This window comes from Schistocerca americana, chromosome 7 (genome assembly GCF_021461395.2).
Source record: "Schistocerca americana isolate TAMUIC-IGC-003095 chromosome 7, iqSchAmer2.1, whole genome shotgun sequence".
Taxonomy (NCBI): domain Eukaryota; kingdom Metazoa; phylum Arthropoda; class Insecta; order Orthoptera; family Acrididae; genus Schistocerca; species Schistocerca americana.
The window spans coordinates 376,170,500-376,314,678 of NC_060125.1; the positions used below are offsets into that span (position 1 = coordinate 376,170,500).

The following is a 144,179-nucleotide window of genomic DNA, read 5'->3' on the forward strand; positions in this document are numbered from 1 at the left end:
AATACCAATTTTCGTAGTTCTAGTTTCAAAATTGCCTTCATAATGACATTTTTTTAAAAAAAACCCTTGTTCCCCTATTTCATGCCCGTTAGGGTTGGAAATTCAAAAAATCCTTCCTTAAACGACGCCTAAACTACAAGATCCACGCCTTCTCCAAATTTCAAGTTTCTATCCTTAGCGGTTTGTGCTGGATGATGATAAGTCAGTCAGTCAGTCAGGTCACTGCCTTTTATATACAGCGATTTCTCAAATCAACATCATTATTTCTCAACAGGTTGTAATCGTACAGGGAGAATGAGGTATCGTTAGAAAGGATTTTTAACCGGCTTATGACACCGCCTACCGATTTTACTCTAAAACTTATTTTTTGTGGGAAACTTTAACATAAAAGAGACTTTTAACTATCATAGTTTCATACATATATTTTACGAAACTAACTTATTAACCACGAATAAGATACTGCGTTATTATGTTACCTAATTAAAACTATCGTTTTATTTGCTGTAAAGTACTTATTAAACGGATAATTTGTATACAGCTTTGTCACAGATAATAACTATTGCAGCAGTCCTTTATATCTGCCCGTTATAGAAGTTGACTTTACTAAACGAGTATAGCTACTGTTCCGAACGACAAACATATTAGTCACTCTTTCTTTCATTTGTGATTTACATCTTGGTACTATAGCATAATGTGCTTGGGAAATTGTAATTGAAAACGTTTGTCAAGTAAGAGTTATTGGTTATGCGGCCCTACTGACAGTCCCTGATCAACATTTCGATTACAAAGCACATTTTTGGACACATGGAAATGTATGAAGAAGGACGTATCATGAATTCGTGACTATTATTTCACGTCGTTCGAATCATATTTAATTATGTTTTCTCACACTTATCACAACTACCCTTATCCCAACGACTGCACTTTTCCGAAAACTGTCATTATTTAAAACTATAAAGCTGTGAAAGTTTCGCTCGAGTCCACTGGTTTGAATAGTTGTAAAAAGATTTCTGATGCGAGATTTAATACTATTTTTGTTGTTGGCTGTAGAAAGGTGCTCGCCGTCCTAATTTCAGATGACATCGACATAGAGGTGTACACCTTGACTATTGCATCAGACGAATTGGTTGCACAGAAACTGTAGTGCAAATCAGAACCACCGTTGCACCCATTGTGTCTGCTAGAACCAACTGCAAACGTCTTTTGGAAGCTAAAATGTGAGCAAATGTATCACTCTTCAATATTTCTAATTCGTCACTATTCAGCCTACATTATGTGGTGCAATGAAAATCAGAAATCTGAGCATGAATGGCACCTAGGTGTATTTAGTGAAAATATGCAATTCTGTGTAGTTGGTAGTGAGAATGTCTCAGGTAGCACCATACGGCCCAACTAAGGGCATCGTGATGTCCAGAAGCGTCGCTCACAATAATCCCACATCTCTGTTGTTCATCAAGAGTGCACAGAGAAGTTAAGGGCACCTTTAGAATCCCATCAGATCCATTGTTCCATCATTATTACAGGATGTCCCAGGAGGAATGGTCAGTATTGAGAAATTTGGCAGAAACGATCATCGAAGCAAAAAAGTGTAGTGAACATGGGCAACATGTACACCTTAAGAGCTCTGAGCACTTCATCATTTTCAATACTGTGAAACAAGTCTCTTTTACTTCAAGCACTTTGCTTATCGTATTTTGGAGAAAGGTAGCAAGGACGAAAATAAGAGAAATTTTGTAGCAAACATTTTCTCTGAAATGCATACCTTAAGAACTATGAACACTTGTTCAGCAGAAAAGCTGTGTTTCACAGTAGCAAAGATGAAGAAGTACCCATAGCTCTTATGGTATATATCTTAGACTCCATGTTTTAACAGAAGTTTTTCTGTGAATGATCCTCCCTGTTATTCCATGAATATTTAGCATTCCTCCCGGGACCCCCTGTATAATGAAAGGGAGATCTGCTCTTACAAAAGGACAATGTTCATGTATACATTACTTGGAGAATACTTGTGTTGGTGTGCTACAAGAAGCACTCCAAGAAGTGTGTGATCATGATGAAAATTGTGTATAAATCAAAAATCGTTGCACAGTAGGGACTAACAGAACGAGGCAGTGCAGTAGTTAACACACTGACCTTATATTTGGGAGGACAGAGTTTGCTCTGTTCGAGGTCCTAATTTAGGTTTTCCCAAATGCTGGGATGCCTCGTTCAACAACGTTCTGTTCCATCCTCACAAAAAACATACTTATAAATTCTGTATACACATTTTTAACTATTTATTTTCATTGTATTATGATGACAATCCTGTGTCATTCTGAGATGATCCCTGGATGGAAAAGGAAAAAATAATAAACTTCTTTCTTTCTGCGGCCATGGTTTGGGTATGACTGGACAGTGTCTGGACCAATTCCCATTAGCTACAGTGTTCCTTCATCAGTTAAATCAAGTTGTGGTGGTACAGAAGACGGTCTCTCGAGATAATATCTGGCACTTCTTTGAATGTTTGTAAGCATAACTACAAAAATATTTAGTAGCTACAGGATGCAATAAAAAAACCATGAAAATTGATATCAGAGACGATTCGTCTATTTATAAATTCATCCAGAGACCCCATCAACGAGGACGTCCTTTACCGATGACGATCGATACGTGGTATTCATTAATAAAATACAAGCAAGTCATACAGTCTTAATCTGTACACTGTATTATCAAATAACTGTCACTACACTGCTAAATACTATTTATGCCTGTTGTTGTCGTTGTGTTCCAGTCCGATTTACTTTGTTTATTTATTCGTATGGCTCACATGAAGTTTAAAATTGCAGGTATGTAACATTAGTAATACTATATATAACAGGAATATGAAAATACAAAACTACATACAAAACTAACTAAATATTAATATCTAGGTATCTAATCCAAGTAAGAGCCGTATCGTCAGCTTTCATGAGGGCGCCCCAACTCCCCTGGTAGGAACGCAAGGGGCATTCATCTCTAATGTGCTTGACTGTCGCAAACTGGAGACTGTAGCACCCCATTCGTAAAGAGAGTCTGCGCATCATCCTGCCCAGTGCGAGCTCTGTTCAATTTGACCCACAGTTTCCTGTTGAACTCTGAGACAGCAGTATCACAATAATCCTTTCGAAACCACTCACACTCTTCAGGATTTTCAGTAAGTTGACAGCTCTGGTTCCACAGGTCTCCCACCCCAGTATTACTGGCATCTAACTCTTCTGTTTGCCGTAAAGTTGTCTTTCCTGAACGGAGTCTGTTTAGTCATAAAAATGATATGCCTTCCTGTATGGGTAATTCCAAGTTCTCCTGTAGCTTGCGCTATTCCCTAAACAAGGCCTCGCTTCTGCAGATTGTGGGTGGGCTCAGCAGAGGAAGCCAATAAATCGGCGTTGGTCGTATTTTCCCCGTTATCAACCGCATAGTGTGGTTCAGCCGGACGTCGATCAAGTTAGTGTGGCAGCTATTTAGCACAACAGGGCAAAATACTCGGCTGCTGAGATGACCAGCGCTATGGGTGATATGCGCAAGGTATCTGCTGAAGCTCCCCACGTCATTCCACACAATTTTTGAATAATATTGTTACGAGTATTTATCTTGGCAGCAATATTTTCAAGATGTTTCCTATACAAAGGGGTGCGGTCAAGGGTGACACCAAGGTATTTAGGGCACTTGTTATGGCAAAGAGTCTTTCCATTAAGTTTCACTCTGAGCTCCGCATTTGCTTGTTTGCTGGTGAGATGGAATGTACATACTTCAGTTTTACTTGTACTGAGTTTAAGTCGCCACTTTTTAAAATAGGCGCTCATGACGGCTAGATCTTCTGTGAGAATTGTCTCCGCTCGTCCAAGATCCTTCGTTCTACAAGTAAGAGCAATATCGTCCACGTAGCAGAATTTTGTGGATCTGGTATTGGGGAGATCGGAGATATATAGGTTGAATAATAGAGGGGCTAAGACGGAGCCCTGTGGTAGACCAATACTTAATTTCCTCTCCTTTCTCGCATTTTCCCCCAAGTAAACAGGGAAATATCTATTGTTTACATGGTGTTGATGAGGGTGACAGTTTTTCGACATCAGATTGTTTTTAGTAACTTGTATATCATCCCTTCTCTCCAGACTGTGTCATATGCCGCTGTTAGGTCTACAAACACAAAAGATGTCTTCACGTTTTCTTGGAAACCAGACTCAATGAAAGTTGTTAGGGCCAGTACCTGTTCGCAGCAACTTCGCTGTGGCCTGAAACCCGCTTGCTCAGCTGTGATATGTTCCAGAATGAAGCCGCTGATTCTCTCATAGATAAGCCTCTCCAAGAGTTTATAAGTGCAGCTCAAAAGGGAAATTGGTCTGAAACTTTGAGGTTGGTCAGCTCGTTTACATGGTTTCAAAATTGCCACTCTTTTTGTTCTCTTTAGCTCGTTGGGTAGTGACCAATTCCGGGTGTATATTATCCAGAGCAGGTGCCTTACCATGTTTCGTTTGTTTCATGGCTTCATCCAAATCAGTGAGTGTAAATGGTGAAGAGAAATTGGATTCGTTTGGGCACTGAGCGGTTAGGGAGATGAGTTCTTGTTTTATTTTAGAAGTACGTTGTTCGTCACGGGATGATCAAGATGTTTCAACTATATGGTTAGCGATTTGGTTACATGAAATACCATGTTTCTGCCCAGGTTTATTGGACGCTCCGCCTAGCTTACGCAGAAGGCTCCATGCCTTTCTATTTGAATTTCTGAAGTTTACTTTTTATTCCATCTCACACCATCGTACTCTTCTAGCAGCGTCAAGACTTTGGAGCAGATCGTCTGTAATATCACTGCCCCAGTTTCGCTATACTGTTCATAAAGTTGTTCACAATGTTCATTCCAGCCTGGTATATATTCCTTTCTGCACCCACGAGGAATAAACTTTAGCAGCAGTAAGAAAAACCCCCTCAAATCGAGGGTAGTTTCTAGGTTCTGGTGGAATAAAACAGATATATCTAGGTGGGCAGCGAAACTCCGCCAATGAGCCCTGCGGAGATTCCATCTGGGTCGTGGCACAGATCTCGCTATTGGGACAGAGAGCCCCAAATTGAGGATTACTGGCCTGTGCTGGCTGTGTGAGAAATAGGTATGATCTCTCTGGGTATAGACACTGGGTGCCCTCTGCAGTCTCGGGACACAAAACAGACATCCGGGTTGTAATCTCTTCGCCAACCGGCCGATCTGAAAGTTTCCAAATATGTGGCATCATAAACCAGGTATAGACTTTTATTTTCAGCCTAGTCGTTGAGTGCAGTACCACACTCATTGTCACGTGCATAGTTCCAGTGACCGTGCTGACAGTTAAAATCTCCAGCATAAATCGATGGGTGGGCAGTAATTGGCAGAACATCCAGTGGCCATGGCACATTTGGTGGCTTGTAAATATTATTCATAGTAGTCTCCTCCACTTGCGCAGACACATAATCGATCTTATTTCCTGCATTTGTTGAAATGAGACGAGCATGCTCGATACTGCTCCTTACATAGGTGGCAACGGCATACACATTTTGATATGTTGCACCCATAATATCGTAGCCATGGATCCTACTACCTCTTCTACGCTGGTCTTCCATAGTTGAAGCATGTGTTTCCTGGATTAGAACTACGTCAATATAATTATCTACAAGGAGTTTAGATAGGTACTCGCTTCTAGCTCGGCTAATACCTTCTATGATCAAATGGGATACTCGGATTGAAGGGTCAAATCTTTTAAATCAATTGGTCCTTAAAAGTCCCATTTTTTAACGCTTTTTCATTTTGATTTGTCTGCATGTTTGTAGTCAGGAAATCCAACATCCGGTCTGGCTGCCTATTCGTTGTAGCTCATTGAACGTTACCCAGGGTGCACGTGTAGTATTCCACTACGGACGCGAGCTAGTTTACACCCCAGTCTGAAGACTGGTTTGATACAGATCTCGACGCTAATGTATCTTGTGGAAACCTCTTCATCTTTATATTAAGTACTGCAACCTACATCCATTTGAATCTGCTCATTGAAACGAAGCCTTGGTATTTTTCAACAACTGTTACTCTCCACATTTCCATCCATTATCAAACTGAAGATTCCTTCATGCCTCAGAATTTATACTATCTTCTCACGCCTCGCTTTAGTCAAGTTACACCATTAATCTATCACCCCCCCCCCCCCCATCTGAATGCAGCATCTCCTCATTGGATGCACTATTTGCCTATATATTCTTCAACATTCTTCTGTAGCACCACATTTCAAAGTATTCTACTCCTTTCCTGCATATAATGTTTGCTATATAAGTTTTACTTTTATACAAGGCTACACACCAGGCTAATACTTCCAGAAAATACATCCTAACATTTAAATTTATATTCAGCATTAGCAAATTTCTCATTTTCAGAAACGCTTTTCTTGCAGTCGACAGTCTAAGTTTTATGTGTTCTCTACTTCAGCTATTGTCACTTATTTTACTCCCCAAACAACACAACTATTCTACTACATTTAATGTCGTATTTCCTAATCTAATTTCTTCACAATCGCTGATTTAATGCGGCTATGTTCAATTATTCTTGTTTGACTTTTTGTCGATATTCATCTTACAACCTCTTCTCAAGACACTGTCCACTCTTTCCAGCTGATCTTCGAAGTCATTTTCTGTCTGACAGAATTACACTGTCACGTGAAGGAAGAGGAAAAAATCATTTTCTCTTATGATTAACTTAGGTCTACTTGTTTTGCTGACTTTGGTTTTATTTCTTGCATATATTAGCGCTTTTTCCCAATTTTTGTTTTGTTTTTCCCAGTATTTTGTTATTTCTCGTCAATTTAGGTGATACTTTCTACCATGTTATTTTTTATGTCCCATATGTTCTTTATTGTTGTCTAATTTCACTGTGTTTCAGTGTTATATTGAAAATATACCTGTCGATTATATTATACAGAGTTATTCGGAAGTACCTCCTTGATATCAGAAGTTGACACGTGAAAACTACTAGATATTTAGAAAATAGAACATGTGTCAACGTTTTTAATCATTTTACAGATGCTCAGTATAAGTACCATTTATGACACGGCTAATGTCAATACAATAGTCATCCTCCTGCTGTATATATTCCAAGAAGTCATGGTCAAAGTCAGCGACTATGTTAATTATCATCTGCAACTCTTCAAGAAAAAGTGACAGTGGAGGCAGGAGCACATGACCTTTGGCGTAGCCCCATAAGAAGAAATCACATGGAGATAAGTCAGGTGACTATGGTGGTCACTGAAGAAGAGGCAAGTCGTGATTGGAAGCACATTCAATCCAATGCTGAGCCAGCTCGTTACAAAAGTAATCACAAACGTCTGAAAGAAAGAGGAGTGGAGCATCATATTACTACAAAGCGAAATCTCGCTCTAATTGTGAAATAAACCATTGCTGCAGTACGTCCATGTGAACGGGGCCAGAGCACGGTTTTTCCCGCAAAGAAAAATTGTCAGTGAACTTTTGGAGAGGACAAGGCACAAGAGGTGTTAACTTTGGAGCTTTTGCCTGATGTTTGGTACGAAATCGTCGCTTAACTGTTACAACTGACTCACATTTAGAGAATCAAGGATACAAAACGTAGACATCGCTCCGTTATATGCCTGTTTTGACACACCTCCCCACTACTGTGCGCTCTGCAGCTATGGTACTGCGATAATTCTGTAGCGAAACTTGGAGGAATGTCCTGTCCGTTAATTTGGGTCATTTTTCTGTATGTCTTGTAGATATGTCGCAGTCGTCTTTTGAAACCCTGGAGCACTTATGATTAGCCCTGTATTTAATGATGTCATATATCACATTTATTTCCATTTAAAAAAAGAAAGAAATATTGAAATTAAATTCGCTGAATATAGTCAGTTAATGAAAAAATAAAGCAACCTTACAGTGCTTGTGTGGAAACTGTTGCTCGTAGTCTATATTTGAACATGGAAGATATATTGCCTAAATACAACTGCACATAAGTGACAATTTACCGTTCCCTGCTGGCATGGAAAGGTGTTTTCCACTAAATTGGGAGGGGATTTTTACCTTTTCAGAACACCTACTTTGGGCGGATCTCCCATTCCAAGAATTCTTTGCCATCTCAGGATTAGCAGAAGTCATAATTGTCATCAAGTGGTTGAAACAAGAACCTATGGCTTAGAACACAGACTTACACGAGTCTTTGACCAGTTAAGAGTCATCAGCCTAGTTTGCAAATGCAGCCCAGTGGGTTTCATTTCTTTCTGATTTTTGCAGCTGAAAATATTTGTTTCATCTTTTATTAAGTATCGTTTTTACTATTTCGTAAGTAAAGTTTCTTGTGTAGGAGAAGCTGCCAACTAGTTTAGAATGCAGGGTGTGTATTTGGTTGTGAGGTGATAAAAGCCAGTAAACGTGATTCCAAGAGAAGCTATCATAGTGCTTGTGCACTATGATTTAAAGCCTTTATTCTATCAAGTGTGATACATTGTTGTTTGTGAGACATCACTTATCCTGTGTCGTGATTGGCTGATAGAAGCAAACTCAGCAGGCGTTGTGTTGATGTTTGTGTATGCGAAGCCACAATGCCGTATTTAGTGGCTCTCATGTTTATACTTGCGTTGTGCAAAAAAATTAATTAAAGGACGTTGAGGAGGTGATTCACACAGTGAAGCATTGGCTCCACCACCACGACAAGGATTGGTACCGACAGGGCATACACGTTCTTGTTTGGCTCTGGGGGAAGGAGATTACTTTGAAAAATAGGATGTGTAGATAAAACACCTTTCTTTCGTGTGTGTAGTTCTCATTATGTTCATTAAAGGATTATCGAAGAAAAAAATGCGGTGCATTACGTTCTGGTTCGTATAAGGTAAATTTTAGGGCCAGTATTACCTCGCACGTTCCTACACTTCTCTGGAGCCGAAATACTGATCTTCCCCGAGATCAGCTTGTATTAGTGTTCTATTTTTTTGTAAGTGATTCTTGTCAGTGCTTTTGCAACTGTAACATTCAAGCCTATGGACAGCTGCTTTCTTTCGAACTGGAATTATTACATTTTTCTTCAAGTCTGAAGGTATTTCGCCCATCTCGTACAATCTGCATTGCACGTGGGATTGTTTTGTCCTGGTATTTTGCTCTAAGGATGAAGGTATTTCGTGTGCTTCAAATGTCTTGATTTTACATAGATCTTTGAGTGGTCTTTCAAACTCTTTTTGAAGTATCGTATCTGACATTGCCTGTTCATCTACTCACTCTTTTCCTTGTATAATATTATACTGAAGTTCAGTTTCTTTGTAAAATCCGTACGTCAGATAAATTTAACCAAGTGATCCATAAAGAAAGTGGCTACTTCAAATAAAAAACTCTACTGCCTCGCCAGTTACATTACATAGCTGTCGTTTTATCTTCTAATGACAGCTTAGTATTTATTTATTTACATTGGTATTTTTCGTAGTAAATAGTTTCTTGCATCTGTAAATATTAAGCCCTGTTGATAGTATTTTACTGCTTGTCTAGTAGCTTTACAAAGAACAGTGTTACCTGCCTTGTAGTTCACACAACGTTTCAATCCTTGAAAGTATATATTGAGGTAATTTGCAGAAAGAGTGTTTACTAACGTAAGTAACTCTGCCATCAGGCCTAGAGACCCATGTTATGTCGACTGAGTCCTGAGTCATCCTTATGGCGTCGTTTGGACGTAGTATGAACAGGCATGAAACAAAAAGATTTCCTGGCCATTGTCTGATTTCTAGACCTTCGAGCCTCTTATTCTCATTCAAGTAGCTTCTAGAGTATCGTGATGAGGCTTAATATGCAACCATTGCAATCTGCTCATCAAGGAAAAATACCTGTGAGTAATGTTTTTAATTTTCTGTTTATCGTTAACGATGTTGATATGTATACAGGCAGAAAGTAGTAATTATCAACATACATAATATTATACGCACCTGAGACTACATGATGCCATAAGGTCATGTTCTTTTGGTGTGAAGTGGTCGGCATTCATAATTTCTTGCCTAATGTTAGATGGGTGGAACTTGTTAATTATCTTTTCACCAGACTGAATAACTCCACTCTGCTACTCGTAAACAAGCAGGCAAAGTATACACGAAAATAGTGAGCAACAAAAACTGTTGTGGTATAACTGTATTCGTGAGTGAATGTGTGGGTTCTTACGACCCTGATAGTGCATATCCCTTTGCAGGGATGTGTTATTTACTTTACATGTTATTCTTACTCGCTTAAGCCGAATAAAAACTTTGTTTACTTTAAATCCACTGCACGAGAAGGTAATATACTAAAGACAACAAGGAGTGAAAATATGCAAAATAGCTCAACAATACTCTCTGCAGGTAAACACATTAAGAGACACATCTAAGCACATAGGTGTATAAACACATGCAGAGTTTCACCTGTGTGGATAAAACTTCATTCATGTGAAAATAACACTTTGGAGCAGTCGTTTTTGAATTTCCACTACTGTATTTTCCTAAAAATGGTTCAAATGGCTCTGAGCACTATGGGACTTAACATCTTAGGACATCAGTCCCCTAGACTTAGAACTACTTAAACCTAACTAACCTAAGGATATCACACACATCCATGCCCGAGGCAGGATTCGGACCTGCGACCGTGGCACCAGTGTGGTTCCGGACTGAAGTGCCTAGAACCGCTCGGCCATAGCGGCTGGCTTATTTTTCCTTCACGATGCAGATGTGTAGCAGTTCTTGCTGAAGTGTTAAGCGCCATCACATGCCAAAATAACCCCGAATAAACTCACCATTTGCATGCCGAATCTTTTCATAGCCGAGGCGCTCAAATATAAAATGAGTCAGTACTTTTCTACTTGTTTTCTTTATTAAAGTGTTCTGTTTGGAGCTATCAAAACAGTACACAGCACTGTGACTTCCCATGAAGCACATGAGTCCATTTTGACACGCCGTGTTACGAAACATTGCGTGATAAACATGCTGAGCGAACAACAGTGACAAATATAATATCAGTCGTGCGCAGGAAGTATAGCAATGGCGCACGTCAACGATTACACAAAGTTCAGAGGGGGATATTCTGTTGCCAGAATTCCATGCGTTCCTTGAACAAGGCTTGCTCCAGATTGACGGTGTCTGTGATGTGCGCATAATAAAGATTTGTGTTGTCGAAAGGCTCCCAGATGAACTCCTCGCCCTCTGGAGATGGTGTTCTGTAAAAGAAACAAAAGTCGCAATTATTTATAGTTCAGAAACGTTGCGTTGTGTGAGGCTGCTTCCAGTAAGGTTATTAAACCTTTGTAGTGGGAGGTTGGCCGTATGCCAGTACCAGAACTGTGCTTTTACTTCTGTGCTGCAGTCTGGTCGCCTGGCGAAATTAAAAATTTGTACTCCTTCATACAAGCTTCTCACACTGAAAGCACCAAAATGTGAAATCACAGATAATGAAGACTACATTATGCTTAGTACACGGTCCAGTCACATCAATGTGACCACCCGTCAAAAGCCTGAATAGCCCACCTTCCGTAGCGCGGACGTGCATGAAGACAGCCAGTCAGGTTCTGGAAGGTACAGACAGGGCTGTGGAGCCATACGGACTCCAGTGCTGTGGTCAGCTCTGCTAGGTTCTATGGTACCACCTCATCGAGGTAGTATAAAAAAAAAAAGAAACGCAATTACATTGGCGTGGACGGAGCTAGTGTAGTAACCATTTCTGTTGCTAGGGTATAGTGCAACTCATTGCCGGTTCAGCGCCACCTGTGTTGTCGACTTGAATTGATCTGTTCATCTGCAGTGATTGTTTTTGCTAGTGCTGTTTTGTTCTTGCTTAGTTTTTTGTGATGGAAAATTTAAATGCACAATGTACAGCACCGAAATGTTGTTTTACACTCGGTAAAAATGCCGCTGAAACTGCTTTAATTTCGAAAACAACTTACCAAGATGAAGCTATGGGAAAAACTCAAGTGTACGAAAGGTTTGTTCGATTTAAAAATGGCGACATGTCTATTGGTGACAAACCTCGTTCTGCACGTCCATCAACTACCCGAATCGACAAAAATATTGAAAAATTCGAGAGCTTGTGCTCACAGACCGTCGACAGACAATTGATCAACTGTCAGAGATTAGTGGGTTGTTTTGGAGCTAGGTTCAGGAAGATTTCGGGATGAAAAGGGTTGTTGCCAAGTTTGTTCCTTGGGTGATTGACAATCAAAAGGAACAACGAGCTGAAACTTGACGTGCTTTGAAACAACAGCTTGAAACTGATCCAGATTATCTGTCGGAGGTCATTACTGATGATGAGTTATGGTGCTATGGTTACGACCCAGAAACAAAGCAACAGTCAAGCCAGTGGAAGACGTTATCGTCACCCTCTCCAAAAAAATGTCGTCCAGTCAAATCATGCATCAAAACAATGCTGATTTGCTTTTTTGATTCTAAGGGCGTAGTTCATTCAGAGTATGTTCCACCAGGTCAGACCGTCAATTAAATTTTATTTGGATGTTTTACGAAGACTGTTTAACAGTGTTCGTCCAAAAAGACCCGATTTGTGGTCAACAGGTTCTTCCACTGCTACAACCCATCTGCACGCACAGCCATCTCTGTTAGACAGTTTTTAGCTAAAAATGGAATGGTTCGGCTGTCCCACGCACCTTACTCGCCTGACCTGACACTGGACGACTGAAAAGGGGCATGAAAGGATATCGATTTGATAACATTGAAGAAGTCACGAATGAAACGAGGGAGGAGCTGTCATCCATTTCTAAAGGTGACTATAAAAAACTTTTCGAAATGTGGAAGCACCGACGGGACAGATATACTAGTTGAAATGGAGAGTATTTTGGAGGCGATAAGTCTGTTTTGTATAGAGTTTGAAAATATATAGCTTATAAGAAGTAATTCCGGTTTTCTGGGTACCTCCTCGTAAATCTGGGGGTTTTAATGACCGGGGGAGTACGGTAGACTCATCCTGGTGCTTTTTGAAACACAAACATACACTGTGAGCTGCGTGATACGTTGCGTTGTTCTGCTGGCAGATGCAAACTGCTGGGGGGGGGGGGGGGGGGGAAACTGCATGTACGGATGGACATGGTTCCCAAGGATGGATGCAAGTTTATTTTAATCCGTTGTGCCTTCCAGGGAATGCCGTGAAAGTATTCCACAGATCATAACGCTCGCTCCTCTGGCCTGGACCCTTCTGACGATTGTTGCAGGGCTGTAGACACCAGAGGCCACCTGTCCATTGGAGCATAAAACGTGATTCATCCGAAAAAGCCACCCGCCGCCGCTCAGCGCACGTCCAATTGCGGTTATGGCGTGCAAATTCCGTCCTTCGTCACCTATGAACAGCAGCCAGCATGGGTGCATGATTCAGGTGCCTGCTGCGAAGGCCCTTACGCAACAGCTTTCGCAGAATGGTCGTTGAAGAGGCACTGCTTGTAGCCCCTTGGTTCATCTGGGCGATCAGTTGCTCGACAGTTGCACATCTGTTCACCCGTAGTCATCTCCGCAGCTGTAATTCATCCCTGTCATCTAAGGCCCATGGTGCACCACAGTTGTCTTGGATAGCTCCACTTTGCCATGCACGCTGTACTTTAACCATTGCGGCACGCGAAGAGTTTGCAAATTTAGCCGTTTCAGAAATATCTCCTCCCTTGGCACGAAACCTAATGATCAAACCCTTTTGGACATCAGATAAATCGCTCTGTTTCCTCATTCCGACAACGACTGCAATGTTTTCCGCGTCCCGCCGACAAGCTTTATATACTCTCCACTGCTAGGGCTGCCACCTCCCGTCTATGACTAGGTATTGCACGTTGACTTCGAACACACCTGGTGGTCACATTAATGTGTAGAAAAATGTAAGTTAGTGTGGATGAATAGGAAAAACAAATCCATAATGTTCGGACACAGTATTAGCAGTATCCTGCTTGACACAGTCACGTCGTTAAAATATCTGTTACTAGGTGATATGAAATGGAACAAATATGGGAGGACTGAGGTAGGAAAAGCGAATGGTCGACTTCGGTTCATTGAGAGAATGCTAGAAAAGTGCGGTTCATCTGTAAAGGAGATCACAGATAGGACGCTAGTGCGACTTATTCTTGAGTACTGCTCATGTGTTTGGGATCCATACCAGGATAGATTAAAGGAAGGCGTCGAAGCAATTCAGAGGTGGGCTGCTAGGTTTGTTGCTGGTGGGTTCGACAACATGCAAATGTTCCAGAGTTGCTTCAGGAACTCAAATGCGACATTCTTTTCAAGGAACTCTATTGAGAAAATTTAGAGAACCGGCATTTGAAACTGACTGCAGAACGATTCTGTTGCCTCCCACATACATTGCATGTAAGGACCACGAAAATAAGACACTAGAAACTAGGGTTCATACGGAGGTGTACAGACAGTCGTTTTTCCCTCGTTCTACACTGATCATCCAGAACATTACGACCACCGATCCACCTACAGAAACCCATCCAGCAGACAGCAGCGTCACCTGGCGAGGAATGACTGCTAGTCAGACACAAGAACAGTGCGTGTAGTATCAGTTAGCGTGCTGACCGTGTGTAGAGTGGGGAAGGAGCGCGATCTATTTGAGTTTGACTGGGGGCAGATTATGATGGCCTGAGAGCTCGACACGAGCATTTCGGAAACTGCAGGACGTGTCGGGTGTTCGAGGAGTGGTGTGGTAAGTGTCTTCAACAAGTGGCGAAACCAAGGTGAAATCTTGTCCAGACGTCATGGCGTTGGGCGGCTGTCTCTCATTACAGATGCCGGATGTCAGAGGTTGGGCTGACTGGTAAAGCAGAACAGGCGGCGCACTGTGACAGAACTAACATCAGACTTTAATGGTGGGTAGTGTACAAGTGTGCCTGAAAATACAGTGCACTCAACACTCCTAACGATGAGCCCCCACAGCCAACGACCCACGTATGTGCCAGTGTTAACACTATGACATCAGCAGCTATGACTGAAATGGGTACGTGACCATCAGCCCTAGACTTTGGCGCAATGCCAGAGCATTGCATGGTCTGATGAATCTCGACATCTTCCTCATCATACCGATGGGAGGGAGCGAATCCGTCGTCTTCCAGGGGAACAGCTCATTTACACCCGTGCTGCGGGAGGGAGACAACTTGCTGCGGCTCCGTTATGTTCTGGGGAATATTCACGTGGGCATCCATGGGAGCAGCGGAGGTCGCGCAAGGCACCATGATGACCAAGGAGTACCATACACTGGTTGCAGACCACGTACACCCCTTCATGACGATAATATTTCCCGATGGCAGTGGCAGTTTTTGAAAAGATAATGCGCCATGTCACAATGTCAGGAGTGTAATGGAATGGTTCAAGGAACACAGTGGTGTGTTCCAATTGATTGGTTGGCTGCCTAACTAGCTAGATCTGAACCTGATCAAACACATCTGGGATGTGATTAAACATGGCGTCAGAGTTCATCGCAACCCTCCCCAGAATTTACGGGGATTAGGTGACTTTTGTGTGCAGATGTGATGCCAACTCCCTCCAGAGACCTCTTTGCTTCCATGCCACGACGCGTCACCGCTGTTATCCTTGCCGAGAATGGGTATACCGGCTGTTAGGTAGCTGGTGATAATGTTCTAGCTGATCAGTGTATTTGAGAGTGGAACAGGTAAGGAAATGACTAGTAGTGGTACGGGGTAACCTCCGCAACGCGCCATATACTGGATATCGATGTAGATGTAGACTGCGAATAACAGATGAGCGTCACTCGAATACAGTTTTCTTTCGATTCTCCTCCCCCGTCTTCCCTTTTGTCACTCGTCTTGATGTAAAAACCGTAAATATCGTCCACATATGTGTTTTTCACAAAATCTCTTGGTATTGTCACCTTTTATATATTTTAACCGTCCTTAAATACAGTTTATGTAACCTTTGGCTGAAGAGCGGTTTTTATCCACTGCCAGCCCACTTTTCCCCGTTCGGCCACCATGCCGGCATTAGTAGTTCACATACGAAACAATCAAGTAGCAAGAAACAACAAGATACTATATTTGTAAACCAAAAGATGTTTAAACTTTTACATCGTAAAATACTATTACTCTGCATCTAAGTGAGGTAACAAGAATAAAACAAATGACTTACCATACACGAGACGACTGAACATCGGAAAAGTTTTAAGTCAAAAGTAACGAAACAAGCCTCCTCTGTCAAACTCACTGACAAGAACTAGTTTTACCTCTTCACGGCAGGCAGCAGCACTGCTCACGGCAAAAAATATGCAGTGGCCACTTTTCGCGCCCGTATCACCTTCCCCCACCATCCACTATCTACAGTCTTAGAGCCCTTTACACTATTAGGGAAGAGGTGCTGCCCGCATCTCGTGGTCGTGCGGTAGCGTTCTAGCTTCCCACGCCCGGGTTCCCGGGTTCGATTCCCGGCGGGGTCAGGGATTTTCTCTGCCTCGTGATGGCTGGGTGTTGTGTGCTGTCCTTAGGTTAGTTAGGTTTAAGTAGTTCTAAGTTCTAGGGGACTAATGACCACAGCAGTTGAGTCCCACAGTGCTCAGAGCCATTTGAACCATTTTTGAAGAGGTGCTGGGGTAATAATAACAAAAGAAGAAAGGAACAAACTCCCTTAGCTGTTACAGTACATAAAACGCAGCATGTGTCCTCCACTTACCCGTATTTAATGAAGTTGCTCCACAGCCGTATCATGGCCAGTCTCAACTGACCAAACGTCGTATTGGGATCTGGCAGGCCCATACGCTCGTTGTAGAACATCATGAAACCCTGCGAGGCGTGGCTTGTACCTAAGTAAAAGAAACTCTGGCTGCAGTTTTATAATAAAACAATTAGGATGTAACTAAATTTGAAAATGTGAAGTGTTTCAGAGGGAAGTGGAGCTCAAAACAGTGTTTCGGCATCACTGTCTGAACTGCCCCAGGTAATCACTGGGACAGTTCTTTGAAATTTATTACCAGTTTCAACGCCATATGCTTGCCTAATTGAAGTATATCACCGTTTCTAATGATATCAAAAACCCAGACACGAAGCTTTAATATTGTACATTTCTGAATCAATTAACAACTGATACCAGGATTACAAATAAGTGAAAACTGAATGTACACCCACCATAATAACAAACTAAGAATGGGATGGATGATTAGAACAAATCAACGAGGCTACTTACACGTCTTATGAGCTAGTCTGATTCTATACCATCATCTATTCCGTAAGCATGGTGTCCACCATTTTGCTCACATTAGACGGTGCTCTATAGTACGGAGTCTGTACTACTAAGACGGAAAAAATAACTTAAATCTCGAGTGCTGTTCACAGTTAATATTCTCTTACCTTTTAAAGGTTGTCATTTCAGCACATTGTCTTGCCTGTGAAACTCTGTGTACTACTTCCGTTAGTTGAACGTGATTTACAGGAGCACATTATAATAAAAGTGGTTATGGTGAGACAAAATCCAATGACCAATCTTGAATAATATGAAATGACTGATTCCCAAATTAAAGACTCAAAACCCAGAAATCCACTACCAAATAGCTATACGAAAGTGCATAAACGTCAACATATATAAACATTTTATGTAATTACTATGATTAGTATGGACATCTAAAAAATGATAGACAACAATATACAATTATTCGTACTTTTTTTAAAATGTATGTTCCATAGATGACTTTGCATGAATAGATAAATATACGATATTATTTTCTTTGCTATATGTTGTCATAGGTAAATCTTTGTTCTTGTCCAGTACGAGTGCGGAGTAAGATTTATGTATGTGTTCAACTAGCGTGGAAGTTGAACTCAATTGTATTGCGAAGTGAAATAACTAAAAATATATCTGTTCGACAACAGAAACTCAACGAGTGTTCATATCATTTAAGAAAATGAAGCCGAGTATTCTCTAGACCAGTATATGAAGTTGCATTTCAGAATCTAGGATGGGCATCGTTTACGAGCCCATAATTTCCGACAATAGAGAAGAACAACAACAGATGAGTATTATGAAAACTGTTTATTTAAATTCTACCGTTTGCTACCTCTCACTTACTATCTCAGCGTGCCAAATGCTGTGAAATTGTTACCAGCCACCAAAATTTAACCTTACGGTGCTTTCAAATTGATGAATCGTTTTTGGGCAATAAGAGGGTGCTGACTGGTAGAACATGTGGAAGAGCGTTGAATGACATTAACTGCTGAATCAAGATGAGTGTCGTAAGGGGTTCAGCACCCTGGTGGAGCAAATGTAATCTCGATGTATTGCTCATTTGCTAGAACGACAATTCACAGGCGCTGCCTCAAACATAAAATACCTTTGCCCTTGTTAAAAGAAAGCTGCAATAGTCGCAGGTCAGAGCAGTCTTTGCCACAGTTGCAGTCGCTCGTTGCTACACTGTTATTGTAGTCTGTCGCTGTTGTTAAAGTCACAGTGCAGAACAAATTGTAAAATTTTATTATATGTAACTGAATAATAATTGTGATCAGCCGCAGAGCTAAATGATTCCATGGATTGAGATGATGATGAACACATGAATAATTGTTAATATAACGAAAAATCAACAGTGTAATTAAGTCAACCATCTATTGTAAGGTAAATTTTATTATATTTATTGGCATGCGCGTAGTTAAGTCACTTGTCTGACATGTTAATATAAATTTGTTTCAATGTTTTCTTTTGTGATTCGTCAGCACCAATTGACCCATATTTGTAATATATTCAATTTTCCCATGAAATGGATTGTAGATATTTATCAATAACGTAATAAATTGTCAGAATGTAATTGTTTTTACCAGTCAACTATAAAAGTATAATTCCCCCTTAAGTCATTGCCAGTCTCGATCCAGTCATTTATCTAAATTAAAATATTCCAGAATTTTTGTCAGATCATAGTCATGTGCTCTTAGTAATCAGACGACCAGCTGTGCAAGTGTGTAATTAAGTAAAGTCAGTTTTTCTCGTAATTCATATCTCAGACAAATGTTATCCACTATTAGTAGATAGGCCAGTATTGTAGGTGTGCCATTTACGAGCAGATATATAGACAGCGTTATCCGGCGAACCATCACGATGTAAAAAATTTTCAGTTTATTTCTCACGGACAGATTCAGATCGATTTAACAGGGCCATGGCGTAGCGGTGCTTACGTCAAAATTTATCAGTTTTTCATGAGTTAATATTTATCAGTTTTCATGTGTCAGAATTTAATAATCCAAATTTAATTATTTTTATTTTTTGTTTGGGAAGCTTACACATCATTATTTTATATTTTTTAATTTGTACGGAAAGGTTACAGTGTGGGGACGGATGAAAATCGAACTTGGGTACTGAGGGTCCTGACTGACTGTCAATCAAAAGGTTCCTTTCTTATGTCGTGCGGTGCCACTGAAAAAGTATCTTTTATTTGTCGTCAATGAGGTAATGACGTCTCAGTTTTGGAAAACTCTATTATCACATGGCCTGCACTTCCCACATATGTCCATAAAGTTACATTCCAGCGTGATAACTTTCGTCCATCATACAGCACGCTATTTTTACTCAACTACCATCAGCTTTTAAAATGTTACCTTGTCTTTCAAATATCCGCACCCACTTCATAACTCTGTACATCGAAGATCTTAGGGAAGGCGGCGTTCAATTTGGAAGACATGAAGCGCCAATTACAACAGCTAACGCTAGAGAACAATTCAAGATTTAGTGGCATCACAACATTCATTAAATCCTTAATTGGAATGTACACTAATGGCCATTAAAATTGCTACACCACGAAGATGACATGCTACAAACACAAAATTTAACCGACAGGAAGAAGATGCTGTGATATGCAAATGATCAGCTTTTCAGAGCGTTCACACAAGATTGGCACCGGTGGCGACACCTACAACGTGCTGACATGAGGAAAGTTTCCAATCGATTTCTCATACACAAACAGCAGTTGACCGGCGTTGCCAGGTGAAACGTTGTTGTGATGCCTCGTGTAAGGAGGAGAAATGCGTAACATCACGTTTCCAACTTTGTGGTTTATCGTATCGCGACATTGCTGCTCGCGTTGGTCGAGATCCATTGACTGTTAACAGAATATGGAATCGGTGGGTTCAGGAGGGTAATATGGAACGCCGTGCTGGGTCCCAAAGGCCTCGTATCACTAGCAGTCGAGATGACAGGCATCTTATCAGCATGGCTGTAACGGATCGTGCAGCCACGTCTCGATCCCTGAGTCAACAGATGGGGACGTTTGAAAGACACCAACCATCTGTACGAACAATTCGACGACGTTTGCAGCTCCATGGACTATCAGTACGGAGACCATGGCTGCGGTTACCCTTGACGCTGCATCACAGACAGGAGCGCCTGCGATGGTGTGCTCAACGACGAACCTGGGTGCACGAATGGCATAACGTCATTTTTTCCGGCTGAATCCAGATTCTGTTTACATCATTATGATGGGCGTATCCGTGTTTGGCGACATCGCGGTGAACGCACATTGGAAGCGTGTATTCGTCATCGCCATACTGGCGTATCACCCGGCGTGATGGTATGGGGTGCCATTGGTTACACGTCTCGGTCACCTCTTGTTCGCATTGACGGCACTTTGAACAGTAAACGTTACATTTCAGATGTGTTACGACCCGTGGCTCTACTCTTCATTCGATCCCTGCGAAACCCTACATTTCAGCAGGATAATTCACGACCGCATGTTGCAGGTCCTGTACGGGCCTTTCCGGTTACAGAAAATGTTCGACTGCTGCCCTGGCCAGCACGTATTCCAGATCCATCACCAACTGAAAACTTCTTGTCAATGGTGGCCGAGCAATTGGCTCGTCACAATACGCCAGTCACTACTCTTGATGAACTGTGGTATCTTTTTGAAGTTGCATGAGCAGCTGTACCTGTACACGCCATCCAAGCTCTGACTCAATGCCCAGGCGTATCAAGGCAGTTATTACGGCCAGAGGTGGTGGTTCTGGGTACTGATTTTTCAGGATCTATGCACCCAAATTGCGTGAAAATTAATCACATGTCAGTTCTAGTATAATATATTTGTCCAATGAATACCCGTTTATCATCTGCATTTCGTCTTGGTGTAGCAATTTTAATGGCCAGTAGTGTAGTTTCTCCTGCGCAAAATGGTGTCTGCGTGCTCTTCTTCGAAGGCGTTTACGGCATTAGGAATGTTCACTCAGTTATTTTCACTACATTTTGTGACAGTTGTTAATGGGGAGCTATAATTTTTATTATTATAAGGTTAGAGAGCGTTTACAGTTACGTATTATAACTAGAAAAAATGATATGAAATGATGCAGCTAATGAATTACACACCAAATCTTACTGGCTCCGTTTTAGTTTTTGCGCTGGTGAACCACGTACGTGCAGACAGCAGCGAAATAGAATGGTTGATACGCGACATGGTTTACTGATAAGGTCTAGTTGCCCCGAACTCACCCAGAATATCAACAGCTTCAGTTCACTTTTCCCGTTCAGAAATCACCTGTTAATTTCACTCCATACTGATTGTTTTTAAATGTATGGGACGTGGTTGCTACATCTATGAATTTCACGCTGTGCTGGCTTCAATAGCGCGAGAGCAAATTGACCATTGACTCCCAGTTCCATTATCAACGCATGTGAGTTTACATTCTTATCCGTACCCGCGTTTATTCCAATCGCGACTGAAACGACGGGAAATGAAGTTAATACGGGTCCTGAAAACTCTACAAATGTGGAAGGAGGGGTCCTATAAGTGTTTTATACGCGGCAGCGGCAGCTTTTAGTAATTCCTACTTGCCCTTAACTCACCCAGAATATCGTTTTCTGCAGATCACCTTTGCGGTTGCCGTTAGTTTCGTTCCATATTGAATCGGCGTAGTACTGATTCTGCGTCAGAGTATAAGAATGCAGGGAGTGAATAGTGCTGAAATGTTTTCTCTCGCCTATTACACTCCTTTTACATTTTTGATCCGGTAAGGTTAGCTGTCATTTATCACGTGTAGCGAAAATTCTGGGTTTTTCTTACATCTTCTCAGGGATGAGACTTGTGCCGAAGGCAGTATCATTATCAGCAGACACATCTTCGTTATTTCTCAGATTATTTAGTGCACTGACGAGGAGAACACGGCTAATCCATCTCCCAAGTTCCCAGAAACTTCGCTTGATGAAAGAGGGGTCAACACTAGCGGACGCGTATCTCGGCTTATCCGTAGATGTTTGACAGTTTCTGTGCAAACTACGGTCAAAGGTTTCGAGGTACTTCAGGTGTATTTTAGCCATTAAACAATCCAAACAAAGAGGTGGCGCAGTTGCCAGCGTCGCGGCTTTACTTTTGCGCCCCGTGGTCGAAACCCGATTATTATTTTTATTTCTGTTTTTCGTTTATGAGTATCTACCCATGCCCGTAGAACATTACTACATTAATGTTTTCCAATGTGTACTGAAATAACGATGTCCTTATTCGTCAGCTAACTAAATGTCTAGCGAATGAATTAAAGAAACAATAAATGAATGAAAAACTGTTTGAAATTGCTTTCGGTGGAAATCCTGTAATGTATCTTGATTCATAATCAATGCCAGTTTTCGGAAAGGTGATCCGTTATGCGTGGCTTGCCGCGCAATTATTGTCAAGGCTTGAAACCTTCAACAATGGTAACGACGTTTCTTTCGCGAGTGAGATTCATACCAAGAAATATCGCCTTCGTGTGATGCTCTTGCTGCTCAGAAGTTCTGTGTTTCGAATGTTTCTACGATCGGCATCATCCGCGGGAAGACTCCAAATATTCCAGAAGAATAAAATTAGAATAAAATGTGAGGATTAAGAGCTGATATAAGAATGAAATATAAGTATGTGAGAGTTTAAAGAGATTGTAACCCTTGAAAAGGCCATACACAATATATAATGTGTAAGTAGGCTGTTTAGGTTTTCATATTGGTAACGCCACGTCGCGCTCTGTATGAAAAATCACTGGCTGTGCTGTGTGCAGTCTGTGGCTAGTTTGCATTGGTGTCTGCCATTGTAGTGTTGGGCTGTTGGCTGTTAACTGCGCGTAGCGTTGCGCAGTTGGAGGTGAGCCGCCAGCAGTGGTGGATGTGGGGAGAGAAATGGCGGAGTTTTGAAATTTGTAAGACTGGATGTCATGAACTGCTAGTATATTATGATTTTTCAACACTATTAAGGTAAATACATTGTTTGTTCTCTATTAAAATCTTTCATTTGCTAACTATGCCTATCAGTAGTTAGTACCTTCCTTAGTTTGAATCTTTTATTTAGCTGGCAGTAGTGGTGCTCGCTGTATTGCAGTAGTTCGAGTAACGAAGATTTTTGTGAGGTAAGTGATTTGTGAAAGGTATAGGTTAATGTTAGTCAGGGCCATTCTTTTGTAGGGATTATTGAAAGTCAGATTGCGTTGCGCTAAAAAAAAATGTGTGTCAGTTTAAACACAGTCATGTATAATTTTAAATGTATAATAAATGACACTGTTATCTTACAATTAATACGAGGGTGAGTCAAATGAAAACCTTAAATATTTTTTAAAATATTATTTATTGTGCAGAAGTGGTACAATGCTGTATCACTTTTCAACATAATCTCCCGCACGTTCAATGCAAGTCCTCCAGCGCTTACAAAGTGCATGAATTTCTTTAGAAAAAAATTCTTTTGGTAGTCCGCGCAACCACTCATGCACCGCGTGACGCACCTCTTCATCAGAAGGGAACTTCTTTCCTCCCATTCCGTCTTTGAGTGGTCCAAACATATGGAAATCACTTGGACCAAGGTCTGGGTTGCTCGATCTCTTCGTTTCCGGTTGGTGGAAGTGAACCCAGGTTTCGTCCCCAGTAACGATTTTTGCAAGGAAGCCATCATCTTCTCGTTCAAAGCGCCGAAGACGTTCTTCAGAAGCATCAACACGTCGTTCTCTCATTTCAGGAGACAGCTACCGTGGCACCCATCTTGCAGACACTTTGTGAAACTGGAGCACATCATGCACCATGTGGTGTGCTGGCCCATGACTAATCTGTAAACATGCTGCAGTGTCATTCAGTGTCTCTCGGCGGTTTTCCTTCACTATGGCTTGAACTGCTGCAATGTTCTGTGGAGCCACAACTCGTTGTGCCTGACCTGGACGAGGAGCATCTTCCACTGAAGTCACACAATTTGCGAACTTTCCACTCCATTCGTAGACTTGCTGCTGTGACAAACATGCATCACCGTACTGAACCTTCATTCGTCGATGAATGTCAATAGGTTTCACACCTTCACTACGCAAAAACCGAATAACAGAACGCTGTTATTCCCTGGTGCAAGTCGCAAGTGAGGCGGCCAGCTTTATACTGATACTGGGACGGTATGTATGCATCTGCACTATGCTGCCACCTACAGGCCATTCTGCACGCTGCTTGTAGCACGCTTACCAACTTACAGGATAACGGCGCAAAATTTCGATTTGTTATTACAAATTTAAGGTTTTCATTTGACTCACCCTCGTATAATGCCTTTGTGTAACCTAACTTGATAACAAATTTCGTCGAAAACCTTGACGATTGTTTTCTCAGAAACGGGCGAGTATCTACGGATAAGACGTGTTCCCTTTTTTTGGCTCATCTTCCACTGAGCGAAGTTTCTGGGAAATCGGGTGGAGCTTACCATGTTCTCCTTGTGAAAGCTCAACTTGTCCACGATTTTAAGTCTACCTGACTCTACTGTCGTTTACAACAAGTGCTCGAGATTGCAACAAGCAAGCGCACACGGATGTTGGACAGATCTATGGATCGCTCCCCCCCCCCCTCCCCCTCCACCGCTCCACTCCCTTCAACCCTCACTTCAAATCGTTGAATGTCATGCTCTCCGCTTCGCTATCCGCATGAATTTTCTCCCATTATACGTATGCTGTACCGGCTGATAAAGTTCTCACATATCGTCAAACACTAGGAATACCATTGTCAAACGTATTTCCGCGAAACTACATTTCATCACGACACTGTTTCCTCCATCCTTGAGAACTCTGATCTGACTTCTCCTAATCATATTGTTGTTAGGGATGGTGGTTATGACTGAAACAACCGGCTTTCGGTTATACCGTTTTTTTCATTTCCAGTGTAACCTGTGTTTTAAAACCGCTGAAGATAACCGGTTTCTGAAATAATCGATTTTCGGTTTTTATTGCTATTATTTCAGCAGTAAACGTACACGCCGAATAAAGACTGAAAAATTCTAACATTTCATGACACTTCTGCAACACTTTTTAAGAAACACAGAATCAAAGGGGGACCGTTGACCTTAATATGTGAGATAAATTTCAAGTTGATAAATGTGTCGATTCCTCAGAAAAGGGGTTTTTAACAGTCGGACAGACAGGCAGACGGTCAACGAAGTGAGCCTATAAGGGTCCCGTTTTTATCGAATGAGGCAGGGAATCCTAAAAACCTGGTTATTACTCTTCATTATCGTTTCGTTGTTCATGCATTAAATATTCCATTCACCGGTGCCTTAAAACCATCGAGAAATATCTGGACTTGCTAAACAATGCATGTACCAATCCAGAAATATGCCCAACCCAGCACAAAAAGATACACTGTTTGATCGAACATTTAAAGCTTTGTCGGTGACCACACAGAAAATTAAACTAATGCAAAAACTACTACGAAAATAACTATCAGAAAAAGGTCACCTTGTTTATAACCAATATAAAATGCTTTACTGCATTTTCTTTGAAAACTTCTATGCTGTATTGTGGAAAATTTATTTTCGGGTAAAACAAGTTTAATTTCGACAGTTTTAATAAGGACTGAAAAGTTGAACGTATTTTGTGGTGCATACTTTGTTTCTTCTGCTTATTTCAACCAATCATACTCATAATTTGGACTGGTTGTTGCAACATTTCTCGCCAAAATTATTCACGCGAGTTTTTCTAGCGGCGGTTGCTTAATTTTGAATTTTTATTGTTGAATGCTTTAAATAAGCAATGACAAGGATTTTAAGATAAGAGATAACAAGATGTACTCTTTTGAGTAGTTATAATTATTCAGTGTGTGATATAGTAAGCTTTTAAGTAAGGTTATTTATGTGATATGCTCGTATCGTAAATTTATCTACATAATATAAACTATTTACATACATTATTACCTTAAATGTCGCACAGTATTTGATATTTCGTTCGGTATCCTCAAAGACAGCTAAATCAAAATATCTTAATCACTGTTTTCAACCACCATTCAGGACCATACGCATCATTAACTTGTCAAGCAATAATTTTTATTCTTATCAATGAACTTCAAATCATTTCATTCAGTGGATGAAGAGCGGCATTATGGAGACTGCTGGCAGGCCCTAGCATTGTGGGGAATGTGAATATCAGGTAAGTTTTTTGTTTAAAAAGATAAAATAAAGAAAAGAAACGAGTGCACGGCAACAGATGAGAATGGGCTCGTGGGAAAATTGTGTCACTATGGGAGGTAGCGTTGCTCACGTCCGTAGGTTTAACCTTAAAATACCCTACACGTGCCACCTGGGTGGTGCTAATTGAGCAACAGCGATTACAGGCAGCCAGACTATCCATAGGATCTCCTGGCAATGACATATCAACTAAATAGCATAAACAGTTCTTTTCAGAGCTCATTAACAAGAAACATTGGACCAACTATCAGACTCCTTCAACTGAATATCGAAAGCATTAGCAGGGCAAAGTGTGACTACCTGTCAAAATTTTTGCTGGGCAACAATATCGATGTCGTCGCCATTCAAGAAACTCGTGTTTCCAGCGAAGAAATATTCCGAAGCCGAGGTCGAATTCCTGGATATTCTGCACTTGGTGTAACTTACCACGAGGTGTATGGAATTGCTACGTATGTCCGTAACAACATAAACGAAGCTTCGCTGATTTCTGTAAGTGTGGAGGCAGATATACATACAGTTGTCATACAATTGCACGTCATTACTATTACAAATGTTTACAAACCACCCAAAACAATATGGCCCGATTTTGTCCTACACACAGCTGAACATCCTGCTATTTACATAGGAGACTTCAATAGTCACCATGAACTTTGGAAGTACTCTCAAAATGATGAAAATGGGAGCATGCTTGCAGAATGGATCGAAGAGAATAATCTTCATCTAGTGTTTGATGCCAAAGATCAAGGCACTTTCAGGTCAGCTGCTTGGGACAAGGATTCAAATCCTGACTTATGCTTTGTTAGCTGCAACGAAACTGGCTTTCCCATCAACACCACAAGGAAAGTGATAGATGCCTTTCCTCACAGCCAACACAGACCTGTAATAATACAAATTGGCTGCACAGTTCCTGTCATACGATCAACTCCGCATGCTCGATGGAATTTCCAGAAAGCCGACTGGATGTTTTCAACGGAACTGGATAAGACCATTCGATGGATACCTCCATCACATAATAACTATCAACGCTTCATTGGTGCAGTAACAGCAACAGCTAAAAAGTGTATGTCAAGAGGATACCGAAAAGAATATGTTCCAGGATGGAATGAGGAAAGTGAAACACTGTACCAATACTTCCAGCAAAGTGGTGACCCAGAGATAGCTACGGAACTATTGTCCAGCTTGGACATGTCTCGGAGGCAGAAATGGGCAGAAACAGTCAAAACTATGGACTTTACCCACTCGAGCAGGAAAGCATGGAGTCTTCTGAGAAAACTGGGAGGAAGTGCACCAGCATGCAGAAAAAATTCCGAAGTAACACCAGACCAAATTGCTTCCCACATCATTACCACCTCAAGAGTACCTCCTGACAAGAAACATACAAGACATATCAGACGACAGGTTCGTGTCTTTAAAAAGAAGGCATCTCCCTCATCTGAGTATACCCATCCCTTCACAGTTTCAGACATTGACTCTGGACTGAAGGACCTCAAACCTCTTAAGGCACCTGGATTCGATGGTATCCACCCAGAATTCCTGATCCATATCGGAGGAAAAGCTAAGAAATGGCTGGCAGAATTCTTCACTGACATCCTGCTGACTGGTCAACTTCCATCTGAGTTTAAAAAGTTGAAGATAATATCTGTTCTGAAACCTGGCAAACCCAGCAACAGGGTAGAAAACTATCGCCCCATTTCCCTACTCAGCTGCTGCTACAAGCTTTTTGAAAGGCTAATATATAACAGAATAAGTAGCGCTATCTTAGAGAACGTTCCAGTTGATCAGGCAGGCTTCAGACCAGGGCGTAGCTGCTGCGACCAAGTATTGTCTCTCACATCCTTCATAGAGTCAGGATACCAAATGAAGCAGAAAACATCTGTGGCATTTGTTGATCTAACTGCCGCCTTCGACACTGTGTGGAGGGAGGGCTTTATCTACAAATTTCTCCGCATCATACCCTACAGAACAATGGCTCGACTGATTAACAGCATGCTAAGTGATCGTAAGTTCCAGGTAATCACTGGAAGCAACATAAGTAAGGAGAGGAAGCTGAACAACGGATTGCCTCAAGGATCAGTTCTCTCACCCTTACTGTTCAACCTATATCTATCTGATCTACCTGACACTTCGTCCAGAAAATACTGCTATGCCGATGACCTGGCTCTACCCGTCAAACACCAGGAAATGAAGACAACAGAAGAGATTTTAGCCAATGACCTGTCTGTATTAGACAATTACTTCAAAATCTGGAGACTCCAACCCAATGTGAGTAAAACAGAAGTGTGTTGCTTCCATCTAAATAACCAGTTGGCGAACGTAAAACTGGAGGTAAGTTTCAGAGACAGAATTCTTCGTCACAACTGGAACCCAAAATATCTTGGTGTCATCCTGGATCGTACACTATGCTTCAAACAACACCTTCTTAGCTCAAAAGCTGAGGACTCGAATCAACATGCTCCAAAAGCTATGCGGAACTACCTGGGGATCTTCAGCAACCACCCTGCGAACTTCAGCTCTGGGCTTGGTATACTCAAGTGCTGAGTATTGTGCACCTGTTTGGATGAATAGTCATCATACAAGGCTTGTTGATACCCAGCTGAATACGACAATGCGCATAATATCTGGCGCAATCAGATCTACTCCAGTTTATTGGCTTCCACTGTTAACCAGTATAATGCCTCCTGATCTACGCAGATGTACTGCCCTTATGAGAGAATTCCACAAGATCTCCAGGAATTCTAACCTACCCGTGCATAGCGACCTGCCACTTTTAAATCGCAAGAGACTGAAATAACGTCATCCAACTCTGTGCGATGCTGCTGACATGGTTGCTAAGAATTTCAAACCTCTTGAAGAATGGAAAGGTCGGTGGGAAGCAGTGACAGATGTGCACCTGCATAACATCTTCTCAGGTGCTAAACTTCCAAGTGGACTCGACTTACCACGCAAGACGTGGTCTACTCTCAACAGAATCCGCACCAGCCATGGGCGATGCAGGGATGCTCTCTTTAAGTGGAAGAAGCTGCCTGATCCAGCTTGTGACTGCGGAGCTCCATACCAGACTGTTCAGCACATTGTCAGTGAATGCAGGATTCGAGCCTATCACGGCGCCAAAGAGGACTTCCTGCTAGCAACTCCAGATGCAGTGCGCTGGATTGAAGGACTGGATATTCAGTTGTAAAGACAAACTTAAGTTTCTTGTGTGTCAATATGTACATATGTATATGTAATTTCATGATATGTCCATACGCTAAATAAATAATAATGTGTCACTATGAAACATATCACAAAAAACTTTTTTGTTTTTAGTTGTTGTAAACCAGACGTACCATATGTGCCGTTGCCAAGCTCCGGTCCTCGGTAATCGAACAGATGGTAGTAGATGGACCCGGCGTCGGAATGGTTGGATGCCGCCCTCACGGTGGCGTCAGCTGGCTCGCCCCAGTATATGTCGGTACACATCTGGAACGCAAGAAACAAACATAATATATATATATCAAAAAAAGTTTCGCATCACCCTGGCTCCCGGAACTCCTGAAGATAGGCGTTGACTGTGAATATTGTTTCACAGACACAGTCGCTATGAATGCTCAGAGATGTCACTAAACCCGCCCAAAGATGTAAACAACCATGCATGGGCAGCGTCTATTAGACGGAGGAGGTCCGACAGCCGATCAGTTCCAGTCATTCCACCAGGAAGGAGGTACACGGCTCATGTTGTCTGTAGTTCAGCCATGCCTAGACGGTCGATACCGCAGTTCAATGGCGTCCGCGTTGTTACTTTGTGCCAGGAAGGGCTCTCAACAAGGGAAGTGTACAGGCATCTCGAAGTGAACCAAAGCGATGTTGTTCGGACATGGAGGAGATGCAGAAAGACAGTAACTGTCGATGACATGCCTCACTAAGGCTGCCCAATGGCTACTACTGCAGTAGATGACCATACCTACAGATTATGACTCGGAGGAGCCCTGACAGCAACGCCACCATATTGAATAATGCTTTTCTTGCAACTACAGGACCTCGTGTTACGACTCGACTCAAACTGTGCGCAATAGGTTGCATGATGTGCAGCTTCACTCCCGACGTCCATGGCGAGGTCCATCTTTGCAACGATGACACCATGCAGTATTGTATAGATGCTCCCAACAACATCCCGAATGGGCCGCTCAGGATTATCATCATGTTCTCTTCAGCAATGAGTGTCACATACGCCTTCGCCGGCCGCGGTGGTCTAGCGGTTCTAGGCGCGCAGTCCGGAACCGCGCGACTGCTACGGCCGCAGGTTCAAATCCTGCCTCGGGTATGGATGCGTGTGATGTCCTTAGGTTAGTTAGGTTTAAGTAGTTCTAAGTTCTAGGGGACTTATGACCACAGAAGTTAAGTCCCATAGTGCTCAGAGCCAACATACGCCTTCAACCAGACAATCATCGGAGACGTGTTTGGAGGCAACCCAGTCAGGCTGAATGCCTTCGATACACTGTCCAGCGAGTGCAGCAAGGTGGGGTTCCCTGCTGTTTTGGGGTGGCATTATGTGGGGCTGATGTACGCCGCTGGTGATCATGGAAGGCAATGGAACCGCTGTACAATATGTGAATACAATCCTCCGACCGATAGTGCAACCATATTGGCAGCATATAGGCGAGGCATTCCTCTCCATGGACGATAATTCGCGCTCCCATCGTGCACATCTTCTGAATGACTTCCTTAAGGATAACGACACCGCTCAACTAGAGTGGCCAGCATGTTCTCCAGACATGAACCCAATCGAACATGCCTGGGATGGATTGAAAAGGGCTGTTTGTGGATGATGTGACCCACCCACCACTCTGAGGGATCTACGCCGAATCACCATTGAGGACTGGGATAATCTGGACCAACAGTGCCTTGATGAACTTGTGGGTACCATATCACAAGAACTACTCTATTATTGATTAACAGAAACTGCGTATAGTTACTGATGTATCTCCTGTGCTGCAGCTATACAGATTTGTTGAGTAATTTCCTTTATGTGTGTTCCTCGGTGTTCCACATATAAAAATATCTGCTTTTCTATCCATGAGACCCTGCGTATGGATATAAATGCAGATATTTTTATACGTGGCCCTTTAATAAGAACATTCATCTGTGTGTTGACTGTTTTCTCTCTGTGTAGAACAGTCTTACCACGAACACATCACAACCTAGGACCTGATGTTTTCTGCACAGTCGTAAATGCGCCGGTAAGTGAACTACTTCTCTCATTGTAGACCAACCCTTTTACGTCCATGTGTCCACACATCAACAACTGACCTGCTGCCCAGGAGAAAATTAATGGCTTGCTATTGCCACATGAACTTGGTAGAACTATCCAACACAAAAATACAACTTATAATAGCTATAATTACACTACCGGCCATTACAATTGCTACACCACGAAGATGACGTGCTACGGACGCGAAATTTAACCGACAGGAAGAAGATGCTGTGATATGCAAATGATTAGCTTTTCAGAGCATTCACACAAGGTTGGCGCTGGTGGCGACACCTAGAAAGTGTTGACATGAGGAAAGTTTCCAACCGATTTCTCATACACAAACAGCAGTTGACTGGCGTTGCCTGGTGAAACATTGTTGTGATGCCTCGTGTAAGGAGGAGAAATGCGTACCATCACGTATACGACTTTGATAAAGGTCGGATTGTAGCCTATAGCGATTACGGTTTATCGTATCGCGACATTGCTGCCCGCGTTGGTCGAGATCCAATGACTGTTAGCAGAATATGGAATCGGTGGGTTCAGGAGGGTAATACGGTACACCGTGCTGGATCTCAACGGCCTCGTATCCGCATGACTGTTCAAAAATGGCTCTGAGCACTATGGGACTTAACAGTTCAGGTCATCAATCCCCTAGAACTTAGAACTACTTAAACCTAACTAACCTAAGGATATCACACATCCATGCCCGAGGCAGGATTCGAACCTGCGACCGTAGCGGTCGCGCGGTTCCAGACTGACGCGCCTAGAACCGCTCGGCCACACTGGCCGGCCGCATGGCTGTAACGGATCGTACAGCTACGTCTCGATCCCTGAGTCAACAGATGGGGACGTTTGCAAGACAACAACCATCTGTACGAACAGTTCGACGACGTTTGCAGCAGCATCGATTATCAGCTCGGAGACCATGGCTGCGGTTACCCTTGACGCTGCATCAAAGACAGGAGCGCCGGCCTTGTGTAGCCGAGCGGATCTAGGCGCTTCAGTCTGGAACCGCGCGACCGCTACGGTCGCAGATTCGAATCCTGCCTCGGGCATGGATGTGTGTGATGTCCTTAGGTTAGTTAGGTTTAAGTAGTTCTAAGTTCTAGGGGACTGATGACCTCAGCTGTTAAGTCCCATAGTGCTCAGAGCCATTTGAACCATTTTGAACAGACAGGAGCGCCTGCGGTGGTGTATTCAACGGCGAACCTGGGTGCACGAATGGCAAAAGGTCATTTTTTCGGATGAATCCAGGTTCTGTTTACAGCATCATGATGGTCGCATCCGTGTTTGTCGTCATAGCGGTGAACACACATTGGAAGCGTGTATTCGTCATCGCCATACTGGCGTATCACCCTGCGTTATGGTATGGGGCGCCACTGGTTACACGTCTCGGTCACCTCTTGTTCAATTGACGGCACTTTGAACAGTGGACGCTACATTTCAGATGTGTTACGACCTGTGGCTCTACCCTTCATTCGATCCCTGCGAAACCCTACATTTCAGTAAGATAATGCACGACCGCATGTTGCAGGTCTTGTACGGGCAATTCTGGATACAGAAAATGTTCGAGTGCTGCTCTGGCCATGCACATTCTCCAGACCTCTCACCAATTGAAAACGTCTGGTGAATCGTGGCCGAGGAATTGGCTCGTCACAATACGCCAGTCACTACTCTTGATGAACTGTGGTATCGTACTGAAGCTGCATGGGCAGCTATACCTGTACACGCCATCCAAGCTCTGTTTGACTCAATGCCAATCTATGAAGGCCGTTATTACAGTCAGAGGTGGTTGTTCTGGCTACTGATTTATCAGGATCTATGCACCCAAATTGCGTGAAAATGTAATCACATGTCAGTTCTAGTATAATATATTTGTCCAATGAATACCCGTTTATCATCTGCATTTCTTTTTGGTGTAGCAATTTTAAGGGCCAGTAGTGTATTAGTCTGCAAATGACGTAAATACATCATCTACGAAGGTGTAGGGACTTAGAGGCAAGAGAAGCTGAGAATAAAACAGATAACTTAAAAATATGGTGAAGACTGTGGCATAAGCCCGTGACACAAATATTTCCCTGACTGTAGGTCGAGTGCACTCTTTTTTAACGTCGAATCTAGGAGGGGGAGTGTGACAGGTCCATCATCGCAGCCGCCTTGTACTCTTGGGAATGATTTCTGGTACGCATTTGATAACGGGCTGAGTGGACTTGGTCAATCCTGGAGGAACTAGAGTGAGCAAAGATCCTCACTCCTATCCTGGACTGAACTTGGACGTCCAGGCCCGCAGCTTACATCTTTACCCACTAGATCATCACGGTCACGAAAGAAATGACTTATGACTCCAAAAAGTTGATGATGATGAGGTCCCGTACTCAGAGGAGCGTAGGGGGCGATGCGGCAGACCCGTACCGCCATACTAGGCAAGGTCCTAGCAGAGGTGTTTTGCCGTTGCCTTCCTCCGATCGTAATGGGAATGAATGGTGATGATGAAGACGACACAACACCCAGTCATTTCGAGGCAGGAAAACTCCCTGTCCCCGCCGGGAATCGAACCCAGGTCCCCGTGCGCGGGAAGCGAGAGTGCTACCACAAGACCACGAGCTGCGTGAAACATCGAACTAGAGTTTCAAGGGGAGCAGGAAATGAGAGAATTATGACGTAAAAACAATTCATCAATACAGAGGTAATATGTAATCTACTGCTGGGTGTTATTCGTTACCATTACGCTACACCCGCGCGTTTTAATATTCCTGGACCCGCTTTCCCAGTCTGTCAGCAAGGTAGTAGCAGTTTTGCCGCTCAAGTTCGTCCCACACTACGACGGCGGACGTATTGAAGTCATTCAGCGTGTGAGGATGGCTGCTGTGACCACGGACTGCATGTTTCAGGTGCATGTTACAGTCTTGTTGATGACTAAAATACCGCAGACCATTCTGTTTGATTGATTCTTGCCACCCGTAGGAAGCTGTTCTGAACATGGGCATGATGAGTGTTCGTCTGTTATCGTCTTCAAAGACGAACCCAACGCCGAAATGCTGACAGTAAGGTTGGACAATAGGTGGGGAGTATCCTGTACCGATACTGCTCAGCGCTCCGTTTGGTACATTTTCACAGTTCTAATCTGATAACATCGAAGTTTTCTTGTTATAGGGCTTCAGCAGACCGAGAGGAAGGCGACCGCAACCGCGGCCGAAACGTTGAATTTATCAGTGACAGTTATTTTACAGTATGGCGGGACATCATACCCAGTAACTTTTTATGTTAATCCAGAACTCCCAAATTACCCTCGATGATAGTGAGAGGTGGCTGGCGTTCATACATGATACCAGCCCAAGACACCTACCCTGAACCCATGGGACTGCAGGTCTGAGTCGTGAACTGGTTTTTGGTCTCGTTCAGACTATTTTGCAACGATTGTAAGGTATCAGACAAGTCCAGCATTCGTCAATGAAGAGAACTCAATATCACTGATCCAGGTTCTTTTCTAAGAGTTCCTTCGCCCACCTTCTTTACTCACTGTTGTGCTGAAAGCTTCGTACTGTTGTTAGTAATGGCTGCCTAGAGACAAAACAGATTGTATGGAGAAGAGCACCTACTGTGTGCGTCAACACAGCCCTCCCAGTTGCCTTCAAAATGACAGTGAACGATTCTGTCAGATTCTACTCCTGATGGAAGCCATAATTGTTGCGTCGACGGTCATCAGCTGCCGTTCTGAACCGCAGGCGGCCACTATGAGGTATATCCTCAAAGTTTTGTGTCTAACGATAGAGGTTTTACAGTATAAAGTGGAACAGAAATAGACAGCTCCCTTGGTAATAATGTTCCAGATCCAGACCCCACAACGTTACAAGAATTAGGTAGACAGTTAAAATCTGAAAAAAGTGGGAAGGCACCCGGATTAGCCAGAATGAATATGACCTTATTAAACAGAGTTATACAATATACAAATTAAGAATTTTACATGTACTCAATAAATGCTGCGAAAATTGGCAAATACCTCTCTCTTGGTCAACATCTGTAGTTAAAATATATATTCAAAGGAGGAGACTGCAAAAATCGTGAAAATTGTAAAGCAGTTAGCTTCGTGAATACAAAACATAATATCAACAGAGGATTAAACAGTCAACCGGTTGCACAGAAACGGTAGATACACTGACCTAGGTTTCGATACCTAATTGGGGTGTCTTAATCTGAAATGAAATATTGCTAAATCGTAAAATTACATTGCTAAAATGCAATAGTCAGAATTTGGAGCAACTATGCTCATATCAAAAGTATAGCTGTTCCAGATTCTGACTATTGATTTTTAGCAATGTAATTTTTCGATTTAGCAACATTACAGTGTTATGAAGACACCTCTAGTAGGTGTCGAAACCTAGGTCAATGTACGTACAGCTACTATGCAACCGGTTGGCTCTTTAATTCTGTGTTGAAATTAGTATAGGCTTCCTTAGTAAAAACCATGTTCAAAACTGCGAACTATAACATGATACTAAAATACGTAATAATTAAGGGATTAAAAGTTATTACAGATTGTTTGTTAGGAAAAGAGCGAATTCGATCTGGGAATAGGACATCGTGCATGGATAATGTCTTCGCATTTAGACAAAAGATAGAAGAAAGAACAGAAAATAGCTCGGAACACATTTCACTTTTGTAGATTTTGAGAAGATTTTTGACAGAATAAATCGAATAGAATTATGAAAAATACTACAAAATGAGGACTATCCACCACACCTACTTTTGGTATAGGAGTCATAATGCAAATGCTAATTTCATCATAGACCCTGGAATTATAAGAAGTGAACGGATTTTAGCAAATATATTAGTTAGACAAGGGTGTAGCCTATCACTCAAATTTTTTATAGCTATATATATATATATATATATATACACTCCTGGAAATGGAAAAAAGAACACATTGACACCGGTGTGTCAGACCCACCATACTTGCTCCGGACACTGAGAGAGGGCTGTACAAGCAATGATCACACGCACGGCACAGCGGACACACCAGGAACCGCGGTGTTGGCCGTCGAATGGCGCTAGCTGCGCAGCATTTGTGCACCGCCGCCGTCAGTGTCAGCCAGTTTGCCGTGGCATACGGAGCTCCATCGCAGTCTTTAACACTGGTAGCATGCCGCGACAGCGTGGACGTGAACCGTATGTGCAGTTGACGGACTTTGAGCGAGGGCGTATAGTGGGCATGCGGGAGGCCGGGTGGACGTACCGCCGAATTGCTCAACACGTGGGGCGTGAGGTCTCCACAGTACATCGATGTTGTCGCCAGTGGTCGGCGGAAGGTGCACGTGCCCGTCGACCTGGGACCGGACCGCAGCGACGCACGGATGCACGCCAAGACCATAGGATCCTACGCAGTGCCGTAGGGGACCGCACCGCCACTTCCCAGCAAATTAGGGACACTGTTGCTCCTGGGGTATCGGCGAGGACCATTCGCAACCGTCTCCATGAAGCTGGGCTACGGTCCCACACACCGTTAGGCCGTCTTCCGCTCACGCCCCAACATCGTGCAGCCCGCCTCCAGTGGTGTCGCGACAGGCGTGAATGGAGGGACGAATGGAGACGTGTCGTCTTCAGCGATGAGAGTCGCTTCTGCCTTGGTGCCAATGATGGTCGTATGCGTGTTTGGCGCCGTGCAGGTGAGCGCCACAATCAGGACTGCATACGACCGAGGCACACAGGGCCAACACCCGGCATCATGGTGTGGGGAGCGGTCTCCTACACTGGCCGTACACCACTGGTGATCGTCGAGGGGACACTGAATAGTGCACGGTACATCCAAACCGTCATCGAACCCATCGTTCTACCATTCCTAGACCGGCAAGGGAACTTGCTGTTCCAACAGGACAATGCACGTCCGCATGTATCCCGTGCCACCCAACGTGCTCTAGATGGTGTAAGTCAACTACCCTGGCCAGCAAGATCTCCGGATCTGTCCCCCATTGAGCATGTTTGGGACTGGATGAAGCGTCGTCTCACGCGGTCTGCACGTCCAGCACGAACGCTGGTCCAACTGAGGCGCCAGGTGGAAATGGCATGGCAAGCCGTTCCACAGGACTACATCCAGCATCTCTACGATCGTCTCCATGGGAGAATAGCAGCCTGCATTGCTGCGAAAGGTGGATATCCACTGTACTAGTGCCGACATTGTGCATGCTCTGTTGCCTGTGTCTATGTGCCTGTGGTTCTGTCAGTGTGATCATGTGATGTATCTGACCCCAGGAATGTGTCAATAAAGTTTCCCCTTCCTGGGACAATGAATTCACGGTGTTCTTATTTCAATTTCCAGGAGTGTATATATATATATATATATATATATATATATATATATATATATATATATATATATATTGACGACATTTTTAAGAGAAGGGAATTGCTGCCAGACCTAGGTATGTCATTATCAAACAGAGTCTGTTCAAACACTCTTACATGCAGATGATCAAACAATGACTTAAGTAAATGAAAGTTACAAACATCCACGTATCATTTAATTAATCAATATAAATCTTATAATTCTAAAGTTTCATTTAATAAAACGAAAGTTATGGCTTTCAGAGTAAAAGATCCAGTCAGATAAAAATGTTGCCAGGAAATAACGTTTTAGAACAAGTACCGAATTTTAAACATCTTGTTTGTGCCATGAGTGTTTATAATGAGGACATTCAGGAAAAAGTTAGCTAATTTGAAGCTGTATGTGGGACAAATGAAAAATCTTTTGAAAATAAAGTTACGAAAGAAACAAAAACTAAATTTTGTAATGTAATGGATTTACCCACATTTCTTTATGACAGTGAAGCCTGGGTGCCGACTCAAAAACAAGTGAGCAAAATACAATCGGTAGAACTATCGATGGATAGGAAACGAAGTGGAGATAGCAGGAAAGAAAGAACTATAGAATCAGTACATAACAAAATACTAAGTAGCAGATAGTACTGCGCCGACCACTAACAACATGTGGAAAATACTAGACTTCCCAAGAGAGTGTTAGATAACATACCAATGGGAAAAACAGATCAGTAACGACCCGGGTCGCGTTGGATACAGCTATGAAGCCGGAACGGGCAAGAGTGGTTAATCCATTAAGTGAAGAAGAAGAACTATAGAGGCTGATTGCTCGGTTGGCGTAGCTGTGATCTGTGGTGTGCGCCAATTCGGCTGACAAGCTTTCTTGACGTAGAATGAAGGTACGGCCTAAGATGAAAATAACGCTTCTAAACACGGTGACAGCTGTGAACAGTCCAGGATTGGAGACACAACGAGTTCTGCTGAGGTGCACCGAGAATGCGGATGTACTTGCATCCCTTCTACCCAGGGGGTTGTACAGACCGATTTCCTACTACCAAAAAGTTATTGAGAAAGAGGCTATCTATTAAACTACGCGCAAACTATCCAGCTCGTGAAGATGCTGCAAAATCTTTTTTGAGCGGTTAACATGGTATGTGGACAGCTACTTGGAAACAGTCGTAGGACTGAAGATCACAACAACATGAAGGTTTAGAATCTGCGTGACTGCACAAGGAAATTTGATTGTAACCTAACATCGGATTTTGTTCCACAGTTGTTGTAAGAGACTTCACAACAGCAAAACAGTATTTATTTTGAGTACCTATCCCAACAGCGTTTGTCTCGCCTGTTTGGTGTTGGGGAATTTTGGATGTCAATGACGGTACGAGGGCCATTCACAAAGTAAGGTCCGATCGGTCGCGAAATGGAAACCACAGTGAAAATCAAAAATGTTTTATTTGTGTTAATTAGCTACGCCTTTCAGCTGCTTCTCTACAAAGTGGCCGCTCCGACTTACGTCGTAGCGTTGTACCAACTTGCACAATGCCCTTGTCATAGGCCTGCATGGGTGGCCGAGCGGTTCTGGGCGCTACAGTCTGGATCCGCGCGACCGCTACGGTTGCAGGTTCGAATCCTGCCTCGGGCATGGATGTGTGGGGTGTCCTTAGGTTAGTTAGGTTTAAGTAGTTCTAAGTTCTAAGGGACTGATGACCTTAGAAGTTAAGTCCCATAGTGCTCAGAGCCATTTGAACCTTGTCATAGATTGCAGCCGCCTCTGCTTTCCGTCACTTCTCTGCGCTGGTGTGCAGTTCGTTGTCTGTGCCAAAATGTTGTCTTCACAGCCAGCGGTTCATGTGAGCAGAGGTGAACGTCAGAGGGCGCCAATTCCGGGCTGTATGGTGGGTGATCAAACACTTCCCATCGGAAACGCCGCAGGGGTGTCTTCACTGACCCTCCATTAGGCGCCGGAGAATTGCCATGAAGAAGAAAATGTATGACCGGTACGTTAACTGGGGTTGCGTGAAATCAGGCGAAATCTCGCAGTGGGTACCCATACCTGGCGGGAGACGCTATTGCTCCAGGTGTCTTTACATGTTCACTGTGGTCTCACAGCTGAAAGGAGCGACGTGACTCGATCGACAGGCATACTAGAGGCACTGCCCAGCACATCTGTGCAAAGCATCATTTGATTTTCGCTGACGTTTCCATTTTGCGACCTATGGGACCTTACTTTCCGACCAGCCCTCGTTTATCAATCGATCAATATCATTCTGTCGTTGCTGACTGACATATTTTTAGTTTTCTCCACCTGTTCTCTTGTTATACCAGCAGTATGGTTTGTAGTGTCCATCCCGTTTGTAAGGGCTCGTTTCGCATTGCTAAAGATATTTCCAAGCATTACTAAATTTTCTCTGTTTCTTTTCAAACAATTCATGAATTCAATGTGTAGATAAAGCAGTAGTCTTTTAACGGTATATCCATAAAGCCATGACCTATATATCAAATACAGACCTACTCAAAGGATTATCCTCCAGTATTGCTGCGGGATCGTAGTCTACCACAAGCAGGGAGACTGATAAAAAATCTCTTAATTCACAGGAAGTAACTCTTCCACACCCAGACTGTCCAGTGCTGTTGACACTTACATCGGTGATGGCTTGAGCATCGTCGATGGTGATGTTCTCATGGCCAAAGTAAAAGTCTCGCATCTTGAGTGCCGCCTCCTCGCGCTCTTCGGCCGTCGGCAGGTGCAGGATTGGAGACACGGCTAGCACGAAGTTGTCGCTGAGCTCCTGCACTGCTGCCGGGTCAGAGAGGTACAGCTTCTCTGTGGGAAAACATATTCATCAATTATTCTAGAAGACTAGTCGCTAGCAGACGCGAAAACATAGCGCGAACAGCGGAAGAGCAGTTGTAATTGGCTGTAGAATCACTGGAGTAGAGGAGAATTGGGTAGCAACCATGTTTATCGAAAATAAGCGATCTAATGTCAGGAAAGCATTCCAAGAGGCAATTGTAACCGTTCAATCGTTCGTAATAGAGCCGCCTAATGATGCACCATGGCACGAAAACTCGCAAGATGAGGAGTTTAAAAGATATATGTTGTGTCCTAAAGAACAGACACCAGTCACTCACTCACTCACACACACACACACACACACACACACACACACACACACACACAAGGTGCGACGACCAAAGTCCATTCTTTCAGTGAGAATGCACACCAAGCTCGACCTCTTGTTGGAACCCGAAATGGCGAGTAAGTGTTCACGGGTAGGTGAGGCTACGCTATAAAGAGGGTGACAGGGTGGGAATTTGGGGCGGCTGTGGGGCGTCCACGGATGAACGAGGTGGATAAGGCGACCGCTTGTGTCAAGCGGCAGATTCGGATTCGAGTCCCGGTCTATCATAAATTTTCGCCTGTTACCATTGATTCACTTCAATGCCCAAATGCAGCTAACGTCATTGGGAACTGAATAGAATTTATTTAGGTACCGTACATAAAAAAACACAGAACGTGGACATGTATTGTTGTATAAGGTTTTCCTACTTTCATAAATCTCGTAGTTCCTCTATAACTGATGATGGGCGAAGTAGAGAGAATGTAATATGTGGACTGGCAACGGCAAGAAAAGAGTTTCTGAAGATGAGAAATTTGCTTACATGGAATATGAGCTTAAATGTTATGAAGTCTTTTCTGAAGGTATTTGTCTGGACTGTAGTCATGTATTAAAGTGAAACATGGTCATACACAGGGTAAATTAATTCAAGTTTTGTAAGAAAATATTGCATTGAATCAGAGGTGGTCAAATGTAGTATCGATTGTGTAGTAGCGTCGCTGCTCAACAGCGATCGCTAATTCAAGGTGTTATGGGTAATGTGTTAGAGTAACTTTAGATCGAGTGATGTATGGAGGACCCTCAAGTGTAAAAATGTATTGTATCTGGTGTGTGCTGGATATATACTTATTCGCTAAAGGTAGTATTGATTTTTTTATTTGTAAGATACTATGATGATTGCTAATTGTAAAATAAAACTCAACAGAAGTTGGAAAAATTAAGGTAAAGGAAGTTGTTTTGTTACTAATGCAATGCGCGTATTCATAAGTGATGATTAAGACAGTGTATATCACTCACATCCAATGATTTTGTAAAGGTAGTTGTTAATGTATAAACAGTTTATTGAATGTGTTAATTGTGATCATTATTAATTTTCAAAAAGTCAAAATACAAGTTTTAAAATTAGTACCATATTGTTACTTACGCAAGTCAATACGAGATCCCGATCCATGTCATTTTGATTAACTACTTTTCTCAAGAAGTTATTGTCTCAGTCATATTTTATTTAATGAAAATGTGTGCTAAGCAACAGCTTTGCACAATAGCTGTTTGCTAACTATACAATTTTAAGTACTAACAGGGAGCAGTGCGAAGAGCATTACCATAGCGCAGATAAAGGTAAGAAATTTTAGTACTGCAGGGATAGCATTCATTAAGCACGAGGACTATTGTTTTCAAACTGACCAAGTTTTGTTTTATTAACAGTGCCAATTTCAAATCAATACTGCTGCACCAGATTCAGTTTTCGTGTTACGTAAATTCATACAGTTTACATTCTTGCACACAGAAAATTTCACTACAGGGCCAAGCACATAAACGACGAGACAAAATACACATTCCCATTCTGACAGTTGTGTTTCAGACTACTGCCAGTTACGTAATTTCAATCATATTTCAAACGTACATGCTTCAACAATAGTCTAGACAAGAACAGAATAGAGGCTTTTGAAATGTCGTGCTACAGAAGAATGTCGAAGATTAAATGTTGGATCACGTAAGTAATGAGGAGGTACTGAGTATAATTTGGAGAGACAAGAAATTTGTGGCGCAACTTGTCTGAAAGAAGGGATTGGTTAATAGGACACGATCTGAGACATCAAAGGAGCACCACCTTGTTATTGGAAGGATATGTGTATATGTGGGGTGGAAAGGGGCGAGGGTAAAAATCGTAGAGGGAGACCAAGAGATGAATAAAGAAGCAGAATCAGAAGGATGTAGGTTGCAGTAGTTATTCGGAGATGCAGAGGCTTGTACAGGATAGAATAGCATGGAGATCTGTATCAAACCAGTCTTCGGACTGAAGACCACAACAACAACAACAACTATAACAACGTTATAAGCTTCATCTAATATAGAACATAACATTTAGAAATTACACCAGAGCAGAGAAAAAAAGGCAGAGATAACATTAGTTAATGAGAGGTACAACAATAAAGACAAATAACAGGAAAGTGGATTTAAACTACAGTGACATGCCAAATCATTGTGACTACTGCCCACAGTGAGATTGTAAACCGCCAGAAAACGTTGCAGGCGCGTGAGGCAGTAGAGAAAACATGTAAGCGGAGCAGAGACGCAAGGGGAAATCATTTTAGCGACGATACGGATCGCAGATAGGGAAATCTACTGACACATGATACTTTGACACAGGGCAGATTATTATGGCCCAGCACCTGGGAACGAGCTTCTCGAAATGGCGAAGCTGGTCGGCTGTTCGCTTGTTACCGTCTTAAACGTCGATGGAAAATGCTGATCGGAGATGAAACCACATGACCAGATGTTGCACGACAGGGCGTGAGGTATGTCCGGCCTGTAAAGCAGGATAGCTAGCGATCTGCGGGAGACAGAGTACAATGCTGATGCAAGCAGTAGTGTTTCCGAGAAGACCATTCAGTGCTCGGTATTGAACGTAGATACCAAGTGGGCTGAGGCATGAATGGGAATTTGGACTGAGGAGGGAGGTGTGCTAGAGTAGTCCGTGCAGTTGCGCAAAGCTTCTGTGCCAGGGTGGCGTAGTGGTTAACGCATCCACCTAGTGAGCAGTAGTCCCACGTTCGTATCCCGATCTAAATTTTCATTAGTCGCTTCAGTCTGCATACAAACATCTCCATATTAGACGATCGCTACATGCTTCTAAGCTAACACAAAGACCTCGTCAGTTACGACTGCAGTGAGCACGAGATCATCGAGAAGGGGCTATAGATCAGTGGAAACGTATCGCCTAGTGGAATGAACCACGTGTACTGTTTAGCCAGGTCGATGGGCGTATTCAGATCCATGAGAACGTCTGCTACAGAGGCGCACTGCGCCTTGGACGCTGGGGTACTACGCTGTGGGGACATTCACTTGTGTTTCCATAGGATCTCTGGTAGTAATCGGTGGAAACGTGTCAGGTATGTGTACGTGAACATTACTGTGGACTGCCTGCACCCATTCTTGATGAGGTCTTCTCTGATGGCGAAGCCTTCATCCAGTGTGATAAATGTCTATGTCAGAAAGCCAGAATGGCGCTAGAGTGGTCTGTGGAGTATGAGAGTACACTTCATGTTTTGCCGCCATATTCGCGACCGCTATTGGGCGCGAGCACCGATCCCGCAAACCACGGGCTCGCAGTTTACGGGAACTGTGTGACCTGTGCCTTGACATGTGGTGGGACGTACCTCAGGAAAGCTGCCAGGGACTTGATGAATCCATACGACGAAGAATTGCTGTTGTATTGCGTTCCATAGATGGATTAGCTTGTTATTAAGACGTGGTAATAATGTTTTGGCTCATCACTTTATGAGAGCTGCCAGCAATGGACGTAACAGAATTGGGGATGAGGGAGAGAAAGAGGATAGTTACAAAACACAATTAATGAAGATAAGGGAAAAGAGAGCGTCGTCTAAGGGTAGTGTCTTTGATTAGCAATCAAATCGTCCTGGGTCCCGAGTTCGAACCCCGTCACCGTTTAAATTTTGAATAAAAATCATGAGCGACAACGGCCTAAGACTTCCGGCATTCGAAGTCACCATCATTCTGCGAACGGCTTTGTCAGAGAGGGCGGATGAGCAGATAGAGGTTTAGGGCACTCTCATACCCCTGGGGTAAGAGAGACGGAAGAGTCAGTAGTGATCAACGGTATGAGGATGCAGGAGGCAAAGGAAACCACTGCATTAAAGACCCGATGTGTATCCACGGGAAATGCGGCCTGTAATTGAAAGAGTGTCATCATGATCTCTCCATTACAAAAGATTCCGGAGTAGTCCCCCATTGAGATGTGCAGGAAGTGACTGCCAAGGGGGAGATGACCATGAGAAAAAGATTGAATAACTAACGGAACGATAACTTTCTACAAGTCGGGGCGTGGAAAGTCAGAAGTTTGAACGGGGTAGGGAAGAAAAAAGAAAGGGAGGGGCTAGAATGGGTTGCGACTGATCGAGAAACGAAGAGAGAAAGAAGTGCAGCTGCGAGAAGATGGGGGCATTTGTTACACTGTTTGACAGAGGAAAACACTTGTCATGAGAGTTAATTTTTGCAGCATGTTACGAGAGTGTCAGAAAAAGTGCTTAGCCTTAGCAACAGGAAATTGAATTTTGTGCGGAAAACAGGACAGCTTATTCCAAAGGCGGACCTCACCAACAGAAAAGTATCTGCGAACGTTTTCTTTCACGATGGGCACAACTAGGATCTTAGATATGTTAGGTCTTGTGCTTCGATTATGATGAGATTAAATGTACTTAATATGTGATGTGAGGTGCTGGGGTGGATTCGCACCGAGTAGCCAGTGAAGTAAACTGAGTGTATGGTAGTCCCGCGACTTATCTGGCCGCAGCCAACCTTAACGAGAGTATGGAGTACTCAGATCGTCAAACGGACGTATGTTGCATACGTACCGCACAAAAGAATTCTTCGTTACTTGTAACCACCTAGCATTCTCACCACTCATGATATGTTGGATTATTTCACAATAATGAAGGTTTTAGCCGTGCGGTTCTAGGCGCTTCAGTCTGGAACCGCGTGACCGCTACGGTCGCAGGTTCGAATCCTGCCTCGGGCATGGATGTGTGTGATGTCCTTAGGTTAGTTAGGTTTAAGTAGTTCTAGGTTCTAGGGTACTGATGACCACAGATGTTAAGTCCCATAGTGCTCAGAGCCATTTGAACCATTTGAATGAAGGTTTACTAGAACGAATGACTGCAGAAGTATACGTTGCCATCCTTTGCAAATATGTTCCGAAATAGAGTCTACACAGGCAAGCGGGAATCTTCCTAAATGTGGCAACAGTATTATCTGCCCGTGGTACCTGATGCACCTTTGAGAGATATTTGAATATCGCCCTTTATCACGGTGCTTTATACATCCCTATTGTATACTCTGATTTCCTCAGTTCTCCCCAGAGGCCGGGTGCGATGTACACGTACCACACATTAGTATATCGGATCTAGGAATGACCTCATCGCTCGCTGATGCTGTTACCAACGTAACGTTCGTTTGTGTCGCCTTAATATGTTGGCATCTCGAGGGATGAGGCTCCTGCTGTCAGGGCCGCAACCCTGCTGTCCTGGCCTTTTAGCAGTTCTGTTGCTTCGGACGATCTCAACGTTGCTATACGTAGGGATATTTTATCACACAGATACGAACGCTGGTCAGTCTCGGTGGGAACAAACTTTGGGGGATTAAACCCCCTCCCTATCGTTTGCGTGACTTCCTCTCGCCCATATCGTTGCAAGCAGGTCACTGTTGAAACTTCCTGGCAGATTAAAACTGTGCGCCGGACCGAGACTCGAACTTGGGACCTTTGCCTTTCGCGGGCAAGTGCTCTACCGACTGAGCTACCCAAGCACGACTCACGTCCCGTCCTCACAGCACTTGCCCGTGAAAGGTAGAAGTCCCGAGTTCGAGTCTCGGTCCGGCGCACAGTTTTAATCTGCCAGGGAGTTTCATATCAGCGCACACTCCGCTGTAGAGTGAAAATTTCATTCTAGGTCACTGTTACTGGACTACGTATAGGTCACTGTCTTTTCAGTCATCGTCATCTGTTAATCGGTGACGCCACACCACTTTGCTGTCACTATTACGAACTACTGACAGTGAGCCACTTCCTAATCCTGTGTCAGATTTGTCTCATCTGAGCTACACGAAGTTTTAGTAGGTACAGCATAGGCGGTAGTACGCGTTATATTATTTACTCGCCATAACAACGTGGAGAAACAATATTAATTTTCGACTGTAGACCTGGTTGTTCTAGAATCTCTTACCGAACGGCCCGTTAAAAAAAAGGAGGAACGTTATAATTGCTCATTTTACCTTTACACTACGTTTGTTAGTTTGTAACTAGATTTCTAGGCTCAATATTATTATTCATTAAGGTTTCATCCTCCTGCTAATGAGGTTTCGGCACCAATGTGTCATTTAACTTCACTCAACCAAGGAATGAATTCCCTGAAATGTCATATTTTAAGTCGGTATTTGGGCGCTTATGAGCTCAGCTGTTTTGCACCCTGAAGCTCCAACAAAAAAACAATCAGCAGTTGAAATGATCATGCAGACTTACAACTGAGTTATTAACTGTCTTCTGATACAGTACTGGAATATTGTCAAGGCGAATAGGAGGCAGTTGCTCGCTGTACCATCAGAATGGAAGCTGTTCTATTAAAATTAGTGTTGAGAACTAATAATTAATAAATTTTTAATGTCATTTATTAAAAGCTATCTCCATATTGACTGTGTCTTTTAGAACTGACAGAACTTCATTAGCATGATAAATACACTACTGGCCATTAAAATTGCTACACCACGAAGATGGCGTCCTACAGACGCGAAATTTAACCGACAGGAAGAAGATGCTGTGATATGCAAATGATTAGCTTTTCAGAGCATTCACACATGCTTGGCGCCAGTGGCGACATCTACAACGTACTGACATGAGGAAAGTTTCCAACCGATTTCTCATAGACAAACAGCAGTTGACTGGCGTTGCCTGGTGAAACGTTGTTGTGATGCCTCGTGTAAGGAGAAGAAATGCGTACCATCACATTTCCGACTTTGATAAAGATCGGATTGTAGCCTATCACGATTGCAGTTTATCGTAACGCGACATTGCTGCTCGCGTTGGTCGAGATCCAATGTCTATTAGCAGAATATGGAATCGGTGGGTTCAGGAGGGTAATACAGAATGCCGTGCTGGATCACAACGGCCTCGTATCACTAGCAGTCGAGACGACAGGCATCTTATCCGCATGGCTATAAAGGATCGTGCAGCAACGTCTCGATCCCTGAGTCAACAGATGAGGACGTTTGCAAGACAACAACCATCTGCACGAACAGTTCGATGACGTTTGCAGCAGCATGGACTATCAGCTCGGAGACCACGGCTGATGTTACCCTTGACTCTGCATCACAGGAGCGCCTGCGATGGTGTACTCAACGACGAACCTGGGTGCACGAATGGCAAAACGTCATTTTTTCGGATCAATCCAGGTCCTGCTTACAGCATCACGATGGTCGCATCCGTGTTTGGCGACATCGAGGTGAACGCGCATTGGAAGCGTGTGTTCGTCATCGCCATGCTGGCGTATCACCCGGCGTGATGCTATGGGGTGCCACAGGTTACACGTCTCGGTCACCTCTTGTTCGCATTGGCGGCACTTTGAACAGTGGACGTTACATTTCAGATGTGTTGTGACCCGTGGCTCTACCCTTCATTCGATCCCTGCGAAACCCTACATTTCAGCGGGATAATGCACGATCGCATGTTGCAGGTCCTGTAGCGGCCTTTCTGGATACAGAAAATGTTCGACTGCTGCGCTGGCCAGCACATTCTCCAGATCTCTCCCCAATTGAAAACGTCTGGTCAATGGTGGCCGAGCAACTGGCTCGTCACAATACGCCAGTCACTACTCGAACTGTGGTATCGTGTTGAAGATGCATTGGCAGCTGTACCTGTACACGCCATCCAAGCTCTGTTTGACTCAATGCCCAGGCGTAACAGGGCCGTTATTACGGCCAGAGGTGGTTGTTATGGGAAGTGATTTCTCAGGATCTATGCACCCAAATTGCGTGAAAATGTAATTACGGTAATTACGGGCTAATTCTAGTATAATATATTTGTCTAATGAATACTCGTTTATCATCTGCATTTCTTCTTGGTGCAGCAATTTTAATGGCCAGTAGTGTACCAGATTGTCAATTTAACGAATAGAAAACTACGGTGGTCAGAGTCGGATGGGCAGGTTCAACTCACGGCGAATCAGCTCGAGCCCGTCCCCGGACGTGAAGCCCGTGATGACGGGGACCTTGTTGAAACGACCTGCTTTCAGGGTTTCGGCCGGCCACTCGGTAACGAAGGCGCCTTCCACGTCCTGTTCAAGCACGGGGAGCCAGGCAAGGTGCTGGATGCGGATCTCCTCCTGCAAAGGCGGCAACGGCAGAATTAGTAGGCTGTAAGAATAAAGGGTACTGGTAGCAGATTACGCAGGGTGTCCCAATTATCTTGATCACGCCGGTAACTTTTTGTCCGGAAGCAAAATAAAAAATGTATCAACCGAATGTTGTTTAGCTGACAGGGGAACATTAACTAGTATGAGTGCGCCTAACGTAACTTTCCGCGTTACCGAAAGTATGAACAGCAATACGCCTTTTTAAATAGCATGCTACATAATTTTCGGTAATACACTTTGTTCAGAAACGTATCACAGTGTACCATTCAAGTAAACACGACACTAAAACACTAAAAGAGTTTTAACTTTGGCTCTCCTATATTAGCCCAGTTCTCTAGAGTAACTTACTTCGTCCAGATGCTGGAGTCGATAGTAAACAAATGGTAACGCAAGGAAAATGCACACCAGTCATTACCGTTCTGCTAACTTGTATTGTCCATCGATGAGTAACAATTCGACATTGTCTTTCTATTACACAAACCATCAGCTGATGTCAATTGAATGAATGACTAGTGTGCAGTTTACCTGTGTTTCCAGTTGTTTATTGTCAACTCCAAAAGTGGACTAGTTTACCTTGGATACCTTCACCGTGTACTACCATTTTGTGTTACATATATCTAAACAGCATTTGCCTAACAACTTTTTCCATAAATAAAAAAAAAACGTATTTGAAGGGTTCAAGATAAATGCGATACACCAGAACACCCTGTATATAGCTAGTTGGATTCAATAATGGCAGACACAGGAGGTAGTGTATAGCTCAGTATGATTCACTAATGAATGAAGCACACTGGACTCGCATTCGGAAGGACGACGGTTCAATCCCGCGTCCGGCCATCCTGATTTAGATTTTCCGTGATTTCCCTAACTCGCTCCAGGCAAATGCCGGGATGGTTCCTTTGAATGGGCACGGCCGACTTCCTTCCGAATCCTTCCCTAATCCTATAAGACCGATAACCTCGCTGTTTGGTCTCTTTCCCCAAACAACCAACCAACCACTAATGAATGAAGCAGACATCAGATTATCTGGAACTAGATAGAATTCGAGAAACAGATAAGGAGTTAGCAGCATGTCTATAACTATGAAGGATTAATCACGCACTGTTTGGAAATTACCCAGAGTGGTACATTTTCCCCAATGACAGAAAAGTGTTTCAAATGGCTCTGAGCACTATCTGAGGTCATCAGTCCCCTAGAACTAAGAACTACTTAAACCTAACTAACCTAAGGACAACACACACATCCATGCCCGAGGCAGGATTCGAACCTGCGACCGTAGCGGTCGCGCTGTTCCAGACTGAAGCGCCTAGAACCCTTCGGCCACTCCGACCGGCCCAATGACAGAAGTCCTTAAGTTTATCTATAACGTATTTGTGTCTTGCCTAGTTGTTTTAGATGCTCTTGACTGCACGACGAGATGCATCTCCTGAAGTAATAAAACTTATCAGTCAGTTAAACGATTTTTCATTACGGTATCAGTTTGTTTTCCATTACCTTTTTAGCGCTGGAGGCCTCTACAACTATAGTGCTGAAATAATGTGAAGGTAGCAAAAGCTCGACTAGTACTTCTGTAAAGTCCGGATCCGGGATCGAGTTATTATCATAAGATTGAGCGAAGAGTGATGGTGAGTGATCCTGTTGCGAGATAACATCCCGAAGATGTTCGGGCTCACATGTGATCCCTCTTCGTCGAAATGTCTTGGCTCAACCTCGTCTAGGGGTTGAACCGCACATGTCGCATTACACGCCCTGAATTAGACACTTGTGACCCTTTCGTTAAATTGTCTGGCCGATGGCAAGTTTGCGAAATACAAAGTTCACATAACGTAAAATAGCAGTAATAATAATATCGGGAACTAAATTAACAACCCATAAATAATGTAGGCCACACAGTTGCGATTTATTCAGAAAGCAAACTAATAGCGAAAGTGGTCGGATATAAGGTTACTGTTACACTCGAGTGCATATATATTTGACGCAGTTCGATCATTCACAATCTCATTGCGAATAACGAGTCCAATACTCCATCTAGTTAACTACGCGAAAAGTCAAGAGTTCACACCAGGCGCGCGGTTGCTCACAGCTCAGAGACTAAGTCCCGCGATACCACATAACGGCAAATTTTCTAAGTTGTTTCACTTCCTCGCTGCCTAAAGACCAACTGCCCGCTTTCACGTCTCATTCCGAACTGTACCGTCAAGTGTCTCCAGCCTAACTGTCCGCTTTCGCGTCTGAACCAACGCCGTCCCTCTGCCCGTCCCAGGCCGCGTCTCCTGCGCGCCGAACATACTCGCCCAACTGCCAGCGCAGTTCCCTTTCCTGAAGCCGTCCGTCTGATTGGAAACAGCTTATTCTACATTATTTTACATTTTAATATATTTAAATGATCAAAACCTGACCACTTTCAAGTTCTAAATAAAGCAACAATAATATCCATTACATAATAAACGTTAAATTCTTGCCGGCCGCGGTGGTCTAGCGGTTCTAGGCGCTCAGTCCGGAACTGCGCGACTGCTACGGTCGCAGATTCGAATCCTGCCTCAGGTATGGATGTGTGTGATGTCCTTAGGTTAGTTAGGTTTAAGTAGTTCTAAGTTCTAGGGGGCTGATGACCAAAGATGTTAAGTCCCATAGTACTCAGAGCCATTTTTTTTTGTTAAATTCTTATACAGAAAACCAAAACAATTTCTTTCATAAATTTGAATGTCACGGGCAGTAGCCTTGCACCAACGTGCTTTCTGATAAATAAATAAAGAACAAAAGTAACTACTGTGGAGTATATTTTACAACAAATATTCTATTACTTAATGATTCAATAAGGTTTCATGCTGTTATCGTTCAACCGGTTTAGAGTGCAGGAAATGATGATCTGATGCTTAGATTAAAATGCTGATAATTTAAATTTGCTATATCTTTTAAACAAGTAAAGTTACAGAGTTGATATTTACAACGTTTGTCATTTTAATGATGCGCTTCTATATGAAATGTAGATCGTTAAGACCAAAGCGTTCAGATTTTAGCACCATGAAAATTTATCGAGGATGGCAAATTGAAATTACTGAGGCTTCATTCCCCGCATTACTATAGAATTAAATACACTCCTGGAAATTGAAATAAGAACACCGTGAATTCATTGTCCCAGGAAGGGGAAACTTTATTGACACATTCCTGGGATCAGATACATCACATGATCACACTGACAGAACCACAGGCACATAGACTCAGGCAACAGAGCATGCACAATGTCGGCACTAGTACAGTGTATATCCACCTTTCGCAGCAATGCAGGCTGTTATTCTCCCATGGAGACGATCGTAGAGATGCTGGATGTAGTCCTGTGGAACGGCTTGCCATGCCATTTCCACCTGGCGCCTCAGTTGGACCAGCGTTCGTGCTGGACGTGCAGACCGCGTGAGACGCCGCTTCATCCAGTCCCAAACATGCTCAATGGGGGACAGATCCGGAGATCTTGCTGGCCAGGGTAGTTGACTTACACCTTCTAGAGCACGTTGGGTGGCACGGGATACATGCGGACGTGCATTGTCCTGTTGGAACAGCAAGTTCCCTTGCCGGTCTAGGAATGGTAGAACGATGGGTTCGATGACGGTTTGGATGTACCGTGCACTATTCAGTGTCCCCTCGACGATCACCAGTGGTGTACGGCCAGTGTAGGAGATCGCTCCCCACACCATGATGCCGGGTGTTGGCCCTGTGTGCCTCGGTCGTATGCAGTCCTGATTGTGGCGCTCACCTGCACGGCGCCAAACACGCATACGACCATCATTGGCACCAAGGCAGAAGCGACTCTTATCGCTGAAGACGACACGTCTCCATTCGTCCCTCCATTCACGCCTGTCGCGACACCACTGGAGGCGGGCTGCACGATGTTGGGGCGTGAGCGGAAGACGGCCTAACGGTGTGCGGGACCGTAGCCCAGCTTCATGGAGACGGTTGCGAATGGTCCTCGCCGATACCCCAGGAGCAACAGTGTCCCTAATTTGCTGGGAAGTGGCGGTGCGGTCCCCTACGGCACTGCGTAGGATCCTACGGTCTTGGCGTGCATCCGTGCGTCGCTGCGGTCCGGTCCCAGGTCGACGGGCACGTGCACCTTCCGCCGACCACTGGCGACAACATCGATGTACTGTGGAGACCTCACGCCCCACGTGTTGAGCAATTCGGCGGTACGTCCACCCGGCCTCCCGCATGCCCACTATGCGCCCTCGCTCAAAGTCCGTCAACTGCACATACGGTTCACGTCCACGCTGTCGCGGCATGCTACCAGTGTTAAAGACTGCGATGGAGTTCCGTATGCCACGGCAAACTGGCTGACACTGACGGCGGCGGTGCACAAATGCTGCGCAGTTAGCGCCATTCGACGGCCAACACCGCGGTTCCTGGTGTGTCCTCTGTGCCGTGCGTGTGATCATTTGCTTGTACTGCCCTCTCGCAGTGTCCGGAGCAAGTATGGTAGGTCTGACACATCGGTGTCAATGTGTTCTTTTTTCCATTTCCAGGAGTGTAGTTTCCATAAATGTTTCCCTTTATAGCCGATCTTAGGTCCGCCATATTTAACACTGCTACGTCTTCTCTGCCACAAAAGTCTTCTACTGGGTTTCCCTGTGACGTAGGTTCTCATCTGTCTCACTCGCACACTACAGTGCTTGGGCCCCAATAGACAAGAGACGTCTGTGAGTTTCCCCACCTCGTGGTGAATCTGCGCCCTTTGTGGTACGCGGTCCTGGACGACAGGGTTCGTTTCACAGTTCCTGTAGGCTGACTCTTTCGGCCATATATTTAAATGAGAACGCAATGCTCGTTAACTCACACTGTGGAGTGCCAGGGCGGTAATTAAACATTACTCAATTAACAATCATTTATTGGCGAGAGTCTTCTTGCCGGCGTTGCCTAGGAACGACCGTGCTGAATACCGAATCCGCTGCTTGAAAGGTCGAGGTGGCAGGCCCTGACGCTGCCTTTGGTTTGTACCGAGACCTGTAGGAGGGTGTAGCGGCTGTGCGCCTGCGCATTGAAGCGTGGCTGTGGGGGTCGTCAGAGCCTCAGTACCCTCTATGAGTGAAGCTGTAATTCAAAATGGTTCAAATGGCTCTGAGCACTATGGGACTCAACTGCTGTGGTCATAAGTCCCCCAGAACTTAGAACTACTTAAACCTAACTAACCTAAGGACAGCACACAACACCCAGCCATCACGAGGCAGAGAAAATCCCTGACCCCGCCGGGAATCGAACCCGGGAACCCGGGCGTGGGAAGCGAGAACGCTACCGCACGACCACGAGATGCGGGCTGAAGCTGTACTTAGGCCTGTTCCCAGAATACTGCATCCCACTGCAGTCGGTTTTCGAGATGGCGCGAAGGCAAAAAACCCAGTAGCAACACGAAGGACAGCCTGAGTGACGGTCCCAGCACACAGCCGGCAAGGCGGTATTAATGCTGCCCCGGTTGCGGCGACATAGGCACCCAGTGCCCAAGTTGGACAGTTTGTAGATGGGCAGGTCGGTTCTTCATCAACGGAAGATCGGTCAGGCCCTCAACCTCTGTCAGTGCTATTATAACCGGAATGACTGCGGCTTACCGTTCAGAAGTCTCTTCCACTGTCAGATGGCTGTGGACTTGTATCTGTGGGCTTCAGATTAGCGGCACCTTGTAGATACTTGTTGAATTCATCAGAGCATTCTGCAACTTATAGAGCTGGTCTGGCATTGGTATCGGTGACGAAGAAGGAATAGCCTTTCTCTGAGAATAAGCTTGAGGAGGGCAGAGATTGTATAGCAGGGGATGACATAGTTCCCCTGCCCTCCCTCTCCACCCCCCACCACCCCTATACTGGGAACAGTATGCTCTCATTTTCGGAGCCTATCAACACTCTCAGCTGCTCTAGTGTTTCATTTCAGAGTTTGAGGATGTTTGCCTCCTGAAAGGTGTTATTATGAATCTATAGGTGAAGTTACTGTATTTATCGTCATTACAGTAGAGCGTTCTGTCTGTTCCGCACTGTTTTCAAAGTGCTGAATCAGTTATTCTTGGCTTCCCTCTCACATAGTCTGGTGAAACGAGCTCCCAGCTTGTTTGTACTTTGGACCATCCGTGTTGACATTCGGCTATGACGCTGTTTCATAGCCGGCAGACGTTCCCCGCTTAGTGATGCCTCAGTCAGCTTCTGACAAAATTTTATTCCTGCAGTTATTTATTATACTCTGTGCATCGCTTCCTTTTATTATGCGGTTGATTCGCCATGGTTTCATGATGATTACATACGGATCAATATCAACTCTTTGTGTTACTAGTGAACGTGTGGTTTTTGATAATACATTTAATGCTCGTTCATTGTTTAAAAATTCCTATCTACCATATAAATATCACCACATTTTTCTTGCAATCAACACAAACATCTACACTGAAATGATAGAAAGAAACTACGATACTATTCGCAACTTGCCTTGGGACACCACAGGACTCTTTCAGTGAGATGAACCTTTCTGGTAGTCGTTAATGTCAAATTGCCCGCATCTCATTAATCCTATCTTTCAAGCATCCTTTCTTTCAAGCAACTGATATAAGGCAAATGATTAAGATTTATTGGAAATCCACTCTTCCACCACTTCGTTATCAATAATTTACTCAGATCTTCGTTCACCGAAAGAAATGAGATTTGATAATTTTTTTGTATTATTTATAATCAACTGGTTCCAAATTACATGGACATGACGAAACCTTTGAGGACAATGAGACTTACCTCCATTAAACAGTATCACCAGTCCTGTCTTAGTTTTCGTTACTAGCAAAAGAAGAAACGTCCTGTCAATGAAGAGATCATTACAGATGGAGGAAAGTTCTAGTTGCGCTAGAATAGGGAACGATTCAGGATTTGCCTGAACCAGTTTAAGGAAACCACATGCCCGTAAGGTTTGTTGTGGTTCAAATGGCTCTGAGCACAATGGGACTCAACTGCTGAGGTCATTAGTCCCCTAGAACTTAGAACTAGTTAAACCTAACTAACCTAAGGACATCACAAACATCCATGCCCGAGGCAGGATGCGAACCTGCGACCGTAGCGGTCTTGCGGTTCCAGACTGCAGCGCCTTTAACCGCACGGCCACTTCGGCCGGCTAAGGTTTGTTGTGGAGAGATGAGATTCAGTGACAGCGTTATTTTATAAACAGCTTGTAGTCGAGCAATTTCTTGTTTCATGATAACGAGCAGCGACATTTATAAATAGAAAGAATTTTTTGAAGGCGTACAAAAGTTTCAATGTGTGAGAACAGTATCTGATAGCATATGACCCAGCGATTGGGTGTGTCAGTTAAAAGGGAAAGATATAGCTGCAAGAGATAATTAAGCACACGTTCTTAATGTATCATGAAACTTCAGTAATATAAGAGCACACGAGGAAACTTCTCACAAGAATCCTTTATTCGGTATCTGCTGTATTCTCACAGAATTTCGCTGACAAACATTTCAGATTATAAAGTGTAACATTCATACACCCTATATGTAACTTTAAATGTTTATTTCATTTCGTATCGCATTTTAATATATCCTTAGCTATGTAATTGATGTGGCAGAGTCGATATGCTTTTTGTCAATAGTTTAGTCACTGCAAACATGACTTCGTTTCTACATATTCTCTTTCACTTAGTCGTGTACAAGAGAAGCTGTCAACAACTAGAAGGAAATGGAAGATTGAGGCTTAGTTTTCTGTTAATGACAAAGCCATTTGTAACCTTCCAGCAGTAAAGATACGTATAACATTCCGTAACCTCGTAATAAAAATGTGACTAACCTCTCAATAAAACTGTGGCTCACTTATAACCTTTCAATAATTGACTGTGAATTTAAATTGGTAAATTTTGGACGTCAGCAGTGCTGCGTCATGGCCCTAAAAGATCATTCTGAATAAATTGAAAATTCTTACCTCAATGAAGTCGCCGGATAACACGTATATATCTACTCCTATGATAAATTTTTCTGGCACAGCGCAGTGCAATGCTGGCCGCTAGATTTGTCATGTATAAAAAGAAACAACTGATTTTTCTTTACGATAATTGGGATGACCATGAATTGCAGAAATTAGTAAATTCTTTAAATTCAAGTGAATGATTGTCAAAAAGGTTAATTTTATAAAAAAGATTATTATTAAAAGAAACAAACCACACATCGCTCCCCACGACCGGTCCCGCCAAGTCCATACACCAGACTGCTCGCCACTACTTACTCCTACTGACACTGCTCTTACCGCAGCCAACACTGCTCTCTGCTCTGAGATTCTCTTATAGCTTACATATGGCAGGCAGCGCGTGAGCAATCCATCGAAATTACATCTCGAGTGCGCTAGCAATAAATTCCTTAGTCATGGACCTCTTACACATTGTAAATAGAGCACAAACTTATATTCGGTAAGGGATTCGGTCATGTCCTTTTCAAAACAACATTTCCCACATTTGCTTTAATAAACTTAGGAAACGACAGTCAAGGTAAAACTGGATCGCCAGAGAAGGATTTTAACTGCTGTCCTGAATGGGAGCTCAGTCTCTTAACTACTATGTTATATCGCTCAGTCTGCTGTCACATACTATCCAAAACAAAATATTCTGTGTAATTTACAATTCCTTTCAGTTACTTAATGATGATACCTACAAATCTTTTCGGTATATGAGTAGTTCTGTCTGTCATCTTTGTAGTGCAGATAAAAGCAAAGCTGTTGTCAACCGGAATGTGGTTTGAACACCGTAGTGCATACTATTGTATGTGGTATACCCTCGTCTTCCTCCAAATTCTGAACTTATTTTCCTAGCCTTTTATAGGAGAGTCTGCAGTTTCATGTGGAACCCGAAGCACGATACAACTTGGCATCTTTCACACTGACAAATCATTGCCGCAATTGAAAGAAGTGATGTGAGTGACCGAAAGAATTTAGAGAGTCGAATAAGGGATTGAAGACCAGGCCTTTGATTTGCAGCCTGGCTCTTATCTACTACGCCATCCCGACACGCCAGCCGGTGTGGCCAAGCGGTTCTAGGCGCTTCAGTCTGGCACCGCGTGACCGCACGGTCGCAGGTTCGAATCCTGACTCAGGCATGGATGTGTGTGATGTCCTTAGGTTAGTTAGGTTTAAGTAGTTCTAAGTTCTAGGGGACTGATGACCTCATATGTTAAGTCCCATAGTGCTCAGAGCCATTTGAACCATTTGAACCATCCCGACACACTGTCACTGTGCACCTGTGCCTCTGACGAAGATACACTGACCTGAGTATATAGTCCATCATGTTCTTTAAGGGGTTGTCTGACACCTTCATATAGCTGGATAATAGTCCTCGTAGTGGTCGATACGGCTGCTTATTGTACAAATCTGCTGGAGTTACCTCTGGAGTGATGATGTCGTCATCGTGAGATACGAGGTCCTGTGGGTCAACCGTCAGGAGGAAGTCTCGCAGCTCCTGAGTGTTGTTCGCAGTAAAACCCAGGACCTCTGCCAGACGGAACGCCTTGGCCGCAGGGTCGGCCATTATTCCCCAGGGGCTGGCTGCCTCTCCACTATGGATTATGGCACCACGGAAGAGGCCTGTGAGGAAAACAAACATACTGCTACCACGTGTTCCGGTCGGACTGTGAAATCAACCAACAAATGCTACTTCGGTGGCAGCCATATTCTGTAGCGGCCTGCATCATGTAATATGGAGTAATTATACAGTCCGACGAACTTTCCAAAAAATCGGTACAGATAAAAGGCCAAGAACAACGTAAAAATGATACAGTATGTGAAAGACAGAACCTCAGTTTTTTAAATGGTTATAATTAACCTTTTATGTGTTCACGCTTCGTCACGTGGAACATCCAATTGTAGTTCAATTCAGCCCATACCCGAATCAGTATATCAGGAGTGAAGGTAAAAACAGCTGCTGTGTCACAAGTGTTAGAGGTCCAGTGATAGAGGTGGAAACCCTTACGAAAAATCTCTAGGTGTCAACTCTGACGACTATGGTTAGTCACTCCAATAGTACTGCCAGCAATGCGGCCTACCCAGTGACGTATCGAAGTCTCATTCAGGTGATCTCGTGCACAATTGTGAAAATGTGGAGAGGCGCTATCTTGTTGAAAAATGAAATCGCTGCTATTAGTTTCAAGTTGTGTCGTGAGCCATGATCGCAACACGTCGAGATAGGCGACACCACTCTCCCAGTGAAGAAAAATGGTCCGTAGACTGCCTTGTAGGACGTAGCAGAGCTTTCTGGGACTTAACAGTTTCACGTTCTTCACATGGTCCACTGTCTATTCCGACATGCCCGATCATTTCGCATCTCACGAACAACCATCCTTCTCCAATTTCCTGTATCATTGCAGCAATGCTATTGTGAAGTGGTGGTTTCTTGTGAAACTTGCCATGGAAAGCTCTTTGCATACTCACTACCGTTTGGCAATTGGCAAATGCGGTCATACAAAATGCTTTCTTCGCCTTCTTCGCTGCCATTTTGTGCAACATCGGTCGGTGGCACCGTTTCTGGCTATTTGCAAGTTAACTTGGGAATACCACATTCAAAAGAAACTCTCAGAGTTTGTTCATCACTCATTGTATTGTTCGTTAGCTATGTTTAGCAATTTACCTATACTGATTTTTTAAAATATTTGGTGACTTTATAAGTAAACTGTGACTCTTGAGAGGTATATGGGGTGGCCAAACCGCTTGTCATTACTATGTATGTCTTACATAAACCAAGAACGTGAAATGGAAAGTAGAAAGACAAACTGTTAAGATACTAAGTGCAAGCTCACGCTTTCCATGTATCCATTAAGTGTTGCCATTCTGTACTTGGACTCGTTTCGAAGTTATTCTCCTATGCTGGAAGACGATAAATAGAGAAATGAATGATGAAGATGTACAGCACTGTTAGCAAAACAGAAGGGTATCATAAAGCGTTATTTAGTCTCTGAGTTAGAAATATTATGTCTCCTCGTACATATTCCTTTGCGCCTATGATTATTGTGACGTCACTGTATATAGGGTGGTCCATTGATCGTGACCGGGCCAAATATCTCACGAAATAAGCGTCAAACGAAAAACTACAAAGACGAAACTTGTCTAGCTTGAAGGGGGAAACCAGATGGCGCTATGGTTGGCCCGCTAGATGGCGCAGCCATAGGTTAAACGGATATCAACTTCGTTTTTTTATATAGGAGCCCCCATTTGTGTTACATATTCGTGTAGTACGTAAAGAAATATGAATGTTTTAGTTGGACCACATTTTTCGCTTTGTGATAGATGGCGCTGTAATAGTCACAAACATATGGTTCACAATTTTAGACCAACAGTTGCTAACAGGTAGGTTTTCTAAATTAAAGTACAGAACGTAGGTATGTTTGAACATTTTATTTCGGTTGTTCCAATGTGATACATGTACCTTTGTGAACTTATCGTTTCTGAGAACGCATGCTGTTACAGCGTGATTACCTGTAAATACTACATTAATGCAATAAATGCCCAAAATGATGTCTGTCAACCTCAGTGCATTTGGCAATACGTGTAACAACATTCCTCTCGACAGCGAGTAGTTCGCCTTCCGTAATGTTCGCGCATGCATTGACAATGCGCTGACACATGTTGTCAGGCGTTGTCGGTGGATCACGATAACAAATATCCTTCAACTTTCCCCACAGAAATAAATCCGGGGACGTCAGATCCGGCGAACGTGCGAGCCATGGTATGGTGTTTAGACGACCAATCCACCTGTCATGAAATATGCTATTCAATACCGCTTCAACCGTACGCGGCTATGTGCCGGACATCCATCATGGTGGAAGTACGTCGTCATTCTGTCATGCAGTGAAACATTTTGTAGTAACATCGGTAGAACATTACGCAGGAAATCAGCATACATTGCACCATTTAGATTACCATCGATAAAATGGGTGCCAATTATCCTTCCTCCCGTAATGCCGCACCATACACTAACCCGCCAAGGTCGCTGATATTCCACTTGTCGCAGCCGTCGTGGATTTTCCGTTGCCCAATAGCGCGTATTATGCCGGTTTACGTTACCGCTGTTGGTGAATGACGCTTCGTCGCTAAATAGAACGCGTGCAAAAAATCTGTCATCGTCCCATAATTTCTCTTGTGCCCAGTGGCAGAACTGTATACGACGTTCAAAGTCGTCGCCATGCAATTCCTGGTGCATAGAAATATGGGACAGGTGCAATCGATGTTGATGTAACATTCTCAACACCGACGTTTTTGAGATTCCCGATTCCTGCGCAATTTGTCTGCTGCTGATGTGCGAATTAGCCGAGACAGCAGCTAAAACACCTACTTGGGCATCATCATTTATTCCAGGTCGTGGTCGACGTCACACTTGTGGCTGAACACTTCCTGTTTCTTTAAATAACGTAACTATCCGGCGAACGGTCCGGACACTTGGATGATGTCGTCCAGGATACCGAGCAGCATACATAGCACACGCCCGTTGGTAATTTGAATCACAATAGCCATACATCAACACGATATCGACCTTTCCCGCAATTGGTAAACGGTCCATTTTAACACGGGTGATGTATCGCGAAGCATATACCGTCCGCACTGGCGGAATGTTACGTGATACCACGTACTTATACGTTTGTGACTATTACAGCGGCATCTATCACAAAGCGAAAAAAGTGATCCAACTAAAACATTCATATTTCTTTACGCTCTACACGAATATGTAATAAAAAATGGGTGTTCTTATTGAAGAAAACGCAGTTGATATCCGTTTGACCTATGGCAGCGCCATCTAGCGGGCCAATCATAGCGCCATCTGGTTTCCCCCTTAAAGCTAACTGTTTCGTTCTTTGTAGTTTTTTTCGTTTGACGCTTATTTCGTGAGATATTTGGCCCCGTCACTATCAATGGACCACCCTGTATATTCATTGAGGACAGCTGTCGTGACTGTATTTATACATCTACTGAAATAAGAATGGTATATGAGATGAGAGTACTGTGCCAAGGGTATTGTGCCTTAAGGGATCAAATGGAACTTTCAGCATTTACAAAGCAAACGAAAAACGAAATACGAAATCAAAGATTCCCTCAATTCTGTGACGTCTGCGCTAAGGAATTCTGCATGTCTGCTGTTGCTTGGGGAAAAGCAGACCTTTTCTGAAAAATTCGAGAGTGCACTGCAAGTAAAAAGTCTAAGGTAAGAACAAATACAGTGTAGTGATTTCACTAACAATGGTAGTAGGAATTGAAAGGTGAGTTGCTAGAGTATCTGATCGTAGTATGCATGTAAATCGGCTACAGAATAATCCTTCCTAGCTCTAGCATTTTACATAACAACTAAGTAATGATATGCCGGTATCAGAATTTATTGTATGATAGTGAAATGTATTTAATACTACTATGGTTTATATGCCAACCTATGGAAGAAGAAGCTAGGTTTTCTATGTCTGTGTAAGCCCCCTGGTAAAAATTGAGATAGTCTGTAGAAACCGAGCCCTAGATCTGTTAATTACTAGCTGACAATAGCAATAACTGGATGAGACGAGCCATATGAGTAGCACTTTTGAGACTTCGGTTTTAATTTCGGCGGACAGGCATCCTGCACTCACCAGTGCCACATTAGCGAAACTGTTTTGCTACTGCATAGATTTAGAAACTGGTTATATAAAGATGTTAACATATTAAGCAACCGTTGGATACCCGAATACTGATTGGGAGAATGTAACTAAAATTTTCTAACGTGAAAAGACCCTTTCTCCCTTGAGTTTGATACATTTATGGAGACTTCAGCATTGTATTCTTCTGAACGTAGAGAATAAATTTGGACAAGAGAACACAAACCCGGTATACTTTAAAGACCTAAATGGCGACCTGCTTAGTGTCACTCAGTGTGCTACTCTTTCGAAATTATTTAGTCGGGTGAAGTGATTTTATGCACCGATTTGCGGCGAGAGGCGATAGCTTTGCCACCATGATAAATGCTGACCAAAATTGAGTTTCCTTAGTGACATCCAAAAGTGTACCACTGTTATATGAAATGGTTTTATGCACCAACCTGCAGTGAGAGGTGACAGTACCAGGTGCGAGACAGAGCAGCCTCCAGAGCTCTCACCACCGATGGTCACCTGGTTAGGATCCCCACCGAAGGCAGCGATATTCTGTTGTATCCACTGCAGGGACATCACCATGTCCTTCATGCCGGCATTCCCAGGAATCACCTCGTCACCAGTGCTCAGCAAGCCTGCAAAGTGCACCATAGTGCAACCATTAAAAAAATAAATCCTTGCAATTGTGCCTTTAGGATTCACACAGACACCCACCCACCACACACACCAAAATGTCTTATACAGAGATCGTCAGATCCAGCATTTTACATCAAAGCATACAAAAAAAAAAAATGGTTCAAATGGCTCTGAGCACTATGGGACTCAACTGCTGTGGTCATAAGTCCCCTAGAACTTAGAACTACTTAAACCTAACTAACCTAAGGACATCACACACATCCATGCCCGAGGCAGGATTCGAACCTGCGACCGTAGCGGTCGTGCGGTTCCAGACCGTAGCGCCTTTAACCGCTCGGCCACTCTGGCCGGCATAGCATACCAAATCCCTTTGAACCTTTATGGCAAGAAGTACCAGATCCCCCTGCACTGAGCCATCTGTGGCATTTTTTTCTGTGATGCAAATAATATAGAGCGTATTCGATTGTTTTGTGACAATTATTCGTCTGAAAACAAAAATTATTGTATTTTGTTTCCGTTCTGTGTGATGCCTGACAATATGGATTTCAGATCGAGTGGTTCTTCCCTGTATATGGTGATTTATAGAGGCCTGCAGTTAGGTCTTTTGGTATTGTAGAAAAGAAACCCTGATAACTTGAAACTGTAATGCTCCCAGAAGAACACCATAATGTATTTGAGACAGTAGGGACACTTTACTCCCTAAGTTCTGGTTTTTCCTCAAACAGTTGGTAAGAAATCAGTCAAACATTAGTTCCAAACTAAAAAAAAAAACTTCAAAATTAATGAAGCTGACCGTCTCACTGGTCGTCATCCGTCAGCACTGGTTGGTCTGCATGCTACATACGCAATGACACCAAAGTGTAAACACAAAACGTTCAGAGGCAGGGTAAGGTGTGGTCGTATTTTGCCTCAAGTAAACAAACAACAAGCAAAGAAAAATGACTTTCTGGAGTGAGGTATGAATTGAACCAAATCCCTTTCTAAAAATGTTTGTGGTAGAGGATACTGAAGTATTATTAGTTAATGAGGATGGAGACAGTGACAAGATAGACATTCTTAATGATACTGATGTTTTGCAGCAAATAACAGTAGTACTAGAAACAATTAGTTCCTATACTATAATCATTATTGAGATAGTACCTGTTAACAATTCTTACAATTCTGTAAGACTTGAAGTAACTACCATTCTAGAAGGTCCTGTAGAGAATTAATATATGACAAGTTATGCTCTAAGTAAGAGAAAGATAAAGTTATGTTCTAAAGTTTTGATTGATAAACATGTCCTCCAAAGTCATTTGCAACAAATGAAACAAAATATATTAGTATTGAGTGTTATTTGTTCATGAAGCGTAGTTTGTACACTTTGAAAATATTTTTTATGACTAAAAGTACCAATTAGAACATTAAATTCCCAATAACTGTAGAATAATAATGAGAAATATTTTAAATTTTTCTAAAAGATATATTAGTGAGTCCCAGACAAGTTGCATATCAACTATGGTTTGTGCATATCGACTATGGTTTGCATATGAGAACCATTGTGGCTACAGGAAATTTTTCTGCTATACTGAAAAATTTGTCCAGTTTGGTACCATTTGGAAACGAGCAATTACTTATATATATATGTGTGTGTGTGTGTATGCACATTCCACATCTCCTTCCAAACCACTGGATGGGATTTCAACCAAATATGGCACATGTATTACTGATTGTCTGGAAAGAAACATTGTTGGGGTAACCACCATCTGGTTCCCATTGGGGTGGGAGTAGGGTAAAAAAAGCGTTGTAATGCCTGATATCTATGTGTACCATAGGCATATGCAGGCAAGTGTGAATTAGGAAACACTATAAGGAACTCAGCTACTACCACAAAACAAGTAACTGAAATGCCGCATTGAACGAATGGATTCGTTGTTCAGACAATTAACACAAAATATCGCTGTAGAGGTACCTTAGAGCCTGATACAAGTATACCTTCAATGGCCTGAATTCATCTTTGCACAGAATTCAGTGACTGCCTCGAGACGGCGAAATAAATGGATCACATGTTCGGAGCTGTTGACGTCAGGCAGCTAATATAGCTCCGTGTCCAGTGGAGCACAACTACCAGACCGTTCTGTGCTTCACAGACAACTCTTGCTGCCACTGTACCCCGTTCTGCCTGGCTACAATTTAGCACTTCTCTGTGGTTATTCCTCCTGTTTTACTTGGCGACTGACTGGAATTTTCTTGGTGAATCTTTAGCGTAGCTGTCTATCACGTTTAGTCAAAGCACAGGCTGGTTTTGAGAACTGTCTGTTTATTTTAGAGTTATGTAAAGAGCAGTGAAATAAATCAGTTATGTCCCTCTGACTACGTTTTTTTCCACAACCAACTGCGGAAATAATCAAGGAACAAATGTCATCAAACAGATCATGAAATATTCGTAAGTTGGCGATATGAGTCACTGATTGTCTGGAGGAAAATAAGTGAACATGAAACAGGTCATCCATACCGAAATGGCTCTCATCTGAAGCAGCATAGATTAACTTGTTTTTTTTTATTGTAATTTCATTTCCCTTCCCCATATGGGCAGGGGAGGGCTGGCAACGGCACAGTCCACTACTCTTCATTCAATTGGCTTTACAAAAGTACAGAAGGGTGATTACATAAAAAGGGGGGATAAAAAGGGGTACATAAAAACCACAGCAAACGGAAATGATGGGAGTTAAAATATACGCAAAGATGGGAATGTACAATGGGGGACAGTTAAAAAGTCGGCATAAAGTTAAAAGAACACAGCTGGCAACTGAAAGTGCACTTAAAAACGTGGAGGCAAACACAAGTTAAAAGTCGGTCACAGGATAAAAATCACACAGAGCAAGACACTTAAAAAACACTGGAAACCACAGAGTACTCATGAAGAATAAAAAAAAAACCTCTGGTAGGGACCTGCTGAGGGACTGGACAGGAGAGGAAAAGAGGGGAGGAGGTGCAGTGGGGAGGGGGTGGCTGGGAGGGGTGGGAGGAAGAGGGAAAAAACGGAGCAGGAGGCATGCCGAGAGGCAGGAGATGGGTAGGGTGGGAGATGAAGAGGGAAGACAAGGCAAAAGGGAGTGCAGAGACACTGAAGGCGAGCACAGGAGAAGGAGGGAGTGTAGGGGGGGAAAGCCACTCAGGAGAAGGGAGGGGGAGGAGAGGGAGCCCTGAGGAGGAGGCAGGAGGAAGGTGGGCTTAGAGTTGGTAGGAGGGACAGACATCAGGGCGAAGTTTATCATCTGGGAGGGGTAGGTGCTGGAAGTTTTGTTGGGAAAGGAGATGAAGGGTGTGGAGATGGGACACAGTAAAGGCACAGCAATGGGCTGGGGGTGGAGAGGAAGGGGGACACAAGGGTTGGGGGTATCAAGTTGGTGTGCAATATACGGGGTGCGGATGTGTTCAAAGAAAGGGAGAAGGTGGGGGAAAGGGATGAGATCATAGAGGATGCGCATGGGGGACGGAAGGCAGATACAGAAGGCGAGGTGGAGTGCTTGGCGTTCTGGGATTTGGAAGGCTTTATAGAACCTGGGATAGGCGGAAATCCAAGCAATGTTGGCATAACGAAAGATGGGGCAGATCAAGGATTTGTAGGTGTGAAGGCTGGTGGAAGGATGCAGTTCCCATGTCCAGGCAGACAGGAGTTTCAGGAGGTGGAGTCTGTTGTGAGCTTTGTGTTGGATTGTAAGGAGAGTCCAGATGAGGTGGTGGTCGAGGGTGAGAAAAAGGTATTTGAGAGTAGGAGTGAGGTGGATAGGATGGCCATAAATGGTTTAGTAGAAATCATAGAGACGAAAGGAATGGGTGGTGTGGCCTATGATGAACGCTTGGGTCTTGGAGGGGTTGTTATGAAGGAAACCACTGGTTGCTCCAAGTGCTGAACTGGTCAAGGTGGGTTTGCAGGGTATGTTAGGACCCTTGAAGGGTAGGATAAAGTGCTAGCAACGCGATGTCATCAGCAAATTGGAGGCGATGAACAGGTGGTGGACGTTTGAGCATATCAGCCATGCACGGGAGATAGAGAGGGGAAAGGACGGAGCCTTGGAACATGATGGCGGAGGGATAGAAGGTATGGTAGTTGCAATTGTGGATAGTGACATAGGAGAACAACGGGAGAGGAAGGAAGCAACGAGATGGACGAAATTTATAGGGAGAGCATAGATCTGGGGTTTGAAGAGGAGCCCGGGATGCCAGAGATGGTCGTAGGCGTGTTCTGGAGGTCAAGGGAAACAAAGATAGTGGAGCAGTGGGAGCTAAGTTGTAGGGAAAGAAGATTGGTAAGGTTAAGGAGCTGGTCGTTGGCTGAGAAGGAAGGCCAGAAGCTACACTGGGTAAGGGGAAGGAGGTGGTGTTGGTTAAGGTGGCGTGAATATGGCAGGAGAGGATGGTCTCGAAGACCTTACTGAACGTGGAGGTAAGGCAGATGGGACGATAGGAAGAGGTACCAGAGGGAGGTTTGCTGGGCTTAGGGAACAGCAGGATACGGGAAGTCTTCCACAGGTTGGGGTACAAGCCAGTGGAGAGGAGGACATTGTACAGATTAGCAAGGAAAGCCAGGGAGGATGGGGGGATGGGGATTCCTTGAGGTGACGGTAGGTGACGCCATCATGACCAGCAGCGGTGTTGCATTTGGAGCAGAGGACGAGTGTGATTCCATGTGCGGTGATGGGAGTGTTGATGTCTGAGGGGGCTGACTGATCCAAGTACTGAAAGCTAGGGGCGAGTGGTGGGAAAGAGGTATCAGTCCAGTCAAGGATAGTGGGGAAGAGGGAGTAGTCAAAGTGGGGATTGTCAGGAATGGAGAAGACCTCGGAGAGGGTGGGAAGCGATGTGGTTAGCCTTACTGAGGTTGTAAGGAAAGGGGCGATTGTTGTAGAGGATAGGGTAATGCGGGGTAGGATGGCTACCAGTAAGGCGGTGGAAGGATGCTGACCAGTACTTGGAGGAGTTGACAGGGAGGGTGGAGTTGAGGCATGTGCATGACTGGTGCCAGTCAGGTTAAGTTGGTGGAACACTAATTTTTGTAAAAGCTCTGGAAGACCGTCGTCTTTCTCTACCAAGAAACAAATTGAGACTGTACTGATCACTTCCGAAAAGACTGGCATACGTCCAGCAAAACATGATCTGTTTTCTTATTATCCTTCATGTGTTTTCACATTAACCATACAGACGCCGCTTGAATATAGGTGACACAGATGGCAGCACTCTATGGCACACACAGAATGCTAGCGGTAGCGTCGAGACTGAGGACTGATTTTGATTGTAGAAATGGTGTTCCCCCACTGTAAGAACAGTGATTATTCATTCATTTTCTCTACTTGTGTTGGGTAGCACCCCAATCGGTTTAATGCCCTGACGATACACGAATCTGTGTACAGGGTGTATTATGATTCGTAGCGAAAACTCACATTCGAAGTGACTATTAACGTTACACTTTATCAGTTGATCGAGGTGTTCCACGTGTCATCATCACATTTGAATGCAATACTACTCTGGAATTTGCAGTGAATGAAGAATTATTTCATGCACCCCGGCATTATTTCGCAAATCTTGCCAAGACTGTACAACTTGCAGCTCCAGTTCTTCAGCTATGTCGACGGGAGTGCTGTACACTTAACTTTTCGGGTGACATCAGACAGAAATATCGAGGAATGAGGTAAAATGATCTTAGAGACCAAGGTATAGACCCTGTTCGACGTTTCCGTCTTGGGACCTGTTACATAGTTGGATGTCGTCTTGTATCAGCAGCAAAAACCTTCCAAATCTCCACTATTTTTCGGTACACAGGAGGAAAATAAACTTCAGATGGAAACTGTGTCTGAAACTGTCATTGACCAAGGCAACAGAGCATCGCGTTCATGGGACGTTAGGCATGTACACGCCACTGGCTATCATGGCCATCAGTCACTATCACAGAGTAAAAAAAAAAAAAAAAACATTGCGAGACATTCTGTCTACGGTCTGTCAGCGTACAAAGTAACGTTTGCTGCCAAAGGGATGGCCTAGTGGCAAGCGCCGGCGCCTATACGTAATTTCGACGCTCTGTAGCGTCGTTGGATGACGTTTTCGGACATGGATTCCTATTCTCGATTTATTCCTCAAGACACACTTTACAACTCCTCGAAATTTGTCGCAACATTTCTGGAACACCCCGTATAAGCAGCGACATACGGGCAAAGGAGGTGTGTGGCATTTGTATCTTTACTACGTGCGTATGGTAAATTCAGGAACGTGAACTGTGACGACTTTATTACCAAATGCGTCTAAACTGGACCAACGTGTAGTTGTTATTTTCTTGGTTGTTGAAGGACAAACTCCGGTGGCAGCATCCATCGGAGAATGAAGAGTGCGTATGGGGCAGCATGCCTGTCGAAAACCCCGTTGTTGAATAGTGAGACAAGAGGTGCTACTGTGTCGTGATAACACACGTCCCTATCTTGCAAATATCGTAATGCTGAAGTTACGCCAACTCAAGTGGGAGTCACTCGAGTACGGCTCTTTCGCCCCTTAAAAAAAGGCCTCGGAGGGTCGAGGACTCCTATCGAACGAGGACGTGCAGCTGGCAGTTAAGAACAGCATGACACGGTGTTTTACAGATAGATATCTTGACCCTAACGCGTGGGTGGGATGATTGCGTCAATACTCTCATGTGATCGGCATACCGATTCTGAACTCTATGGCCTTCGGACGGAAGCTTTTTATAGTCCCTTGTATAATAAGAAAAGTTTGATTACAATATTTATAGATAAATAAATTATAAATCTCCTATGGCTCACAGCTTGGTACAAATACGAGGGTAATCCCAAAAGTAAGGTCTCCCGTTTTTTATGAGTACATAGACCTGATTATTTCTACAATGGTTTACATCAGTTTACAGCTTGAACATTTACCTATTTTTCGACATAATCACCATTTCTGTCGATGCATTTTTGTAAACTCTGTGGAAGTTTTTGTATGCCCATGTCATACGAGCTCGCCGCCATGCTGTTCAGAAAGTTATGAATCTCTTCTTTCACCTCGTCGTCGGAGCTGAATTGCTGGCACCACAATTAACGCTGACAGGTACTGTGAGACTGAAAAAACTCAAACGGGCATTCAGAACCGGAGAAGAGTAATATTGAGCAAGGGCGTACACATTCTCCATGACAACGCTCGCCCACACATCGCTCAGCAAGCCGTTGCTCTCCTGCAACAGTTTCAGTGCAACATAATCACCCACCCATCCTGTAAGCCTGACTTGGCGCCCAGTGACTATCACCTGTTCCCTAGGTTAAAAGAACATTTGGTCGGAAAGCGATTCAGCTCCGACGACGAGGTGAAAGGAGAGGTTCATAAATTTCTGAACAGCATGGCGGTGAGCTGATATGAGATGGGCATACAAAAACTGCCACAGCGTCTACAAAAATGCATCGACAGAAATGGTGATTATGTCGAAAAATAGCTAAATGTTCAAGCTGTAAACTGATGTAAACCATTGTAGAAATAAACAGGTCAATGTACTTATAAAAAAATAGGAGACCTTACTTTTGGGATTACCTTCGTATTTTCATTGGATGGCATTTCAGTGACAGATGTGTCAGTCCTGTTGCTGCCCCCGTAATCGAACCCAGATCCGCAGCGTGGAAAGCATGAACGCTACCATTCACAGCGATTACCGTATTTGTGAATGCTTATTAACCTGAGGACATTTCGACTAGTAAATTGTAACAGCTCTTCACAGCAAAATACCGGACGCCTCGCCAATGCTCAGTGATGAGGAATCAACCATTTAAAGACAAAGAATCATGCACCCTAGGCAGCTATGCGATGCCTCCCTTCTCTCCTTCCCTACTACATACCCGATAATGGCATCCAAACAATGCAGTTAGCAACATTTGCTTTCTGAGCGTAGTGTTCAGTTGGTCTCCTATAGTACGAGTAATACTGAGCCATGCAAGTACACTGTGTTGTGTCCGCATGTCCAGCGCTTTAGTGAAGTTACTCTGTGATTTTACTGCCTTCATAACGAAGATCTAACTGACAAAAATACGTCTAGAAAAGGAACTATGTGGCACATGTTATCGAAAAAGAAAACCGCACGGAAAGAAGGAAAATGAAAATTAAGCTAAGGCTGTGAAAGATGTTTTACGTCGCCTTCTACAAGCAGCGAAAAATCTTGTAAACAAGTTGTTTCCTCTAATAGAAATACTATGAGATTAAGTGCTGGACCCCCCTACAGCTACGAGACCTGAACCGTCGATGTATTATCTGCCGGCTTTCATCTCGGGATCTTCAGTCGACGTTTCTTTATTACTTTTCTCCTGTTTCGCGAAGACGAGTGGCTGGCGCTCTCCAACATCCTCCCTCCATTTCTGCCAGCGGACTGAAGTCAAGCGCGTGGCCGGAGGTAATAACGACCGCGGAATGGGGATGGTGTGGAAGTGGGAGGGGGGGGGGGGGGGAGGGGGGTTGATACCCTGATCGTTATCGCTGTAGCTCCTTGGAAATGTCGTTCGTTGCAGCACGGGAATCAAGGATCCGTTTACCTTTAAGCTTTCGCCTTTCTTAGACAAACTTATCTCAAGCTTACGGGCGTGATATCTCTTCTCCACAGCGCGAGGTGTGTATGTGTAGGGGAGGGGGGGGGGGGGGGAGGACTATAGGGAACGAGTGGGCAAATGATATGTCGCTCGTGTAACTAGAACAGTTTCTGGTGACACTCATTGAAACTCACAGTCGGTTGAGTGAAACGTTTGGTGGTGGTGAATGTGAAGAACGTGCATCCAAAGAAGGCCAAACGTCATGCGACAGCGAACCAAACAGTCTCGGCCTCGAGACCGTAATTTTGGAGGATCCTTGGCATTTCAGTGGGTTAAGGGGGCCCAATTATGCATGATGACCTTACAATGCGGAACGTGAAACTAGGTGCGTATCTCAAATACCGAAAGGCGATCGTAAGGCTCCGCGAGGGGCAATTTGCCACATGATGTTGACAAGTGATGGTGGGAGCTCAAATGGTTCAAATGGCTCTGAGCACTATGGGACTTAAACCTGAGGTCATCGGTCCCCTAGAACGTAGAACTACTTAAACCTAACTAACCTAAGTACATCACATTCATCCATGCCCGAGGCAGGATTCGAACCTGCGACCGTAGTGGTAACGCGGTTCCAGACTGAAGTGCCTTGAACCGATCGGCCACACTAGCCGGCGATGGTGGCAGCAGGAAGCTTAATTTTTTCAACAATTGTGGCAATGGGTAGGGCATGGTTGCCATTTTTCAGTACTGAACTGAGGTGCCAGCAGCTCAGTGAACGCACACAGAGTTAGCACTACAGAGGCAAAGGTAGCCATATGTAGGGTCAGCGAAAGCGTAATCCTTACCCACTGCGTCATATGGGTCTACAGCGATAGGTGCGAGCTGTATTTTAAAGAAAAAGCTCTACATGAAAAAAGGGACGTAAAAGACCACACGTGTGCTCTTTCTTCAAGGCAATGCACCGGTGCACAGGGCGAATACAATGCAGGAGTGTCTTCGTTCAAATGGTTCAAATGGCTCTGAGCACTATGGGACTTAACATCTGTGGTCATCAGTCCCCTAGAACGTAGAACTACTTAAACCTAACTAACCTAAGGACATCACACACATCCATGCCCGAGGCAGGATTCGAACCTGCGACCGTAGCGGTCACGCGGTTCCAGACTGAAGCGCCTAGAACCGCACGGCCACACCGGCCGGCGAGTGTCTTCGTGAAATCAACTTTGACCTACCTCCTAACGGTTTCTATCTTTTTCCAACGATGAAAGACGCACTCCATGGTCAAAAAGTTCCTAGTCGTCGGCTATTTCCAGTCGTCAAAACAGACTCCTAAAGGAGCGTTCACACCGGCGGTATTGTGAACGATGTCTATGGCTGCAGATGGAAAACTTTGAGACGATTCATATTTGTTATGAGATTATTTTGTAGAAACGAAAACCGGAGACCTTAGAAATTGAACGCACATCTCCCGCGTCCTGGGACAAACCCATATGGGGTCGGTGTGGGTCGCATGGCGCAATCAGGACGTTGATGACAACGGGAGGTCGTTGTGCTGCTCTAATTAACCTTTATAACGGAGATGAGAGAGAGAAGAACCTCCTCGGTTGCGACTGGGAACAGGGCTTGTGTTTGGCAGAAATGCTCTGTCGAAGTAGCAAATTATTAGTCTTCTTTTAACAGCATTTATTCGATGTAAACACAGTTAAATGTGTGGTTGTAGGACCAATTACACCTTGATAAATATGAAGCCCAGTAACTTCCTACAGATTCAGTCAGCAGCTCTCCTGAGGATACCCCTCTGAAAACACGCAGTCTATAACCTTTATCATAGACAGACACCTATGGTATAATTTGTCCTGCTAACTACTGAATCACTGGTCCCTTGGCCTAAATAATTTATCTCTGGGACCTTGGCCTAATTATTTCATCACTGATCACTGGCCCCTTGGCCTATTTAACTAATACTCTACGGCCCCTTAGCCGAAATGAAAGGAGACAACCAGTGTCTTGTTGCTACTATTTACTGAAAAATACTAAACGCTCACTATTTGAGACAGAGACAGTGCTGTTCCAATGAAATCAATAGAGATAAGAGACTTTGACAATGGGCAGATTCCTATTACGCAAAGCCTGTGAACGAGTGTCTCGAAAGCGGCGAAGCTCGTCGAATGTTCACGCGCTACTGTCGTGATCACCTACAGAAAGATTTAAGAGGACGGTGAAACTACCACTAACCGTTAAATGGCTGGACGTCCACGACTCTTCACAGAAGGTGGGGTTCGGAGGCTTGTCTGCTCTGCAAAGTGGATAGATGGTTATCTGCCGAAAGAGCTCAATGCTGGGGCACGCAAAAGTGTTTCGGAGCACCTCGATCATCGTACATTGTTGAACGTGGAGCTCCGCAGCAAACCACCCTACGTGTTGACATGTTGACCCAACGACATTGTCAATTACGATTGCAATGGTCACTGGACCCCGGGATTCGACCGTCGATCAATGGAAACGTGTTGGCTCACCGGGTGAATTACATATTTGCTACACTAAGCCTATGATCGTCTCCACAAACGCCGTCATCGATCTGAACGGTCGCTCGAAACGTGCAGCACGCCACCGATTTTGGCTGCTGGGATCGGTATTATGCTATGGGAGACATTCCCCTGCTCTTTCATGGAATATGTGGCAATAATCGAAGACACGCTGACAGCTGCGAACCACCTGCATCCCTTCATATTTGATGTCTTCCCCGACGGTGACGTCACCTTTCAGCAATATAATTGTTCGTGTCTATGAGCCAGAACCGTGCTACAGTGGTTTGACTCACGTTGATGTCCTGACGACCAAATTTGTCTGGCGTAAATCCTACAGAACCCATCTGGGTCGCTAACGGCCGCATCACGGCGAATGCAAATCAGTGACACATTATTTACGCGAATTACATGATCTGTGCGCAGACATCTAGTGCCACATACCTCGACAAACCTGCCAACAAACTGTCGGATGCCTGATACACAGAATCAGTGACATATTTCGTGCCAAAGGCGGACAAAAAAACTATTAAGTAGATGGTCATAATGTTTTGTCTCTATGATTGAACTTTAATACTGCTCGTTGGCAGAGCATCTGCATCTACATCTACATCATACTCCGCAAGCCACCTAATGTTTTGTGGCGGAGGGTACTTTCGGTACCACTATTTGATCCCTCCAACCCTGTTCCACTTGCGAATGGTGCGTGTGAAGAATGATTGTCGGTAGGCCTCTGTATTGCCTCTAATTTCCTGAATTGTCTCCTTCTGGTCAATACGCGAGATGTATGTGGGGAGAAGTAATATGTTGCTCGATTCCTCCTGAAAAGTGCTGTCTCGAAATTTCTATAGTAAATATCTTTGTGATGCACGACACCTCTCTCGTAACACCTGCCAGTGGAGTTTCTTTAGCATCTCCGTCGCACTCTCTCGCCAGCTAAACGATCCCGTGACGAAACACGCCACTCTTCGCTGGATCTTCTCTATCAGTCCTGCCTGATAGGGATTCCAGATAGATGAACAATACTGAAGAATTGGGCGAACAAAAGCCTTATTAACAGCTTCTTTCGTGGATGAGTTACATTTCCTTATGATTCTTCGTGCTAATTTTGATTTGTCATTAGAATAATCTACGGTCACGACACCTCGTATGTATAGATCACAAGGAACATATCAAAACTACTTACCCATGGCACTGACTCGGGGCTGGACAGCGACTACAATGATGTCTAGTGACAGGAATATGTCTGGACCTGTGTCTGCCGCAGACCCACTTTTGAAGGCGCCTACAGGAAACCACGTGAGCACCGGGAAAGGGCCCGAAGCATTGAGAGGCACGTATATGTTGACGTATAGGCAGTCTTCATTGCCTTGAAACCCTCCAGACATCCCTACCTGTGGGCAGGGGTCAGGATCCTCCAAGGCATCGCGGTCACCATCCCAGTTGGCCGGGGGTTGCGGTGCCTGCCAAGAGATTCATCAGGTCACTAGACAGGTACACACTAGAGTAAAGGCCTAATACAGAGCCCTACATGGATCCGATAACTGTCTGCTGTCAGGAACCTCTCGTCTGCTAAGGAGGATAGAGCGACTTCCTCTAGATATGTATGGACTGTAAAGGCATCTAAAAAGGTAATCAAGGCGACCACTGTCTACATCTACATCTATATATACATGGCTACTCTGCAAATCACACTTAAGTGCTTGACAGAACGTGCATCGAACCACCTTCACGATAATTCTCTGTTATTCCACTCTCGAACAACGCGCGGAAAAAACGAACACCTATATCTTTCCGTGCGAGCTCTGATTTCCCTTATTTTATGATATTGCTCGTTTCTCCCAATGTAGGTCGGTATCAGAAAAATATTTTTTCATTCGGAGGAGAAAGTTGGCGATTGAAACTTCGTGAGAAGAACCCGACGCAACGAGAAATGCTCTGGTTTTAGTGATGTCCACCCCAAATCCTGTACGATGTCTGTGACACTCTCTCCTCTATTACTCGATAAAACAAAACGTGTTGCCCTTCTTTGAACTTTGTCGATGTACTCTGTTAATCATATCTGGTAAGGATCCCACACCACACAGCAGTACTCCAAAAGAAGATGGACAAGCGTAGTGCAGGCAGACTCTTTAGTACATCTGTTGAATCTTCTAACTGTTCTACCAATAAAACGCAGGCTTTGATTCGCCTGCCCCAAGTTGATCGTAATTGTGACTCTTAGGTAATTAGTTGAATTCACGGCCTTTAGACTTGATTTATTTGTCGTGTAACCGAAGTTTAACGGATTTCTTTCACCACTCATCTGGATGACCTCACTCTTTTCATTATTTAGCGTCAATCGTCAGTGTTCACACCATACAGACATCTTATCTAAATCGTTTCGCAATTTGTTTTGATCTTTTGATGACTTTACTAGGCGGCAAATGACGGCATCATTTGCATATAACCTAAGACGGCCGCTCAGGTTGTCTCGTAAATCGTTTATATGGAGAAGGAACAACAGAGGACCTACAACACTACCTCCATGTTTGACGTCTGTTTAAGACAGTGTTATTACTCAGGGAACATACACGTTGAAAGCACCGATGATGGCTGTTAAATCAGTTGAAATCGATATCCAAAATTAAATAAAGAAAACATGATCTTGCGACTAATTGCTGCTTATTTGGTAATTTTACCTTGGGGAACGCTAAAAATCACTTCTGTTTTGCTCGATGACTTTTCGTCAGTTACTACGAACTTTGACATCTCTAACAGGAAATCACGAATCCAGATGCATAACTGAGACGATATTCCATAAGCAGGCAACTGATTATAAGCCGCTTGTGAGGTGCGGTGTCAAAAGCTTTCTGGAAATCTAGAAATATCGAATCAATTTGAAATTTTTTGTTGACAGGGCTCAAAACTTCGTCTGAGTAAAGAGCTAGTTTTGTGTCACAAGAACGATGTTTTCTAAATCTGCGTTGACTATGAGTCAACAGACCGTTCTCTCCGAGGCAATTCAAATTGTTCGATCGCAATATATGTTCCAAAATCCAGCTGCATATCAACGTTAATGATATGGGCCTTTAATTCAGTGGATTACTTCTATTGCCTTTCTTGAATATTGATGTGACCTGTGCAACTTTCCAGTCTTTGGGTACGGATCTTCCATCGAGTTAACGGTTGTATGTGGTTGTTAAGTGTGGAGCTATTGCATAGTATACGCTGAAAAGAACCTAATTGGTATAATGTCTGGATCGGAAGACTTGCTCTTATTAAGTGATTTAAGCTGCTTCACTAGGATATGTGCTATGACAGAGCAGACTCGTAGAGCATTTCAGTATCGTGCTCCAATTACCCACGTGTGGCCAATATGTTGTAAAAAGCTTCTAACTGTAGGTAATATGAGTCAGAATTGGCTATGTAATAAGTGGCTTTGAAAAACATTCCTCAAATTTTTTCTGAATGCTGTTCACCAACAGAGGATTTTAAACGAAGGGATATTGCAGTTAAAAAATCCCTGCAATACGTCGAGGAAAACCTTCCTTTATTGCTTATAGCAAGAGCGCAGTACTCAGGATCTCTTGAGAATGATAAATGAATTTGTACACTTATCAATCCAGAAATACCGGTGCACTTTCTAATCCAAAACGCAGGCAGGCACACTGAGGCAATCCACTTAACCAAACCGAAATTAGGCAACCATTATGTGTTGGTGTATATAAGGACAGGGGAATCTCAGTTCTAAGTCAGGGCATTATACTGTGCGGTTTGTAGCACTCCGCGGACACTTCTTGAGAAGCCTGGATAACAGTGCTATGTAACAATGAAACAACAATGTTTGGAAATCATAGAAAAACTGTTGTACCTCAACAGTCCACAGAGCTAGTACCTTGAACTGACTTCAGAGTTGGCAGTGTGTTTAATCTGTGCTTACGGAAACAATGTGTGAACTATTTCAACATAAATGACATAGTTAGTAGTAGGAATTGTCAAATGCGGACCTGCGTGACTTCCACTGTGACAGTTGGGATTAGTTATCAAGAAATAGCGTGAGAGCATATGAAGTAGCATAGTGAGCGATTACTTAACGTACCCAGGTAATTTCACTGACGTTAGCATAGGTCAGAAACAAATATGTTATTCTACAAGTAAAGCTAAAGAAAAAAGTTCATATATACATAGGTCCGCAAATGTTTAGTTACGGAGTTACGGCTAGTAAAAGATTTTACCTAAAATTTATCAACTTCGCTAATATGAAGCCATCGCAAAACTGTACGAGGTCAAAGTAAAGCATGGGGACGGACGAAAGATATGGTTATGAGGACAAGTCAGCACACGTGAGGTATTACTTGCTCGCATCACGAATACAATAGGCGAAATTAAAAACAACCCTGTGTAACTGAAACAAGCAACAAAATCTGTTCATACACGTGCAGCTAAACGCATTCAACTCGGTCGAGACATTTTTGAACATTTGTTGTGAATGTATTGTGAAATTGTGTATACACTGTACAACTTTCTTAACACTGAGCCTTGTTTTTTCCGTTTTAACATGAATTCACATGTGCTATGGTATTAATAAAAGCAGATTATCTGACACATTCATACAGTTTCAGTTAACGTTATTACCATCATTTTTCCAAAATTAAATTCTCTATAACTTCTGTTGAAAACTTTGTGCAATAGTCTGGAATTTAAGAAACAAATTGATCCAAATAATAAATAAATTAAAAATTTTACAAAATTACTTCTTTGCTTCTCTGAATGTTCTGGAAAACTACTGCAGATACACTTTTGGGACATGTTTTATTAGATTCACCAGACCAATAACAACAAAGTAAATGAAAACCGTGCTTTACTTTAAACTCATACAGTTTTGTGATGGCTTCATATTAGCAAAGTTGCTAAATTTCAGGCAAAATCTTTTATCAGGAACTTTTTTCTTTAGTTTTCCTAGTAGAATAACGTATTAAAATATTTTCATATCTTCATGAATCACTCTGTGTATGTGCACTGTCCTGGTTGCGTATCGCACTCATGGGTCCTCTGAAAAAGGTAGAGTGGAATATGAGGTCATTATTCTGTGCCAGCAGGTTCATCCAGGCTAACACCACTTGATTTTTTTTTTCAAATTGGGCATAATTAAGGGTGATCTGTGAGACACCTGCAGAAAATGGAAGAGAAATCCATATACTACCTGCTGGCTGTTATATGTTTCATGTAATGATAATTGCTTGTTAACCGGCATTTAGTTTCTCTAGTCAGAGCTCTCAGTATCGCACCTGAGGTGCCCACTGTTGCCAATGTTCCACAGCAACGTATCAGTTCTTGTGCATTATTTATGAACTCTGGCTTTTGCACCATTTCCTTGTCCTTTTTTCGTTTTTTTAATCAAGCTTTCCAAGCACTCAGCTTAACTGTTACATGCCGCGGGAAGCAAAAGCGGTTTCTTTCAGTTTTTGCAGCCGGCTCCCTGTTGTCCAGGCCTTAGCCTAAACGCTGCTGGCAGCCGTTGTGGCAACGCTGTAGTGCTGCTTGACAAATCACAAGACGCTTCAAGGACACTATATTTTAAATGATGAGGGAAACTGATCTGTTTTATAAATTCATTAACTTTATTGGGTTTAGAAGGAAAATGACGCTACGTACTGAATTTTAGAGTTATAGTCATCTACGCTGCCACACTCCCCTTATTTCAGTTGTAGAAAACCATTTTTATTTCACAAAAGAAACGCATCATTTTCGCTTTCACCGATTCAGTTTAGGCTGCATTGCATATGCTGGTAACACTGCTGCTTTCCATGAACTGTAAATGATCATCTTCATCCCTGTTTATTTTGAATTTGGAGAAGTGTTTTGTTTACATCCTAGTGAAAGTTTGTTGCCTAAGTGCTACAGATTTTTGTGTAACCAATTTAGAAACAGACCAGTCTATACTACTGAGAGGAACTATTGTATCAGTTCTTTAAGGAAGAAACTCTCATATGGCTAGTCTCTCTGATGGCTGAAATTTTTATATTAATTGTAATGCTGTTTTTAGTCGACGCTAAACCCTTCCTAATATCTTTTTGTTACTTCCAGAAAATCTATACAATCACATTGTCTACATTACGCAGTTTCCATCATCAGAAAAGGAATTATATTAGATTACTCCCTCCCACAGTTTTTAAGCATAATAACGAATCAACAGTAGAATTCTATTGATTGTAGGCGATTATGTATTCATTCGTGTAAAATAGTAACATAATGGTACAAACAGGAATTTAATAGTTATTTCTGCTGAAATATTTGGAGATAAATATAATTAACGTATTTTCACCAAATCAGGAAAAAGTGCTTAAAGGGAGTCAAGAAGCTTGAAGACTCAGAAATGAAGGAGGATGAATATTACCCGTCAGGAATGTTCTGAGACAGAATTTAATGTGCTCAAATCTTCATCCACAATTTCTCACAAGTATTGTTTTTCAGAATTTATGTACACATATCTTCGTAAGTTTATAAAGCAGTTCACTACTTTTTTTCTGTAAGCTACATTTTTCCCTACCATTCTAATGGACCTAAACTTTATTGCAGTGTCAACTAATTTATAGAGAAGTTGTTGTTGTTGTTGTTGTGGTCATCAGTCCAGAGACTGGTTTGATGCAGCTCTCCAGGCTACTCTATCCTGTGCAAGCTTCTTCATCTCCCAGTACCTACTGCAGCCTACATCCTTCTGAATCTGCTTAGTGTATTCATCTCTTGGTCTCCCTCTTCGATTTTTACCCTCCACGCTGCCCTCCAATACTAAATCCCTCGAAGTCTCAGAACATGTCCTACCAACCGATCCCTTCTTCTAGTCAAGTTGTGCCACAAGCTCCTCTTCTCAGTAATTCTATTCAATACCTCCTCATTAGTTATGTGATATACCCATCTAATCTTCAGCATTCTTCTGTAGCACCACATTTCGAAAGCTTCTATTCTATTCTTGTCTAAACTATTTATCGTCCACGTTTCACTTCCATACATGGCTACACTTCATACATATACTTTCAGAAACGACTTCCTGACATTTAAATCTATACTCGATGTTAACAAATTTTTCTTCTTCAGAAACGCTTTCCTTGCCATTGCCAGTCTACATTTTATATCCTCTCTACTTCGACCATCATCAGTTATTTTGCTCTCCAAATAGCAAAACTCCTTTACTACTTTAAGTGTCTCATTTCCTAATCTAATTCCCTCAGCATCACTCGACTTAATTCGTCTACATTCCATTATCCTCGTTTTGCTTTTGTTGATGTTCATCTTATACCATCCTTTCAAGACACTGTCCATTCCGTTCAACTGCTCTTCCAAGTCCTTTGCTGTCTCTGACAGAATTACAATGTCATCGGCGAACCTCAAATATGTTATTTCTTCTCCATGGATTTTAATACCTACTCCGAATATTTCTTTTGTTTCCTTTACTGCTTGCTCAATATACAGATTGAATAATATCGGGGATAGGCTACAACCCTATCTCACTCCCTTCCCAACCACTGCTTACCTTTCATACCCCTCGACTCTTATAACTGCCATCTGCTGTCTGTACAAATTGTAAATAGCCTTTCGCTCCCTGTATTTTACCCCTGCCACCTTCAGAATTTGAAAGAGAATATTCCAATCAACATTGTCAAAAGCTTTCTCTAAGTCTACAAACGCCAGGAACGTAGGTTTGCCTTTCCTCAGTCTTTCTTCTAAGATAAGTCGTAGGGTCAGTATTGCCTCACGTGTTCCAACATTTCTACGGAATCCAAACTGATCTTTCCCGAGGTCGGCTTCTATCAGTTTTTCCATTCGTCTGTAAAGAATTCGCGTTAGTATTTTGCAGCTGTGACTTATTAAACTGATAGTTCGGTAATCTGTCAACACCTGCTCTCTTTGGTATTGGAATTATTATATTTTTCTTCAAGTCTGAGGGTATTTCGCCTGTCTCATACATCTTGCTCACCAGACGGTAGAGTTTTATCAGGACTGGCTCTCCCAAGGCTGTCAGTAGTTCTAATGGAATGTTGTCTACTCCGGGGGCCTTGTTTCGACTCAGGCCTTTCAATGCTCTGTCAAACTGTTCACGCAGTATCATATCTCCCATTTCATCTGCATCATCTTCCATTTCCATAATAATGTCTTCAAGTACATCGCCCTTGTATAGACCCTCAGTATACTCCTTCCACCTTTCTGCTTTCTCTTCTTTGCTTAGAACTGGGTTTCCATCAAAGCTCTTGATATTCATGCAAGTGGTTCTCCTTTCTCCAAAGGTCTAATTTTCCTGTAGGCAGTATCTATCTTACCCCTAGTGAGATAAGACTCTACCTCCTTACATTTGTCCTCTAGCCACGCTTGCTTAGCCATTTTGCACTTCCTGTCGATCTCATTTTTGAGACGTTTGTATTCCTTTTTGCCTGCTTCATTTACTGCATTTTTATATTTTCTCCTTTCATCAATTAAATTCAGTATTTCTTCTGCTACCCAAGGGTTTCTACTAGGCTTAGTCTTTTTACCCATTTGATCCTCTGCTGCTTTCACTATTTCATCCCTCAAAGCTACCCATTCTTCTTCTACTGTATTTCTTTCCACCATTCCTGTCAATTGTTCCCTTATGCTCTCCCTGAAACCCTGTACAACCTCTGGTTCTTTCAGTTTATCCAGGTCCCATCTCCTTAAATTCCCACCTTTTTGCAGTTTCTTCAGTTTTAATCTACAGTTCATAACCAATAGATTGTGGTCAGAGTCCACATCTGCCCCCTGAAAATGTCTTACAATTTAAAACTTGATTCCTAAATCTCTGTCTTACCATTGTATAATCTATCTGAAACCCTCTAGTATCTCCAGGGTTATTGCATGTATACAACCTTCTTTCATGATTCTTGAACCAAGTGTTACCTATGATAAATTATGCTCTGCACAAAATTCTACCAGGCGGCTTCCTCATTCATTTCGTAGCCCCAATCCATATTCACCTACTATGTTTCCTTCTCTCCCTTTTCCTACTCTCGAATTCCAGTCACCCACGACTATTAAATTTTCGTCTCCCTTCAGTACCTGAATAATTTCTTTTATCTCATCATATATTTCATCAATTCCTTCGTCATCTGCGGAGCTAGTTGGCATATAAACTTGTACTGCTGTAGTAGGTGTGGGCTTCGTGTCTACCTTGGCCACAATAATGTGTTCACTATGCTGTTTGTAGTAGCTTGCCCGTACTCCTATTTTTTTATTCATTATTAAACCTACTCGTGCATTACCCCTGTTTGATTTTGTATTTATAACCCTGTATTCACCTGACCAATAGTCTTGTTCCTCCTGCCACCGAACTTCACTAATTCCCACTATATCTAACTTTAACCTATCCATTTCCCTTTTTAAATTTTCTAACCTACCTGCCGATTAAGGGATCCGTCATTCCACGCTCCGATCCGTAGAACTCCAGATTTCTTTCTCCTGATAACGACGTCCTCTTGAGTGGTCCCTGCCCGGAGAACCGAATGGGGGACTATTTTACCTCCGCAATATTTTATCCAAGAGGACACCATCATCATTTAATCATACAGTAAAGCTGCATGCCCTCGGGAAAAATTACGGCTGTAGTTTCCCCTTGCTTTTAGCCGTTCGCAGTACCAGAACAGCAAGGTCATTTTGGTTAGTGTTACAAGGCCAGATCAGTAAATCATCCAGACTGGTGCCCCTGCAACTACTGAAAAGGCTGTTGCCCCTCTTCAGGAACCACACGTTTGTCTGGCCTCTCAATAGATACCCCTACGTTGTGGTTGCACCTACGGTACGGCTATTTGTATCGTTGAGGCACGCAAGCCTCCCCACCAACGGCAAGGTCCATGGTTCATGAGGGGAGGTTATAAACATCAACAGTCCTAAATTCATGAAAGTAATTTAAAATTGTTTAGAAATTATTTTACATTATCTGTCATACACTACAAAACTGTAAAACATATACAAGAGGAACAGGTGCTGATTTTCTCTTCAGTTAGAGATGAAAAAGCACCAAGCCTCGTTAATCAGAGTATAACGTCGCTTAGATGGATGGGATGGAGCCCGCTGTGCTCTCACGCCTGTACTGAAATTAAGGTTTGCAATTTTACACAGCTATTCTTAATGTATGTACAATCTCCTACTACCTTCTAGTGCCTATTGATAGTTGTGGCATACAACTGAGGTGTTGTCGGACTGAGGATTATTATACGAGGGGCGTTTAGAAAGTAAGCTCCGATCGGTCGCGAAATGGAAACGACTATGAAAATCCGATAAAGCTTTGCACAGATGTGTTGGGTAGTGTCTCTAGTATAACCCCAGTTAGCATCACGTCGCTCTTCTCATTTCTGAGCTCGCAGTGAGTGCGTAAAGATGTCTAGAAAATAGTGTCTGCCGCCAAGTACGAGGGCCTGGTGAGAAATTTCGCCTGAAGCTATGCAGCTAACATTAGATAACTGTCGTGCTGTTTCTTCTTCAAGACAATTCTCAGCCGCATTCTGCAGGGGCAATGAAGATGCTCCTGCATCGTTTTCAAATGGAAATGTTAGATTACCCACAATACAGTCCGCAATTGTCTCCCCCTGAGTTTCATCTCTGGTCACATGAACCGCTGTCTTTGAAGACAACATTTTGGCACAGACAACGAGGTGTAAGCCAGCGTGGAGAATTGGCGGAAAGCACTGGCGGCTGCCTTCTATGATGAGGGTATTGAAAAGTTGGTACAACGCTATGACAAAAGTCTAAGTCAGAACGGCGACTACGTAGAGAAGTAGCTGAAAGGTGTAGTTAATTGTTACAAGTAAAACATTTCTGATGTTCACTGTGGTTTCAATTTGGCAATCAATCGGAGCTTACTTTCTGAACAGGCCTCGTATTATTGTAGCCTTTTTTGACTCGGGGCAATTCGTCATTAAGAGAGAAAGTATTCATTGCACAAAAGTGTGTAACCAGATTAATAGCTGGAGCCTACCCAAGATCATCTTGCGGACAAAAAATGGGGTTCAAATGGCTCTGAGCACTATGGGACTCAACTGCTGAGGTCATTAGTCCCCTAGAACTTAGAACTAGTTAAACCTAACTAACCTAAGGACATCACAAACATCCATGCCCGAGGCAGGATTCGAACCTGCGACCGTAGCGGTCTTGCGGTTCCAGACTGCAGCGCCTTTAACCGCACGGCCACTGCGGCCGGCATCTTGCAGACATTTATTTATGCAACTCGAGATATTCACAGTACCTTCGTAATAAATAGTCATTCATTTGTCATTAACAACCCATCCCAATTAAAAAATAACAGCGAAGTGCATAGCTATAACACTAGAAGAAAGGATGATCTTCACTATTCTGGATTAAATCTCGCTTTGGCACAGAAAGAGGTGAATTATGCTGTCACAAAGATCTTTGGTCATTTGCCAAATAAAATTAAAAGTTTGACAGATAGCCAACTAACATTTAAAAGCAAATTAAAAGAATTTCTGAATGACAACTCCTTCTACTCAATAGATGAATTCTTAACTGAAATATTAACTGTAAAAAAATAATTATTTTGTGTAAAGAAAACTTATGTTAAAGTGACACGTTCCGCATCATTACGAAATGTCGTATTCATGATCTATGGAACAAGGAGCAATGTATCTATGTATATAACGATTCACTAAACATGGACCTTGCTGAAGCGATCAAAAATGACTTGTAATTATGACACAGACGGTAAATGACTTGGAAGATTATTTGAGTGTAATTGATAGTGGCTTGAAGAGAGGGTACAAGATGAATACAGTGGCAGATACCCTTGGCCCTTGAGGGCCACCCGCATTACCACCCGCGCCGCCCCCGCCAGTCAGCCCGCAGCTATTCGTTGGTTTCCTTCGTCAGTCCACTCGGCTGAATCGAATTATCGAGTAGTTGTACTTTCCTATGTAGCACGCGCGTCCGCGTCATCGCATTTTATACGTTTCTGTCTGCCACATTGCCGGCCGAAGTGACCGTGCGGTTAAAGGCGCTGCAGTCTGGAACCGCAAGTCCGCTACGGTCGCAGGTTCGAATCCTGCCTCGGGCATGGATGTTTGTGATGTCCTTAGGTTAGTTAGGTTTAACTAGTTCTAAGTTCTAGGGGACTAATGACCTCAGCAGTTGAGTCCCATAGTGCTCAGAGCCATTTGAACCATTTTTTTTGTCTGCCACATTATTACGGTAAAAGTAAAGGTAGCTCCAGATATTTTTAACGCCCCCTCCTTGAGGTTTTTCTGTATCGGCCACTGGATGAACATCAACAAAACTAAAACGAAGGTGATGAAGAATAGTAGACTTAAATCAGGTGACGTTGAGGTAATTAGCAAATGACACTGAAGTTAGTAGAGGAATCTTGCGATTGGGTAGTAAAATAACCATGGAAATATAATACGTAGAGGTGTCGCCACAGATTTACCCTGTACATTGCTGTGAAGCCACCGCCATCATGTTAGATACCCCAAAACATTAGCAGACTACTTTTTACGATTGCATCGTGGTCTTAATTTCCATCTTTACGTAACAGTTGTTTTAAATAGGAAGTGTTACTGTGATTTCATGGATAAAAGAGTGCCTGGAAGCAATTTTCAGAATTTTTTCCGATCTCAAATTTGTATCTGATAAAGTAATACGAAGCATTTTGCCTAATTAATGTGACTTTGTTTTTGGCTGTTTTTGTAATCTTCTCAAAATTCGGACTGGCGAAACTGATGTTCGGTCTACGATCTCTTCCCAAAAATGCACGCGCTACGGTCGCAGGTTCGAATCCTGCCTCGGGCATGGATGTGTGTGATGTCCTTAGGTTAGTTGGGTTTAATTAGTTCTAAGTTCTAGGCGACTTATGACCTCAGCAGTTGAATCGCATAGTGCTCAGAGCCATTTGAACCATTTTGAAAAACGCACGGAACATATGTTTGGTGGCTTTCCAATCTTTCCTTCTCATAGCGTTCCCCCAGAAAGCTTTTCCGACTTGGATAGATAGGAAATCTAAAGTAAAATGTTAGAAATAAAGGCACTATTAGAAAAGTAAACACAGCAAGCAGACTTCGTGTAGATAAAAGACAACATCATGTGGTCGAGTCCACTTCCGAATTAAATGTGATTCCTTTAGACTTTAGACTATAATGAAGATGTCTAGTACATCAGAAAATGATGCAGGCTTGCATGTTTTATCAAAACGCTTCCATCAGAAGCTAATGTTTGTGTCAGCTGACATGGCGAACGTCTGATTCAAATTTGTGACACCATAAGAATAACCCTTATTATACCTCAATGAAAGTAGTTGACGGTTAACGAAGCAAAGAGGATATACAGGTTGTTCTTAAGCACCGGATAGTTTTAATTATAGCTACTGGCAGAGGTCCAGTGTGGGCTGTAGTTATGGTACGGGTTGGGTTGTTTGGAGGAGGAGGCCAAACAGCGAGGCCATCGGTCTCATCAAATTGGGGAAGGAAGTCGGCAGTGCCCTTTCAAAGGAACCACTCCGGCATTTTCCTGGAGCGATTTAGGGAAATCACGGAAAACCTAAATCAGGATGGCCGGGCGCGGGATTGAACCGTCGTCCTCCCGAATGCGAGTCCAGTGTGCTAACCACTGCGCCACCTCGCTCAAGTATGGTACGGCAGCGAATCTTAGTATATATGCTAATGAGTTAATGTAGAATCAGTTTACGCTGGAAAAGAATTAGTTCAAATTTGGCCGCCAGGTGCAAATCTGGCCTGTTAATGCAAGAAATGTTTCCGTGTACATAGTGAAAAGTATTTAAACCGACAAAGTCTTGGAGATTGTAGGGGATATCAAAACAAATATTTTTCCTATGAGGATTATTTGAACCGGTGGAGGCCGTATTACGCTCTTCAGTTGTTAGAGGCCGTATTACGATCTTCAGTTGTTAGAGGGCGTATTACGCTCTTCAGTTGCAGGCAACTGCTGTCCCCCAGTGCTTTGTCTCTGTTTATTAATGGAACGATACACCTGGAGTGAGTACACTGATATGGTTAGTGAGTACTACGTAGCGCACCACAACGGACGAGCTGCACAGCGGGTTTATCGACAATATCCTAATCGTCGTATCACGTATCATACGACCTTTGCTGCTGTGTGCCAACGTCTGCGTGAGACCGGGTCATTTAGCAGATTCCCTGGACAGGGACCCCGTCGCACGGTAAGAACGCTGCGATTTGAGGAAGCTGTTTTGCAGCATGTGGAGCGGGATCCTTCAATCAGCACTCGCGCAATTGCACGTAACATGGGGACGAATCAGACGAGTGCAAGAACAGTCCTTCGAGAGCAATTGTTACGTCCATTTCACTTACAACGTGTCCACAACCTGGAACCAGTTGATTATCCACCCAGAGCACAGTTTCCGCAGTGGTACCTGGAACAGTGTGAAATGCATCCTACATTTCCGTCCTCTGTGTTGTTTACCGATGAAGCAAAGTTCGGGCGTGATGGAGTCTTCAACACGCACAATTCGCATGTCTGGAGTGAGGATAACCCACATGTCACTCATCAAGTGCGGTTCTTCATTAATTTGTGGGTCGGTGTTGTTGGGGACTGTTTAATTGTGCCGTATCTGCTACCTAGGCCATTAAATGGCAGGCACTATTACAATTCAGTACAAGAAAACTATAGAAACTGTTGAATTGTGGCGTTACTAAAGAATGATAAAGATTAAATATGTAGCTTTGATAACCAAGGAACGGGAACTGAATTGTGTCTGGGAGTAATGTCTGCATGGTACAATTTGAATAAAAGAAATGAAATGAGCGTATGGCATCGTTGGCTGGAAGTCCCATCGGGGAAGTTCGGCCGCCAAGTGGAAGACTTATTCCAGTCGATGCCACATTGGGCGACTTGTGAGCCGGTGATGAGGCTGAAATGATGATGAGGACAACACAACACTCAGTCCCCGAGCAGAGAAAATCTCCAACCCGGTCGGAAATCGAACCCGAGCCCGTTTGCATGGGAGGCGAGCACGTTATCACCCAGCTAAGCAGGAGGACTGAGTAAAAGAAGATACAGTTTGACAGGATAGATCGTCAGGCATCAAGTAAAAAGGGATTATTTAACGGAAAGGGGTGTGGCTGGTAAAAACTTTAGAGCGAAGCTGACGTTCGACTATAGTGAGCAGGCTCAAGTGACTGTATGCTGCAGTACTTGTGCACAGATGTGAGAGTTTGCGCAGTTTCCAGAGTGAGGTCTACAGCAACAGCAGCGTGTTTTTGTATCTCCCATGTATCTCCCACGAAGGTGTGTCTATGTGCTCTAGAAGTGTGCGTACAAATGCATGATCCAGGGAGCGTCTAATAACTGTGGATAAGAAGTGACATCATTTACCTGGAAGCGGAGTTCCCCGACGGGTGGCTGTGCGTAGGGCACGCCCCTGAAGCTGGCGTACGGTAGGCCCAGCGCGCTCGTCTCCACGGCGCCTCTCAGCCTGCCCTGCTGCACCGTCACGTACACTTCCTGCGCCTGGAAAACGTCCGTAAGAAAGTGTAAGTTCTGGGCAGGAGTGACCATAAATCACGTGATCTGTGGTGGTATCGTCCTACTTTCGACAACCTGTACAACACGATGTATGCACTTTTCCATGATTGCGTTCAACATTCTGGAGGTTAAATCGGCTATTAGTGTAACAGTGTTTCAAATTCGCATTGGCTTACCTCGCGCTTACATTAACCTGTGATCCTGCAATGTTAAACTCTTAAATATGTTACACAGACAAATATGCTTCCGAAAGTTATTACCCTACATTAATTATTTTTTGGTGTAGCGTTTTTTTTCATCTATGTAGATAGGTATCACAGGTTTACAGTTGTGTTCTCTGATGGTTCCAAACAAGGACTTTTCATTAGCTCTTCACTAGTGTTCCCCGACCGCGTATTCAGGATTCACTTTCCTCGTTATATATTGTATTTACTGCAGAGCTCCAACCGCCTCTAAAGGCACTGGAGGAGGTGAAGCACCTTCATGGCAAACAGGTTCTCATCAGCTCCAAATCTAGCTAACTGACCACGGCGTTCCTCAATCCGTTCACTCAGACTGGATGAAATGACTCTGATCCGCCTCCAAATGGAACACTCTCACCTACTGCATGGCTTCTTACTCCGGCGAAAGGATCACCCAGTCTGTGATCCCTACTGTGTTCAAATCACTGGACTCCACATTTTAACTGAGTGCGTTTCGTTATTGTGATGAGAAGGTGGAAGCGAATTTCGGATGGAATCTGTCCTCTATTTTAGCTGACGACATGTTTGGCCAAGAGTCGTGTCCCGACGCAGGATAGGTGGAGACGGGGGGTTTGAGGTCAGTCTGCAATTTCTGAGCGGTGAGGAGCAAATGCAGGAAGACAAATTCCCAGTGAAGCCAGGGTGATGGCTTCGATCATCCGCAAACAGTGTCACATGACATCTACGAGAGGCGAGGATTTGGAACTTGACAGGATGTTTGTAGTAGGAGACTCATGGAATCCGGGATCCTGATTAATACTGGTTATTAGCAATCAGACTAACTACCACATTAGAATAAGCAAAGAGGGCAGCTGGTTGCACAACAGAAGTCAGTGTCTGAAACCACAGGGTTGAGGCTAACAAAAGTAGAGAACACTAGCAGCATGTTTAGTACAAATTTGGGAGCAGCAGTCCAAGTGAGAGAAACAGACATGTTGGAGCTTAACGAGGCTGACCATAAGCGACACGGAGTCATCGCCCCAGCGATCTGATTGAGACCTCGATCTGAACCCAAAAACATTTCCTTTAAAGAATCATGTCGGTGCAATATTTCTCCCACCCTATAGTCGACCCACCGATCCACTTGTACTTAACAAGCTTCAGCCAATCTCACGACTCACTCTACACCTCCAGGGCGCATCTCTCCAATCACATTTAGCTTCCTCCCCTTCTCCTACTCGGTAGGTGGGGATACTTCCTGACTTTACATTAAACAACTGCAAGTTTGGTAGCAACAGCGTTCAGCTGAAAGCTAAACGTCACTGCCAGCTCCATTATGGGTAGCAACAACAGTGTTTTACGTCACTTGTGCCCGCCCTCAGTCCTTTTATGAGTGGCAACGGCTGCAGTAGCACTCTAACCTGTGTAAACCCACTGATGTTGCAGTTCTCAGGGGCAAGTATCAAGCTTGCTGCCTTTATTTCTTCTGTGACACCTGTACCAGCGCCTAGGTGTAATTCTCTGAAGTGAAACTTTTTCCTCGAGACAACTGCCCATAGCTCTGGTAACATAAACGCTATCGCTTTTGCCCACTCTCTGCATTGTGTCTTTGATTTCCTACCTTGGCTCCAAGTAGCCTTAAAAGTAACAGTGTACAACTCATTACGTCGTCAATATATGACAAAAGGTTTTAAAGTTGTGTTTGGACTCCGGCCCAAGCTTCCATACAGGACATTTTAGTTGTTGCAGAGTAACCGACTCATCCTCTTAATTCTAGTGATCAGCCGGAGACAGTTCTCCACCCAAGGGTTGCAAAGGTTGTTTCGACTACGCTTTAGAGATTTCGTTGGGTAGCCGTTGCGCATCCTCCATACTGTCCCAATTTCTCTTCATCCCATTTTCGCATCTCTTTAGCAATGAAGAAAGACATTCATGGCTGTCTTTTTGCTTCGGATGAAGCATACACAGTGTGTATAATCATGGATCAGTAGGTAATCGCATTGAAGGAGTTGAACGTTTTGTCCCACAGTGGGATAAATACGTTGACAGTTACGGCAATTACTTTTGGAACAATAAACAACGTACCTACTTTTATTTCATCAGTCTCGTTTTCATCAGACTGCACTTTACATTTGATACTTCAAGTGGGGCTATTACGTAAACTGAAGGTGGAAAAGGGAGAAATGAAAGAAAAGAGAATCGATTGTTGATGTCAGCTGCATCGGAACTTTGTGCCAAATCAGCGTCGATGTGTGAAAATGCACGCAGGACCGGGATTCGAACCCGGGACCTCCCGCTTACCTGGCAACTGCATTAACCCCTGCGCCACCCAGACACAGTGTTTACTGCAACTGCGTGGACTATATTTGCATGCTCCTTGGCCGCTCCACATTCCTACCTAGCACCACCTATCCACAGTTCCTGTCCATGTCATCCATACTTGCTACTTTATTCCCACAGGAGGTCGGACGTAATTATGCACGTGCGATGAAAGTGGTGGATTCATTGCCCATCGAGGCGAATCCGTCATGTCCAAAAGAACAGACACCACGTGGAATCCACAGCTGTGGTTCATATTATGTAAATAGAAGGTGGAGGGAAGAGAAAGAAAGGAAAGGGAAGGGACTATTGATGTCAATTGAATCGGGACTTTATGCGGAATCAGCAACGACAAGTGAAAATGTGTGCCAGATCGGGACTCGACCCAAGATCTCCCACTTACTAAGCAGCTGCGTTAACCAATGTGCCACCTGGACACAGTGTTCATTGCAATTGCACGGACTACCTTGGCACGCCAAGACGTGGGCTCTACGGACAACAAATATTTTTAACCTCTCGTAAGTATTCATTGCTGAATCTTTAATCAATGAAGGACTATCTTCTAATGGAAGGGAGCTGGATATACTACATAAATCTGGGCGTTTACATAAAATACTTACTTACCGTACATAATGTTAGATGGGCTGTCACGAGCACCATCGCAGCAAAGACTGCTTGAACACAAACTGCCATCTTCACTGGGAATATCAACTTTGTCGTCTTACTGTGTGCAGTCGAGATAGTTTAATGAACAGACGTATTCCTGTTATGCTGCTACAGGCCGCATCACAAGCTTTTATATGTATAAGTACCTAGTACGGTGGAAAGAGATAAGGAAATATTATCGCTGCAAATTGATGTTTGAAATAATCACTGATATCCGTTGCCAACAGCAGATGTTGTGATAACGTAGTCTCTCTCAGCTCCAGCCATGAATGTTGATCGAAATCTCAAGTACCTTGCAGTATGTTTGGGGCTTGTCATATCTGTTGATGAGCAGATATTGTTTATCTTTGGAACGAAGTGAGGATAATCTCAGAGTGTCACTGATTGCCTGGTTGCTAAGGTGTAATTACCGGTGAATATTTACCCTGTGAAAAGTTTATTTGTGTATTTGGAAGTAGCCTGTTTCACTTCTGTTTGAGGAGATGCGACTAATATCTGTAACTAAATTGTGTGGCTAGATCACAGATTAAAATGCAAGATCTATTAGTCTAATCAATTAAATATTTACAGCAAAAAAATTCTCCACTTCATGAAGATTGCTCTTTAACTCCACAACATGTAATGCTTCACAAGTAGTCTATTTTTGCAGATGCTTATATACTTTATTAACCACAAGAGAGAATTTCTTACTGATTTTTTGTGATAACTGATGCTTATGTTGTTTTATTTTTGTGTTCTTCAGTCTGAAGACTCTTTTGATGCAGCTCTCCACGCTAGTCTAGCCTGTGTAAACCTCTTCATCTCTACATAACTACCACAACCTACATCCATTATGACCTATTGACTGTAATCAATGTATTGGTCTCCGCCATTTTTACCTCTCGCAATATGTTAACATTGATGGGGTCCGAAGGGGATGTTATAGGGCCATTACTGCTCACAGTGTATATATAAATTCCCAACTGGATAAAGTCGGAAGCTCGATGAAGCTGTTTCATGATGACGCTGTTGCCTGTAACGATAGGGCAACGCTAGAAAAATTTAGCAAAATGAAGAATACCTGCAGAGGTTTGACATTTGGTGTAGAGATTATCAGCTGACCATCAACATAAAGAAACGTAATGAATTCTGCATAAATAGCAAGAAAGACCCATTATTATACGGTCACAGGATTTCCAAACAATCGCTGGACTCAGTCACATCCATTAAAATCTGGGCACATGCTTTACAAGTGATTTAAAATGGAACGCCAACATAAAACTATTTGTAGAAAAGAGAGATGACTGATAGATTCATTGGTAAAATCCTCAGGAAGTATAGTCCACCTACGAAGGGGGTAACTAACAAAACCTGTGTTAGACCAATTCTTCAGTACTACTCATCAACAGGAGAAGCTTACACGATAGGATCGCTAGAGGATATGGATCGAATCCGAAGACGTCGTAGGTTCGTTTAGTAAGCATGAAAGCGTCACAGAGATGCTCACTTAGCTCCAGGTGTAGAGTTTGTAAGAGAGGAGTTGTGCAATATGGTTTGCTTCTGCTGGTTGACACTGCTTGGGGTTGTGAAAGTGGACCCTGCATCTGAAAAACGTTAATCGCCCTCCAAAATAATAAATTAGGAATCCTACAAACAACTAAATGAGACATGAATCAAAATTATTTTATTTTATTCTGGTAAAGTTATGGATAAACAGTCGACCAGCAGGGGCAGTATGCGTATAAGACCTTGGAATATCTGACAAAAGGGATAGGGGAAGATTCTAATAATTACAAAAGTGAATTAATTGCAATTAGACAGTGCACAGAAATTGTTGTGATGTTAACTGAAAGACAAATAACGCTATAGGAAGAAATACACCTCATATGTGGTTGGAGTTGAAAGCAGACTGTTCATTGAATGGAAATACACTCCTGGAAATTGAAATAAGAACACCGTGAATTCATTGTCCCAGGAAGGGGAAACTTTATTGACACATTCCTGGGGTCAGATACATCACATGATCACACTGACAGAACCACAGGCACATAGACACAGGCAACAGAGCATGCACAATGTCGGCACTAGTACAGTGTATATCCACCTTTCGCAGCAATGCAGGCTGCTATTCTCCCATGGAGACGATCGTAGAGATGCTGGATGTAGTCCTGTGGAACGGCTTGCCATGCCATTTCCACCTGGCGCCTCAGTTGGACCAGCGTTCGTGCTGGACGTGCAGACCGCGTGAGACGACGCTTCATCCAGTCCCAAACATGCTCAATGGGGGACAGATCCGGAGATCTTGCTGGCCAGGGTAGTTGACTTACACCTTCTAGAGCACGTTGTGTGGCACGGGATACATGCGGACGTGCATTGTCCTGTTGGAACAGCAAGTTCCCTTGCCGGTCTAGGAATGGTAGAACGATGGGTTCGATGACGGTTTGGATGTACCGTGCACTATTCAGTGTCCCCTCGACGATCACCAGTGGTGTACGGCCAGTGTAGGAGATCGCTCCCCACACCATGATGCCGGGTGTTGGCCCTGTGTGCCTCGGTCGTATGCAGTCCTGATTGTGGCGCTCACCTGCACGGCGCCAAACACGCATACGACCATCATTGGCACCAAGGCAGAAGCGACTCTCACCGCTGAAGACGACACGTCTCCATTCGTCCCTCCATTCACGCCTGTCGCGACACCACTGGAGGCGGGCTGCACGATGTTGGGGCGTGAGCGGAAGACGGCCTAACGGTGTGCGGGACCGTAGCCCAGCTTCATGGAGACGGTTGCGAATGGTCCTCGCCGATACCCCAGGAGCAACAGTGTCCCTAATTTGCTGGGAAGTGGCGGTGCGGTCCCCTACGGCACTGCGTAGGATCCTACGGTCTTGGCGTGCATCCGTGCGTCGCTGCGGTCCGGTCCCAGGTCGACGGGCACGTGCACCTTCCGCCGACCACTGGCGACAACATCGATGTACTGTGGAGACCTCACGCCCCACGTGTTGAGCAATTCGGCGGTACGTCCACCCGGCCTCCCGCATGCCCACTATATGCCCTCGCTCAAAGTCCGTCAACTGCACATACGGTTCACGTCCACGCTGTCGCGGCATGCTACCAGTGTTAAAGACTGCGATGGAGCTCCGTATGCCACGGCAAACTGGCTGACACTGACGGCGGCGGTGAACAAATGCTGCGCAGCTAGCGCCATTCGACGGCCAACACCGCGGTTCCTGGTGTGTCCGCTGTGCCGTGCGTGTGATCATTGCTTGTACAGCCCTCTCGCAGTGTTCGGAGCAAGTATGGTGGGTCTGACACACCGGTGTCAATGTGTTCTTTTTTCCATTTCCAGGAGTGTACATGTCTTCAAAGTGAATCCTGAGGTAAAAAAAAATTATGAAATGACTAATTGCTGCACGTATCGTCTCGCAGTTGTTGCTTGATTTTACCATAGTGTTGTAGGTAGAGACTGAAGTGGCTGCTGAATCACTGGTGAATTAATTGGAACTAGACAGTGCACAACAATTGTTGTGATGTTAACTAAAAGACAAATAGCGCTACAGGAAGGAATATGTCACATCTGTGGTTGGAGTTGAAAGCAGACTGTTCATTGAATGAAAATACAAGTCTTCAAAGTGAAGCCTGAGGTAATGAAAATGTTATGAAATGACTAATTGCTGTACGTATTGTCTCGCGGATGTGGCTTGATTTAACCACAGTGTTGTAGGTAGAGACTGAAGTAGCCGCTGAATCAGTCATTGGTTCACCAACGACCCTCATTAATGGTGAAGTGCAAATCAGCCCAAGGTTTCTCCAAGTCCCTAGATACATCAGCTCTGGTGGCAGAAGGCCATCAAAGGCTCCCGGTGGAGTCTAAGATGGAGTGATTACTGATCGAACGTTTTCTGTAAGGAAATCTCGCACTGCTGCAGTTTGCATCTCTTACTGTATTTCGATTGGTTGGGCTTCGGATAATCGGAGTGCCAACTGCCAACGCTAGTCCCCTTCCCAGGGCTGTTCTCTATTTGATTAACCAGTAACGCGTATTCCAGCATTTTGCACAGAAAAAAGTCGTCTCGCTCTCTCTCCGTCTCTCTCTCTCTCTGTGATCCTCATTGGCACAGTAGAGCCTCTCAGTCTAACATGTTTACTTAAGTTCGCCAATCTCTGTGATTCTTATATCGCAAAAACATTGCATTTTTGTGGAGTCATCACATCCAACGGTGTCTCACGCCTCTAAAGACCCAAACACTGCGGGTCACCATTCCATTTTCGAGATGTTTATCTCTGGCATCTGGTGCTTTTCGGGTAAAACTCAGTTTTCTACTTTTTTGCACAGTAGTGCATTTTAATAAAAACGGTACTCCACTTTCCACTATCCTGGGCTGTAAAATGTTTGGCTGCAGGGGGATTGCCCCACAGGAGATCCTATCTATTTTCATCCATGATGCTTTGGGCACCCCAAAGCGGCAATATACAGAGCTGTCTGGCCTGTTGGTTACTCACCTGCGCCTCCCTCGGGCATCCTTCTGCAAAATGGCTACAAATGTGGCGGCCTACCTTCCCCTGGAAGCCCGTGTGCTTCTGCCGTTTCTAGAATGTTGTCAACATCCTCTCGCTTATCTAAGGCCTGCAAGTCTGAATGAAGAGGAAATGAAGAGTATAGCTACATTATTCAGTTGCCAACCATCACTGTGGCTTATCATATTCATTGGTGTCGATTAAACATTGTGATCAGATGGAACTTATGCTAGGAACTTTACGTGACTGTTTCTGGAAAAATGGTTTCGCAGTACCTGACTGTTAAAATATTGAGAGTGTACATTCCCAAATTAGTCAGCCCGTATACTTCTTAGAATTACGTGTACCTCAGGGAAAGACCATGAAGCTAATATGCTCTGTCATTATTCAAGCTAACACAGGCGCTTGCGCACCATTCAAAGTAGGAATAGGAAAGGAGGTTAGAGCCAATGGTAGACAAAGTATCCTTCACCACACACCATAAGGTGACTTGGGCAGTATGGAGGTAAATTCAGATGAAGATTGTGCCTCTACATATCCATATTACGCTGTGCAATGTTGGAAAAATAAAACTGGTTCAGAAAATACTGACAATACGGCTGATGTAGCATTGACTCTTGCTAATGCACCACAGAAGCTACTGGGAATTGCCACTATTGTCGTCAGTGCAGCGCTTTGTTCTACTTATAAACCATGGGACACGCGAGTCAGCTGTGTCTGGTGGATGACAAGCAATGGCATTTTCAATGTTCTGTTGTAGCCTTTCTTGTGTGAGGCTTATATGAGTACACCTGATCCTTCAATTTGCACCACAGGTAAAAAGCATGGGGAGAGAGATCAGGCGACAGAGGTCGCCAGGAGATTGCACTGCCTCCGCCGATTGTTGTTTCCTCACCGAACACCTTCTGGACACATGACAGGGTTGTCAAAGCAGTGTGTGCTGTAGCTCCATCTTGGTGAGAATAACCATACAGTTGTGCATCTTCTGTGATTTGATCCATATACGAATAAAACCGTTCCTGGACTTCCCAGTTAGCATTAATAGCGTGTTGAAACAGTCGTGATACTGTGTGGACACCAGACTTAATGCACCAAACTTGAGACTATGTAACGGCTTTTCAAAGTAAAGATGAGGATTTTCTGATGCATAATAGCGCTTGTTCTATCAATTCACATAGCCTGAAAGACCGAACCAGGCCTGATCTGAAGAAATAAAGTCCGAGGATCCAAAAGTTCTGATTCCATTCACTCAGATAACACTGGCAGAACTCAACTCACTATGGTTCCTATGTGTTTGCTTTTACTCATCTGCAACAGTAAAATTTGTAGCGGTACAGATGCAGGTCGTTTTTGATAACGTTTCGACATGACGATGTCTAAATTACTACTTGAACAGATAAACGGCAATGACATATTGTTGAACTTTGTTCCAGGGGTAACCTTCACTCAAGAAATGGTTTCTGGTGTTTGAACTCTTTCAGATGGTTATGATGTTTATTCGCTACAGAGCCTATTTCACGCCATTTGAGCAGGTATGATGCTCATTTCATTACTGAGCACTTGATTGGTTTTGGTTCGTGCAATGACCTAACTAGTGTCCCACCCGAGAGCATGAAAAAAATATATTTGCTTTTTGAGGAGGGTTACCGAGCATATAACTCTGCGCTTTCTGTATTCGTTAAGATTTATTACTTGACTTTTTTGCTTATTTACCAACAAGTACTTCATCACAATCCCCTTTGAAGATGCAGGGAATACACCACCCATTACACAGTGGTGTAAACTTTGTATAAGGTGTTTGATTATGGCCGGCCGGAGTGGCCGAGCGGTTCTATGCGCTACAGTCTGGAAACGCACGACCGCTACGGTCGCAGGTTCGAATTCTGCCACGGGCATGGATGTGTGTGGTGTCCTTAGGTTAGATAGATTTAAGTAGTTCTAAGTTCTAGGGGACTGATGACCACAGCAGTTAAGTCCCATAGTGCTCAAAGCCATTTGAACCATTTTTTTGTTTGATTATGTTAGATTGTCCTAGGAATTATGAGATAGGCATAACGTCAATGCCAATTGTTGCAGGTTCTGTCCAGTTAGCTGTCAAGTTGAATGAACATTTCACTCACTGTACCATGATGTAACAATTAATGTAGGCCATAATTGAGGGGCACTATCTCATTGACTAGATGTACATAGTTTTATTGGTTACTGCTGAACCACATAATGCAGTACAGGAGACTCTGGTAGTTTATTTTCACGAAATTTGTCACCATATGATCTGAATGCACACTATTATTCTAATTTATATAAACTGAGATTAACAACATTTTTGTTTTACGTCTTATGTTGTTGTTACCGTAAGTACAGGACAAAGCATTTCAGTTCTTGGACTGTTCTCACTGATACTGTGAATTTAGTCCATAATTGAGAGGCAATTTCTCATTGACAAGACGTCCATGGTTTTATTTGTTACTGCTAAACAACATAATGCGGTACCAGCTCTGTAAATTTATATAGCACTATGAAATGAGATGATGGTTTGTGCACATACAAATAATGAGGATAGTATGTAAGTTAACTTAAGCTTCTGAAAATGTTTACTAAGGGTGTTTGTTGGTTTATCATGGTATGTCTTTTATTTTTATAAATACTTCAATTCATACAGTGTGTTACCTTTCTATGGCAAATGGTTGTATGAAATATTGTTAAGTTTTTTTGACAAATGGGATGTTTAGACTTTTTTGAGAGAATTATGCTCTCATGTTTCCTATTGTTCTTTTGTATGCGTATATTGTATGACGATGTACTCGTAAAATAACATTCTACATTATTGTATATAATTTTATAATATGCTATCACCTGGCTCAGATCCGAAATGTTCATCATTTTTCCATTTAGCTTTTGTATTTTGTTATTGTTCTGGAGAGTAGTTGTGTTTCGTCATTACGACTATAAGAAATGCGGGTATTTCTCACCAGACGCTTTTCGATTTATTAAATTAAAGTATAATCAGTGATCTGTAATTAAAGATATTTGCAATGTAGTTTGTTTTTGAGATCGAAAAACAGTTTGGTCACAATTTGTTGGTTTTTGCTTACGGTAATTTCTTCTTCTAATCAGGAAATGCCGTGTGCTGGCACGTCTTTGGTTTCTTTCTTCATTAAAGAGTGATACTTGTAGTCTAACTTTTCGTTGCTTTGCAGAACTATGAATTTTTTAGATTTTACAAAACACGCTTTTTAGTACACTATTGTTTACTGTTTATTTGTATACTTCTAAGTTTGTATTGTATTTTGTAGTGTTGTAAGTATTGCCACTGCTTCGTCTTTGACCTGTATTTTGTTTCCTTTTTCTCTTTACTTAATTATATGTGTGTTATTCTATTTAATTATGTTGCTGTGTGTTTGTTCATTGTGTAAGAGTAAAGGAGGAATTGTGATAGAATTTTATTGTTGTGAATGAGTGGGAGAGGGAGAAGCAAAGATGAGTGGACATAAGTGCTTAGTCTGTGATGGAGAGTGAGCTGGAGGAAAAGGCGAGGAGTACGAAGTGAAATGAAAGTAGGGTGGTTTGGGTTGGAGAGGGTGAAGGATGGGAAATGCCATTTTTTTTCATGTGGTTTGTTCAATTATTTTATATAGCGTCTGTTTTACAATATTAATTTGTTATTGTATTTATGCTATTCAGGTGCTACATATCGAATGTTATCTGAGCTTCGAGAATATATGCCTATTCTTTGGCGTGGTGTAGGGTCACTTCCTACTGTCCACCTACTTTGACGATGTGTTTTGTAGTGAGGATCGCTCATGAATTCAGTTTTGTCTTAAGTTTCCAGTATTTTGTGTAAGAGTGTTACTATATGCAAGATTATCTTTGTGACGAAACATTGTTCCCTATGTGGTATTTTTTGTTTCCAGGCACCATCAGATGGTCTGTTAATGACTGAAAGTGGTAAATCTTCGTCTTCTTAAAACAACAACATTCAGTTTCACATCCCATATGCCACAATTCAACATTAACCCCTTCACATTGAAGCTCTTGATACCATCAAAACGTGGCACAAATAACACTGTGCAACAATGAAAATGTAAATCGAATGAAGATAGCCAGTTCCTATCAATTCTAATGTGCTGATCGCAAATATCGCAAAGACAATTCAAAATTATCTCTATTTTTCATATTACACTGTTTTATTATGGTGAGGTAATTGTATAGAGATTTTTATGTTAAGTTTACAATCAAATGTTATAATGGTTTGTCAGAGTCATAATAACTAGTAACAATGGGTTATATTATTGTCCCTGGTCTTACTTGCCTGCAATATTTTGGATATAAACTTTTTGATACCAATTTTAGTGATCTTTTCGTCTCCCTTCTCTTCAACTTAAGTGATTTTATTAATGCATGTAATAATTTTTGGACATTTATTCCCAGATTAACTACCAGTTGTTCGAGTTGGTTGCTATTGAAGTGAACAAAAATGCCACGAGTTTGTGTTAACAGTGTTGACACATTTTGCTATGTGTATGGAGAAGTGACATTTTCTTCACAAGAACAGCAAATAACTCCGTTGATTAAAAAAAACTTACAGTTGTAATTTTGGGTGCAAAATAGGTGATCAGGATAAACCCTGGGCTCCACATGTGATCTTGAATCCTTGTGCCAGCAACCTCAGGAATCGAATGCATGGGAAAAGACGTTCAATGCCCTTTGCAGTGCCCATGATCTGGCGTGAGCCATCTAACCACGTCAGTGACTGCTGCTTTTGTATGGTTCTTCCTATCAAGAAGGGAATACTTAAGAAGAAGAAGCAGACAGTGATCCATCCTAACATTTCACGTGCCATTCATCCAGTTCTACATGGGGAAGGATTGCCAGTACTTCAAGCATCGACAGAGTATGAGATTACTTCTGATGGGGATTCTGAATGTCCTGAACCATGTACATCACAAGATACAGAGTTTCTATCAAATATGTCATCAACTGACGATCCACAAGAATTGTCTCAAAATGAGTTAAATGATTTCATTAGTGATTTGGAGCTCTCTAAAGCTAAGGCTGAGATTTTATCATGAAGACTGCAGCGGCACAAATTTCTGGAAAGCAATGTAAATGTTTCATTCTACCGCAGAAGAGAGCAACAATTCACTCCTGTTTTAACATTTAAGATCTTGTGGCATGTGTAGAAATAAATCTTCTAATGAAGGCTCTCAGAAAATTAATTACAACCCTGATGAGTAGAGATTCTTTATTGATTCGTCAAAGTTGAGCTTAAAAGCTGTGATTTTACGTATTGGTAATGACCTTCCTTCTATTGCAGTTGGGTATAATGTGCATATGGAAGAGTGATACCAAAACATGAAAATTTTACTACAAGCCATCAAGTATAATGACTCTCAATGGCAGATTTGTGGTGACTTGAAAGTGGTTGCACTGCTATTAGGTATGCAGTTAGGGTATACTAAATATTGCTGCTTTCTCTGTGAATGGGATAACCGAGTCGTAAACATGAACAGTAAACATGAATGGCCCACCCGAAAATCTATTCAACCAGGTATAAAGAGCATTAAGAGTGAACCTTTAGTAGATTTTGCTCCCGCCCTTGCAACTCTGGTTGGGTTTCATGAAAAAAAGGGAATGAACAAAAAAGTTGATGCATTTAAGTACTTAAGGCAAAAATTCCCTTACTTAAGTGATGTCAAAGTAAAGAAGGGAATGTTTGTAGGCGCACAGATTGGTGAGCTTTTTGGAGACCATACTTTTGATGGAATCATACAAGGTGATGGGAAGCATGCATGAAAATGTTTTAAGACAGTCTGTTTACAGTTATCAGGGAACAAACGAGCAATAAATTACAAGGAGATTGTAGATAACATGTTGTCATCTTATGAAAAACTCGATTGCAAAATGTCACTGAAAATATATTTCTTACATAATCATCTTGACTTCTTCCCCAAAGATTGTGGTGCAGTAAGTGATGAACATGGGGAGCGACTTCATCAAGATATTGGCACATTTAAGAAGAGGTGTGCCGGAAAGTGGAGCCCTACTATTTTAGCAGATTACTGCTGGACTGTCATAAGGGATGTTAACGAGTACGTGTATAAACGTCAAGCCAAGCGAAAACGGTCATCTTCTGAATTTATCTCTGAACAAAATATTTAAATTACATATTGTACATATGGACATGTAACATTTGTAATCCTTTATATACATTTGTGACCAGTTAATTTATATATTTTCTTTTGTGCTTTATATAGTTCTGGTACAAAGTAGACTTACAAAGTATTTTCATTCATGTAATATTATCTTCATTTTTTCTTAATATTTTACTTTTGTACTTCCAGAATGGCACTGAAATTCATCAGTGCATAACACATAACATAATTCAAGTAATTATTCATGTAAAATTTGTTATACTGAATCTTGGAACGTGAATGCATATTTAGTTAGTGAGTTATATATACAAAAATGTAGATTACTTTAAAAAAAATATTTATGAAGGTGATGATTTTGTATCTTCATATACTGAAATAACCATAACTAACTCAAAATCATGCAATTTATACATTTTCACTTCAAATTTGTAGTTCAGTGAAATTAGACTGAATGTATTGCATCCGAACGCCCACTTCCATCTGTCTGCATTTAACGAGCGCAGCTGAACAATGACAACTTCAGAATCTAGCTGCCATCTGACTGCCTGACGTACTACACCAAGCGTATGAACGACACTTTTACAACAATAATAATTCCAAAAGTATTGTCAGCAGTTGAAGACTAATCTGAACTGCTGGTGACAGCTTAACCGACTGTAGCTACATGAATATACAGGGTGCCTGGCCTAGAGGTATACAAAAACAATCGTATATATCTCGCTACCTATTAATGTTTGTGACTTTTTTCGTCCGACACTGAACACAGGAGCTCATGCATTTTTAAGCGTGCTGGTACAGTTAAGTGTAGACACCTTTTGTAGCTCGACGGATATCGAAACGGTTCTCCATTTCTCGCAACATGTTGATAAGCATGACAGGTGTTGTGGTCTCTACAGTGGGATAGATCCACTGTCTCAAATCTACCCTCTCCTGTACACAATGTCCTTGATAACCTCTATACATTGAAATCCAACGGAGTCATATTAGGAGACAGAGAGAGGCAGAAAATGAGACTTCCCTTCCGATCCAACGTTGAGGAAATATCTCATGGAGAAATGTGTTAACATCCCCTTGATAGTGAGGTGGGGCACCACCTGCTGGAAAATGACCTAGGGAGGCATTGTGGAACTCCAAAGTTCGTCAACATGTCGAGATAGTTGTTCTCTGTCACTGTAGACTCCAAACAATTGACGGATCACACGATGTTTAATGTAATCCCAACCACAGGAGTGTCCCTTTCGGACTCAGTCACTTCTTCTGGAGTCTCACTTCCCCAGTTATGTCGGTTAGCTTTGCCAGAGATTGGAAGGGAGTGGAAGCGGGTAGATTCATCACTGAACAGCATTGCGTTGAGGTAGTCGTTGTTTTCATTTATACAATGCAACATTTCAGCAGCAAAATGACTTCGTTTGTGGTGATCCTCCGGCTTAATTTGATGCAATAGTTATAGTTTGTAAGCACGCAAACGGAGACGATTGTGCACAATGTCGTGGACTGTCGAATGGAGGATTCCTAGCTCCCCAATAGTTTATCTAATGAATTAACATTGGCTTTTAGACAATGCTTCGCGCATACGTTCACCGTCTCTTCATTTACATGTGTTGGCGGATGTTCTCCAGCATGTGAAATCAAAGTCCTCATTTACGTGTGGGAGGATCGACTTTCCATTTTTTGCTCGTCACTGAAAACGTGTTACAGATTTTAAGTCTGCTAACTATAGCACACTCTGCACCTTTCTCCGTCGCGTCCACATGTTGAATGCCAGGAGTATGTCTGTCTGCTGCACAGCAAAATTTGCACGCATGCATCATACTACTCAATGCTGTTCATGAAATAGTGAGGATGACATCTTGGAGACTGTCTCTATCGATTGCGTATTTACCCAACTGCATAAATTGTCGGTTTACTTCGTTATACGCATTTGTTTGTGTATACCTCTAGCCCGGCCACCCTGTAATAATCGTTATGAGGCGATAAGCAATAATCTTACGGAAAAGTAAAGAAAAAATAGTAAATATGTGACCTGAGTTTCTCACGGCATGTACAATTTGCAAATAACTTGCGAGAATGGAGCCACGTGAAATCGTCGACAACCGCCGATATTTTGGCAGGAAATCAACCTGTCATTTTCAAGGCTAAACTGCAGCAGGAAAGCACTGTGCAAGGAAATTAAAGCCTTGGTTTGCAGAGCAATTACGAAAGGATGACACACACACACACACACACACACACACACACACACACACACCCACACACATACACACACACACACACACACACACACACACACACACACAGCTTCTGAATACACTAAGTGATCAAAAGTATCCGGACACCCCCAAAACATACGTTTTTCATATTACGTGCATTGTGCTCCCACTTACTACCAGGTAATCCATATCAGTGACCTCAGTAATCATTAGACTTCGTGAGAGAGCAGAACGGGGCGCTCCCAGAAACTTACGGACTTAGAATGTGGTCAGGAAATCGGGCATCATTTGTGTCACACGTCTGTAAGCGAGATTTTGAAGTGGAAACGTGAAGGGTCACGTACAGCATAAAAGCGTACAGGCCGACGTCGTCTGTTGACTGACAGAGACCTCCGACAGTTGAAGACGGTCGTAATGTGTAATAGGCAGACATCTATCCAGCCTATCACACAGGAATTCCAAAGCGTATCAGAATCCACTGCAAGAACTATGACAGTTTGGCGGGACGTGAGAAAACTCGGCTTTCATGGTAGAGTGGCTGCTCATAAGCCACACATCACGCCGGTAAATGCCAAACGACTCCTCGCTTCGTGTTAATAGCGTAAACAGTGGATAATTTAACAATGGGAAACCGTTGTGTTCAGTGACGTATCGCGGTACAAAATGTGGCGGTCTGATGGCAGAGTGTGGCTATGGTGAATGCCTGGTGAACGTCATCTGCCAGCGTGTGTAGTGCCGACAGTAAAATTCGGAGGCAGCAGTGTTACGGCGTGGTCATGTTTTTGACGGAGGGGGCTTGCACCCCTTGTTGTTTTGCGTGGCACTATCAAAGCTCAGGCCTACATTGATGTTTTAAGCACCTTCTTGCTTCCAACTGTTGAAGAGCGATTTGGCGATCACGATTGCATCTTTCAAACCGATCGAGCACCTGTTTATAATGCACGGCCTGTGGCAAAGTGATTACACGACAATAACATCCCTGCAATGGACTGGCCTGCACAGAGCCCTAACCTGAATCCTGTAGAACACCTCTGGGATGTTTTGGAACGCCGACTTCGTGCCAGGCCTACCGACCAACATCGATACCTCTCCTTAATGCAGCACTCCGTGAAGAATGGACTGCAATTCCCCAAGAAACTTTCCAGCACCTGATTGAACGTATGCCTGCGAGAGCGGAAGCTGACACAAGGCTAAGGGTGGGCCAACATCATATTGAATTACAGCATTACAGATGGAGGGCGCCACGAACTTGTAAATCATTTTCAGTCAGGTGTCCGGATACTTTTCATCACGTATTTTATGAACTTAAGTATCGACCAGAATTTATATAAATCATTCTAAATACTCTCATAAGTTACAGAAGAAGTGACTAATAAAGTATTTTTTATTTTGTTGTACAACACCAATTTCTAATTTTCTCCATCTATGAATTTTTTTGGTTATTGTAGGTGACCGATAAATCTTTTAATTCCCTTACAGCACTCCGGATATGTAGATTTCTTGTGACCAGCAAAGGAAGCTTGTGTGCTCCATTAAGGGGAGCCGGAACGATCCATCTCCTCCATGTTAATTTTAGCAAATAGAAGGACTATATGTCCAGTGAATATTTCTCTACAAAGTTATAATGCCATGTTAAAAAATATTTATTGGTTTTTGTTTTACAATTTTTCTAAACAGATGCTTATTTTTTTCTCCAAACGTTTGCACTTTTTCTTCTGTAACTCATGAATTATACAAAATGTTTTTACAACTTGTTATAAAAATGAAGGAAAAGAAGTAAACAATATTGTGTATAAATTTTACTAATATACTGTTAGCAGTTTTTAAGAAAATGTTCCTCAAAGATGAAAATTTTAAAGTTATGGGAAATGGCTTCGAAAGTTAATAGTACTTTCCTGCCCCATATGATGGATTATCAGCATCCTCTTCTTTTGCCAATGTTAGTTTCCTTTTCACTGGTCTTTTCTTCCCTTTTGCTGCATGTTGTAGGCTTTTGTCTTTTCTTCCTGCCCTCTTAGTCTTTCTTCATCAATTAGGAGCATTGTGGAAATGGTTTTGTGTCCTGGTTGGAAACCTAAACGATTCAGCACATCACATTTGATAATGTTTCCTTCATTGTATGTTGCCACTGCATCATTAACTCCAAAATGCAATGTTTTTATCTGTACAAACACTTTTTTGGCAATCCCAATCCAAACTAAATTATTTACACTTTCATTTGGATTTTGTGTTTTCCCATGTAAACACTTTCCAATAAAATTGGCTTTGATAAATCTCTGAATACATCAATTACGGCATTTCGCAAACTGTTTTTATGGGCATATTCCTTTCCTGATTGGTACTTACACTATGAATCGTCACCTGTGGGGCACAGTGCATGTTGTGGGTGCTCATTTGTTGATGCAGTATGAGAAAACAATGCCCATACTGCTCTCCTCATATGCTCAATGTTACAGGTACGAGCAAAATTCGTCAAATACGCAAAATTGAACAACTAAACAATACAAAGAAAACTCCACAAGTCAACACACACGGTATAGCGTTTATCTTTGTGACAAGTGACTGTTCATATCGGTAAACGCTACGCCATTTAATCCTCAAATTAGTAGGTGAGTAAACCTGTCTGATCACATTAGCCATACAACGTTGGAAAACAAAACACTGTCTAATTCCGCAGAGATATCCTGTTTGCAGCCAGCGAGCGGCGCCGTCAGAGATGACACACCAAGTCGTTACAGTCGTTTACGTGGCGCGTCAACACTGCAGCTATAAAAAAACACACTTAGAATTCACTTACAAGGGAACCTCCCCATCGCACTCCACTCAGATTTAGTTATAAGTTGGCACAGTGAATAGGCCTTGAAAAACTGAACACAGATCAATCTAGAAAACAGGAAGAAGTTGTGTGGAACTATGAAAAAAATAAGCAAAATATACAAACTGAATAGTCCATAATGTAAGATAGGTAACGTAAAGGAAGTACAACCAAGGAGCGCCGTGGTCTCAGGGTTAGCGTGCGCAGCTGCGAAGTTAAAGGACCTTGGTGCAAGTCTATCCTGGAGTGAAAATTTTAATTTTTTATTTTTAGTTTATGTGACAAAGTCTTATGTTTTCATCACTTTTTTGGGAGTAATTATCGCATCCACAAGAAAACCTAAATCTGCCAAGGTAGAAGAATCTTTTTACCCATTCGCCAAGTGTACAAGTTAGGTGGGTCGACAACATATTCCTGTCATGTGACGCACATGCCGTCACCAGTGTCGTATAGAATATATCAGACGTGTTTTCCTGTGGAGGAATCGGTTGACCTTTGACCATGCGATCAAATGTTTTCGGTTCCCATTGGAGAGGCACGTCCTTTCGTCTACTAATCGCACGGTTTTGCGGTGCGGTCGCAAACCACAGACACTAAACTTATTACAGTGAACAGAGACGTCAATGAACGAACGGACAGATCATAACTTTGCGAAAATAAAATTTTACTCAAGGGAAGACTTGAACCAAGGACCCCATGTTCCGCAGCTGCTAACGCTAACCACGAGACCACCGCGCTCGTGTACACACACTATCCTTGATCTTGCCTATCTGGCGCATGGACTACTAGTTTGTATATTTTGATTATTTTTTTCATAGTTCCACACAACTTCTTCCTGTTTTCTCGATTGATCTGTGTTCAGTTTTTCAAGGCCTATCCACTGTGCCAACTTACAACTAAATCTGAGGGGGGTGCGATGGGGAGGTTCCCTTGTTAGAAGGCTGAAACTTGATTTGTTTTAGTCAGAAAACTCCAAATAATTTTACAATGAAAAAACCAAAAAACGTTAATTTTGTCGTTTTCATCGTTCGGGTTCCCCTTAAGTGACATTCAAATAAATGTGCTAAGAGTTGGGAGGGTTTGTGATATGTCCAATTTGTTTCATAAAATTTCAGGAAGATGTGCTTAATGTGTTAACGGAGTGACTGTCTCCCTCATGTTTTTTTCTAAATGGCCAGCCAGTCACATTTCCTTATGCTTCTGTTTTAGCTCTTGTATTTCTTATTTTACTTTCAGTTTTAGCACCTTTACAGACCGGCTGACCCCAGTCTTTGTAAGTGGTCCACCAGTCACATTTTCCTGAGCTGTTGTTTTAGCTCCTCCATTGTTTACTTTATGTTTTAATCCCTGGTATAGCACTTTTCACCCTTTCTTAGCTGTCTCAAGGCGTCTGAGATGGAATGATGGTGTGGACCAACGCGAGTGAAGTGGGAATGAGTGAGAGAATGTCATTTTGTGGGTTTACTCCTCATGGTGTGACAACATTTTAGCCCTTTTAACTAAGTTCGTTGCTTTTAATATTTGTAAAGGCGCTGATAACCTCGCCGTTGAGAGCCCCTAAACTCTAAACACACACACACACACACACACACACACACACACACACACACACACACTTCTGTGCTCCAGTAAATTTTCCGCATTATATAGCAGTGATACGTGATTTACTTGCCTTAAAACCAGGTTATGGCGCTTCATTTTAAGAAACTACAGATTTTCTTCCATAAAAAACCAGTTACATCCGCTTCGTAGACATTCATTTTTCTCCCTCCAAATCAACTATGTTTTTTGAAAGACACCTTGGAAGGTTCAGCCGTTTCAGCACCAGCCGACGGTTTCTGTCCTTGATGTCTAATTCCGTAATACCATGCTTAGCCATGTCCTTGGCTAGGTACTTGCATTAACCACATGTAAACTGTATAGTCTCAGTACTGGTTTCGTGTCTTTTTCATTGTTTTCGTATGCAAGTTTCCACCTTCACAGTCAAATACTCTGGAAAATTTAGTGACGACATCACTGTTAATGTTTATGTTTGACTCCAAATTACCGAGGTAAGTTTGGTCCACTTCCAATTTTCTTCAACTGGTCTACTATTTTAATTTTATCGGAGATCTAAGAAAAACGCGTTTACGTTGATTCATCGTTGAGAACGACACAAGAGCACGACCTGTCGCAAGAGAAGGTTCAGACGCCAACAAAGACAGCGGTCGGCAGGAAGGAGGAAACCACTGAATTGGCCAACACAACGTCAGTCGGACTTCTATGTGACGAATTTAAACTCGTCGGCTGGAACGCTTTGCTTCATTTCCACAGTTTCCAAATTTTATTGACAAGGAACCAACAACATTATTAACTTCTTTGAAACGTTTGTTAACGTTTCTGTCAACTGTTTCAGTAGTTACATTAGTGACAAGTTTCGAACTTTACAGGTTCATTTTCAAGCCTATCTTACTGAGGCTACACTGACAGTGTTTGATCTTAATAATAAACATCAAATGGCAACACATACTTTATAAATGCCCACAGAATGATGCCACAATCCGCACATACCTCTCACCAGTTTCATTTTGACTTGGTAAGAGGAATGTGTAGTGGTTTATATAATATAAATACGCAGCTGTTCGCCAGCCGGGGTGGGCGAGCGGTTCTAGGCGCTTCAGTCTGGAACCGTGCGACTGCTACGGTCGCAGGTTCGAATCCTACCTCGGGCATGGATGTGTGTGATGTCTTTAGGTTAGTTAGGTTTAAGTAGTTCTAAGTTCTAGGGGACTGATGACCTCCGATATCAAGTCTCATAGTGTTCAGAGCCATTTTTGAACGCAACTGTTCACAGGGTCGTGAACAAATGCTAAATGGAACGCTTTGGTTAACCGATGTTTCGCTTGACGAGTACTCAGATAATCATTTCATTTTGTATAATCAAAACTTATTTGGTTTTTTTATACGTTATAGAAACAATTTGTAGCAGGTTTCCTACAAACGTCTACTCACTGTCTGATTTCTTTTAAATTTTGTGTTCCCTGTACTCTCATGACGTCTCTTGAACCATGGTCTAGTTTTTTCTCTTGGTCATCTTTCTAAGGTAATTATTCGAAGTATGTAATCTTTACCACTTCTCACTACCTCCATTTTCATGAAGTATGCTCTCAATACTACATTTCAACTGAATTCAGTCAATCTCTATAGTTCCTTCACTTAGTCCCTTGTACACGAAACTCAGTGATTTTCATTTAATTTATAGTTAACTAGTGGTCAGATCTTTTGAGCAGGAAAACGTTTCCTTATATCGCAGGGCGTTTAGAATCTGGCAACTATCTGCATAGAGACAGCACTGTCACTGCACACTTGTTGAATCGTTAAACAGGCCGATCAAGGTAAATGTCCGATAACACTTTGTTCGATTTCGTGCCAATCTCTGTGTGGGTAGTAGAAATGGGTGACTGTGCTAGTTATTTGATGGAAATTTTAAATGCTCCTTTATATGACAACATGATCGGGGAATTACCACTTAATTCTTTTCTGGTGTCAACCTCTGCTTTTCTGCAGACTTTATTCATGGTTGTGAAAGTAGCAGAATCTAAAACAAGGGAGGAAGAGTACAGTTTAACACCCCGTCGACGATACGGTCTTTAGAGACGAAGTACAAGTTCGGAAAGTCTGGGTTGGGAAAGGAACTCGGCCGTGTCCTTTTTAAAAAGGAGCAGTGCTACTATTTACTTTAAGTGAGTTGAAACCATCAGTCTGGATGACTGGATAGGAATTTGTACTCCTTGTGTTTCACCACTGCGCTGCCTCTCTCGGTGCACAAAAGAGAGGTGCTGTACTTAGTAAGAGTGTGAATACTAGTTAGTATTCTTGTCCTGAATACCGACCCACCAACCAAAAAGTGAAGAAGTTATTTAGCCACTTGTGTCACTTTTTACTAAAAATAAAGTTACGAAATTAACTAGAATAATGTAATTTATGAAAAATGGGTAGCGATCAAAGACCCCCCACACAAATCCGATAGGTTACCTGATGAATCACTTGAAAAATTAAATAAATTCCACAAATCTTTTAAAAATATTGAAAATTGTAACATCTTTGAAAAAATACCTGCACTTAATAAATGCTTATTAATTACTCTCCTGGGCACTAAAATGTCGTCAGTTTAGTTTCAGCCACTAAGAATCTGAAAGGAAAAAGTTCCTGGCTGATATATTGAAGACTTCGGCTACCTTGAGTCACTTCTATCCTCATACATAAGAGAGATGAGAAAGTCAGTCTCTTAAGTTGAATTTAGGAAGCTACCAGTAATAACTGAAAAATCATCATCCATGGCATTGAGATTAGAAAGAAATGGCAACGATTAGATGTGGGCTGATACGAGCAGTTCTACCAAGGTTCCAAAATTCGTATCATCACGTTAACTCCGATGTAAATCTGAACTTCAGCTACTTTGCACCACTTGATGACTTAGAGATGATTTCTGTCCACCTGTATGAACTTGTTGATGGTGATAGATACCGCTTGTCGTTCATCAATTTGTAACAAACCAGGTGGATTTTCACCCCTGTTATGTTCCTCTTCTCCCTCTTTTTTTGCAAATATATTCGAGTTTATCACTTATATGACATGTGCACAGTACCAGAAATCTTGAATATTAGCTCAGGGCTTACCTAATTTAATTATGCAGTACATTCTTTTGATTCATTCGTGAGTGTGGTTATTTTACATAAAATCCGAGCTAATTACAAATACCAGTAATTTAAAACTTCATTACCATTGTTCATATGTAAACACATATACCCAGTCATTAACTTTTGCATATAATAGATGAAAAAGCAGATGAATAATTACATCATTTATACTGCCAATGTTCGAAACTTGGTAGTAACTTTTGCCCTTATTTAGTTTCTGAGAAATTAGCAGTCTTATCCAAAACATTGTTGGTAAAGCAGAATCCTATGTTTTGGCAAACAACAATTATTGTTTTATCTAAAAGATCTTAGTCAAACGTATCTTATTCCACTACTGTTTAGTTATTCAGGAATAGAAATCATTAGTTGTAGTTTATAAAAAGACAGCAAAGAACAATACTGAAAGTATTTCTTATAATTGTAAATCTATATAAGAAGTTCCTCAGAAATCATTTTAGTCAATCTGCGGAAGAGTACCATGTGAGAAAAATCTGTGTCTAAAAATAAAGAGCCGACGATTTAGCATAAATTACAATTCGTACAATGTGCCGAGTTTTATCTAAATTTAATATCCAGGAAAGCTTTCTGTAATTCAGCGACTGTTTTTAAAGTTTTGCTGTGAATTTCCCGTCAATTTCCAAATCTGTGTCGAACTTAAAAAATGCATTCTGCAAACTGTTACAATATTGTTAGACTGTCTACTGTGTTATTTCTGAATTATACTTACTGTGCACATCGTTCTTCGTATTGATATGGCAGTTATACTTGAAGAACAGTGTAATTAGTGAATGTGTTCATGATTTAATGGCAATACATTAAATATTGTGAATCAGTACATGTTAAGTTATTGCACTCAGATAATCATCATCATTACAGGAGATCAATCGAGTGTATCTGTGCGTAGATAATAGTAAGTGAAACTCGATCTGGCTGTAAACTGTAGGCTATTTAATATGAAACTGCAGTTAATGTGGTTTGGACTATAAATCTCGTGTGGACATCACTTGACTCAGCCCACTTTCGAAAATCATTTTTCAGCCGGATCTGACGGAGACACAGCTACCGGAGGCATATTAGAACAGTAAACAGAGTAATTTTACGAACTGTTCGTTTACTTAGAAAGCTACAGCGTTCCCAGGCATTTTAACGCTTTGCAAGTACTACCTTATTTTCTTTTCTGATTATTCATTCGTATTACTGCGGTTTTGTAAACTGTTCTCCGAAGAGCACTTAATCATAATTACTCAAGTTCGTCGATTTTCTTTAAACCACTAGTGCAGTGATGCAGGAGAAAGGAATTTAAAAAAAAAAAGAGAGAAAGATCGTAGAAAATAAAAGAAATTAGTTCCTTATAGAAGCACAAAAATAGTACAAATAAGTTTCGGTTGCTGTCAGAGGTATCAGGTGAGCACTATACGATCCAAATGTCACTAAAGCTGAAAATCACAATATGGACGCTGTAAAGCTCCCGAGATACCGTCTACAGCATTTCTGCGGACAGGAATACAAGTTATGTTAATAGTGATTCAGTCGAAGTTGATTTAGCAATGAATCTTAAAGAAAGTGAAAACGAGACAGGCAATACCAAGCTACCATTAGCTTAGGTTATGGAGTACCTGGGTCATTAAGACACTTAACTTTTTCATTATTTGAGAGTAATTGAGTGTGAAGAAATGAATGCGTTTCTCTTTGATGGAGATTACCATACATTGTGTTGAGCTGGTGCAGGGTGAATTATTGGAAAAGGAGAAGGAATTGTATATAAATATATACTGACCTTTATGTACAACTTTCATACATGTACGAAGACTCACCAACTGCAACATCTACAGGTTTACTGGAAACTGGCGCTATAGCCGAATCAATATTCTAGTAAGGAAGGAACACTACTAATTAAACTGTTTGCAGCTTGCCTGGAATCATTCATTGTAGAACAGTTTCTCATTAAGAAGGTGCCCTTACCTCGCTTCCATCGTAACAATCGCTGCTAAGAATGAAATTCCCTAGATTCTTGTAAGTTTAACATCATAAAAACGTCTTCTGTTCTTCTCTGGTACCACACTCAGCCTTCTATTTTGGTATTTCACCAGATAGCAAACTGATTGGCTGCATGAACTCTACGCCAGAGTTCATTAGTCGTTGTGGCTGGCGTGTAATGGTATACAAGTCTTCCAGTAACCAGCCACTAGCTGTTTTCAACATGTGAGAGACTGGAGGGCATGCTGACCGTGGAACATTCGAACACTCTCTAGATCGTGGTGGGTCAAGACAGTAAGAGCAATATGGGGACTTGCATTATCCTGCTAAAAGAAAACATCACGGGGTCACAGTAGATGACGCCCACCGACCAACCGCACCATGTCAAAAGTGTAACGCCATCTCTCGAAATTGCCGGCTATGAGGACCAGTGGTGAATGCGTTGTGAACACATCCCACACCATCATGCCAGATGGTAGCCCTTTTGAGAATGAAGCAATCCGGCAACGTCCATTCTCCACGGAGACCCCATACATGGTAACGTCGTTCACAGAAGAGTGACTCCTCTGGAAAGACGAGACGTTGTCACTAAGATGCCCAATAATGCCGTTGGACGCACCACTCTCGGGGCATCACTCTCTGCTGCAGTGACAGGGGAAGCTGTAAAACTGATCGCAATGCTCACAGTCCATGGTGTTCCAGACGTCGTCGAACTATCCGTGTGCATACTTGTCTTGCTGTAAACAAGTCCATTTCCTCACTCAGGGTATGTGACATGGCTGTATGGTCTTTCATGGTGTCTGTCGTCTCAGCAGCTAGTCCTGTGGGGCCAATGAAACTCTGGATGGCGTTGAATATGCCCATTCTGAACCCATTGATTCCATATTCCCATTTCAGTCGTTGGATAACGAAACCAAGCTGCGTTGTCATAGATCGATAAACGGCACTCTAGGTAGGCTACTACCTTACCTTGTCGAATTCCGAAATTTGCTGATAGACGTATCCTCTTCTCCCATGAGGAATAGCACAGTCTTCTGACAAAGGAGCAACGTGTCTGGAGAGAAAAACGCGGTATAATCTTTCCTTATATATATTAGGTATCGGGGGATTCAGTAAGTAATGGAATATTTTTTTCGCGGTCAGTTTCGGTTGAAAAAATGAGGAATTCTCTTGTGGAACATCGTGGAATATTTCTGTTGCAGCCTCTACAGTTTCATGCAGTTCTCATCGGTGGCGTCTGTAACAGAGATGCGTTCTAAGCAGAGAGATGTCACTGAGTTTCTTTTGGCAGAAAACCGTGGCATCGCAAATATTAAGAGGCGTTTATATAATGTATACAGAAACCTAGCAGTGAACAATAGCACGATGAGTCGTCTGTAATCATCGCAACCAGGTCGTGAAAACCTGTCCAATCTCTTGTGTGCCAGCCGGACACACACACACACAACTGTGATTATTGCAACGTTGGAACATGCCGACACTTTTATTCGAGATGATCGGCAGATCACAGTCAATCAATTCGCTGCTCAAGAGGACGTCTCTGTTGGCAGTGTTCACAGTCTCGTCGAACAGATGGGGCGCTCAAAGGTGTGTGTCTGCTGGGTACCTTGCCATCTAACAGAATACCATAAAGAACAGCAAAGGACATCCATGGAATGATGGATGCACTCCATTGTAAACAGCATGCGGATGATGGAGAGGTTATTGGTGCAATAAGACATTGGATCTGAGGTTGGTCAGTAAAGTGGTACCATCTGGACATACAGGCCTTCCCAGTAAGGTGGCGCAAAGTTGTCGCATTCAACGGATATTATGTTGAAAAGCAGAGTCTTGAAGCCAAAAGAGAGGGGAACAATATGGTGCATTGGAATCTAGAATAAAACAAACCTCCTTTCAGAAAAAAATATTGCAGTACTTATTGAACATCCCTCGTAGACAGCATTACTCGTACCTACTTTGTACACTGAACTGCTACACATTTACAGGTCCAAGCATGTAGCGCACTTCACGTCAGTTTGACGTTTATGGAGTGCCACATCCATGGTTCTGCAATACGCATATAATGTTAAGAGTAGATAAGAGATTGTGGATGCGACGATAGTAGGGATACGTTTCGTCGAATAGGACAGAGGGAGCAATATAAAAGTAGGACCATCCAATGGGAATAAGAAACGGCTCCAGAATGTCATTTGTCTGGGCACAGGTAGACGACTGGACAAAAGACAGTGCAGGCGATGGCAGGAGGATATGTGACGCTCGAGCTATGGCGGAAATGATGACGGAGGAAGAATCCAATCTGTGACAAGGACAGAGGCGACGAATCCGTCGATTAAGATGACTGGCTGTGATTTACAGGTTAAACCTGATTTCCAGCGACAAACTACAAGAGGTTTTAGAGGATGTGTTGCGTAACAAATTGTGGATAAGAACCCACGCCATGAAACGTCAACCAGCCATACTCAGGGCATCGAAGTTACAGGGGAAAACGCCAGCTGCTTGGTCACCCCTTCAGCTGCAAACATGAGTTATGACGTCCACGCCTCTGCCGCCAATTCGCTAAGTGTTGTGACATGCATGCTAGTGTTAGATGCCACCCAATATCCTGAATGCTTTCATATTCGTTTGAGGGAGCTCCACTATATCTTATATTGCTCGAACACTCCACGGGTGTATGCCGGTCCATAGTGTCCAATGGGCACAATATTTCGGCGATCAGACATGTCGCCATCGTCAGGTGCGCCGATGAACTGAGCTCCTGAGGCCGGACACGCTCAGCAAAGGAAACGAACCGGCGACTAGGGCGGACGAGGCAATTACACCGACGCCACCACAGACGCCGACGCCAGCGTCTCAACGACCGCTGACGTGCGGGCGCAGACCGCGGAGAGAACGCCTCATGAGGGGAGAGAATTTAATACGGCCCCCCGCCCTCAGGAGCTCAGTTCGTGAGCGCACCTGACGATGGCGACATGTCTGATCGCCGAAATATTTTACCTGTTGGACACTATGGACCGGCAGTACACCCGTGGACTGTTCGAGCAATATCAGACATAGCTGAACATTTGCAGATACAATTCAATTATGGCCAGAATATATGTTATGAAACACCACTCCTATGTGGCAATATCCATTAGGGGCACAGCAGAATCAGTGTGATCTGTTGCAGACTTAAGAAATACTTTTAAATCTTATCTTCAGAAACTCACTAACTACTGTAAGCTGTTATTTACTTTGGTTAGTGTGTACACTAAATTTGTTTAACGTTATATACCGAACTCAGCGACATACTTTTTGTATATAAACATCTGTAACTATGAATATATTTAGTAGTCAGCAAGAAACACTCTAGCAATACTACACTACTGGCCATTAAAATTGGTACACCAAGAAGAAATGCAGATGATAAACGGGTATTCATTGGACAAATATATTATACTAGAACTGACATGTGATCATGTTTTCACACAATTTGGGTGCATAGATCCTGAGAAATCACTACCCATAACAACCACCTCTGGACGTAATAACGGCCTTGATACGCCTGGGAATTGAGTCAAACAGAGCTTGGATGGCGTGTACATGTACGGCTACCCATGCAGCTTCAACACGATACCACAGCTCATCAAGAGTAGTGACTGGCGTATTGTGACAAGCCAGTTGCTCAGCCACCATTGACCAGACGTTTTCAATTGGTGAGAGATCAGGAGAATGTGCTGGCCAGGGCCGCAGTCGAACTTTTTCTGTATCCAGAAAGGCCCGTACAGGACCTGCACCATGCGGTTGTGCAATATCCTGCTGAAATGTACGGTTTCGCAAGGATCGAATGAAGGGTAGAGCCACGGGTCGTAACACATCTGAAATGTAACGTCCACTGTTCAAAGTGTCGTCAATGTGAACAAGAGGTGACCAAGACGTGTAACCAATGGCACCCCATACTATCACGCCGGGTGATACGCCAGTAAGGCGATGACGAATACACGCTTCCAATGTATGTTCACCGCGATGTCGCCAAACACGGATGTGACCATTGCGATACTGTAAATAGAACCTAGATTCATCCGAAAAAATGACGTTTTGCCATTCGTGCACCTAGGTTCGTCGTTGAGTACACCATCGCATGCGCTCCTGTCTGTGATGCAGCGTCAAGGGTAACCGCAACCTTGGTCTCAGAGCTGATAGTCCATGCTGCTGCAAACGTCGTCGAACTGTTCTTGCATATGGTTGTTGTCTTGCAAACGTCCCCATCTGCTGACTCAGGGATCGAGACGTGGCTGCACGATCCGTTATAGCCATGCGGATAAGATGCCTGTCATCTCAACTGCTAGTGATACGAGGCCGTTGGGATCCAGAACGGCGTTCCGTATTACCCTCCTGAACCCACCGATTCCATATTCTGCTAACAGTCGTTGGATGTCGACCAACGCGGGCAGCAATGTCGCGATACGATAAACCGCAATCGCCATAGGCTATAATCCGACCTTTATCAAAGTCGGAAACGCGATGGTACGCATTTCTCCTCCTTACACGAGGCATTACAACAGCGTTTCACCAGGCAACGCCGATCAAAGCGTTTGTGTATGAGAAATCGGTTGGAAACTTTCCTCATGCCAGCACAGTGCAGGTGTCGCCACCGGCGCCAACCTTGTGTGAATGCTCTGAGAAGCTAATATTTGCATATCACAGCATCGTCTTCCTGTCGGTTAAATTTCGCGTCTGTAACACGTCATCTCCGTGGTGTAGCAATGTTAATGGCCAGCAGTGTATTTGCTAATGCTTAAGCATTTACAAAAAAACAGAAAAGGCAGAGTCATTATGAGGCTAAAGTTTACAAAGATTGTCTAGCAAAGTAGTGAGGTGGTGCCAATGCTGATCAGGACATGTGGGATAGCCTGGGCCGTGCTAATTATGCAGTGTGCAGCGTGTATGCAGTGTGTGACTCAACTAACCTATTATCTCTGTACAGCGTAGAAAATGACTCTCACATTCTCTAACAGCTTCTTCTCATACTGCTGTCAACCTGCTGGATTATTGCTTTGCATGCACGTTGATGTGCCAGCATTTATGGCCAATTACTACTGTGAAATTAGTTGCCACTTTTTAGCAACGTAGGCACGTGGTGAGGCAAGAAAAGTACACACATCAAAAAAAGTTTTGCATCACCCCAGTTTACAGAACTCCTGAATATAGGCGTTGACTGTGGACATTGTATCACGGACACAGTCCCTTTGATTGTTCAGAGTTGTCACTAAACTCGCTTGAAGATGTAAACAATCATGCATGAGCAGCGTCTATTAGACGGAGGGGGTCCAACAGCCGATCAGTTCCGCTCATTCCACCAGGAAGGAGGTACACAGCTCATGTTGTCTGTAGTTCAACCATGCCTAGACGGTCAATACCGCGGTTCGATCGCGTCCACATTGTTACTTTGTGCCAGGAAAGGCTCTCAAAAAGGGAAGTGTCCAGGTGTCTCGGAGTGGGTTGCAGTTTATCCCTAGAGTAATCATTTAAAGCCGGATCTTGACAGTTTCTTAATAGAATTTTTCGGTATAGTTTTGTCTGTCTTCAAGTGTCTGCCATTTCAGTTCCTTCAGTATCTCTGTGCCACTCTCCTATGGATTAAAAAAACCTGTGACCATTCATGCTGACCTTGTCTATACACGTTGAATATCCCCTGTTAGTCGTATCTGTATGGCTATCACAAATTTGAGCAATATGTTAGGATGGGTCGCATGAGCGATTTGTAAGTAATTACTTTTGTAGACTAATTGCTCTTCCCCAGTATTCTACCAATGAATCGACTTCTATCACCTGCTTTACTCATGACTGAAACGTGTGATGCTGTAGCACACCAGCGTGGCATGTTGGAGCAGGTCGATGAGTTGCTGCTGTCTGTTTCTTCTCTAAAGAAGTGACCTCTTAGTCCTACTCCACATGGTGCAGGTCGGTACTGGTCCCGACAGACGCACCATCCCAAAACATTCCGGTGTTACTGTAACGACAGGGTGTAGATGTCGTGGATGAGAAACTGCTCCAAATCCTCCCACTGCTTCACTACTACTCAATTCAAGCTATAATGTAACAGCCAGCGCCTCATCCGCGCGGGATTATACGAGCGGTCTCAGGCGCTGGCGATCCACGACGTGTGGACTGTGTGGCTGGTCCCGACGGAGGTTCGAGTCCTCCCTCGGGCACGGGTGTGTGTGTTTGTCCTTAGCATAATTTAGGTTAAGAAGTGTGTAAGCTTAGGGACTGATGACCTTAGCAGTTAAGTCCCATAAGATTTCACACACATTTGAGCATTTTTGAACCAGCACCTCAAAGCACTTAAATATTAGTATAGGAGTGTTATATACACGATTACAAGCATCGTGTTTAGTTGTTTTTAGCCTTTGCAGCACTAGCACCAGGTAATTTACAAAGCTTTTTTGTGCTGTTTTTATATCCCACAGCGTGCAGCAGTAATTTACACATGAAATTGTGTTACTCTTTGCGTAGTCGTTTTTAGCATGGTGTTATTATCAGTACAAGGCATGTGTAGCCCGATTTTTTAACATCATTGCAGTTCTCGTTTTTTAACACTCCAAAAGTTCTATTAGTATACCAGTTTAGGAGGTTGCTTCAGTTATCGTTTTAGACTGAGTCTCTTTCCTGCCAATGCAAGTGAAATAGAGAGATTTTTTTCGATTTTTAGTTCGAGGAACGTCCTATGTAAAGTTACTATTTATTTTGAATCCGCCTGCTACTAGTTTCGAGCGGATTGCGCCTTTTTTTTTTTACAGCAGGCTAACACTAATTGCGTGGCACCGTCAGTTTCGAGCTGTAATGTGATTTTAGGTACTCCTTATGGAGCACTGTACATATAGATGTGTAAACAGAACCGATCTTTACTTCAATTTCCCACCAAAAATAAATTAAGTACACTAACTTAATTTTCCTAACCTTCAGCAGCTGGACAGAAACTGAATGTTTCCTGATATTTCTAGGCGCAGGGTGATGGTGTGGGTGGGTGATGTCATAGGAGTGAGGAGAGGAGTATGGGAGTTAGGTTAGTGGAGTTACCCCAATTTCCCACCATGACATCAGTGTGATGTAGTCACATCTATACCCACCATCTTGGATCCATCATCTTGGATAAATTTGGCAATAATGCAAGCTGCACCAGAAACCGACTAGCCCCATTACTGACGTAATGTGGTTGGGTGGCCACAGATCATTACACATGTCGAACTTTATAGGTTGGGCAGACGGGTAAAACAGGACAGGCAGTGTACTGCGGCGGAGTTAACATCAGACTTTAATGCTGGGTAGAGTACAGGAGTGCCTGAACACACAGTGCAATTAACACTCGTAACGATCAGCCTTCGCAGCTGACGACCCATGCATGTGCCAATGTTAACACCACGACATCGGCAACTACGACTGAAATGTGCCTATGACAATTGGCACTGGACGTTGGTGCAGGCGCAGAGCATTGCACCGTCCGATGAATCCTGATACCTTCTTCATGATGCCAATGGGATGGCTCAAATCCGTCATCTTCCAGGGGAACAGCTCCCTGGCACCTGTACTGCGAGATGGAGACCGGCTGGTGGCGGCTCCATTATGCTCTGGGGAAAAGTCACATGGGCATCTATCGGTCAATTAGAACTCATGCAAGGCACCATGATAGCCTAGGAGTATGTGCACTGGGTGCAGATGGCACACACCCCTTCATGGCGATCAAGTTTCCCGACGGTAATGGCATTTTGCACCCAGATATTGCACCATGTCACAAGGTGATGAGTGTGATGGAGTGGTTTGAGGAACACAGTGGCGAGTTCCAGTTGATGTGCTGGCTCCGCAGCTCGCCAGATCTGAACACGATAGAATACATCTGGAATGCGTTTGAATGTGGCGTCAGAGCTCGTCGCCCTCCTCCGAGGAATTTATTGGGATTAGGTGACTTGTATGTCTAGATGTGGTGCTAACTCCCTCCAGTGGCTTACCAAGGCCGCACTTCTCGTTTGCCATGATGTGTCGCCATTGTTACCCGTGCCAAAGATAGGCGTACGTGCTATTAGGTAGGCGGTCATAATGTTCTAGCTAATCAGTGTATAGCCGACTGTGATTCATAAATTACGTAATTTTCACGAATCAGCAGCTGTCACGGTGACATTTAAAGTAGGAATGACTGTTTTCCGTTTTTGAAGTTATCCATTGAAGATATCCTTTTTATTCTGGAAGGTACCGATATCAGTGACAGAGATGATTTCTACCCACATGGTAGCGAATTGTTAGGAATTGAACAAATATCTTCCAACATTACTTTTTCTGCTGAAAATGATACTACAGATAATTTAAGAAAAGAAGTCCTACTGGCCAAACAATGAAATGACAATATTCAAGGAAAATTTTATAGTCTAATGTTAAGATAAAAGAGTTTGATGACCCTATCTTCCAATCACTTGTTGCTGTATCAGCTCCTAGCGAACTACTGGCCTGGTGGAACTGGAGCTATAAACAATATGCTTGAAAACCTGGAAGAACAATAAAACTGGCATAGTGTACAAAAAACCGGATCATAAAAAAAAACACAAGCAAGCCAAAACTGGAATACATGTTTGGCATTTACCTAAGAAAGAGGCTTCGTCAAACGCTTATCATTCAGGGCAACTGGGAGACCTAAACGGTCAATTCTTAGACTCCTGATGTTGTGGCACGAAAAGGTTTGAAAACTTGTTGAGAGTTCTCCATTCTGAAAATAATGTGTTGGCAACAAATGAAATGAAAACTGGTGCTAACTTTTGGATACTTCAACCATTGCGGAATCAGTTAAAAAATAACAAAGAATTTCCACAAGAATATCGCAAAGTTGATTAAGTAATGATCACTTTTAAAGCAGAAACAGTCTAAAAATTGGTCAAAACAAAACTGTAGCATGGAGGTTCAAAATGTGAGGTGGGGTAGGAGCTTTTGCTTACTTAAACGACATTGACATTTGTCAAAGTATTCCTTATTTAGAACAAATCTTTTCAATATAACTGAATATAGAGAAACGAGTTTTTGCGCCAGAAATCACAAATTCTATTACATCAATGAAGTACAATCAAAGTCTCAGATATTTTATACTCGTTCTTTGCTTGCAGGGTGTGACAGCTACGTCAGATAAAAATCTTAAATTTCAAAATGTTGAAATATTTGGAGTAGCACACCAAAGTGAAAAGAATTAATGATAAGTTGTTAAGGTTAAAAAAATAAATTAAAATAAATCAGGAGAAGTTTAAATGTCGCTCCGAATGCAAGGGGTGCTTTACTTTCTTTCTTTTCATTATTTTTTTAAACTTCCACAGGACGCAATATTGAATGCGATCCATTTTCTTTTTGGCACACCTCCAACTTCGTTACTCTGAAAACTTTGCAGACACTGGGTCTATTATTGTCTCTAAGAAGTTGTACGTTTTACTTCACAAAATTTTGAGCACATAGTTAACTCTGTCTCCACATTGACTCGAAGTTAGGGGGTACTTCCACGTAGTTTTACTCGCAAGTCAACAGCGTCGCGGACCAAATTGTTAGACCAGAATACGCAGTTGCCAGAACCATAGGCAATTACATAAACTGTAAGTTCAAGGGCTGAAACTCAAACGTAAAAACGTCATTTCTGTGAATTTGTTAATGGCTGGAATACTAGGCTCGTATTCGGGACGAGAGGAGCTCAGAAAATTCCATTAACATTATTATTTAAGTCTCGAATTGTTTTCGTATGTGACTTGGGTGATGCGACATCGAGGCTACTGGAGATTTCAAATGGTTCAAATGGCTTTGAGCACTATGGGACTTAACATCTGTGGTCATCAGTCCCATAGAACTTAGAACTACTTAAACCTAACTAACCTAAGGACACCACACACATCCATGCCCGAGGCAGGATTCGAACCTGCGACCGTAGCAGTCGCGCGGTTCCGGACTGAGCGCCTATAACGGCTAGACCACCGCGGCCGGCTACTGGAGATTTCCCAATTTTTTAAACTATGAACTGTTTTCAATGTTATTTCGCAAAATAACACTGTCATTACATGTATGACATGTCACAAAACGTTAGACTTTGGTAGAAAAGTAATGCACGAAGACGGCAAAAGGCACTTCGCTTTTTGGATAACGAACTTTTTCACGTAGTCTGATGTGGAATGACTTTTATACTGTGGGGTATGCTTTTCGTGTCTACATGTGGACGAGAAGAATATTCAGGGACTTAGATTCGCCGTAGCTGTTGTAAAAGCTCCACTTTTTCTATGTAACTGTTTGCCTCAATGGTTGTTTCAGTCACAAGAAAAAGTTCTATGTATGTAGATCTAGGGCTCGTGCTTATGATTTAGAACGTGCAGTCTCATTTGCTATGCGTGGAAATTTCTGAAAAGTTTCCACAGATCTTTAATGTGTTACATTATTTTGATGCTGTTCACGGTGATATTATATTAAGACCTAGAGTTTATGCTTATATTTATGTTTTTATTTTATTATTCGCGCGCCTGTAATTGCCAGAAACTAATTATTCTCGGCATCACTGACTCAATTCGTGTTCACTGTGTACTGATTCAAATGTCTAATGTCATTTTACACTCTGTTGGTTATATGAGTGACGTATCTAATGCACGTGACACAAGAAACAAATTGTGCATCCACAAGTAATGAGTAAAGGTCATCAGCAAGTGGCTTCCCCCGTATTCTTCGTGAGGCTAATACATCACTCGCTACGTTATCATATTACTCTACTCATGTCGATAGCTGGCTGGTAATTCCACACTTGACCTATGCGACATTGGCGTTTAGTACAACATAGATTATGGCATAGTCTTACACTGAAAGGGTCATCTTCTGCAGTTGTAACAGACGGCATCGTCAAGCATGTTAGACTGAAGTGGTATTAGCTGTATTTTATGAAGGACTGGTGAAGAATTTGACCTGTCGTTACTTTGTTCGGAATTCCCCACTTGATCAGCAAGATTTCATATACTTCATTTCTCGGAATGTCCGCCCCCGGTAGTCGAGTGGTCAGCGCGACAGAATGTCAATCAAAAAATGGCTCTGAGCACTATGGGACTTAACATCTGAGGTCATCAGTCCCCTAGAACTTAGAACTACTTAAACCTAACTAACCTAAGGACATCACACACATCCATGCCCGAGGCAGGATTCGAACCTGCGACCATAGTGAACGCGCGGTTGCAGACTGAAGCGTGTAGAACCGCTCGGCCACACCGGCCGGCGAATGTCAATCCTAAGGGCCTGGGTTCGTTTCCCGGCTGGGTCGGAGATTTTCTCCGCTCAGGGACTGGGTGTTGTGTTGTCCTAATCATCATCACCATTTCATCCCCATCGACGCACAAGTCGCCGAAGTGGCGTCAAATCGAAAGACCTGCACCCGGCGAATGGTCTACCCGACGGGAGGCCCTAGTCACACAACATTTCTCGGAATAACTCTCGCTAAACATTTTCGTCGTGAAAGATGATATATAGCAACACCCCCTCCCCCCCCCCCCCAACCCACGACCCCCCTCCCACCACGTCATTTCATCCGAAGCACTTGTCAGTCATCGGTTGTTTCCAAATCTTTCAACATTTTGAAATTCATAATTTTAATCTGACGTATCTGTCGTACCAGGCGATAACTTATAAAATATCGGAGACGTGATTTGTGGTTACTTCTTTAATTTAATGGAATTTTCGACTTCTAGTCCAAAAACTCGATCTTTATTTTTGGGGACAGAAAGAGAAAAGTGAACACTTCCATGGCGATCTTCGGTAGCATTCTTAATCCTCAGGTATCAGTGATGTGGAAATTACAGACTTGTCAGGCCAGGTAATATTGTTGCACTCATTGGTTGGTGCACTCGATGTAAGAGGGTGTAGTCAATTTCGCTGGTCAGATACAACTCAACAGGTCGATCTTAACGGTACAAAATCGTTGGAAGTAAACGTGATTTAAAATCCGGAAGAGAGAGTTATAGAACATTCACTGTTCACGGTACGTGTAAATGATCTGATGGTTATAGTCGGAAGCTCCGTAAGACTGTTTACGGTTAACGCTGCTGTATACAGGAAGATCACAGCGCTATAACATCGCAGCGAAATGCAGGAAAACCTGTAGAGGGTCAATGCTTCGTGCCGTTACTGGCGGTTGATCGCCAACGTAAATAAATTTAAAGTATTGAGCACAAGTAATCGGAAATACCAAAAACTGTTCTATTATACTATTGGCGAAAAATCATTGGTAACAGTGACAATAGCACAAAAGTGACTTGCGAAGTACAGATATTAAGCTAGATGTAGAAACTGCAATCTTAACAGGAAGTATTAACCAAGTATGATGGATGTATAAATACTACGTGTCATTATTACACACGAAAGCATACTTTTTTGTGCCCAGAGCAAGTTTAAACTCGTAGCACATCAGTCATTATGATTCTCCTATTTCATTTTCTTTTTTATTGTTAACCGAAACTGTTTAAGGTAAAGAACATTGCAATAGACGAAGAGCCTGCCGCGTAGTGGTTACCTCAGACATCTCACTCGCAACAGATATTTGTAATCGAGACGAACAGTGGCTAGGGGCACATAAAATAAAGAGCAGAGCATTTTCAGAAGTGTGTTATTCAACTTGATAAGGTGTGGCGATACAGGTATGAGGAGCTCATGTGATTTTTTTTAAAAAAAAATCCTTCTTCATAGTTGTTTTGAAAAGTCTGATCGTGATATTATTCTATTTTTCTAATTGCAAATAAATGTGTGGATCATAGAGTTGACTGACACGGATAAGCATCTTTGTAACGAGAACTTGCATAGTCGAAATGGAGTACCAACAATGGTAAGTGTGAGTCTGGTACAGGGCCGCATCTGTAGCACATGTGTAGCTGTTGGCGATTTTCATATGTTGCGAAATCCCTCTAAACTGGGACACTACCGTGTGAAGAGAACTAATACAGGTAGTGTACAATGATTAACGGCCGGTACTCCCACTGTCACTCATAGTTGATTGCATGATTGCATGCGCTGGAGGCTGTGCATGGTATATACTAAAGAGCCAAAGAAACTGGCATAGGCATGCGTATCCAAATACAGAGATATATAATAAATGTCGTGTGACTAGGGCCTCCCGTCGGGCAGACCATTCGCCGGGTGCAAGTTTTTCGATTTGACGCCACTTCGGCGACTTGCGCGTCTATGGGAATGAAATGATTATGACTAGCACAACACAACACAGCCCCTGAGCGGAGAAACTCTCCGACACAGCTGGGAATCGAACCCGGGCCCTTAGGATTGACATTATGTCTCGCTGATCCCTCAGCTACCGGGGGCGGACACAGAGACAAGTGAACAGGCAGAATACGGCGCTGCGGTCGGCAACGCCTGTATAAGACAAAAAGAATCTGGCGTAGTTTTTAGATCGGTTACTGCTGCTGAAATGGCAGATTATCAAGATTTAAGTGAGTTTGAACGTGGTGATATAGTCGGCGCTCTAGCGATGGTAGACAGCGTCTCCGAGGTAGAGATGAAGTGGGGATTTTCCCGTACGACCATTTCGCGAGTGTACCATGAATATCAGGAATCCAGTAAAACATCAAATCTCCAACATCGCTGCAGCCGGAAAAGGATCCTGCATGAAAGGGACCAACGACGACTGAAGAGAATTGCTCACCGTGACAGAAGTGCAACCCTACCCTAAATTGCTGCAGATTTCAACGCTGGTCCATCAACAAGTATTAGGTTGAAAACCATTCAACGAAGCATAATCGATATGGGTTTTCGGAGCCGAAGGCCCACTCGTGTATTCTCGATGACTGCACTACACAAAGCTGGGCATGGGGACAACCTCATGAATTCATGGTGCCGGCCGAAGTGGCCGAGCGGCTCTAGGCGCTTCAGACTGGAACCGCGCGACCGCAACGGTCACAGGTTCGAATCCTGTCTCGGGCATGGATGTGTGTGTGGTCCTTAGTTTAGTTAGGTTTAAGTAGTTCTAAGTTCTAGGGGACTTATGACGTCATAAGTTAAGTCCCATAGTGCTCAGAACCATTTTTTGAACTTACAGACGCCATTTTGAAACTGTCCTGCAGCCACGCTATCTGTCGGAAGTGAGGAGAACTCGGCGCGCTCACTCAGGAGACTTCACAAATAATACATACGTAACGTTACGCATTCGTAGCATTGTTTTCAGCTGAGAAAAAAAAATGCGGTGCATTACTCTCTGAGCAACCCTCGCAGAATAGTTGTAACCACACATAACAAGCGAAATGCAGGAAATACTACAAGGAATCAACCGTAGGGTCTGGGACTGACAGCTCACTCCGAACGTAAATAAGTGATAAAAATGTGGAGTGATCCTTTATTGTTGGGCTGTAAACTGTAACAAATGTAACACACAAGGTGCGGCAGAATAACAGGTTGGTTTAATTAGTCTCTAACAGTGGAATGCTGTGATTACCAACACTGAATGGTTCAAATGGCTCTAAGCACTATGGGACTTAACATCTGAGGTCATCAGTCCTCTAGACTTAGAATTACTTAAACCTATCTAACCTAAGGACATCACACACATCCATGCCCGAGGCAGGATTCGAACCTGCGACCGTAACAGCAGCGCGGTTCCAGACTGAAGAGCCTTGAACCGCTCAGTCGCAGCGGCCGGCAACATTGAATGTTCGTCATATGTTTCAGGTAGGTACGCTATTTATTGAGATGGAGCACGGCAGCCGGCCTGAAAGTGCAGTGGCTGTGAAGGCCTTTTACGAAAACGGTGACTGAGTTGCTGCTGCTTGGCGGGAAAACCGTCGTCATTTCAATCTTAGACGGAATGATCCTGCAGCATCGGCATATGCAATCAGGTTATGGGTGAAATACTTTGAAGCACCAGGAAGTGCACTTAAGCTGAAATCGGCAGGAATGCCCAGAAGTTGCCGCTGACAGGAACACATAAGGAGGTTCAAATTGATGTCCTGTCGTAGTGTGCACAAAATTTTATGGAATGATTTAACCCTACATTACTAAACCCTCATATAAGTTACGTTTGCAGTAGGGTGTAAACAGAAAACTTTCTACTTAATTGGTATGTAGCATATCATTGGAGATCTAGTAATTGTAATAACCTGTAAGTTATGACTCCCTTTGAAATAATTTGTACAATACGCTTTACGATGATTTAGTAGCAATGTAACATTCTTCCCCCTTTAGTGCTCTAGAGTTAAAGTAGCAACCGTGCAAGATACAGTTTCTGCAATGAAAGTGGTTACGAAAAGCGAATGACTCTGTCTGTTGAATTTTTGACTAAAATTAGGGCCAATAAAGGCTTCTTAAATTTGCTATGCATCAGTGATGGAGCATGTTTTCATCTCAGTGGTTCTGCCATCAAAGAAAACTGCCGTTACTGGTGTGAGAACAATCCTCATGAACGCCATCAACGCCCTTTATGCAGCCAGAAAACCACAATGTGGTACACTGTCGCTTCAATAGGCACAATCGGCGTTTCCTTTTTCGAGGAAAAACCTGGAACGGGGAACCACAGTCCCATCTCAGCTGTATGCTGTCATGGCTGACACTTTCCTTTCACCTGAAACTGAACTATTTCCTGCAAATGAGTATCAATTTCTTCAGTGCTACGTCTCATTGTGTTCCAATTTCAGTGGCAGTAGTGCGCGGAGTTTTTCGCAAGCACATCATTTCAAGGAATGGGATATTTTGTGGTCTCCCAGCTCTCCCGACTTATCGATCTGTGATTACTTCCTATGGGGGTTCCTGAAACACAAGGTGTTTGCTAGATGTCTACACACAATAGCGAAACTGAAAGACACCACTCGTCCAGGAATCAGAAACATTCCCATAAAGACGCTGGAACGTGCCGTGAGCGATTACATTTACAATGTAACACTGGTGGGGACCTGCAAGGCTTTATTTTCAAAGCAGAAACAGTGGGCAATACACAAGTGTTACGGTGTTATGATTGAAAACGTTTTAGAATATAATCGTCGCCCTGTTTTGCTACGTCAAAATAGGCACGTTTCTCTGGGACATCCTCTACTTGGCAGTAACATATAACTAGTTCTAAGAAGTGTAGGTGCCAATCTGAAATTCATAAGAAGAATCATAAGAAAATGTAATTTCATTCACGAAGGAAGTGCCTAAAAAACACTTGATCAAGCCATTCTTGAGTATCAATTGCCAGTCTGGAGCCCTTACCACATAGGATTAATAGGACAAAGTAAATCACGAAGAATGGCGTGCTCCGTCACGGATCCGTTTAATAAGCGATAAAGTCTTACGTAGATTCTCATTTGTGCATTAAGAAGAAATTTACTGTGAAAATTGTAGAATAGTCATGCAACATATTAAATATTCTCACATAAATCTCACGAAATGGCTGTGACGAGAAAATCAGAGAAATTCGATCTCGTACGGAAGTTTGGCGAATTGAATAGGAAACGAGAATTAAAATATCAGAAACCCCATTAGCCACAAAACAAGGTGGCTTTCGGAGTATACACTTAAATTTAGATGCCGATTCTATTAAAACTGAGATAGTGCTCCGTTTTAAATGTAATGCGTTACGAAGTGTCATTCGGAATGTGTTCCCCCTTCTTTGAACGGAAATACTAAATACATTTTCCAACTGCGGGGTGGATGAAAAGAACTCGTTATCTGTCTACAAAACTGTTTTGGACCATTTGTCATTCAAAGCAGTACTTACTTCTATTAGCTTTCAAAGGAGAAAATGTTGTACGGCACTCTTTCCCTTAAAGCCTACATTTTCGTCTTGTTTTTGGGCAGAATAGGGGCGATATCGAAGGTCATCATCATGTTCTTCAAATCACTCCTTGTTACGCCAGTGAGAATTGCGGCTTTCGCATGTTTGGTAAAAACTTCGCACTTGTGAATATATTAAGTTCTCTTTGTATCTACAACATGCAAAGCTGACATTTTGAAGTGAAACTTGGCTAGTCAAATCATGTTTTTTCTGTAAGTCAACGTTGGACTGGCCTGCATTACGTGCGACATATTCCGTAATGCTGTATCTTCCACAGAATAGATTAACGCCTTACGTCAAAACATAATACATCGGTATTTTGTATTTACTTCTACTGCAAGTACTCTGAACTGCACGGCGGTGTGGCACTAACAAACTACATAGGTGCTGACATCTGTTGTTAACTTTCATGAAATGAATATTGCTGTGTAAAAGCATTACGCTAAATAATTCTTTAACAGCTACTTGCTTTATGAGCTTAGAGTTTTTAAACTGTTTTCAGCCATAGAGGTACATGAAAGATGAATCCTACATAAGCGAAAAATGTGATTTTGTGTCCTTGTTCCAAATCATCACGGCGTATATCATGCGGTGAGATGTTCACCATACAAAGGAACTTCACGCACGGTGACTGAAGGTGAAGATCTCCACACTCGGCAATTCTTTGTGTTCGCCGCTTCCGTCAGAGAAAAATGAGCTTGGTTTGCCCGTAGGATGATCCAGGGCCAGCCCTTTTCAACTTCAAATGAAGAGCGAAGTCAACACGTCGTTGTGCGTCCTGTGGTGCAAGCTGCTCTATGATATGGATCTTGCTCTGATACCATTTTAGAATGGTCGGAATCACCTTCCGTACAGTGGACCACGGAATGTTCATCTGTCGAGGCACAGCACGTGTAATGCCTGGCGATCGGGAATTTCGCGTAGCGTTGTCTACCATAGCAACAGCGATTTCATCAACCATCTGTTTTGCAACCGGTCGTCGGCCTCTTCCCGGAGCGATGCCCAGTTCTCCAGTTGATTCGAACTTCTTCAACATGCTCCGCACAGCAGGTGGAGAAAGAGGACCCCTCCGTAAATCTTTCAGTCGGAATTATTCTCGAACTGCAGCTGCAGCATTACTGTTGTTTTGATAATAGAGCTTTTGTCCAAGCTCATGTAGACACGTCAACAAATACCTGCGACTGGTCAGGTATGAGAGACTAGGAACCACAATGACTGATCACAGCATCTGGTGGACATAGGTGGAACTGGACGGTGGCGCTGTGACGCATGGAAATCATGCATCCCATACTCTGGACATTAATGCTACCAAGTTTGGTACTCGTACTGTAATTAATTTCCTTCTTATAACGTGTTAAATAGGGACAGTTTACTGATAACCACTAGGTGTAATTAATACGCTCTCGCTCTCGAAAAAGAGACGTCTACCAAACGTGGCAAGTTGCTCAGTCAATCGCCACTGAGTAGAGACGTCTTCGGCTACTACAGTAAAGTGAAGCTGAGGTGGCTACAATAGCTCCACTGACAAGTACCGTAGCGGAATTGTACGAGCAATTTTTGTGTGAGAAAATAGTTTCACATGCAACGTTTTACACTTACTTGTCTTTTACTTTTAATTCCTTACCCACGAATTGAAGCTACGCATACATTGCGTTATAAAATGTATGTACGACCACAAAATATAATGATGCTTAATTTGTAGATAAGAATAATTATTACTCATCCATTTGCAACTGAGTTTTGTTCTTGTTAAGCAAACATATTGTAACTAATTGTTTTACGCATCTTCAGTGTATAAAACGTAAATAATTATTGTAATTATTCTTTGCTTACTATAATATTTTTTTGTGTAGTTCCTTTAGCGACTTCCCTGTCGTCCACAGAGCCTCTGCTTACATACACTTCTGGAAATGGAAAAAAGAACACATTGACACCGGTGTGTCAGACCCACCATACTTGCTCCGGACACTGCGAGAGGGCTGTACAAGCAATGATCACACGCACGGCACAGCGGACACACCAGGAACCGCGGTGTTGGCCGTCGAATGGCGCTAGCTGCGCAGCATTTGTGCACCGCCGCCGTCAGTGTCAGCCAGTTTGCCGTGGCATACGGAGCTCCATCGCAGTCTTTAACACTGGTAGCATGTGCAGTTGACGGACTTTGAGCGAGGGCGTATAGTGGGCATGCGGGAGGCCGGGTGGACGTACCGCCGAATTGCTCAACACGTGGGGCGTGAGGTCTCCACAGTACATCGATGTTGTCGCCAGTGGTCGGCGGAAGGTGCACGTGCCCGTCGACCTGGGACCGGACCGCAGCGACGCACGGATGCACGCCAAGACCGTAGGATCCTACGCAGTGCCGTAGGGGACCGCACCGCCACTTCCCAGCAAATTAGGGACACTGTTGCTCCTGGGGTATCGGCGAGGACCATTCGCAACCGTCTCCATGAAGCTGGGCTACGGTCCCGCACACCGTTAGGCCGTCTTCCGCTCACGCCCCAACATCGTGCAGCCCGCCTCCAGTGGTGTCGCGACAGGCGTGAATGGAGGGACGAATGGAGACGTGTCGTCTTCAGCGATGAGAGTCGCTTCTGCCTTGGTGCCAATGATGGTCGTATGCGTGTTTGGCGCCGTGCAGGTGAGCGCCACAATCAGGACTGCATACGACCGAGGCACACAGGGCCAACACCCGGCATCATGGTGTGGGGAGCGATCTCCTACACTGGCCGTACACCACTGGTGATCGTCGAGGGGACACTGAATAGTGCACGGTACATCCAAACCGTCATCGAACCCATCGTTCTACCATTCCTAGACCGGCAAGGGAACTTGCTGTTCCAACAGGACAATGCACGTCCGCATGTATCCCGTGCCACCCAACGTGCTCTAGAAGGTGTAAGTCAACTACCCTGGCCAGCAAGATCTCCGGATCTGTCCCCCATTGAGCATGTTTGGGACTGGATGAAGCGTCGTCTCACGCGGTCTGCACGTCCAGCACGAACGCTGGTTCAACTGAGGCGCCAGGTGGAAGTGGCATGGCAAGCCGTTCCACAGGACTACATCGAGCATCTCTACGATCGTCTCCATGGGAGAATAGCAGCCTGCATTGCTGCGAAAGGTGGATATACACTGTACTAGTGCCGACATTGTGCATGCTCTGTTGCCTGTGTCTATGTGCCTGTGGTTCTGTCAGTGTGATCATGTGATGTATCTGACCCCAGGAATGTGTCAATAAAGTTTCCTCTTCCTGGGACAATGAATTCACGGTGTTCTTATTTCAATTTCCAGGAGTGTATATGCAACCGATGCAACCAGTTCCACTCTTCAAGTGTTGATTTAGATCTTCTAATAAGGTTCTGTGAGTTCTGAACAAAATAGTACCATATGGTACATGCATGTTTCCATATTAATTCAAGAATGGCATATAAACATGTGGACGATATAAATGAATGAGACTGAAAGCCTTCGACAATGCCTTACTTCAACATGTAAATTCGTAAGAGAATATGATCCTCCTTTTTATGCCCTGAAACGTTACCCCTTCACAAAAAGTATGACCCAAACTTGAATAAACACCATCTGATTTTGTTTTAAGTTTCCTTGTGTCCAGAACTTTTGAAACGCACAATGGAAAAATTAGAGGGATGTTTAACAATATTTATCGACGACAAAACGATCTGTAATCCTTACCACAGACCTCATGCAGTTGTTCACTATACTTGCGCTTGGATTGCATCCTATACACGCAATGCGTGCAATGGACATGTTTTTGCTGTCTGTATCCCACAACATCTAGTAAATTCGAAAGACATGTGCTAGTGTGGTGGCAGAAAACATCTCAATGTCTTCGTCTTCCCTGTCTCATATCTCGGAGTTAAATACCGTTACAAACTTAGGTGTACAGCTGAAAACATTATTTAATAAAACTCTCATCTCTGCAAGGCAATGCACTGGGCTGCTCAGAGTCCACACTTGAACTAAATGGGACACCTTTGCGATAAGTTAGAAAGTATACTTAGCTCCAGGCCCCAGCACCCAACATTACTACCCTCTTGCGTCTCGACTGTTGAGAAAGAATGCGCTGCCATTCATCCACTGGCATTCAGACACCTCATTGAAAGTATCCAAAGCGGCGGTCAAGTCGTAATAATATCGAAGGGTGGGGACACCCCACATTATCGCCCACTAATGGACGTATAGATAATTTTAATCAGAAAGCGTACAATTACGTTTTATGTTAAAAATTGCCTTAAACTGAAATGGTGCAATATGACTAATGTACATTTTAGGCCTATTAAGTGTCATAATTGTTCGCTTATCTTTATGCAGAGTGAATGCGTAAGACGTAAAATCTTTTATTTCATGAGTGGGGTCAAGATTTCAAAACGAGGTTTTCGACAAATGATGGTATGCAGACAGGTGCGTAATTGTGTAGCATAGTTGACACTCCTAATTCATTTTGGCGGAAGTATCCAATGAGATCGATGCCAACGTGTCAGTAAACGACCCAGTAATAGGTCACAGGAAGCAGTGATTCTCGAGACCTCACTCCTGGAATAATGATGTGGGGAGCTGTTTTATAAAAACTGATGCTTGCGTCAGGGAGCATTTTGATTTTCAAGAAAACAATGCAGCAGTGACAGGGGAAATAATTGATATCCATAACATCTATCTTTCAAATCGTTTTCTTCAAGTTTGAAGATATTTGACCTGTTGTTCCTAAAGATAAAAAGAAACCAATTTTCAAAGCGAAAACAATGCTCAGCTCAACACATCTGTGTGAAGTTTCTCTTCTTAGTATTAAATTTATGAAAAAACATTGGATTCATATTGTGCACTAATTTTTCAGCTGCACGTTAGGACTTCGCGTTTGTAATAGTGGTCGCCAAATTTATGAAGTTTCTGAGCTACCGTACCGTTATGAAGTCCTATTGTGAGCTACCAGAAGAAACTAGGGCAGAAAAAGGACTTAAAAAAACATTCATATTTCTTTACGTATTACACGAATATGTAATAAAAAATGGGGGTTCTTATTTAAAAAAACGCAGTTGATATCCGTTTGACCTGTGGCAGCGCCATCTAGCGGGTCAACCATAGTGCCATCTGGTTTCCCCCTTCAAGCTAGACGAGTTTTGTTCTTTGTAGTTTTTTCGTTTGATGCTTATTTCGTGAGATATTTGGCCCATCACTATCAATGGACCACCCTGTATAGTATGAGCACAAATAATGTTCGTTATTACAAGTGGTACTTAAGAATATAAAACGTTTTTTCGGGTGAGTATTTTTTTGAAACAATACATGTTTCAAATATTGTCAAATATGGCTGTTTCTGCCTCTCAGCACTGAGTTTTTACGGTGAAACTGCTATTTTTATGTCGGTTCATAAAATGCCAGTTTGTGTTGAAAAGAATAACTATGTTCTACGTCCCAGCAGATAGTAACAGGAAAGTCATCTTTTAATTCGCAGTATGTAATTTTTGTCACTATTTTCATCCCTACCCTCGCATATAATTTATAGGTTGAAACATTCTCCAGGAAGTTCAGAACTTACAGTTATCTCTAAATGACACGTGCATGTATCAATTACACTGTAGTCAAGACGTGTATTTATGGAATGTTAGCTATCAGACGATGATACTGCGAATGCTTCGTGGTTAGGTGATACATCTCTGTACTGAAGATGCTGCGCATGTTTTGTATAGTACTTTGCTTCAGTAAGAAGTCCAAGACAATAATACAACAAACTAGCTACATGCGAAGTATGCTGTAGACTGTGGTTCTGAAATTGACTCGTGGCAGGGATCTGTTAACTGAATGTTGGCTACAATATTAGTCATTCAAACTGAAAACTAAAAGAGCTGTTACGTTGCTTGATCAGTGTCTTACCAGAGTAGGGATTCTGTCATATTTCGAGATGTCGATCTATGCGTACTGTGAAGCACTAGAAGTGCAGTTTCGTGAACTGGAGAACGTGTGTATGCTACCATATTCATTGACTTTAATGAGCAGCCTTTAAATATTTATTAGACTCGTAGGTTTTGTTCACATTGTCAGTAAATTGGAAACAGGACGTGATCTGTGGTTATTAGCTAACGCTAGCTTGTAGTTTCGACGTCGAGATAAACTTTTACGCAGAGCGGTGGGATGGAGTGCAGGCTTACAAGTGATGTGATCCCCTACAAAGACTGACGAACTCTTCCTCCGACGCATTCTTTGTTCGCTATTGTGATTATGTAGCATGAACAAATATGAGTGCGCAGCATGAAAAAATAGGGCGGCTGATACCTTAGGGTGCCCGACGTCAGAAGGACCATCCTTATAGTGCCGTTTCTAATATTGTGAGGAGGTTAAAATGCAGTCTTTGGGTCGTTATCACATCTATACTTATCTACGTCCGTCGCGAGACAATCAATTACCATCTCCAATGTTCTCTCAAGGGTCTTATCGAAGTATTAATGTGGGTATTATCAACGATTTTCAGCAGTTTTTAATTTGTACTGAGGAGATTTGTAATCTAGACGCGTCAAATAATGTTACAGCGTTCCCCAAGACACTTATTACTCTCTATATCAACAGCTCACAAGGAGGAGTGATTAAGTAATAATGGAAAACCCTGAGAAATTGGATTATAATTCATAAGAAGGTACCAATGGAAAATTTTAACCTAGTAAGTGGTGCTTTGTTCACGAAACGTGAGATAATAATTCCGATTGAGGAATTTTAACTTAGATTTTCACCCGAATTCAAGAACGTATCCTTCCCTTTTAGAGTACGTGTGGCGTGCTCCTGGAGTTTTTTCTTTGTTTTTATTTTTACAGAAATCGCTTAACAGGGTAGATGATGAATTACCTGCTGCAACTGGAGAAGTTAGATCAGCCCCGTGAATCGTAGAGGAGCACTTTCATCCTTGCAGATCAGAAAGGTGAAGTATTAATTTGGTATTAGTAAACTGTAGTAGAATTCGCTTAGTACTAGGACCAGAGAGATGGATCAAATAGGAAGCAAATAGCAGTGAAATCTTGGATCCAATATATATCGCAAGGATAGACTAGGCATCAATGGTTGTGGCGTATTTATTGTAGTATAGCTCGATAACATATAATGAAGTTATCAAATATTTCGGATGTGAAATAATATGTGCGAAAGTAAGCATCAAAGATGCCATAGTAACTGGGAAAACCAGCCTCAAGAGGTATAGCGGCAGAGTACTCCAGAGAAAACTTGAAGGACGTCGCAGGTAGATTTCCTAACCAAGCTTTTGAAGTAGGGGAAAGACTTCAATTTGCGAGCATATATGCTTTTGGAGTCATACGATCAAAACAAGTGCTAGCGAGATTGTTCTGAGCGTCTTCTCTGAAAATTAATACTAGTCGATAGAGAACTGGCTCGTGGGGGAAAGATCTCCAAATAACTAACATACCTAAGCTTTTACGATCTCAGCCACCGTAGCGGTGGGTAGTTCCAGACTGTAGCGCCTAGAACCGCTCGGCCATCCGGACCGGCTCAGAAGTTAAGTTCCATAGTGCTCAGAACCATTTGAATCCCCCACCCCCCGCCACCCCTCTCCACATTAGTTTACCAAAGGACATGTCTGGGACGCAAAGAGAAAACGTATACTTTAAGACCCGCCTCTAGCAGGCAATTTTTATGAGTTGACATAGCATATGGCGAGAAATTCCACAACATCGCATTTGGAGGGCGTTTGCTTCCATGCGCAACGAATATACGAAGAAATTCGTGTCTGTGGGGTCACATCCCATACGGATGTTGATAACGGACATCAGTTCCGAACAAAATAAAAGTTTTTAGTTTGACGCCCATTATGGGATGAATATCTCCATAAAGTTTGATAAATACTGGAGTGGCGCTTCAAGCTGTAAGACTTCCAATATCTATCTGAGTAGTTGATTTATATGGATATACTTAAACCAACGGAATAATGGTACTATCGGAGCACATAAAAGGCGAATATCCTCCTGTTTAAAACAATCTGACTGAAAAGTGGAGTAACAGCTGCGTCATACTATCTTCCCCAACACTTTTAAAAAAATTTCCAAAAAATTTGGCATGTGAACATATTCGCGCTCTTTTTAGCATGCAACTAACCCTCGCTTCCACATGGTCCTCTAACTGGAACTTAATCACATCCACTAGTCCGACGCTGTAAGACGCTCATATCCATCCACTCCAACTTGCCCATTCTCACTCGGTCATTCAGCTTAAATCATTGTCATTATCTGTTTATGTCTCTCTGTCACTGGTGTGTTGGTCTCTCTGTCACTATAGCCTGTCGTACTACTACTGTCTCCTCTCACTGTGACGTCTCCCTACTGCTCTCTGTTACTGCTACTACTTCATTCATTCCTTCCCACTGCTGCTGTCTCTTCTCACTGTCACTTTATATCTCTTCCTCACTGTCATAGACCGTCTCTCGTTATCACTGGCTCTCACCCACTTCCACTTTCTATTTCTGTTTATTCTGCCCCCTCCCGACACAGTCTCCTTTACCACTCTTTTACTGGCTCTGCTCTGCCACTGTCAACTATGTTCCCCTCCCACTGTGTCCCTCTCTTTCCTTCACACTACTTGGAACACCTCCTGTAAAGGATACGCGTACGAAGTAAACTGTGACACGTGTGAGCCGTGGTAAAAATTGCTGTTTTGAAGAGCGCGCCGCAGCGCGTAGTGTGAAGCAGTCGCTCTCCGTTTCTGGCGGTGGCGCCGCTGTGGCAATCGCAGCTTTGGTGTCTCCCTCTGGTGGGAAAGGGGAAAGGTTGCCTGTTCACGTGCATTTAAGGGGCGCTATGGGCTCGCCAGTCAGTCAGCCGGGGGTCAGTCTCTCGTCCCCAGCTTGCTAGTCTGTCTCTCGTTCGGAGTGCTAGCATGTCTGTCGTTAGGATCAACCTTTAAACCTTTCCAGTCCAACTTTTATTTACTTGTGGGAAAAAATAATTTTTTGCGTATTTCCCTACCTAATGATTGGAATAATATACACTCCTGGAAATGGAAAAAAGAACACATTGACACCGGTGTGTCAGACCCACCATACTTGCTCCGGACACTGCGAGAGGGCTGCACAAGCAATGATCACACGCACGGCACAGCGGACACACCAGGAACCGCGGTGTTGGCCGTCGAATGGCGTTAGCTGCGCAGCATTTGTGCACCGCCGCCGTCAGTGTCAGCCAGTTTGCCGTGGCATACGGAGCTCCATCGCAGTCTTTAACACTGGTAGCATGCCGCGACAGCGTGGACGTGAACCGTATGTGCAGTTGACGGACTTTGAGCGAGGGCGTATAGTGGGCATGTGGGAGGCCGGGTGGACGTACCGCCGAATTGCTCAACACGTGGGGCGTGAGGTCTCCACAGTACATCGATGTTGTCGCCAGTGGTCGGCGGAAGGTGCACGTGCCCGTCGATCTGGGACCGGACCGCAGCGACGCACGGATGCACGCCAAGACCGTAGGATCCTACGTAGTGCCGTAGGGGACCGCACCGCCACTTCCCAGCAAATTAGGGACACTGTTGCTCCTGGGGTATCGGCGAGGACCATTCACAACCGTCTCCATGAAGCTGGGCTACGGTCCCGCACACCGTTAGGCCGTCTTCCGCTCACGCCCCAACATCGTGCAGCCCGCCTCCAGTGGTGTCGCGACAGGCGTGAATGGAGGGACGAATGGAGACGTGTAGTCTTCAGCGATGAGAGTCGCTTCTGCCTTGGTGCCAATGATGGTCGTATGCGTGTTTGGCGCCGTGCAGGTGAGCGCCACAATCAGGACTGCATACGACCGAGGCACACAGGGCCAACACCCGGCATCATGGTGTGGGGAGCGATCTCCTACACTGGCCGTACACCACTGGTGATCGTCGAGGGGACACTGAATAGTGCACGGTACATCCAAACCGTCATCGAACCCATCGTTCTACCATTCCTAGACCGGCAAGGGAACGTGCTGTTCCAACAGGACAATGCACGTCCGCATGTATCCCGTGCCACCCAACGTGCTCTAGAAGGTGTAAGTCAACTACCCTGGCCAGCAAGATCTCCGGATCTGTCCCCCATTGAGCATGTTTGGGACTGGATGAAGCGTCGTCTCACTCGGTCTGCACGTCCAGCACGAACGCTGGTCCAACTGAGGCGCCAGGTGGAAATGGCATGGCAAGCCGTTCCACAGGACTACATCCAGCATCTCTACGATCGTCTCCATGGGAGAATAGCAGCCTGCATTGCTGCGAAAGGTGGATATACACTGTACTAGTGCCGACATTGTGCATGCTCTGTTGCCTGTGTCTACGTGCCTGTGGTTCTGTCAGTGTGATCATGTGATGTATCTGACCCCAGGAATGTGTCAATAAAGTTTCCCCTTCCTGGGACAATGAATTCACGGTGTTCTTATTTCAATTTCCAGGAGTGTATATTCATAAGAAATTTTGTTATTTTTTTGTTTTTGGAGGGAAATTTGGGATGAATCCATGTGGCATCATTGGGCAGGATTTGTTTCCTTCAGTCAGGTAGTTGGGATGTCACAGTGCTTGATAATGGAACTTGAATGAATATTTTAATTACACAATTTGAAGCAGTTTATTAAAGAAAAATTAGCTCATACAATAATGCAACTTGCATTTCACGACAATTTTATGGTTTTTTACAACATGATTGTTACTTTACATGAAAATTTAAAAAACAGTTCTTATTTTTGGTAAAGCAAAGAGGTTTATTGGATTTGATGCATTTCGTTCGAGAATATGCTGTAATGCACAATTTACATCTGTTTGTTTTCTACATGCTGTGGCCATTGTCCAATGTTGTCATACCTTACATCATCAACTGGGCTGGGACCCAATGGGGCTCATTTCTTCACAACTGTAGGCGATGGACTGTCATCTGATGGCCGTCCTCGTCTTCTTACCAAAATGTCTCCTGCTTTTAGTAGTCCATGAGCTACATCAGATCGAAAAGTCAACAGAGACATGTGTTTGGTAATTTCTCTTTATCTGCAATGTCGGCGGTATAGGAGCCACGCATTCACAACACACATGTCAAGGAGGTGGAATGCGATCCCTAGATAAAATCTTTTCACACCAATATTACTCCTGTACAAAGCAACCAGCATGTAGTGCAGATCAACTCCTCCCATCGAACGGTTATATTCTCTAACAATGTCTGGCCTTGGAACATCAGTATATTTTCGTTCTCCCACTGACCAACGTTTCACTGGTTCTACTGGACTTACTCCTTTGTATTTGATGCAAGAACGACAGACTTGTTATCATATCACTTCAGCGCTATGATGGTCCTTCCAGTTTCAGTTCGATAATCGTATGATCCACGTCCCTGCTTTTTCAGCTCACTGTCTGCTTTTAGATTGCATCCTTTAAGTCTTGTGGGTCTAACAGTTCCAACAGCCAAAATGCCATAGTTTTTCAGGGCAGAAATAAGATTGTAAGAGGTGAACCAATTGTCTGTAAACACTTTAAAATTTACATATTTTGTCCGTCCTTCCACAAGCCTTATCACAATATCACCACTTATACCAAGATCAGTATCATTATGTACAGCTCCTTTCCCTCGGTATATTTCAAAATCGTACACAATTCCACTAGAACCAGCACGGGCAAAAACTTTTATACCCCAATTGTGTGGTTTGCTTTTTACATACTGTTTCAGGGATGAATGACCTTTGAAAGGAATGATTAATTATCCACTGAATGATATTGCTCAGGTCCAATAATTGAAAAACCTTGTTTGAGTTTGTGAACAAATGGTCTCGCCTTGAACAGCTTGTCATAATCAGGGTCCTCTCTTTGTTCCATTTTAGTGTTGTCATTCACATGTAAATAATATCTTAGCTTATCAAACCTATTTCTAGGCATTGAGTCAGCTATTGGAGAAAAATCTTGTAGCCTCTGCCCAGTACATTCTGTAACTAGGCGTTTTCACAACACTTGCTAGGATGTTTATCCCTATATACT

At 43.0% G+C, this 144,179-nt stretch overlaps 1 protein-coding gene across 1 annotated transcript; it reads right to left on the reverse strand.

Moving 5' to 3' along the window:
* Positions 1 to 10,829: 10,829 nt before the first annotated feature.
* Positions 10,830 to 93,197, reverse strand: LOC124622952 (venom carboxylesterase-6-like). Its single transcript, XM_047148742.1, has 10 exons — positions 93,064 to 93,197; positions 89,789 to 89,923; positions 75,633 to 75,909; positions 63,204 to 63,389; positions 58,542 to 58,741; positions 48,968 to 49,133; positions 40,546 to 40,727; positions 29,685 to 29,817; positions 16,638 to 16,767; positions 10,830 to 11,194 (listed from the first exon to the last, which is right to left on the reverse strand). Exons 1-10 carry the CDS (start codon positions 93,130 to 93,132, stop codon positions 11,047 to 11,049), a joined length of 1,626 nt encoding a protein of 541 aa, XP_047004698.1. The 5' UTR covers positions 93,133 to 93,197; the 3' UTR covers positions 10,830 to 11,046.
* Between the last annotated feature and the right edge of the window lie 50,982 nt (positions 93,198 to 144,179).

What these genes read in the sequence shown, in the direction of transcription:
- LOC124622952 (XM_047148742.1), bottom strand. Translation starts at nt 93,132, where the DNA reads ATGGCAGTTTGTGTTCAAGCAGTCTTTGCTGCGATGGTGCTCGTGACA. An exon ending in GCTTGGCAACGGCACATATG is followed by an intron (nt 16,768 to 29,684) that starts GTACGTCTGGTT and finishes TCTTTTACTTAG; the next exon opens with GTACAAGCCACGCCTCGCAG. An exon ending in AGCAACTTCATTAAATACGG is followed by an intron (nt 11,195 to 16,637) that starts GTAAGTGGAGGA and finishes TTTCTTTTACAG; the next exon opens with AACACCATCTCCAGAGGGCG.